Source organism: Takifugu rubripes, chromosome 11 (genome assembly GCF_901000725.2).
Source record: "Takifugu rubripes chromosome 11, fTakRub1.2, whole genome shotgun sequence".
NCBI classification, from domain to species: Eukaryota; Metazoa; Chordata; class Actinopteri; order Tetraodontiformes; family Tetraodontidae; genus Takifugu; species Takifugu rubripes.
In genome coordinates this window covers 3007570-3146058 of record NC_042295.1, presented here as the reverse complement: position 1 = coordinate 3146058, position 138489 = coordinate 3007570, and the positions used below count along the sequence as shown (strand labels likewise).

The 138489-nt window shown below is 43.9% G+C and overlaps 15 protein-coding genes across 23 annotated transcripts in view; 4 read left to right on the top strand and 11 right to left on the bottom strand.

Moving 5' to 3' along the window:
* lsamp (limbic system associated membrane protein) overlaps positions 1-22805 on the top strand; it is a 273355-nt gene extending 250550 nt beyond the window's left edge. For 2 of the 3 annotated variants that reach the window (XM_029843723.1, XM_029843722.1), the window contains 4 exons: positions 11973-12104; positions 12704-12824; positions 18724-18872; positions 19263-22805. In XM_029843723.1, the coding sequence (XP_029699583.1) occupies positions 11973-12104; positions 12704-12824; positions 18724-18872; positions 19263-19360 (500 nt within the window). In that variant the 3' untranslated portion in view covers positions 19361-22805. The other variant, XM_029843724.1, reaches the window with a different exon arrangement.
* A 2297-nt stretch (positions 22806-25102) lies between these two features.
* On the bottom strand, positions 25103-33755 carry gap43 (growth associated protein 43). Its single transcript, XM_003968224.3, has 3 exons — positions 33473-33755; positions 27553-28138; positions 25103-26304 (listed from the first exon to the last, which is right to left on the bottom strand). The coding sequence occupies exons 1-3, from the start codon at positions 33500-33502 to the stop codon at positions 26222-26224; spliced, it is 699 nt and encodes a 232-aa protein (XP_003968273.2). The 5' UTR covers positions 33503-33755; the 3' UTR covers positions 25103-26221.
* A 3424-nt stretch (positions 33756-37179) lies between these two features.
* Positions 37180-44566, bottom strand: LOC101078841 (myelin protein zero-like protein 3). Its single transcript, XM_011608187.2, has 6 exons — positions 44331-44566; positions 41976-42142; positions 38656-38869; positions 38258-38414; positions 37997-38066; positions 37180-37800 (listed from the first exon to the last, which is right to left on the bottom strand). The coding sequence occupies exons 1-6, from the start codon at positions 44434-44436 to the stop codon at positions 37720-37722; spliced, it is 795 nt and encodes a 264-aa protein (XP_011606489.1). The 5' UTR covers positions 44437-44566; the 3' UTR covers positions 37180-37719.
* Positions 44567-46607: 2041 nt separating this feature from the next.
* LOC101079069 (myelin protein zero-like protein 2) lies at positions 46608-56656 on the bottom strand. Its single transcript, XM_011608188.2, has 5 exons — positions 56416-56656; positions 50959-51128; positions 50624-50834; positions 50337-50508; positions 46608-47906 (listed from the first exon to the last, which is right to left on the bottom strand). The coding sequence occupies exons 1-5, from the start codon at positions 56468-56470 to the stop codon at positions 47750-47752; spliced, it is 765 nt and encodes a 254-aa protein (XP_011606490.1). The 5' UTR covers positions 56471-56656; the 3' UTR covers positions 46608-47749.
* A 4032-nt stretch (positions 56657-60688) lies between these two features.
* Positions 60689-62350, top strand: cd3e (CD3e molecule). The gene is given in 5 exon segments (NM_001037982.1): positions 60689-60865; positions 61070-61249; positions 61331-61474; positions 61591-61631; positions 62077-62350. Coding segments are annotated over 5 exon segments (519 nt in total). The 5' UTR covers positions 60689-60777; the 3' UTR covers positions 62143-62350.
* Positions 62351-63354: 1004 nt separating this feature from the next.
* Positions 63355-64690, bottom strand: cd3g/d (CD3 gamma/delta). The gene is given in 6 exon segments (NM_001037983.1): positions 63355-63683; positions 63772-63836; positions 63996-64139; positions 64222-64410; positions 64500-64523; positions 64620-64690. Coding segments are annotated over 6 exon segments (522 nt in total). The 5' UTR covers positions 64663-64690; the 3' UTR covers positions 63355-63626.
* A 982-nt stretch (positions 64691-65672) lies between these two features.
* On the bottom strand, positions 65673-68849 carry tmem25 (transmembrane protein 25). 2 transcript variants are annotated; one of them, XM_029844425.1, is made up of 9 exons: positions 68695-68849; positions 68199-68316; positions 67584-67931; positions 67219-67509; positions 66998-67129; positions 66883-66916; positions 66618-66727; positions 66220-66300; positions 65673-65985 (listed from the first exon to the last, which is right to left on the bottom strand). In XM_029844425.1, exons 2-9 carry the CDS (start codon positions 68275-68277, stop codon positions 65912-65914), a joined length of 1149 nt encoding a protein of 382 aa, XP_029700285.1. In that variant the 5' UTR covers positions 68278-68316; positions 68695-68849; the 3' UTR covers positions 65673-65911. The 2 variants fall into 2 exon arrangements, with proteins under 2 accessions (XP_029700285.1, XP_011606491.2); XM_011608189.2 differs by having other exon boundaries at positions 68199-68319; positions 68695-68848.
* A 2837-nt stretch (positions 68850-71686) lies between these two features.
* On the bottom strand, positions 71687-95481 carry sik3 (SIK family kinase 3). 4 transcript variants are annotated; one of them, XM_011608190.2, is made up of 26 exons: positions 95153-95481; positions 90824-90940; positions 89843-89906; positions 89571-89732; positions 89291-89415; positions 89088-89211; positions 88736-88854; positions 87526-87636; positions 87305-87439; positions 86680-86760; positions 86432-86541; positions 84646-84802; positions 84373-84522; positions 84208-84281; positions 83114-83248; positions 81203-81344; positions 79634-79753; positions 79412-79470; positions 79194-79303; positions 77889-78058; positions 77685-77812; positions 75941-76704; positions 75641-75795; positions 74466-74595; positions 74268-74394; positions 71687-74156 (listed from the first exon to the last, which is right to left on the bottom strand). In XM_011608190.2, the coding sequence occupies exons 1-25, from the start codon at positions 95441-95443 to the stop codon at positions 74273-74275; spliced, it is 3855 nt and encodes a 1284-aa protein (XP_011606492.1). In that variant the 5' UTR covers positions 95444-95481; the 3' UTR covers positions 71687-74156; positions 74268-74272. The 4 variants fall into 4 exon arrangements, with proteins under 4 accessions (XP_011606492.1, XP_011606494.1, XP_011606493.1 ...); XM_011608192.2 differs by having other exon boundaries at positions 77889-78055; XM_011608191.2 differs by having other exon boundaries at positions 86680-86757; positions 95153-95480.
* Positions 95482-97377: 1896 nt separating this feature from the next.
* med17 (mediator complex subunit 17) lies at positions 97378-102470 on the top strand. Its single transcript, XM_003968216.3, has 13 exons — positions 97378-97535; positions 97783-98031; positions 98368-98528; positions 98621-98840; positions 99002-99138; positions 99412-99493; positions 99617-99769; positions 100172-100302; positions 100389-100573; positions 101299-101436; positions 101504-101621; positions 101710-101869; positions 102104-102470. The coding sequence occupies exons 2-13, from the start codon at positions 97797-97799 to the stop codon at positions 102310-102312; spliced, it is 1929 nt and encodes a 642-aa protein (XP_003968265.1). The 5' UTR covers positions 97378-97535; positions 97783-97796; the 3' UTR covers positions 102313-102470.
* A 58-nt stretch (positions 102471-102528) lies between these two features.
* Positions 102529-105980, bottom strand: vstm5 (V-set and transmembrane domain containing 5). 2 transcript variants are annotated; one of them, XM_011608194.2, is made up of 5 exons: positions 105891-105980; positions 105483-105768; positions 103317-103643; positions 103106-103249; positions 102529-102987 (listed from the first exon to the last, which is right to left on the bottom strand). In XM_011608194.2, exons 2-5 carry the CDS (start codon positions 105553-105555, stop codon positions 102956-102958), a joined length of 576 nt encoding a protein of 191 aa, XP_011606496.2. In that variant the 5' UTR covers positions 105556-105768; positions 105891-105980; the 3' UTR covers positions 102529-102955. The 2 variants fall into 2 exon arrangements, with proteins under 2 accessions (XP_011606496.2, XP_003968277.3); XM_003968228.3 differs by having other exon boundaries at positions 102529-102990; positions 105891-105978.
* A 3223-nt stretch (positions 105981-109203) lies between these two features.
* On the top strand, positions 109204-115346 carry LOC101079749 (transient receptor potential cation channel subfamily V member 1-like). Its single transcript, XM_011608196.2, has 15 exons — positions 109204-109411; positions 109884-110038; positions 110860-111012; positions 111085-111222; positions 111290-111591; positions 112519-112695; positions 112987-113142; positions 113220-113315; positions 113398-113468; positions 113545-113710; positions 113818-113884; positions 113950-114284; positions 114654-114769; positions 114876-114982; positions 115047-115346. Exons 1-15 carry the CDS (start codon positions 109284-109286, stop codon positions 115118-115120), a joined length of 2241 nt encoding a protein of 746 aa, XP_011606498.2. The 5' UTR covers positions 109204-109283; the 3' UTR covers positions 115121-115346.
* fam222bb (family with sequence similarity 222 member Bb) lies at positions 115159-122017 on the bottom strand. Its single transcript, XM_011608195.2, has 3 exons — positions 121854-122017; positions 120135-120261; positions 115159-119659 (listed from the first exon to the last, which is right to left on the bottom strand). Exons 2-3 carry the CDS (start codon positions 120214-120216, stop codon positions 117744-117746), a joined length of 1998 nt encoding a protein of 665 aa, XP_011606497.1. The 5' UTR covers positions 120217-120261; positions 121854-122017; the 3' UTR covers positions 115159-117743.
* Positions 122018-123258: 1241 nt separating this feature from the next.
* Positions 123259-128092, bottom strand: LOC100049643 (reggie protein 1a). Its single transcript, NM_001098662.1, is given in 11 exon segments — positions 123259-123285; positions 123362-123511; positions 124041-124224; positions 124368-124582; positions 124664-124783; positions 124870-124983; positions 125753-125871; positions 126125-126248; positions 126885-126975; positions 127245-127326; positions 128044-128092. Coding segments are annotated over 11 exon segments (1275 nt in total).
* Positions 128093-130313: 2221 nt separating this feature from the next.
* Positions 130314-134808, bottom strand: LOC101080202 (solute carrier family 35 member F2-like). Its single transcript, XM_003968231.2, has 8 exons — positions 134306-134808; positions 133399-133574; positions 133070-133197; positions 132832-132991; positions 132437-132593; positions 132282-132334; positions 131682-131836; positions 130314-130975 (listed from the first exon to the last, which is right to left on the bottom strand). Exons 1-8 carry the CDS (start codon positions 134413-134415, stop codon positions 130724-130726), a joined length of 1191 nt encoding a protein of 396 aa, XP_003968280.1. The 5' UTR covers positions 134416-134808; the 3' UTR covers positions 130314-130723.
* Positions 134809-134940: 132 nt separating this feature from the next.
* Positions 134941-138082, bottom strand: LOC115251577 (uncharacterized). Of its 2 annotated transcripts, none has more exons than XM_029844386.1 (4): positions 137977-138082; positions 137396-137550; positions 136930-137314; positions 134941-136587 (listed from the first exon to the last, which is right to left on the bottom strand). In XM_029844386.1, exons 1-4 carry the CDS (start codon positions 138027-138029, stop codon positions 135582-135584), a joined length of 1599 nt encoding a protein of 532 aa, XP_029700246.1. In that variant the 5' UTR covers positions 138030-138082; the 3' UTR covers positions 134941-135581. The 2 variants fall into 2 exon arrangements, with proteins under 2 accessions (XP_029700246.1, XP_029700247.1); XM_029844387.1 differs by having other exon boundaries at positions 137396-137515; positions 137977-138034.
* Between the last annotated feature and the right edge of the window lie 407 nt (positions 138083-138489).

The following is a 138489-nucleotide window of genomic DNA, read 5'->3' as shown; positions in this document are numbered from 1 at the left end:
GGTGCAATCAAAACAACTGAAACCTAATTGGATATATGATGGGGATGCTGGAATTAATGCATTTAAAAATCGATTTTTAAGGGATTAATCAATTAATGCATGTGCAAATATGCTACACCGAAGCCCAAAAAGCTCGTATCATCTAAATATATGCTCATTGGCCCTTCACGTTCTGCTGTTATGTCTGAATAAATGTAGATTCAAGATTCAAGATTCAAGATGTACTTTATTCATCCCTGTAGAGAAATTGAATTGTAGTAGCAGCCTAACGTGGATTAATATAACTGTAGACTAGGTTTTGTATTTACAAAGTATAGAAACAGAATAAATAAATACAAATCAGATTAGAACGTTATAAGCATATATACATAAATATAGAATAAAATAGAAATAAAATTACAACATAAACATTACACAGTTACTGTTGAGTAGGTTTGGGTGAATTATACTGTAGAGTCTGATGGCGGACGGCAGGAATGACTTCCTGTACCGTTCCTTAGAGCAGCGAGGCTGCAGGAGTCTGTTGCTGAAGCTGCTTCTCAGTTTGTCCACTGTGTTATGGACGGGGTGGGAGAGACTGTCCATGATTGTCAGCAGTTTCAACACCATCCTGTCCCTCACCACCTCGTCCAAGTTTGCCAGTCTACAGCCAACAACAGACCCTGCCTTTTCAATGAGTTTGTTGAGTCTGTTGGCATCCTTTGCTGTAATGCCTGCTCCCCAGCACACTACAGAAAGAAGATGGTGCTAGCCATGACAGACTGGTAGAACATGTGGAGCATCCTGCTGCAAACACTGAAGGACCTGAGTCTCCTGAGGAAATAGAGTCTGCTCATGGCCTTCTTGTAGACAGCATCGGTGTTTGTGGACCACTCCAGTTTATTGTCCAGCTGAACACCCAGGAACCTGTAAGATGTGACTATTTCCACTTCTTTCCCACTAATGCAGACTGGGGAGGGTGGGAACTTTTTCTGAAATCCACCACCATCTCCTTCGTCTTGGTCACATTGAGCTGCACAAGGTTCTCCCTGCTCCACCTGACAAAACTCTCCACAAGGTCCCTGTATTCATCCTCCTGTCCATTCTCCACACACCTGACTATGACCGTGTCATCCGAGTACTTCTGGAGATGACATGTCTCAGAGTGGTACTGGAAGTCAGCTGTGTAGGTGGTGAACAGGAATGGGGAGAGCACAGTTCCTTGGGGAGCTCCTGTGTTGCTCATCAGGGGGTCGGACACACAGCTCCGCAGTCTCACAAACTGTGGTCGACTTGTAAGGTAGTCCTTGATCCAAGAAACAAGGGAGCATCCATCTGCATGTTCTCCAACTTAGCCCTCAGCAGTCTTGGCTGGATGGTGTTGAAGGCAGAAGAGAAGTCGAAGAACATGACCCGCACTGTGGTGTTTGGTCTAACCAAGGAGGAGTAAGCCCTCTGTAGCAAGTATATGACCGCGTCATCAACCCCCACCTTGGGCTGATAGGCAAACTGCAGAGGGTCCTGAAAGGGGCTCACCAGAGGTCTGAGGTGTGACAGCACCAGCCGCTCCATGACCTTCATAATGTGGGAGGTCAGTGCTATTGGCCTGTAGTCACTCGGTGCTACAGGATGGGTCTTCTTTGGCACCGGGACCAGGCAGGATCTCTTCCAAAGCACTTGGATCCTCTGAAGATGAAGGCTCTGGTTAAGAGGTGCTGCAGTATCCCACACAGCTGCCTGGAGCAGCTCTTCAGCACTCAGTTCTTCAGCACACTATATATCGGCATTTTTCCAATATTTTCATTCTCTAGTCTTAGCCGAATGTGAAAATGGTGCTGTCTGTGTCCAGTTATTGGCCTAAACCTGGGCAAATTGCAACTGGAAGACACTGATTTGAGATATAACTTAATATATAGTAATATATAAATTTATAGTAATAACTTATTTTGGTTGTGTATATTCACAAACATGCCGATTTTCAGGTATGTGGAAACAAAGATGAGAGGCGAGAGCAAAGACCTGATTTTTTTTTCAGTCCAACTCCCTTCAAATCACATTTTCCCTTCAGTTCAGCGAATTGAGTTGCTGTGATCATTCAAGGGAAGATGGTCTTCACCTCTTCTGAAAACACTCCATTTCTTTCAAGGAATTGAGATGGAATGCACTGACACTGCCAAAATGCTATTAAAATGTGCAGCTAGCTTCCCCAATTTTTGTCACCGCAACTCACATCACTGCTCCTGGACAGTTGGGAAGTGAAGATGTGCACCTCTTTGGTCAACAATTAAGATCTTCAGCCAACTTTCAAAGGAAGCCTGTAGTGGAAGGATCACGAACTCTGCACCATCCCCCCCACTCCCCTTGTCCTGCTGCTTCAGATTGAGCTGAGATGTTGTGTCCATCACAACCAACCATCAGCTGTCATTATTCCACCCAAAACCTCTCAAAGACCCTTGTCTTAGACAGCCACCCCATTTTATTTTGGAGGAGCAAGTCATCAGAAGCAGCAATTACTTGGTAAAAGCAAGAGAAAAAAACAGGATAGGTTAACACAAACAACACAAAACTCCTCCCTAGCTTGGGAAAATTAGGTGTATCTGGTCAGGTTTATTTGCGACTAGTTAGCGCTTTAGTCAGCACAGGGGCTAATTACTTAGCAATTGCAAGCACTTAGCAAGCACACTCGAAATCTGTAAAGGCAACAATCTTAAATGAGTAAAATTAATAGACGCGCTCATTCAAAAGACTACAACACTATATTCGACAAAGTTAACAATAACTGAAATGTTTACTTGAGGAACATCCCTTCTTTCAGAAAACTGTTAGCACTTTGCAAATACTACCGTGTGTGTGTGTGTGTGTGTGTGTGTGTGTGTGGAACCTGCAGGGAAAATTGACTGATAATTGATTGAACTTGCAAGGCAAATAAATCAATAGGCTAGCATGAGGCAGTGAAGGGCAGAGGCAAAAGGCTGAGAGGAGGAGAAGAAAGATGGGCCTAAAAAGCTTATTTTGGGCCTGAAGAACCAGAGCAGTGAAGAACACTTTCATTAGATGTACGATTATTCTTATCATCCGTTGGGCTCCACGGTGGTTAATTAATGCGCTGTAATGCAGCAAAGTTCCCGTCACCTCCGTGTGGGAGTATTTCAGGACTTTAATGCTGCAGGCAGCTAAACTCCTCAGGCCCACTCAAGTGAGCAGGTCCACCTGGATCTCTGAGGACGCTGCAGCCAGGGAGCTGCAAGCAGGACCAACGGGTCCGTTCCACCCTACTGCAGCCCAGGAGCCACCCCCAGATCCCACAACCGGCCGGCCACAACACCGCACAGGCACACCGAACGCCTCTATAGGAGTTTACTCTCCTCGCTGGTTTAATCTAAACTAGAGCCAATATCCCAAATAATTGCAGCAGCTGGTAGTCAGCAAGTAGTTGAGTGGAATATATTTCATTTTAATGTGATGAAGTAGACAATCTGTAGTTTCTGATCAAATTGAAATAGAAATAAAGAACAAGTTCAGCATGGAATATAAATAAATGGTCAGTCTAGAACTTAAGGGGAATGAAGGGCAATGTGGATTTAAAGCGATTAAAGTCCAAAACACGAACTGCTCATCGAACAGATGGTAAAATGAGACGTGGGGGGGACCAGCAGATTTAAGAATTTCATCAAGATCCGTCACCGTTTTCTCAGAACACCTCCCTCGCCTTTGAGGTTAGCATATGAATAGGAAAAGACAGATTATTGAAAAGATATAAAATATTAAAGGATTAATCAGAAGATTCTTGGAGTGGAAGGGGTTTTATTGGGTGGGGGCTGCTTTTACAGTCTGAAGTTCATCAGATACTGCAGATAGGAGGAGTGTGTAGATAAGACAGGCACACACACACACACACACACACACACACAATCTCTAAGATGACAGCTTTTCTGATCATTAGCGGGAAGTTTAGGTGGTCAAAGTCTCTCCTACAACACAACTATGGTCGAGAGAGAGAGAGTGTGCATGGATGTGTGTGCATGCATACATGTGTGCATGCGTGCACGCCCGTGTCTGCGAGAAGACAGCTGCTCATCTGTCTCGGCAGATCCCAGATCTGCTGGCTGTCACCGGTTTGTTTACAACCAGCAGCATTAGCAGCTGGTCTGAAATCAGTCTGCTGTCACACCGGCGCCGAGAACACGATGAGCACAGCTTGGCCCGCATCTGCCCGGCCTCATTAGGTGTAACACCGGCGAGGGAGGCTTGTTCGGAGCAAAGCGGAGCAGAGAGGGAAGCAAGCGCAGGTTAGCTCCTCAAACCACCCATGTTGACATCGCAGCCTTTAGTAGCCGCAGTTAAAACATTCCGGACCAATTATCCACTCAAATCAGGCTCCAGCCATAATGCCGCTGACTCTTTTATTCTGGTTTTCAACACTTTCAAGTCAAAGAAGAGGAAATGCAGCGTTTTTACCATTAAAAGGAAAATCTGTCCTATGAGGTTCAAACTCCTTTATGTTTTTTATTATTTTCTTCCTCTTTTGGTTTTAATTTGATGATGCGGAGACATTTTCAAGCAGTACCAAACCAAAATTCTTTTCTAAATATAGCAGCACGGGGACGGTTGACCCCTTCGTTCAATCATAAATGAGCTCAGACTCCATCCGTTTGTTCGGTAACTTCCGTAAACATAAAATGTTCCAGCGGCTCTTTGGGTTTTTTTTGTTTTTACCATCAGAGGCTTTTTATTTTTTTTGTCTGGGCATCGAATTCTAAAAACTGATACATTTTCGTTGATTCTTTGAGCTTTTTCCCAATTAAAGCGATGGCATATCGCCAAGATTTCCTTTTATTTATGTTTAAAGAGAATTACGGCTTTTCCTGAAACGTTGCTGATAATGTCAAGATGAATTTGAGTCATTTTAAAACCCGGAGATGCAAAGTTTAGTTTCTTATATTTAAGTAAGTAATTATATTTAGTGACAATCAAAGGGAAACTTGGCACTGACAGCACATCTCATCGTATCTCTCTCTTTATGCGCCAACATATACTCAAACCTTCCACAGCGAGTAATTTATCTCGCTATGAGTGTCAGGTAATGACATAAAAAGTGGGGGCGCGCGGATGATCTCATCAGAAGTGTCTTTAGATGCAGTAATGCGATGATGGATGGAAATGAAGGCAGTGACGGAGGCGTCTGGAGCGACCTTGCCTTCGACTCCTGCAACAAACGCTAGTCAGCTGACCGTGTCCCGGCAGCCATCAGACTCCCCCCACACACACACACACACACACACACACACAACAATAGTCCTCATTTTCTATCAGCCCACTAGAACAGGACACTGGTCCAGCCTTTGTGGGACTTCAGCCACCGTTTATCGCCATCTAATCTGCTTTTAAAGTCTTCAATAGGCCCAACAACCCACCATGGAGAAAGCACAGTGAGATAGCACAATGTGTGTGTGTGTGTGTGTGTGAGAGAGAGAGAGAGAGAGAGGGGGGGGGGGAAAGAGATGACAGCGTTCCTTTAAACCCGAATGCTGCTGCGCTCCACTGTGCATGTCATTCCTTCAACTCGAGAAGCAGCAAATAAACAGACGCCGTGTTTTCGGCTTTGGCACCTGCGTTATTTCAGCACTGCCAGCAGCACTCCGTGGCAAATAGCCTGCGAGGAGAAGTGGAAGCTCTCCTTTTGTCCTCAGCCTGTTGGAAAGATGTGCGTGTAAGACTTGCTCCTGAGAATGACAGCCAAGAGGAATAGTACCTATAAAACATAGTGCATTAAGAAGAGAAGTTCCACAAGGGCACTTTTACCGCTTTCATTTATGGAATTATGATTAACTGCACGTCATAAAAAATGCACACAAAATGCCAAAATAAATGTCTGCTCCCAGATACTTCACCGTTAAAATCCCGTCAGATAAGCCCAATTTGCACAGAGCCCATTCTCAACAATGCTTAAATACGACACGGGTGCTTGAAGCGATGGAGAAGTTTAATCACTTTAATAAAACCTTAAAATGTGACTTTAGGTCAAAGACTGTTGGCGTCGCCGAGCTTGGTATGCAGAGTCTGTCGGCCCTTATCTGCTCTCAGCTTCTGCGGGGTGTCAGCGGGATGTGGTCGCAGCGGGGGCCTGCCGGGTTTAGGGCAGAGCCGCCGAGGATGAGGAGTTCCTGAGACGGCAGAGCGATGCTGGGAGCTGGCTGCTGCTGATCTGGGCCTGGAAGCACACGCGCGCGTTGGCGAACCAGGATTTAAACATCAGCGGGGGCTGAGGATCAGCTGCACCGGGACGAACGCCTTATATATTCTATAAAAGACACAATAATTCTCATCAGCATCAGAATTGATCGAGGGCGGAGCCATCAAACACAGGCGCGAAGGGAAGTTTCTGAAACCAAAAAGTCCAAAAGGGAAAATGTGTAAATGCTGTCACATATGAGCAGATTTATATTTGGTTTGGTAACTCGGTGAATAGACTCATTTTATTATTGGGGGGGGGGTTGTTACTCAGTAATAATTTTGGTAATTGTTGGAATCCCACCTGCTCAGGAAGATAACTGCCTGCAGCTGCGAGACCCACACTGTCCAAACACGTCCGCACACGTGGGACACGCGAAGGGACAAAAGGAAGTAAATGTCAGAGGGTCTTTTATGCTTCCCAACTCTGAAGTTTCTCAAATCAGCTGTTTATCATAAATTAGCATTTGCAAACTAAATGTAATGTTTTGCACTCTGGTAAAGTGATGCTGATGAATCATGCATGAGCGTATGCAGATGAAGTGCATCCGGTTGCCAGCTGAAGTTGCTGGTTTGTGATTTCTCACCCATCCGCCTCCTCCAGCTCCTGCCCAGCCCCTTTCAGCCCCCCCCCTCTCCCCCATAGGGGGAGGGCTTCTGCTGTCCCTCACTCCTACAGACTGCTTTAATTGACACAGAAAAGTTGGAGTCATTCATCGTAACTTTGGGACTACAATGCAAATCAGGATCCAGCAGTCATTTGTTCAAGCGCGCTTCTTTCAGAACACCCAACCCCCCCCCCTCTCAACCCCTCACAAAAAAAAAGAAAAATCTTTCCAATGCACTAACAAAAGCCGGGTTTTGCATTTCCACCCAGCTGCCGAGGCTTAAATCGGCTTCCAGCTGTATAATGTGTGGGAAATGACAGCAGTTATATGCAATTTAAGGTGTTCAAGAACATATTAAATATTCATTTAAAACTTTTTTTTCAAGGGGAGAAGATTCCCAGTTGGGAAAATCAAAAACAATTGATTCTAATTCACTTTTCCAACAAAGTTCTATTGATAAATCGTTCCACGCCCACCTGGTTCACAGATGTCAATGTACAATCCTGGTTGAATATCACCTTAATCGTGTCGGCTCAACATTTCTGTTTCGCCCCGAGTGTCCGTCCGGTATTCCAGCCGAACCCAGACTGGTTTCCAGACTCAGGCTAATCAGGAGCCGCTCTGGAGCCAGTACGTCAACCTGGACGTCTGAGAGTCACGTCAGAACCTTGGAAAAGTCCTTATTTGGTTTTCCTCTACAAGAAAAAGTGGAATTTTCTGTTCCAAACTAGACACCTAACATGTTTTATTGAAATAGTCGATAATGTCAAAGAGGCTTAAAGTGACTCAGCACTTTTTAAAGGTTCTTGTTCTGTCCAGCTCTTTTTAGTTGCCGTCTTTTTTGCTTCGCCGCTAGAGATGGAGGTAAAATACCACGTCTATATTATTGTGAGGACTTTTATGTGTCAGAATACAGATTCATTCATCTACAAAATATTTTTCCGCTACCAAAACTTCCAGTTAGCTGTCCTCCAGCAGGAGAAACCAGGTGAGTCCCTCATTGTTCATTCCGGTGGTGTAATAGCTCAAGGCTTCTGCCTCGAGACTTTCCCTCCCCTCTAAACATATATCTGCCAGGATAAAAAGTGTAAGAAATCTCATTCCAACTCTGCAAGGCCACATTCACAGGTGAAAGAAGCGACGTTCGTCCACCCAATCCATCTGTATCTGCTGAAAATAAGCAGAGAACGTGAAATATTTCCATTTTTGTTTCATCTAGACGCATTCTCTTGTTCTTATACCATCAGTGTGAACCGATGTAGAACTTTAGACATTATTCCGAACATCGTGCGCATATGTCAACATACATCAGCGATGTAAAATGAGGAGTTTTTAGCTGATACTGATGATTATTTATGTTTTTAGATGAAAAAAAAACAACCTATACATTTAAAGTAATCGTGCCCTCTTAAACGCTTCATTATTCCCGACGGTGAAGCATCGGAATATTTTTGTCCCTCGTCAATCGAAACACCTCGCAACTCAAATTTAGGATTTGAGAAACTTTCACAAATTAGTAAAAAAGACAAAGTGGTCTTACAGCTACAAGTCCAACCACACTGAACCGCTGAGACGGTTTTAGACCGACAACCCGAAAACTGGGCTCGAGATTCTTGAGAACGAATTCTCGTGAGAACGACGCATAAAAAAGCAGGAGAGGGGTTCCACTCTGTGGCAGAGCCCGGTTCTTAGTTACCAAAGCCTTTTCCCAGACGCTTCAGTTTGTTCAGACATCCAGCGGTGAGGAAAGTCCAGGTCGACCCAAACTTCTTTCATATGATAATGATGGGGGTCAGGCCCTGGGATTCTGGAAAGCGCCTTGAAACAAGTTTGATTGTAAAAGACGCTATATAAATAAAGATTGATTTGATTTGATTTGATGGAGACTGTTGAGACTTAGGAACGATAAATGAAGCAGATTTTGTTTTTCTAGCCGTGTCCAGACCTGTGTCCTGCTACAGCTCTGTCTCTGAGCTCTTCAGGCAGTTCTCCTGACCTCAGGAGTCTCATTTTTGCTCTGATATGCTCTACGAAGATCAGTGTCGGCAAAGGAAGTGGACAGAACCTCAACCATTTATCTAAATTCTGGGTTTTGTGAAGTATTTAGTAGAGCTCGATGAGGGAAAGAAATATATTTTGGGATTTTGAAGTGATGCTTTCCTGTAAGAAATAGGAAAAACTAAAATCCAGAGGGCGACCTGAGACCTGAGAAGAAGAGCAGCAGTGGAAAAAAGAGAATCACGAGGGACAAACAGTGTCAACATGCACGAGGCCCACGGCTTCTTCATTAACCCCTGTTGACGCGCTGCTTTGTATTTATTCCCTGGGTTGGTTTTAGGGGCTTTATAAGACTGGTTATATTAAACCTAAAGTCTGGATGGATAAATAGTTTGATTAGCATAAAAAGGCGATGACACCGTACACTGTAAAACATATACTGCGCTTTCCTCACGTGCACACCGTGAGTCAGCCGCTGGGCTTCGTGCTTCCTGAAAGCCCAGTAGCTGCCTACATCTGAGGAGACGTACAGTAGCTCCGCCCACAGTTCTTCTCTCATGACAGGATTAGGCAACCAATCTTTACCCCACTTCATTAGCCAGATAACGTGCGAAGCCCGTCCATGCCACGCAGGAAGCACGAAGGGAGGAATGATGAGTGGTAATTAGTCGTCCCTCCGTGCACTATATGACACCATGGAGTTGCTGTCCTCAGACCTCTGACGGCTTCCTCTCTGCCCCCTCTAAAAACTCATTGAAATTCTCTCCTCCCTCTGCCGCTCTTTCATCTTTGCAGTCACCTGCTTTTCTCTTTATCCCGCATCCAACCGAAGCACATGAGAAGAAATTGAGCCCTAAAGAATTTCCATGGCAACAGATTTTCAATCATTCTTCTCCAATCACATTACCCCCGCAGTTCATCCACAGAGGGATGAATATGATCTGCTATTCTGGGCTGTGATCATCATCCCACTGATCTTTCAATCAGTGCTGTACAATGGTGTTTTCAGATGACCCGTGTGTCCGTCGTCCAACTCGTCGGGGTCGTTTGGTTCGTTTCCTTTGTCCGCTCGAAAGGCCACTCATCCAGAACTCAGTATTTTGGTTTAATAGCTAGAAAAATGTAACGTTCACAGTGAATCCTGTGGTTGATGAGTTGTTCTGGGTGTCAGGTTGCTTCAGTCTCCCAGAACGAGCGGCAACTTTCAAGCGAGGAATTACCGCCGCTGACGTCTCCTGTCCACACATTGTGTATTTTTCCCAGCTCCCCTAACAATCTCTCTCTCCGCGCGCTTTATTTTGAGGGTGTTTTCCTATGATTACAGCTACCAGTTGCCGTGATCGCTCTTATTGCATTTACTGGCTCTTCTGGGAATTCCTCCGTTATTCAGCTCAGATAATTGCATACAATTCAATTGTTTACCTACTGCTGGTTCCAACACAATGTTATTTTTCTCACATATTTATACAGGTTTGCATGAGACAGCACGCTACAAGAGTACTTCATCTGTTAGATGTAGTCTGATTAAATCTGTGGATTTTATACTTGCACTATTAGCTTCGCTGTTTAGCTTCTGGTACACATGCTAACCCAGTTCAGTCTAATGTGACCTGAATGTTTTCAACAACAGCTCCTCTAACATAGGTTAGGTCAGCAGGCGTCGCGTCATCGGTGCGAAGGCGCTCGCGTTTTCTACAAGGGGCGCGGCCCGACTTTACTCCCCCGACCGCAACATTTCCTCACCTTAATCACCACACACACTCAGGGAGGGATGTTTATATTGACTTATCTCCCACAGGAAGTACATGAAGTTATAGTTTTGAATGTTAATGTGCTAATGGCTATTACAAGCCACTGATTAGCATTAAAGTACATAGATGATTTCCATGCAAATAGATGCTGTTGTGATAAGCTAAGAAATGAGTATGTTTTTCCCTACTTAAATTCCTTCTACCTGAAAACATTTATTTATTGCATTTTACGGTAAGTCAAAAATCACATGTAGAATTGCTTATTTGCAATATTTATAGCTTACACGCGTCATAACTGAAAAACTTAATCATCACATCTCTGCCAGCTTTGCTGAAGGCTCTAACAAGCTTTCGCCTACTGATATCACAAGTTAATAAATACCATAACGATGCAGCGACTGCTGTGTCTTCTCACCAGAGCTGCCTTCAGAGGCGATAAAAGATGGGCTGCTACCAACATGTCAACACAATAAAGACATTTCCATTTCACAACTTCTGTTCCAGGTATACCTCTTCAAAAACACACACTATTTTTCCTAATTACATCCCAAGACAAGTGTGCTCTAATGGGGCTAATTAGCTGGTTTGCTCATTAAACAATTAGTGAGATATCTGTTGAACTGTCTCTGTGGACTTCTTTGACTAATCAGATGTGTTGCCTGACATTTGTGGGTATAATTCCTCCGTTAATTGAAGCTAAACACAAACAGTAATGTGTCTGCTTGACAACCTGTCAGCTATTTAATGCAATTTTCCTTTGCTAGCAGTTGAAATATTTCCGGGGAAATTTCAGATATTTTGTTGGTACATGCGGCAAAAGCGAAAGAAAGAACTCTAGTCGATGCTAGCCACAAAAAATGAGCCATCATCTGGTTTACTTTACATACAACTGATTTACTGCTCCCCCTCACCGGCGTCTTGTTGACATCACTTCCTGTTTGTATGTGTGACATGAACATCTGACATCTCCCAACACGAATCAGAGGTTGTGTTGTTTACCTGCTGTTGGTGTGAAATGCACCACATTTAGAAAGTCGATGGAACGCCAACAGAAGGCTTTAAACACACACACACACACACGCGCGCGCGCGCGCGGGAGGTGTTTCAGCTGAGTTCACTTTGACTTTTGCTTTTCTTGATAAGGATAAAACATTGGCGTCATTGCACAGACAGAAAGCGCCAGCAGGTCATTGATGCTTCCTCCTTCTCAGGCCGAAACAAAACCCAGATGAACCCCTGGGAGAACAGATCTATATATCGTTTTTACCATTAGCATACGGTCCGATGCTAAAGGGGAGGAGCCAAAATGTAGGCGTTTAGACTCTTTCTGGCTGATCAAGGCTCCTTTTAGCTGTTCACAGCCGAAACTCATCCATCTTTTGTCTTCTCTTTTTATCCTTTGCAGCAGACCCACTGGACGGAGACGAGTACCTGGACATTATAGGCATCATGCGAAACCAAGCGGGCCGCTACGAATGCAAAGCGAGCAACGACGTCGCCATGCCGGATGTCAAATACGTCAACGTGGTTGTCAACTGTAAGTACGGAGGGGCTGCTGCTCTTCCTCCGCTCCAACGGTCTTAATTATTCTAAGCACATTTCATCTGACTCACTCAGACATGAAGTCAAGATTAGAGGTTAGAATCTGGTGCGACAGGCGGCAAAGATTTGAAAGTTTTGGAGTGCTCTTCGCTTTTCTCCCACGAACTCAGGTAGACGGAGGAAGATCCAGGCGTTGATTGCCGCGGCGTTCCAGCCGAGCCGTCATCCTCCAAGAGGCAAAAATAGCGTTTGAAAAATAAGAGCTTCTAATTGCGTCTCGTCACTCCTCCATGTTGGATCAGCTGATGCTGACGATTAGCGTCCAGCCCCAGTCGCCGCAGTGGAGCCTGACACGTTTCTTTGATGGGAACCCGTCAGGAATGGCTCCGCGCCCAAAGCCACGCTGGAGCCAACCCCAACAATCTGAACATAGCGATAAGGATTTCTATACGGAAGTGTGGACTGTCGCCAATTATCCGCATGGGACATACGTTAGCGCAGGTTCCTGATTATTCCAAAGTTAGCTGGATGAATAATAGGGCTGAAAGTCGCTTTGGCTATTACATCTTCCATCACCCGGCTGTGCCTCCCCAGATCCTCCGACAATAAAGAAAACCCAGAGCTCAGAGACTCAGGTGGGCCGCATGGGGACGCTGCAGTGCGAGGCTACCGCTGTACCCACGCCCGAGTTCGAATGGTACAGAGACGAAAAAAGGTAATAATCCGACACACGTTTACACCCGACGCACCGCTCACAGCGGCGGCGCGACTTTAAAGCACTTCATTTCAGCTCCGTTTCGCTCCCGAGTTATGAGAGAAATCCTACACTCACTCCGACGCCATGCGCATGGGTCTATTTACGTTATATCAGAATACATGCGGGGTGTTCAAAGGGCAAAGTAACCCAGTTTCTGCTTCCAGTGTTTGACATTTAATAGCCTGCGCTCCCCTCAGCCGGAGCACACGCGTGATACAGTCTCTCCGGGAATGGCGGGAGCAGCCCGCGATGAAAACGAACATCATAATCTGCAATTTCTGCTCCCGCAGTAAAGGTTGGGTGAGGACGGAGAGGAAAACACCGGAGGAGTGTCGCGAGTGTTATCGCAGATGTGGTCTCTGAAGTATGGGGCTATCACAGGGCCGCTTCAACGCCGAGATTTATGGGCGCTGAAATATTTTTGCATTATCTGTTGTTTTGAACCTCCCGATATCTCACTTGTTTTGTTCCCTAGAGGCTTTCGGTGATGTGTCTGTTGGCAACTTCTCCCTCTGGGACAAAGTGTTATTGCACTTTCTCCTTGGGCGCAAGATAATATTCTAATTTACCTTCACTGAATTATAAATTGCGCCCGCAATCTGATTATTAAAGGCAGTTCCCGACAGCGGGGCTGGCCTCCGTTTAACCTGTTTGACTCTACATTAACACATTTAACCCCCTGTTTTGGGGGATTAAACTCTGCTTTGAGGCCAAGTAAGAGCGCTGAATTCGTTTTAGAGGTTTTGTTGGCGGAGTTTTTTCAGCATTTTATCAATGGAATTGAAAACAAATGTTAACAGTAACTATTTATCCTACTGACAAGATTATCGTCCCTGATGGATCGCGCCGGGAAGCGACGCTTGTTGTCAGCTCACATGCAAATCTACCATTGTTTGCTGGGGAGGTCGATGTGACACTCTCAGACTTTAGCTGCATTTCACACACACACACACACACACACATGCTAATACCAAGCTATGGTGGCACTGTTGTGATAAAACGGTCGTCAGCCTGGATAATCAATAAAGCTTATGCATTGATCAAAGGACACGCGGCATTTTAAACAGTGTAAATCAGAGATATTTCTGTCCCCGGACACAAAACATGCATCACTTTGCCCCAGGATTCCCTACTTAAGTGTGAATCACTAAATGAAAAATTTAATCCACACCCACAGGAAGGAGGGGAAAAAAAAGGGAATTCATGGACCATATGGAGTCACAGGATTCAAACCTATAACACAAAGCAACAAATCCTCCCGGCTTACAACAATGCTCAGACCAGGATGACAAATAAACGCCCATATATGCAAACTGGTATTTATTTATTTATTTGCTTGATGTCAGAAGGTTCGTTAAACGGATTTTCCTGATTTTTCCGGGTTCAAGATTTGCGGGTTTTAAGGCTCTTTCTTCAACCTCAACGATCGCTGTAAATGTAGCGGGGCTTCTTTCCTGCAGCTGTTTGATACTGCAGTCACGTCGCTGTCTCAGCAAAGGTCTTTGGTTCTGATATTTATTGCCCAGTTCAAAAGCATCGGTGTTGTCCACACAAACAAGCCGGTTTCCAGAAGTAAACCCAAGACAAGCTGGTGAAAAGGGACCCATCCTGTCAGTCTCCGCACAGCAGATGAAACATTAAATCATCCCGCGTCTCACCAGCGGTCCCACGCTCTCCGCGGCGCTCACAGATCCTCTGTAGAACTCAGAGCATCGCGATGCTAAAGTGTCTGGGCAGCAGATCAGAGCTGAGAGCTCCTCCAGCCTGCCTTTCATCAGCCTCCATGTGATTTAATTCCCTTCTTGCAGCTGTCTATCATGGTCATTCCCTTTGCCATGTGAAGATCCAGTTCAGCCAGATACGCTCTTAGAAATATACGTGCACGCTTCCACCAGAGCCCCGTCTGTAATTCAAAGGTAATGGACAACGAGAGTCGGACTGAGGATCTGTTTCATGTTTTCACGGTTTCGACCGGGGAGCTCTTTTCAAAAAAGTCTAATATTTTCATTGAGAAAATACTTTTTCCTTTCTTTTTTGACAGAAAGATTCTATTCAACTTTTTTCCGTACACCATTTTTTCCCAGGTTTGGACCTGAGAACCTCAGTATAGAGCCCTGTAGAGAGCCTCACACACACAAGTTGGACACCATCATGCAGATGTGTGGTTTGTTTATCTAATCAGCTGATCCATGATGTCACTATAACCTTCCAGTCTCAGCAGGACACAATTTCCTCCCTCATCTCTCTCACTTGTCTTGGATTGTACCACTTTCTCTGACACCGCTGACCTACTTTAGATGCTCCCACACACGTCTGAATCAAATCTTTTCATCTGCTTATTTCTTCCACGCTTCCATCTTCTAACTGCCTGCGAACGTGGCCCCTGCGCACACAACCCCTTGCCCTCCACCAAATGGAGAGGTCAAGTCATTTCAGTAAGCTTTAATGTGACACAGCAACAGCACATCTGTGGCAAAAACACCGGTCTGGCTGGCGGAGCTCTTCTGCCCTCTGTCGGCGGAGAGAGCTATTGCACATTTAATCTCAATGCCTTATCATTTAACACAAACACAGATAAAGTAATACATCAGTATTTGGGTGTTTTTTTAGTGTTTCAAGCTCTGAGCCAATTTAATAAATATTATGTTTTACATTTTATTTTGTCCATGGAATTCTTAATTCTTATTTAAGATGTCTTTTTTTAATGGTGCAGCTTCACCTCAACAATAATCTCAGTGTATCTAATAGAATAATACTCATTTACTTGGCATTTATTTGCCATTTTTGTGCTGACTCATTCTAGATGGAGAGGGAAGCATATTTAAGCTCAAACTCTGCCTAGTTAGAAATGCTGAGATCTATAAATGCTGATGGGAAAAGCTGCAGATCAAGATGTTTGGATTTCTGTTCCCTCAACTCGTCACTCAAAAGTGTTTGGCATAAGCCTTGTTTCCAGCCGGCCGCGGTGCTGTCTATTATCTGGAACCTTGGTGTTTCAGTGACGTTTGCACTCGAGCCGATCACAGTTCGAGCATTTGCGGAGGGGAACGCTGCTGCTGCACTTCCCTGCTTTTCCCAGCACGTCCCCATGGAAATGCCTCGAGTCTGTGCTCCCCAGGCAGCCAAATTACACTTGTCCAGGAAGTGCAACATTTTCCTTTTTGGACTAATACTTTCATCATGTGTCAGTACAAGGATCCTGCTCTACGGCTCATAATTCTGATTACGTAGACTTAAGCAGGATTAACTTGAGGCACCTCAAATGAACTCGGCATTCCTTCGCGGCGTTAAAGGGCTGGATCAGTCCACATCAAGCAGAATCCATTAGACGCTCCCCGCTATTAAAAAGAGATGTGATGATGTCGGATGTGCACTGTACACAGCCTGAGTAAGCAAAGTGTATTGATTAATTAGCGCTGAAGAGAGTTCAAGGTTGACATAATTGATTGTCAAAAGTTTGCTGGTTATTAAGCTCCCTGTAGCGGAGACTTCAGCCGCATGTTAATCACAGACTTTCAATGCAAAGTCCAACACCAGATCTTGTGGTTGGGAGAGACCTTTGGACTGAAACGTCAGGCATGTTTCCTGTGAGCCGTATCAGAAGCAAATCCCAATGTCTTCAAAGTTGTTTCAAGGCGCTTTCCAGAATCCCAGGGCCTGACCCCAGACAAGCAACAGTGGCAAGGAAAAACTGCCCTTTAACAGGAAGAAACCTTGAGCAGGACCAGGCTCATGTAGGGGGACCCTCCTGCTGATGGACTGATGGGTAGAGAGAGAGAAGAAGGGGGAGGAGAGGAGAGGAGAGGAGAGGAGAGGAGAGGAGAGGAGAGGAGAGGAGAGGAGAGGAGAGGAGAGGAGAGGAGAGGAGAGGACAAGAGAGGAGAGGAGAGGAGAGGAGAGGAGAGGAGAGGAGAGGAGAGGAGAGGAGAGGAGAGGAGAAGAAGAGGAGAGGAGAGGAGAGGAGAGCAGAGGAGAGGAGAGGAGAGGAGAGGAGAGGACAGGTAGAGGATAGAATAGGTAGGAGAGGACAGGTAGAGGAGAGGAGAGGAGAGGAGAGGAGAGGAGAGGAGAGGAGAGGAGAGGAGAGGAGAGGAGAGGAGAGGAGAGGACAGGAGAGGAGAGGAGAGGAGAGGAGAGGACAGGTAGAGGATAGAATAGGTAGGAGAGGACAGGTAGAGGAGAGGAGAGGAGAGGAGAGGAGAGGAGAGGAGAGGAGAGGAGAGGAGGAGAGGAGAGGAGAGGAGAGGAGAGGAGAGGAGAGGAGAGGAGATTCCTGTCCTCCTGAAACAGGATTTGAAGCAGGTTTAAAAACTTGCTTCAAAGTGTGTCTGGCTCTCTCTGACTCCAGAGTTGGATCTTTTCAGTCTCCTGAAGCTTCTGCTCCGGGTCCGATTTGGACAGGGAGCTTTCTTTCCTTTCATCCGGCACCTCCTGTGTTTTTGCTGCCATTAAACCCGAGACTGTGTAACACACCTCTGCTCGTCGGTCCACTCCTGTAGACTTTTCCTTGAGCGACTCCATCGCTTTTTTTCCTTCAAATCATCACTTGAAGTTGTTTTCAGCCAAAATGACTAAATGAATTAATTTCCAGCACAAAGCAAAGTGTGACTGGCTTTTTTTTTACTGGTTTACTCCACATCAGCGCTTTAATCGATACATCATCACAGTTTTTAAAGATTTAATTTCACTTTACTTAATTTTACTATTTTAATATTATTTTTTAAGGGTGTATTGTGTGGATAAAATTGTTATTTTTGAACTTTGTTTTGAGTGTGCTGGTTTCGCGGATTTTCTCATTACATCGTTAATGAGCCGGATTATTTTGTGTCTTTATGTGTCATCATGGAATCGAACTCCTGATCAAGTCTAAATTCACGTAGACCTGCACTTAAGCTCAGTAAAGTGTTGGTTCATTAATGTCTTATTCCGCAAGAGTTCCTCAGATAAAGTTTTTCCGTTTAACATTTGAAAACCTTCGAGTGTCTTCAACAATAAATAACAAAGGTCATCATGCCGCTGCTCTTCAACAGGTGCTCGGGTCCAAATGGAATTTTCTATAAGGATGAGGGGTTCTGAAATAGTCTGTGATGAGACAGAGAGGTCACAGCAAGGTCAGCCCCTCCCCTCAGCCCTGGGACGGGCTGAGATCAGCACCCACATGTTGATCACACGCCCCCCAACCCAGAACCCAGAGCTGTCCTGACGTCTGACTGGTTTGTGTGAGACACCTCCAGGTTCTGGGGAGATTGTAAATAGAAAGGAACTCAAAATTTAAAATGCAAAGGATTGTATGGACAGGAGTATTTAGTGTCCCCTGGAAACCCCCACCCTCCCGCCAGATCTGGTACCCGAGCCCCAGCAGATCTGGTACCTGAGCCCCAGCAGATCTGGTACCCGATCCCCAGCGGATCTGGTACCCGAGCCCCAGCGGATCTGGTACCCGAGCCCCAGCGGATCTGGTACCCGAGCTCCAGCAGATCTGGTACCTGATCCCCAGCAGATCTGGTACCTGATCCCCAGCAGATCTGGTACCTGAGCCCCAACAGATCTGGTACCTGATCCCCAGCAGAACTGCAGTTCTGGTTGGTGGTTACCCGGTTTGGGGGCTGGTTTCAGGAGGGTCATACCCTCCACCCACTGGTGGGCTGGGGGGAGAAGCCTTTCAGAGCAATGTCAGTGGGAGGAGTCAGCTGAGGTCAGAGAGCCTCAATCGTCTCTGGGGGTGGCAGAGGGAGCGGGGTCCTGAAACGAGGACCAGAGAGGTCCAGGCTGGAATTCAGGTCCTTGCTGATTGGACCGGATTTCCCATCCTTCGCCATCATGTGGTTCCTCCTGACTGCACTCTTTCTATTTATAGGCTGTCCAATTCGCAGAGCATCAACATCCAGATTCTGGGCACAACCACCATTCTAATGATCGCCAACGTGACCGACGAGGATTATGGGAACTACACCTGCGTGGCTTCCAATCGACTGGGCGTTCAGAACGCCAGCCTTTTCCTCTATAGTGAGTATGGCCTCGTTTATTCTCCTCTAACTAGTTAGTCTGGTCAGAGGTTCAGGATCAAGGTCTTTGTTCGCTGTCACGCCACAAGCGAAGCGTCTGAGGCTTCAAAAATGAGGAAATGTTTGTAAATATGGAAATATACGATGCTGATGCGACGCGCCGCCTCTTTTTTTTTAACTCTTCTTCACCCAGACACGAACATGAGCCGTTCACCATAGAAGATGGTTCATCCAGAATGAGTCCTTCTTCCTCTCTGTTGGGTGGAGGACAGAAACAGACGTCCCAGAGATGGGACGACCCTTTAAGATCTACCGTATATATGGAGACGGACATGTAACCTCCCATTTAAAAGCATGTGTGTGTGTGTGTGTGTGTGTGTGTGTGTTGCAGGACCAGGGACAGGCCGAGATATCAACGGCTCTTCCTGTGTTTCTGCACCAGTTTGGCTCCTGCTCTCCTGCATCGCCGGCCTTTTCTTCAAGTCTTAATCCTCCTCCTCCTCTTTCTCCTTCTCCTCCTCCTCCATTGTTCTTTTTCTTCTCCTTCATCTCACCAACATCCAGACTGTTTTTCTTCACGAAACGCAACCTTAACGTGCCCTCGGGCGCGACGTACAGATGTTATAAAAAGAGAAGGTCATGAGTAAAATAAGAATTTTAAAAAACTGTGAAAAGGGACAGAATACTCAAATAGTGCTCTTTCTGATGACTGTCTTTTTCTCGTTCCTGTTTTTTTCTCTCATCTTTGAAGGTTTGGCTGCTCCTTCTTTTTCCAAACCTGCCAAAAAAAAAAAAAAAACCACACATATAGTCTCAGCGTATTGGATATTCCTAACCGAAATTCCACATTTTAACAACGTTTGTAAATGTCAACTGCATCCATGTAAATTCTCCTCCGAATCCGAAGACGGTGCACGTCTGAAACTAACTCGAATCAAAGGGAAAATACCGCAGCTTCCTACCTTCATCTTAGCCATCTGGTTTTGTTTCGCAGCCTATGGAAAACAGTAGATTCCTGAACAAAAAAGTGTACTGTACATAAGTTTTGTATTCCTCTATGGTGAGACGACACATTCTTTCACTGCACCAGCAGGACAGACACAGGTGGACGTCTCCGCTACCATATTCAGTCTTGGCATCATTCGTCACTGCTGGAATTTGGATAAAAAGAAATGTATGACACCAATGAATGACTTACTCTTTAGTTTTTCTCTTATAAACAAGTTTGTCTGGTTTAAATATGAAGCTAAGATAATCCATGTAATTTTGTGTCCAGTTTGTGTTGGGTTTTTTCTGTTTTTTTGTTTGACTTTTTTTTTTTTTTTACCTTAAAGATAATGTATATTGTATCGGATAGTGCTGACTTACATTATATGAGTATAAGGATTTCAGCCTTACGTTTAGCTTTGCTCTGCCAGGAGAGTCACTCGGTAGTTTGGGTACTATCTATAAAAAATGAGAAGGGAAAATAAAGGATTGAAAATAACACTGAAGCCAAAAAATACATTTGAAAATAAGACAAAGACAAAGCCTAAAAAGGAGGGATTAAATGTGTGGCGAATGTGTCGAGATGTGTCGATAATGTTACCCAGTAACAGCGGAATGACACGGCTGGGCACTTAAAGAGATGGAGGTATAGATGTGAGCGGTAACCATGACTACAGTGTTGTGAACTTGAGCCTGTCTCAATGCATTTAAAATGTGAGATAAATGAGGCTAAACTGTGTAAATGGGGACATCCAGTAATTAAAACAACATGTCTCTGAATAAACATTTGAGGTGGTGTTTCGTTTGTGCCATTTTAACATTGATTTCAGTGTTTCCAGAATAAACGCTTCTTTGATTTACATCTGCTACAGTCTCGCCGCTTGTATGGAAACAGGACTGTACAGCAGTATGAGAGCAGCAAATGTTTGCTTCTCCTCTCCTGCACTTAAAGGATTCTTTTTCCAATTAGATGTTGCACCGAATGTTCTCGCCCCACAGGGATCACTGGTTTTATTTTTATTTCATCCTCTCCTTTTTCATTTCTCTCTGTTTTTGAAAGGTCTTTTTACACAGTGTAGTTCTTTCAGCTCAGAGGTCATCACCGCTCTGAGCAGAATCGCTGACACTGATGCTCTATTTGTGCCATTTAATCTGACGAATTCCATGTAGACTTCAGAGACGCTGATTCACATTTCTAAAAAAAAAAAAAAAAAAAGTACTGTAAACGACACGTGTAATTAATGTATTTCTTGTCATCCATTAAAGACATTCCTGGTGTTTTCATCATAACTGCTTCTGAGGCTGCATGACTTATCAGTTCTAAAGAAACTTTTTTTTTCTGGATTTCTACAGTGGGTTGTGCCTCTAACATACCACATCGAAGCATCCTTCTTTGTTATTTGCATATATAAATATATAACTAACGTGAACCTCGATCAAGAATAACCACATCATGTAACTCATCTTTTACTGTATGACTCTGCAGTTCTCACTGTCGCCACCAGATGACGCTGTCCTCCCAGGGGAAAAGAAGCTGGGGCTCATTGTTTCCACTCAAAGAAAAAAGCTTCAAAAGACTTTATCCATCACCACTCTCTTCGGGTAGCTCCCTGTGAGGCCTCACTGTGGTCCTGGACTCTTATTTTTCATCATCCACTACTACCTTACACGCTTTTGCCCTGTGGATCGAAGATCACATGTGAGCTGAACACGCTAACAGTGTCTCCGTGACCACCTGCAGAGGGGTTTCCGTAAATGGGGGTCACGAAATGGGGGTTCTCAGTGTGTTTTTGGCATTGACCATACACGTGTTCTTCGGTGTGCAACGTCAACACAAAACACATTTTAACTACAGATGTAAAAGGGGCATAATGTTGTAAAAAAGCAAATAATCTGTGGTGAAAATGTTCTTTTTATGAGTCTGATCTGTGTCATTATGTGCCACATTGCAAAAGAACCTCAGGTCAGAGCGAGGTCAGCCATAGGCCGATTTTCAGGCAGGTGTAGCAGAGCAATGTACAACGTTTCCACATGGTGGTCAGCTGTAGCATTATCCTGCTTGTAAAACATCTACCTGAAAAGAATGCTCCAGCTCTTTCAGGTAGGATTCAAACCTTAACAGTGAGTGTCGATAGAGCCCACCTTCGAAATTACGGTGTTTACAAGAACCCTTCAGAGCTTTTCAGCATGGAGAAGAAGCTTTTCTTTTCCTGCTGTTCAATATTGTTCCACCTGGAACCATTTTGGACGATTCTTACCAAGTCATCATGGACATTTTGGGAAGCTTCATTTCTAAGAGTGCAGCGGCTAAGCAAAGGCCACCTATGTAAAAGCCAAGACACTCTGTCAGATTCATCCAGCAGGAGAAAACTGAGTAAATACCGTCCTTTGTGCAGCCTGTGGAGACAGCAGCAGCCTCTGCAAACAGTCGATATGACTGTTGTTTACTGAGGGCAGCCTCAAAACATCATTACTTTTACTCCCGGGAGAACGGCGCTAGTTCGATGCTCCCCACAGTAACTCTTCATTTGATTGATCTGAGTGATAGATTGGTTTTTAGTTGCTTTCCTGTATGTACATACAGTTGAGTGTTTTGCAGAATGTTGTGAATTCAGCAAATCCATTTTGTGACTAAATGATTCAACTTTTTTTCTTTCTTTTTTTTTTAAAGGTTTTTCCCCTTCCCCTTACCTTTGTGAGGGGAATTCATTAAATCTGACACAGCAATGTCCCTTTTCTCACAGGTAGTTTTGATTACAGTTTATTATAAAAATAAATAAAATAGTATATGAGAAGATATTCATAATGCTAAATGAAGTGTTTTGAACCTAATGTTCTGTGTTTGAATGTGACTTAATGAAGTAAGCTCTATTTTGCAGATAGCTTGGATGGTGCTGTTGTGCTTATCACTGTGTAACACGCAAATAAAATTCTATATGTATTGTTATATTCTCTGGAAAAATTCTTGTCGTCAATCAAATGAAACTGTTTTGTCAATCATGTTAATTGTTCGTGCTGATGCAATGCGATGTTTTACCACAAGGTGTCAGCATAAACCCGGAACTGAAGCCATCCTGATTTCCTCAGAGCCAGATGGTTGTGTGTTCTTCCCGAGTTGTGTGTTTGCCGTCGGTTTACACCCTCTGTCACATTCCAAACAGCACTGGAACGGTACTGATAGCTTATGCACAGATTTAAATGCTTTAACGCTACTTAGAGAAAGAGCACTGAGACTGCAGTCATGTATTTTAGGAGTGGTACAGTATGTGTGCATCTTTTCAAGGCTCTACAATGTCTTAGCAGATGACAAACACGTTTTTCTGCATCATTTTAGCTTCAAACCCTGATGATGAGCGGGAACTGTAAAAGCTATAACCATAACCTTTCCAGCAAAGGTTTGAAAAACAAGCCTGTAGCTGCAGTTTATAGTGCGCAGCACCCCCACCATGGGAATATGTGGGTGGCAAAAAACACAGACTGGATGGATGGATGGATGGATGGATGGATGGATGGATGGATGGATGGATGGATAGATAGATAGATAGATAGATAGATAGATAGATAGATAGATAGATAGATAGATAGATAGATAGATAGATAGATAGATAGATAGATAGATAGATAGATAGATAGATAGATGGGTGGGTGGGTGGGTGGGTGGATGGATGGATGGAGGTTAGGGCTAGTGAATGGGGTCAAGGTTTGGGTTAGGATTAGGGTAAGGGCTGGGCCTAGGGAAATGGTTGGGGTTAGGGAGAGGGATGGGGTTATGGGTGGGTTTGGGGTCAGGGTCAAGAAAGAAGGATGGGTTGGGATCCAGAGAAGGGGTTTGTGGTGGGTTAGGTATAAAGGATGCATGGGTAGAGTGCATGGGGGTGAGTCATTGTGGTGTTCTTGATTGTCGGAAGAAAGCACCTTGAGTAGACTCTATTGTGGAGGCTATCAAAGAGTGTGCTGGTGGCGGTGTGGAAATCGGATGTGGTGGAACAAATGCCTTAGAAACAGATCTTTTGAGATTTAATGGTTGATTTGTATGTTTTGGGTGGTGACTAGATTTTTGGAGAATACCGTCGGACTGCCTGGATCTGGTCTTGAACCCTCTTCTCATGTGGGAGGGAATGTGACCTTTCTGCCAACTCTGACCCTACTGTCTGACCCTACTTTTGACCATAACCCGAACCCTAACCCATAACCCTAACCCAAACCCTAACCCCTAAACCTAACCCTAACTTTCTAATTAACCCTACTTTCGACCCTAAGCCTAACCTTAATCCTAACCATAACCCTAACCACAAGCATAACTCTAACCCAAACCCTGGTCCCTAACCCTAACCCTAATTGTACCCATCTTCCTTTAAGATTTTAATACCTAAAATTAGCCTTCACCTTTTTATGGTCTATAAGGGCGGGGACAAAAGTAAGGTTAGGGTTAGAGTTGTGGTTGGGGCTAGGTTTAGGGTCTAAAGTAGGGTTTAGGATTAGGGTTGTGGTTAGGATCAAAGTAGAGTGGGGGAGGGGTTGTAGTTGGGGTTAGGGTTGAATTATGGTTAGGGTTAGGTTAGAAAGTAGGGTTAGGGTTCGGGTTGTGGATAGGATTTTTTTCAAAAGTAGGGTTAGGGTTAAGGTTAGGGTTAATTAGTAAGTAGGGTCAGCGTTGAGGTCTAGGATTTTGGGTTGAACCGTTTAGCACTGGCATAGTGATTACAAGGGTGTAGGTGCGTGGAAAGGTTGCGGTCTCTCCCACAGGGGGTCCAGGTTCAAAACCAGGTCTGGATGAACAGAGGAAGAGGGGATACCTAAGCCTGTCAGCTGCATCAGTGTTCACTTTTAGAAGACTAATTAAGTCGATAGAGTACGTAAATAAATAGATATATCATAAAAAGGTGAAGGCCAAAGTTGGTTATTCAATTTTTAAAGGAAATGAAGAAGTGGGTTAGGATTAGTTAGAAAATAGGGTTAGGGTTAGTTAGAAAGTAGGGTTGGGGTTGGGGTTAGTAAGTTGGGTTGGGGATAGGGTTAGTAAGGCAGTAGTGTTAGCATTAAATTTGGTGTTAGTTCAATAGTAGGTTATGGGTTATGGTCGGGGTTCATTCAAAAGGGATAGGGTAAAGAGTTAGGGTTTGGGTTAGGGTAGAAGGTAGGGTTGGGGTCAGGGTTAGTTTGAAAGAAGGTTTGGGTTAGGGTCAGGAGTTGGGGTTAAGGTTAGGGTTAGAGTTAGGGGCTTTAAACAAACTCCACAGCTTGTGATGGTAATTGGCACATTTGCTTTATTTTTGAAAACAGACAATGAAACCATTTTTATGTCGTTTTTTTCATATTTTTTCTCACAAGTTCAAACTCCTTGATAAGGTTGAAATTGACATTGCACTCACTGGAACATGGGAAAAGTTTTATTTTTGTTTGCTTGTTTGATTTTTTTTTAAATCTTTTTAGTCATAACATCAGTGCAAGATTATTTTTCCAATTCATATAAACTGTCATAACAACACCAAAGACATCAAAAAGAAGCCGCCACAGCTCTTAAGTTTTTGTGGCTGCGAAAAAGTTCCTCTCGGAGGGAGAGTTCCCATCATGCATCTGGTTCGATGGTTCATGCTACTGTTCTCAGGTTTGGTCGTCTGAACACAAATCATCAGTACTATAACTGATTTCTACAGTATAGTTTATTATATGATCAGGTCAATAACAACAGGTCCTTTACTGAATACGTGAGTAAACAGAGTTTGTAAGGGTGTGTAAACTGAGCTGGAGCAACTCAAATAGAATGGAGCGAGGCGGGGGAATGAAAGAGCTTCTAAAGGGTGTGGGTTTGGATAAAGCTGCCCAACTGGAAATGTCACACATTGGTTCATACATTCTACTCTCTGTCTCATATGGAAGTACATTAACTACGTGTTCTCAACACACTTGTTCTGTGTTGAAAACAGGATTTGCATTTTAAAACCAGCTATTTTTGTGCGTGCATTTGGAGAACTATGGATTTTGCAAAACGTGTTGAAAGAAAGTGCATTGCAATGCAAATAATCGGTGGCGCATTTGCAATGCATTTAGATGTGGAAATATCCAGTTGGGAGAGTTCACTCCACCACTGATTCACTTGCAATAGAGAGTGAAGGTGTATCCTCCTCATCGCCATCCTCGTCATCATCAAGGTAACAATCATTTTTCATCATCATCCCATCCTCCTGTATGAGCTTGAGCCAAAAAACTTCACGCTGGAAACTCCCCCAACATGAGAAAAATCATTGCCACACAAAAAATGACAAACAAATAGAAACGGAGTGCCCTCTTAAAGGCAAAGAGCAACCTTTCAGATTTTTCTTGTGTTATTCTTCATTCTTTTTCTGGAGGTGATATTTCATTCTATTCTTCCTTGGACTCGGTGGCGCCAGCCGCCGCTGTGTCCGCTGGGGCGGCTTCCTCTGCTTTACTCTCCTCTGCAGCATCTGGAGGAAGAGGGAGAACGGAGGGGCAATGAGGAAAGGAGAGGAAGATAATGAGGATTGAGGTAACATATTCAAACTCAAACAAAAAAGCATAGGTACATCCTGTTAGCATTAATAGAACAGCTTGGTCTTTCCTTTATTCACTCAGATGGAGTAAACATGAGGACAAGAAGAAAAACAAGAAGAATAGGAGCTGCTTAAATCCTCAATGTTGACTCAAACTATAAGAAAAAACCTGCACATTCTTCATGCCCCACATGTAGATCATGAAAGAGGGGGGTGCTGCTAATGGGGGCTGCTTCTCCTCAATGTACCTGATGTTGACAGTCAAGTGGAACAACAACAACCGCTGTGACTTTCATGCAGTCACCCAAACATCTGCTGTCCTGCATAATAGAGAAAACCCATTATCGTATAGAACAAACGTGTTGTCCCACAAATTTTGGAGAGAGAGGGAAAAAATGCTCTTGTAGATTACATCATGATGACCTCATGGTCTTTGAATAGAAAGGGGTGAGATCATAGCATGACATCATCCCGTTAGAGATTTGACTTTGTGTGTGGGTATGTGTGGATAGATAGATAGATAGATAGATAGATGGATAGATAGATAGATAGATAGATAGATAGATGATAGATGGATAGATAGATAGATAGATAGATAGATAGATAGATAGATAGATAGATAGATAGATAGATAGATAGATAGATAGATAGATAGATAGATAGATAGATAGATAGATAGATAGATAGATAGATAGATAGATAGATAGATAGATAGATAGATAGATAGATAGATAGATAGATAGATGGATGTAGCCAGAGGTAGATTTTTAATTACCGCCTGTCCAGCAGCTCTAAGCGGTGACGTACCTCCCCGGTTGGGATCGTGACCGGACAGAATCATTAATCATTCATTGAAATCAGAGCACCTGTTATCGCTGCTCCACACCGTGCAGGCCAGCTACCCAACTGAGATGGTAACTATGACAACAGGGAGACAGCACAGCCTAGATGACCTAGTTTCCTTTTAATTCTGTAGTGTGTACCACTCCCACCTACCACAGACTGAATGCAATCAATAATTACCTGTCTGACCCTCTCCATAGAGCAGAGGAATGAGACCACGTTGGGCACCATGACTGAATTTTCTGTATCACGTACTCACAATATCGTTTGTCTTGGATTTATTTTAAGTGCAATTGTGAAAGTGAGATTTTGTGCGGCAGTGCCAGGTGTGAGGGGTACCTGCTTGGTCTTTTGTTTGGTTAGGCTCCTCCTCCTTAGCTGTCTGACTGACAGCAGCAGGCACGTCGGCTTGTCTGGCCTCCTCCTGTTTCTCCTCACTTTGCTCCTTCTCCTCCTTCTTCTCCACGGCTGTGGCTGTGGTAGGACTCTTGGCATCTGCCTCTTTGGGCTTCTCCTCGGTTTTCTCCTCCGGCTTTGACTCCTGTTTCTGGGGCTCCGTGGTGGGAGGCGCAGCGGGAGATGTAGCTGCTCCTGCAGGAGAGTTAGCCAGTTTTTCTGCCACCGGGCTTTTGGCCTGGCTCGTCTCCTCCTCTTTCTTAGCCTCTCCTTCTTCTGGAGCCACTTCGCCATTCATCTTCTGCTCTCCCTCTGCTTTCTGCACCTCCTCTCCTCCCTCTGTGGCCTCCTCTGCAGCAGCAGGACTGTCTCCGTCCTTCTCTTTCTCGCCATCTTTCATCTTTTTCCGAGTTATGTGTCCACGAAAGCTGGCCTGTATTTTGGTGGCAGCCTTGTGGGCTTTGTCTTCAGGTTTGTTGGTGGTTCCATCCTGTTCAATCTTCTGGTCAGCGTCCTCGTTCTTCTCCACCTGAAGATAAAGAAAAGATACCATGACCACACATGCAATAATGTAGTGTACTGGTTACCCAAAATACTGCTGCATGCATCTTTTGATTTCTACAGAAGAGCATTTTTGTTGCTTCAAAAATGCCACAATTATACAGATTAAATAAATTAATCGGATTTCTGTTTTGTTCGTTTGTTTTTGTCCCAAAAAGAGAATTGATTAAAAGGAAAAAAAACTTTGAAAAGCACTCAGAAATTAACATAAAGGAAAGTAAATATAAATCTTAACCAGGAATTGAAGAGGAATATTAAGTCAGAAAACAAAGACAAAAGTTATTCTGTGAAAGCAGTTTTATTCTGCTCATACTGGGGAATCAGAGTGGTAAGATGTGGGTGAGGGTTCAGGACTGGTTTAGGGCTGAAGGAAGAGCAGGCTGAGGAAGAGGACGGAACAGTGGAATATTGAGGTTGGGCCCATCTCATTACCTTGGATAAGTGGATCCACACAGTGGCTCTCCATCAAATTGTGGCTTGTGCTATGAGTCATATAAATCTAATGAAAAGAAAGCAAATCAAATCAAAGAATGGGTGATGAACATAAAGTGGCAAAGAAAACCAAATCCGCACATTTTGAGCAAAACAGCCAAATTTAAAAAAATAAATTTTTTAAAGCGGGTAGAGAAGAGCCAGTTCAGCCAGTACGGAGCTTCAAAGGTGCGCCTTCACTTAAATGTGAGGGGGTAACATGAGGCAAACACAAAGTATTCAAAAAGCTGGGACAAAAAAAGGGAAAAACCCAAGTGCGGCGCAGGCATTGTTGAACATAAATGATTAAATAAATAAATAACGTGACATTTATCTCTGTCAGGTTTTCCCTCCAACATCGGGACATTTTCAAACAGGAACAGATGAAAGCGTTTAAAAACTCCCTGGCTGCTAGGAGACAAGCTGCTCTCCTCAGCATTCCCTGCCATACCCACCATCGCCCCCCCCCCCCCCCCCCCAGCCCACCCCAACACAACCATCAAAGGTTACCGTGACAACCAGAGTGCTAACTCATCACTGTGCCGTCTGATGGATGCTGCTATGAAAGACTTTATGTCACCCTGACTGGCAGCGCACCTGACCCCAATGGGGTACAGGCCAAGAGGAATTTACCATTCAGGAGGGGGGTGGACAGTGAGAGGGGAGGGGTGTGGACGGGGATGGGAGGACAGAGGAAGGAAGAAAAGGGAGAGAGAGGTGGGGGAGAGCGAGGGTGATTTTTAATGAGAGGAAATGTTAATGAGGACAAGGACGTTCTCCGTTACATATTCAGGTGACCGCTGCTCTGATCAATCTGCCCAAGGTGCTCGCTTCTCCTAGCGTGATCAAAAGAAAATCCTGAAACTCTCAGAGTGATTATTTATTGACCCCATCAATGCGATCGGATTACACCGTGTAGTCAGATTAAAGAGAGTCAGGTGTCTAAATTGAGAAACATTGCATGTTTGGTTCCATTCGAAAAAATATAACCCCAAAAATATTATTGCAGTTTTATTGATTGTTTGTTTTTTACTTTTTATTCTGTGACTTGATTTAAAAGCCCGGAGCTTTAAAGCAACATGTCTTCTTCAGGGTCAGTCTGTCAGTCTAATATTAGAGCAGGGGCCAAGGCACATGAAGTCATTCCATCCAGCTCCTTCACCTTTCCTCACCGACATGCTCAAGGTCCAGGCTGTAAATCCAGCCTCACCTCTTCCTACAAACCATAATAACTTTTCCAATCTATTTGCTGCCGCGCAATGTTATAAAAAATACATTTCGCCTTTTCGGCGTGGGTCCAGGACGGTGCGTCCGGCCAGCAGATAAAGACTATATGAAGTGTCGGCCTATTAAAACACAAAGCAGCAGCCGCTGTTCTTTAAAATCCACTGGTCTCCAGTGACTCCTTTAAGATTTTATTACAGCTGATCTCATAGGTGGTTACAATTGCCAAAAAGTCTGACCCGAGCACTTAACTCTAAATAGAATTACTTACTGGCCGCTTGCAGTGAGTCAGTCAGAAAGAGAAAAGATGGATGAGAGAGATTGGGAATACTGGGTACATGACATCATACTGAAGGGGGGGGGGGGCTGTCACTGGAGTACAAATGGGGTAAAATATGAGCGGAGTGCTCAGTGATGTCATCATAGATCACATCATTCCCATTACTGACACGGTTGTGGGTTCAAATATGACACTGAATTTACATAGTATTCAATTAATAAATGATGATAGATTTGTCTCATTCATTTTCTTAAAATACACACACTCATTAATAATTCTTAATAAAAATAAATCACCTGTGACGCTGGTGTGTTCTTATATATCATTCGCCTGCTATGCAGCGGCTGCAGGAGGGCCAAAAGAGCAACGCCTCTGAGCAGAAAGTGCACCCTGGTCACGTTCTCAGTCCTGCAGGTTCTGCTCCACTCGCGTTCTGTTGCAGCACAATTTCATTCATAAATACAGCGGCGCCTCCCCAAGCTACCGGGTGCACGCTCATCCAGGCTCCGCAGCCGGGCATCTGCTCAAAGCGCCTTAATTAGTCATTTTTAGCCACCGTTTGGATTCCAAGGAGGCCTAAAAATGAAAAGTTCTAAAAACTCGACAGGAATCTGTCCGTTCAGAGTATGAACGTGCAATAATTCGCAGGTCTATTGAAATGGATGAGCAGCAGGGGGGTGGGGGCATGCGTCCTTTCTGCTAAAGTGATAAATATGTGCCCAATTCTTATGTCAGCGGTGTCTGTGTCCTTGGGTGGGCTGAGAACCACACCCGCCAGATCCATGATAATACCCCATCCCCCCGCAGCGATGCACAGTAACAATCCCACAGCTCCGTTCCATGGGTGACATTTGGGGAGTGGGGGGAATTATTAAGGAATGCATACATTAATTCACACGTGTTTGCGTGACCTTGGTACGCCAAGCAAGCCAAGTTGATTTGATCCCTTTCATGAGGGATTTCTCCGTCAGTGGCCGAAATCAAACTGGGGAACATCCCAAGCATTTTTTTTACAGGTTTTCAGAATTCCTGATCGGATTGTTGCGATTGTTCGGAAACTCAAACAGCAATAAGTTTGTGATAAATTCGTAAGGCTTCGGCAGTTTGGCTTCATCATTCAACCCTGAAATATTTGTTAAAATACTCACTTTTTCCAGCTCAAAGACATTAGAAATCCGCCAAATTTGGCAAATTAACATGTTTTTTATTTTTATGGATCCCAGATTTCACCTTCTGTCAACGGGACCCCGTTTCCAAAATGCCAACATGTGGATAAGCAGCCACGCCGTCGCTGACAGTTAATAGAGCAGATGACATCAGCAATGGTTACACTGCAGCAGTCCTAATACTCATAATTACACAAATATAATCATTAATGGACCGATTCTGACAGAGATGAATGTTCCTTGCTGTTGGGGAAATGTGCGTTTCAGATTCTGAGCGCTGATTCATTAAAAGAGGTGAAGAAGTGGATGTGTGGTTCAGTCCCAGTAAGCTCTCCTAAAAACCCAGCGTGGTTTCATGCTGTCTGTCTGATTTATGTCTCTCCCTCTCTCTCCCTCTCTCTCTTTCTCTCCCTCTCTCTCCCTGGCTCTCTCTCGGAGCACCACACCCTTTCAGCCGGCTAGCTCCTGCAGATGAGGGAAGGGAGTCTCAGGTGGTGACTCCCTCCATTCCTCACCTCCACCAACACTTCTCCTCTCTGTTTCTGGTGTGTAAAGAACGCCGGCTGATCAGCGGCTGATCATTCCATCCTCTGGAGCTGCCTTTAATTCAATTACAGCGACTCTGCCTGAACAAAAGCTCGTGGTCCACCGCTCGACTCACAGAGGGAATGAGGGGGCGAGGATGAGGAGAAAGAGAGAGAGAGAGAGAGAGAGAGAGAGAGAGAGAGAGAGAGGAGGGACGTGCTCGGGTCTTTGGGTTCATACAGAAACAGACAGACGGGGTCTGGACGTTGAGCAGGATCTGGGCGGAGGTTGAGAAGATGCTCGCTTCTGTGCAGGCCTAAAGGTGGATGAGGACGTGCCTGTGCTTCATCTTTCCCTCCATTCCGTGGTAAGGACGAGTAAAATCAGTCCTAAAGCTAAAAATACAGCCGGCAGACATAAATGAAACACTAGCAGCCACTCCCAGGGAGGAGATGTTGCAACAGCACTTAAACGTCCACGACGGCAGGACCGGCCGGCTTTTTGCTCATCCGACCATGAAGTAGCACAAGTCTGTCTGGACTGATCTGTCTCTGTGGTCCTGAAAAGCAGCAGCGGGAGGATAAGTGCTTGTGTAACTGCTTAGAATGCAGCGACAAAGATCTGTGGGAAAAAGCCGGTGCCTCACCCACATGGCTGCAGCGCGCCGGCTGCTTCCACCTGCATCTCTCTCTACAGTCTCATTTCTGCTTTGTTGCATGTCCCCACCTCCCCCCGTACCTCCCTACCTCCATCCTCATCTGAGTTGAGGGGTTTTTTTTACCTCCATTTTACTGTTCTTCCCTACAATCTCATTGTACAACAGCAACTCTCCGCCCTGCAAATTCAAAAGGGAAGCTTTTGTTCAGAGCTAACGTGACTCATCCACACTAACATTTAAGACACCAGTGACAGCAGCTCCTCTCTGCTGCCAAGGCCCACCCGCTCCTTTTTATTTTTTAAATTGTTCTGCAACCTTTAAATAAGTACACACTCCATACTAGCCTCCATTGACAGCAGCCACTTATAAGGCTGGAGGGCTGTGATAATCCATTTATGCTCATTTATTCCCATTGTATCCCCCCGAGGCTGCTGACATGATGGTGCTGCTCGTTCTATCTGTACCCCGCCCTTTTTTTTTTTTCACTGTGGAAATTTACTTCCCACTTCAGCACAAGTGAAAAAGAAAGGTATTAAGACCCATCAATTAGGAGCTCGTAAGCTGTTTAAAGGAGCACCAACGTGTTCGGACTATATTTCCGTTTTGCAATGTGCTCGATGCTCTTTCACTTTTTTGTTAAGTGCTTGATCAATATGAGGGGATGTCCAAGATCCGGTTACACACCCAAACCCATGTGCACGTAGCGCCAGAGAGGGACTGTGGGAGCATTATTCATGTGGGGTAATCGTATTAGCTATAGGTGTGTCTGCATCAAGACGGCCAGGCTCCAGTCCGAGGAAATGGCAAACATTTCCACCAGCACCACCAGCACCACCCCACCACCGGCACCACCCCACCATCACCACCCCACCACCGGCACCATCAGCACCACCTCCTGCTCCGGCACTCACAAAGTTCAGAGTGGAGACACGTCATTTCAGTCACGCCAAAGATCAGAATAAAATCGGTTCACTTTACCGGTTTGGTTCTTCTTATGCAGCACAGCATGGTTCAAGTTGGTTCTATCCTCCCTTTTGATGCTCTGCTTCTTTCTTCCCTTGAGTTTGCTCCTCAATTTTTCACTTCTCTCTCACACGCTCTCGCGCACACACACACACTCTCTCTCTCTCTCTTTCTCTCTTTCAGGCTGTATCAACAGCTAAGCTGCCCAGTGCTTTTACTCATCCCAGTCTGCTTGCACTCCTTCTTCAGTTGCTCCTCTCTCTCTTTTTCTCTCGCTCTCACTGACAATGACTGTAAGCCCACCCTTTAAACCCCTCCCTCCCTCCCTCCCTCCCTCCTCCCTCCCTTCCTCCCCGCCTCGTCTCTCTGCCTGACTTCAAGATGCGGCCCCACCCTAAAAAAGGTTCTCCCTTAATAGCTGCAAGGGTACCTCCAATTTGCTTTATCCACTCATCTGTATCATCGTATCCTTTCATCAAGCGTGCAGCCATATACATATGTTGCCCTCGCTTTTCACTTTCCAAGTCTTTAATGAGTGTTTCCAAATTGCCACGGCGATGTCACAAAGATGGTTTTTGGCTCAGCCAGCAGCATCTCACTGCCAGGAGCAATGTGAGAAAGATGATGATGCCACACACACACACACGTGCGTGCACACTCACACACGCGCGCGCGCATTTAAGCCACATCACCCTCACTACCACTACTCCCCCCGAAACGCAGCTCACTCTGTTCTCATGGAAACACCAGCAGATAGACCAGAAGAGCAGAGGAGGAGGAGTAAGAGAGAGCGAGGGAAAGAGAAAGAGGAATAGGAAGAGAGAGAGAGAGAGAGAGGAATAGGGAGAGAGAAGAAAAGAGGCAAGAGGGCCGGGTGTGGCAGACAAGAAGAACTGACTCTGTTTCTCTCCCCCTCCCCCATTTTTCCTGCCCACATTGACACACAGTGTGGTTTAATGAGCACACCCCTGCCCTCACCCCCCCGGCACTGTCTCACCATCAGTATTTACAGAGCATGGCAGGTGCATGTCCATGCAAAACACCCACACTCCGTATTTGTTTTCCATAATACACACGCACACACACAGGAACACAAACTGGTGTCTGAGTGTCCCCACCCCCGCATTAACAGCAGCAGATGCTACAGATGGATGGATGGATGGATGGATGGATGGATGGATGGATGGATGGATGGATGGATGGATGGATGGATGGATGGATGGATGGATGGATGGATGGATGGATGGATGGATGGATGGATGGATGGATGGATGGATGGGCGATATTAAGCAGCCTGCTGAGCCACAGCCTTCCTGGTGGTCATCGTTACTTGAATGCAGAATACGTCAGCGCCACTGTGACATCATGGTCTGAACTGGCCTGGATGACACACATCCTGGAAATATGCAGGCTGCCGGTGCCACTGCCGCTGCCGCTGCCCTGCTTGTCCTTTACACACCTTCTTCTCAGGGGTTTAATTTAATTTAATACAATCATGCAGATGAAATCCACTGTTCGCGTTTCATTGTTTCAGATCATCCAAGTTCTGAAGTCATTGTTTCTGGGGGGTAGTTTTTCACTGAGCAGTTTTTGAAGCCCTTAAATAGGGGATGTAAGTTTTTCAGAGGCTGCCAGATTGAATTAAATTTCTTCTATTAGTTGATTACGGAAGATAGGGGGAACATCAATCACAGCTAAATCTTGAAAAAAAAAAAACTTAAGTAGTATTTCTCCAACTGTTACGCTTCATTTTCACTACACTGCAAATCCTGACAGATACCAAATCATTGCTCTACAATATAGTGAGTAATGGCAACCAGCCATAAATTAAATTATCCGTTTCATTAACACGTGCTGATCTATTCACCAATTACAGATTTTTGCAATCTTCAACACTCTAAATGAAGAGATGATTGGACGCCTTGTTTGCCCAGATACACAGAACTGTGTATGCAAACTCCATCAACTGCTCTGGAACACATTAGCATATGCTAAGTCCATGTCCAGATCTTTGATTTCCAGTAAAGGGGTAGAATCTGCCGCTGTAGTGATTGCACGGATCGATAGCGTCGCGCTGTATTGAGAAGCTGTCAGGTACAACCTGACAACACCCTGTGTAAGCTCTTCATTGGCACTCTGTCTCGAAAATAGGATACTTTTGAGAAAGAACCATCCGAGCGCACCAGAAATGTTGCACATCAACCCTGTGACCTTTTAACACCCTCATTAATTAACTGTTACAGTCTTTTACTCCATCAGTTTGACACTAACAGTAAACTACCAAGCTAAGCTAACCTGCGCACGTCCGTGTCCTCGTACACCAGGAAACAAAGTGATAGTATTTTTTAATTAAATTTCCAGGATTGTCAGTAATGAGAGCATTCTTAGAGTCACCGCACACATCAACTTAGAGTCTGCAGGTGACACCGGGTGAACCACAGCAGCTGAGGCAGGAGTCAACGCAGAAGACAACTCTAGTTGTTGTTGCTATGGCAACAAAGCGCTGCCACATGCTTGGGTATATGTATCAAGTGCAATTTGAAGGTTTTCGTCTCACCACGATCAAATCTGACTGTAGGATTAAGAGCTTAGAGTCTGATGTCTGAATGGCTGTTAGTCCCGCCACGTTTGTCTGCAGTGCAGAACACTGATGCATCATCTCCTGCGAGGAGACCTGGAACAGCCGTGCACGGTCCTCCTCACCCGGCAAGTGGAGGTGAGCAAGTGCCGAACGCATTTCAGAGGTTTTTCCAGAGTTTATGAGCAGCTTCACCAATATTCCGAATGCGTCTGAGATGAAAATTCTACTTGAATGTAGGTTTTTGGGGGCAATTTCTCAGGTATCCTAGCAACGTTGGTGTGGAGTAATCGAGTAAATGAGTGATTCCTTTTGTTGAAATCTGAAGCAGAGAAGTTTTGCTCCTCTACCAACTCAGAATTTTGAATGCATTTACTCTTTAGTCTAGTAAATATTCAACAATAGACAAATTTGACCTGATGAATATGGACGATGATACATATTCAGCAAGATTTGGAGACTTGACTGCAGCTTTTGCTGGAGCATTGTGATTCTGGGGCCGGATTAGACGCTTGTAAAAAAATCTTTTAAAAAATCTTTTAAAAAGTTTTACTTCTGTATCATCTCGGATACAAACATCAACCGATTGTGAAATAAAACGGATTAAACGTATTTCGATCAGGAAGTAGCAGAAGACAAAAGTACTTTAAGGGCCAACCTGTTAAACTAGTATAACTTGCTGCAAAAGTCTGGGAACTAAATTTTGTGTTTAAGTGTTTGCAAATGTGAATAAAACTCCAATATGTTCTTCCTTTGCAAGCAAAGTAACACTGGTCAGTTTAAAAACATCGCAGAGTGGAAGTAAAATATAAAATGAAACTAATCAGATGTGGAAATCATTCACAGGGATTTAGTTACATTCCATCAGTGGTTAGTTGTATTGATAAGTTGTAACCACAATTCTCAGCAAAAGGCAGATGTTTCAAGGGTTTCATTTATTTATTCTCCTGGCTGACATCAGCAAGCTGTTGCCATGGCAGTTCAGATGATTCAGGAATGATAATTGCTCCAGCTCAGAGTGAAATATTAAAACCTACAAGTATGAATGGAAAAGAAGCAGTTAAGACACGAGACAAGACGAGGATCCGTGTTTCACCCCAGCCCTTTAATTATCAATTGTGGATCAAACGGAAGCCACACAGTCGACACTTTAACTCGTCCTCACAGCTGATTTTATTTAGCATCTTTAATGAATGAGTGCAAACAAAGTGAAATGAAATATCCAAACCAATAAAGACTGATATTTACTGAAAATGCACAGTCGGATGTGCTAAGAGGTTGAATAATATAGAAAATATACAACATCATATATACTACCATCATAATCAATCAATATAAATAGCACTGAATGTTCAAAACTGACATGATCAAAGTGTTTATTCTCCAAAACATCAATCGTATGCACACGGACACGCAATAAATTAAACTCATATCTCTATCCTTCATAATAAGAAAGTGACAAATATAAAAAATATTCACCTGAAGCTCCTTTGAGCCAGACAGATGTGATCCTGTACTAACCCAACATGTTGGAGATTTCACCAAAGATGTGAAAGTGGAAACAAAACATGTATAAAACTGTCACCACAAACCATAAACCTTCTCTGAGTGGCTCCACCAGTGACCGCCATTCCTTTAGGTCAGCAAACAGGGTGCAAGTACGCCTCCCAGCCTGCAGGCTTCTCTACAACTGAGATTCAGCATAGCCTTGATCCACCAGAGTGTTCTTTTTCAAGTGGTAATACTCATCTTCATATTCAGAGTCCTGCACAGAGCAGAGAGACAGTCTGAGATGTGGCTAAAGACATAAAACCCAGACACACACACGCAAATCTATCTATATTTCATAAATCCTGAGCCCTGCCAGACCTGGAACTATGTAAAATTAAGCAGCCATGTCTGCGGGATATATGTGCTGTTTAAGTTATTCATGGTTAGAAGCCAAATATAGTGCAGCGTACCATCAGATACAGGTCACAACACGTGGGCATCTTGGTTCTGCCGGGTGGTGGGAGGCCGTCATGCAGCTCTCTGAACAGCATAGAACAGACGGTCAGGCTGATGTCACACCAACACAGTAGACGCGATCGTTTACAGCAAGCAAACAATGAATTTACTGAAAGTATTCTCCCCCGTCATGAAAAAAATACCCAATCTAATAGATTATTGATTACCACCCATTAGCGTTATAACGGCAGCAACTGGCAGGTCACATGACTCACCCCTTTGTGACCTCGATGGATGATCTATACTGCGCGGATCTGCAACACATCTTCTTGGAACAGACCATCCGCCCAATCAAAAAGAGCATGATGATAGTGGAGGGGAGGAGGACAAAAACGAGGAGGACTGTGACGTCAGAGAAGCGAATGCTGGGGGCTGGAGAAGAGGAAGTGAGGTCGTTAGGTTAGACGCACCCACACATGACTGGTGACCTCTGACTGCAGGGTCCAGACACTCATCGTGGTCACTTTTGCGTTTGTCAAACAGCTGTTTTATTTATCCCGGACCCCTACATAAACATCACTAGTCCAGATGTGCCTAACGATGTAGTGAGATAAACGCCGGTGCACTGAGAGATGCAGCCGAGAGAGCCGATGGTCATTTTGCATTTTCCTACCTTTTGGTGTGACAGTGAGCACAGTGTGTGATGATGGAGACCCGTGAACATCAGGGGGGTTCCTGACCGAGCACGTGTAGGTTCCATTATCGTTCAGCGTTGCGTTTATCAGAGAGATGGAGGCGTCGCCGCGAGCCGGGGTACCCTGCCACCGGATACGGCCAAAGAACTGACCCGGCGGGGGGAGGAAAACCCGTGAGGAGAAGTGGAAAAACTAGAGAGAGAGAGAAGAGAGATACAAAAAATGATTTAGAAGGTTAGCACCATTCTTACTGAGCAGGTTCATTCACCTTTTAATCCAGATGTTAGTTTAATTAAGCTTAATAACCCCAGTGGAGAGGGTGAGAGAGCAGCATTCTACACACAGCTGTGGTGTTTATTCACACACAGCCTGAACATACCCACACGCAGGGCTGTGGGTTTACAATCAAATCACATTTTGATGAGTCTGTAAAAGAAGATAGTTCAAGAAGGTACAAGAAGCTCTCCACCTCAAAATCGTTAAAGTGTTGTATCTTAAAAAGGCAGAAAACCGTAACGCCAATGACATTAGCGCTCACACAGACACACAATACGCTTAACACACTCTAGATCAAACACCTGTATGAAAGAGTGCAAATAAAAAAATCAAATAGTGTTACCTGCAGAAAGAAATCCAATAACTGCCTGGAGGGGGAGGGGTAGTGGGGTGGTCGTACACAACGCATTAGCATGTGAGACCACAGAATCAAGCATGACTGCTTCTGTAACGTTCTGACTGTAGAACTTCACCCAGAGTCATCCTGCTCCAACTGACTTCATCCATCTCTTTGGCAACAACATTAATGCATAATGGAATTTCGACCAATTCTTGCATAATTGATTTAATTACACCTCAGCCAGCAGCAGGTTAAGAATGTCTAATTAGTAAATTCTGTTTGTAGTAAAGAAAGAGAAAGACATTAAGAGACCAAAACATCTCCTCAATCATGGACATGTTGAAAACAAATCAAGGCTACTTACAAGAATGTTTTTACAGGAACACAATTAAATTCCATCTAGTCCGGTTCACCAAATCAAACATCCGGCTGATTTCCAACAAACAGCGTTGAGGAAATAAAAGTTGGAACAGCAACTGGACGCACACATTCAGGGTCAAACAACACAAACTGAGGCTGAACAAAAATAGGCATTCAGCCTATTGGCTGTGGAGGACAGGTGGGTTCTGGATCGTTCCGTTAGTACAGAATGGTTCTCACCAGAAGCCTCAGCATGACTGGCGCCCTTCACCTGCCTCCCTTCCCGTATTTATTTGTATCTATTTCAATATCCGGTCAACCCAATGAGAATTTTAAAAAGGTAGGGAAAAGGTAGGTGAGTCATTCAGAGGAGGAGCTGCAACACAGCCAAGAAAGACCTTTTGCCACCAAGTGTCTGATGTAATCCTCGTTAGAGATTTTTTTGTATTATTCAGCAGAATTCAATTACCAAATTCAATAATTACATCAAAGATTCAAACACGCGGCCTCTGCTCTCCAATCTCCAAAATTAATTCTCATCAGGGCTGCAGTAATTATGCAGGAAGCCAGCTCTGGCTTCTAAACTGTGTTTTGTGCTAGAGCTTTTCCACTGCTTAATCACGGTGGTTCCCAGGGTGAAATATGGATACTAATGGAAATGGATGCAAAATGAGTGAAGACTTTAAGACAGAAGTAAGGAACTTTCAGGATTGATTCCATCTACTGGCTGTTTCTGAGAACATTAACACATTATCAGCCCTTGATAAAGGGACATCGGCTGGGTCAGAAATTAGCAAAGATTATTAACTATGCCATTATGAGGTAATTCTAGACAATCAGCTGATGAATATGCTACTACACACTCCTCCTCCTCCTCCTATATAAATGCTGAGACGAGACAAGTTCCAACTTAATGACTAAACCAACAGTATTCCAAATCAGGGGAGCCAAGAAACATTAGCCTCCACTTAACTCTTGAGTGCTCCTATAGGAAATGATGCCATATAGGGTTGCAGCTACCGCACTACGGATTCCATTGGTTCAAATGCAATTACATACAACCGCACTTGATGGGTATTTTCAAGTACAAATGGAGCTGCTCAATTCATGTGGTGGATCTTTAGTGGACTGGTCAGTGAAACCGTACCCAGAGCGTGCAGGGTTAGAGGGCTGAGTGCAATTATGGGTTTAGACGGATATATGTGAACGCACTTCAAACAAGACCACAAAAACTCCACATAGGAAAGGGTATTAAGTCGCCAAGTGGCCACCGTTTCCTGCGCGTACCACAGTGGCCTGGCCTAAAGTGTGACAATACCGCCTGTGTATCAAACTTCTAGGAACATAAAGTATGTGTAATTAATTTGCTGCAACACCAAGCTGAACAATTGGCTAAATCAGGCCAACAACCCTGAGAAACCCGGTGAAAGCTGGTGTGGTCTGGAGGCAGAAATGAGGAAACCAGTTCCTCTTAGGGACGCAGTTCTCAACATCTAAATATTGAAATTTATGGTTTAGGGTTTCAAAAATAAACAGTTGCCAGTTGTAATGAGTGCAGGGGAGTCATTCGCTAACAGTTTCGCTACCAATGTCACGAGTAACAAACATTAGTGTTGCCCCCAAACCAACCTTTTTAATGGAATTGGATTGGCTTAAGGAGGAAACATGACTGGTACTGTTTGTAAACAAGGATGGTTGCAGGTGCAGCGTGGCAACGGAAGGATGGCCGCTAGCAGAGGCTGGTTAAGCAAGCAAAGACTAATCTTAACAAATGGAGCAACGTAAAGCAACAGCCTGAAATTTTGATGTTGGTGGGGGTTATTGTTTAGCATCAGATTCGGTTCTGCCACCTGGTCAGTACGTCCGTTACCATGTTGCACGCGCAGCTTCTGTAAATGGGTCTATACTGCAGTACTGCTCGGTGTTGGCAAGAGCACAGCTGCAATTTCTTTAGCGTGGAATCATTTTCAAAGCAAAAAAGACGCCTGGCACTTTTGTTCAGTATTTGGGGGTTTTTTTGGCCAGAGACCAGAAATGCTCAGACTGTTAAAGTCTGGCAACTGCCTCCTAATGGCTCCAGTTATCTGCTTAATAAGCCTAGATCTGGAATAAAAATATATCAAGGAACAGCTTGGCTGTGGGATTTTTTGATGTAATTCCTCTGGTAAAACATAGCTGCTCTGGTATTAATAACTTTAATGTAGGTCTGCTTGAAGTGATCAGCAAACCGGATCAGCAAGACAGTGTTTATTTAGTATTACATCGGGAGCAAAGCTACTGGATCAGGACAACCCTAGTAAAAATGTTTAAACATCCACTCACATTCTGTGGGGGCCCACCAGTCTGAGGCCTGTAGGACCAGTCGACAGACATCTTACTGGTTGGTGTGTTGGAGGAAGTGAAAGTGCAGGACAACGTGACAGCCTCTCCTTTAAATGCCTGGAGTTCTGCTGGAGTATTCACAAAGATGGAGGACACTGGAGACAAAGCTGCAGGTGAAAAGACGAGGAAAACGTCAAATGACAAGGAAGAAGATTTAATGACTGCTTGGTTTTTGTGCCCCGACAATGCATCCTATGTGAGATACCCTGTGTAGCATTATTACAATATACACTTGTTCCACTTGAAACACTGATTTCAAACAGAGGGCTTCTATTGTCTGTGGGGACAACTGACAGACGAGCAGCTGTGGTCTGGTCCCTCATTCCTTCAGGACACATAAAGCAGACACAACAGGCCTGTACTGTTTTTGGCGACTGATGTCATTGATGACATCTGAAGTCTGCCTGGTTCTGCCGTGTGGCTGGTTAAGATCTTGGCACGAGGGTTTAAAAGCAATACAAACCGCATCAATTTCATTCAAAAAGTGTGGTTGCGACGAGTTGGGGTCAGTTGAGTTTGGAGAGTAACGTCTTAGCCTCCAGCATGTCTGTGTGAAAGGATGGTTTCAAAGGTGGAAGAAGTATCCAAAGAAAAAGAAATCACCTTAACCCAAACCCATTCATTTCTATTACAAGCGTATTAACTCCAAACAGCTGCAAAGGCTTTCTGAGCCTTTGAATAATCCCAGTCTGGTTCAGTGGGCTACACCATCATGACCTGATGATCATCGACACCCAGCACGACACCAAAGGGCATAAGAAGGCTGCTGTTCTCAGTCCCAAACACATTCATGGAAATGTAGAACAAGGTGCACAAGCCAGAGGAACAGCCGCTACCTTGAAACTAATCCCATTTAACACAATGAGGGGGATTCTCAAGGCCCACAGATGGAGTCATAGCTTTGGGAGTTACCACAAACACCCCTGACTGAAACCCCATCGTTGAATCTATGAGGCATTAGGAAGATGAAGATGAGCAACATCAAACTCAACCACACAGAAGAGCTGAAGGCCTCTTTCAGAGCGACCTGGGCTTTCAGAACCCCTCTGCAGGGCCAGACCTGTCCCTTCCATCCCACTACACGTGGCTGCAGTAATTCTTGCAAAAGGAGCCAAGCAAGTATTGAGGGCTGATCATGTTTATCCTTTGCAGTAGCCCAACATTTCTACATACAAATCTTTATTGGCATTTTTGGTTTGTCTACAGTAACATTCAGATATTCCTAAACATTGGATTTGAATTAATCAAATCATATAAATCATCTTTGTGATATTGTGGGATGCAGTGTGGTTAGAATATACTCACTAGAAAATATGGGCGTAACAACTACCAGTATCAAAATAAAGCACTGTAAAATTTGTTCGTTACAATATTGCTAGCTAATTATTCACATTTTTTTAAAGAAATCTTTATCATCCTTCACAGAATGTCCGGTCTTTAATGTCCTCTAGAGGTCATTGGTGTTTAAACTTTTCATCTCAGCCACTTTGGAATGTTTGGCCTCTGAAAATATGGCAGAAGGCACCTGCACGGAGAGTGTTCCAGAGATTTTAAGTGATTTTAAGTACTTTTGGACACATTTCAACAATAACGCGACAATAATGATAACCTTGATCATTTTGGTCACGATAAATACAAAGAAAATATACAACACAAAGTACAACCTGACACGGATTACGTGGTTACAATCACAGCTGCCTTTTCTGAGAAGCTGAAAGCCTCCAGGTCTAAAGTCCCCGCCCAAATACTTCTGAATGCAACCATGCAAATGTGAAAGTCTACAAAATCACCAGGCACTTTGTTGTCTGCGTTTGCACTGTCATCAAAATACCTCCGGAGACCTCTGGAGATAGAACCATGATAAAGTTGGATTAGAAACAAGTTAACTTGTCAACATGTTTAACATTCAACATGTTGACAACATTCAATACACTCCTGATTCACAGGTGTGTTTACACTGGTTGTCCTACTGGCACAAAACATTTCTTAAATTCATATTTTAAAAAATTTGGATCCCTCAGCGTATGGAAACCCCATCTTAATGTCTCTTGCCTTGGGCCCCTGGCAACACCTTATTCCAGCATTACTTAGGGAGAAGATCTTCAACATATTAATGTGGGAAACCTCAAATTCAGACGCTGTCAACTAGTTCTGCCCAGTTGAGGTGTCGGATAATAATGATCTGTCTGTTATTTTTGGATTATAAAGTTATACAGGTTGGAATAGTTACGATTAAAGGAGCAAACAGCTAGTAACAGACAGGCAGTTCACTGCGGACTAAAGTCCAAGGCTTACCGAGGAGCCAGAAGAGCAGGCCCCGGACCGTCGTGCTCCTCCCGCGGAAGGATCCGCACATTCCGCCATGTGACGGCGGCTTCGCACCACTGAACGCCAAAAACATTCTAAAGCTGCTTCAAAGTCCGGCTACAATTCCGTCCATGTCAGACTAACGCATTATTCAACTTCTCCGTGCGTGCTGCGTCTCACACCTGACAAACAGGTGTGTCAGGAGGCGGACACACACGCACAGACAGAAGCACGCCCACTTGTGACGTCATGTTTTATGCACGGGAACTATTTGTTTGTGAAACGTAGGCCTGCCCTAGTGTACCCTTCAGGAGCACCGCTGTTTTTAAAGACATTTAATGAATGAATGTTGAGTTGCGTTCAGAATGTATTTTTCTTGGGTCATAATTGTGGTACTTCACATCTTAAATAGACATTGTAGCAGGATTTTATTCTATCTTGCTATTTGTTTCAACGTTAGTTTGAAAAAAGGGGACAGAATTCTACGAATTATAGCCATTCAATGTTGTCACGGACACCTAACACATAATAACACAATGTAAGAATGCAGAATTTTATCAGCAAAATATAAAAGCTGTAAAATTATAAGGAGATTGAACATAAGCGATATGTTGCTGATGGCATTTTGATTCATTCATTTACTCATCTTTGTCTTATCTCCCACCAGATGTTCTCAGGAGGTTCTCCAAACATTTACTGCCCTGTCCCTTTCCCTCATCTCCGTGTTCTAATTGTCTCTAATGGGATACCATATTTGTTTTTCTGCCTTTTGCCATTTCTGCTTCACTCTCGTGGTTTATCTCTCCCAGACTCGTCCTGAAATCCATTTCTGTATTTATCTAATCTGGTCTATGGCTTCCATCCACCATCCATTCAGACTTTACTCGATAGCTCCACATTGCAAAGCTTTTTTTATATATATACAGCATATTTCATTTGAGAAAGTGAATGTCTTTTCCAACCCAGTCTCTGTCCCACTGTAACCAGTTTATATAGCTCTGTCCTGCTGTAGTGTCATTTGCCCTCTGTCCCAGTATAAGCAGTTTTGTTTTTAAGGCGTAAAAGGGCACTCCTCTCTGAACACTCCTCTCTTTGTCCTGCCCTCTGCAGGTGTTGTGTAACAGTTCCCACAGCAAACTTTAGTTTTTGAATAGATGCTGAGTTTGAGGAAACACTTGAAACTTCCAGTGGTAATAATGTTACCTGTCTGCTCACATATTCAAAACACACATTATCGCATTGTGTGTGAGCACAGGGGCCTCTCTGTTTCATCACAGTACTGTGGTCTCTGTTTCACTCTCTGGCTTTCTGACAGCTCAGGTCAACAACAAGGTGGTTCTTCTCCTGTCAACACAGGAGGCAATATTTGGGGCCAGACAGCGTAGGTAACTTTATCCGGCTTTTCATCCCTTTGCACGTACGCTGGTCTCTAATAAGAAAGTTGCATCTGTAGTTCTTTGTTGCTTTATACAAAATATGCCAATGAATGATTTTTCAAACGTAAACAGTCAAATTTAGCTGCATTTAAGGACTTTACAGGGTTCAAGAAAGGCCTAAAACATAGGCCCTCACCTCAATGCTCAACTAGTGATTTTTGAATGTTTCTTAGTGTATATAGACATTTGTAATTCATGTAGAATCTATGAAGCGACTCCACAGTATAAAATCACCTTTAAATGATGCTTCCTTCTTCCTCTTTGTCTTCTTAGCATTTTGCTATGAACTAAACTGCAATCAAACCTCTCCATCAGAACGTTCCTGGATGCTTTTTTCTATTTACTCGCACCAGTATATTTTAAACAGTAACACATCTTCTCCACAGGTGTTTACAGCAGTGGTGAAAGACTTTGCACGTCTGAATAAAACGTGGTTACAGTGATTAGATGGTGTACCGCGTAGATTCTATAATGGTTGCGTCGCTTCAGCACTGCATGGCAAAGTGACACAAGCACTTCTACCAATCTACCCAGCCCATTTGGATTTAATTCTAAAAACACACACAAATACACGCGTACAGTCATGAGACGGCTGATCCAACAAAGAAGCAAATCCTGGCAGCAGCAAATTAAATATGTTGGTGCTGAATGTTTACAGGTAAATATGGTGTTGTGCACACTCTCAGAGGCACCGCACTGAACACAATGATGCATAATAAATGGCAGATAACACAATTCCTCTTACATAAGTTATGAGCTCTATCAAATCAGTCTCAGCGTGAGATTGTTGTTGTTGATGCATGCATACATGACACAGATTAGAGTTGCGTTCTTATTAAAAAATATTTTAATAAAAAAAGAAAAAGCTCTATAACAAACATATTTTATACACTGTGGTGAAATACTGGCATTAACTAAACATGTACAAATCTATATTGTTCCATGTTATAGGTACAAAGATCTGCTTTAGGGGAAAAAAACAGTATATTACAGTCATCGTTAGTACACATGAAGCACGGAGATCAAGGTTTTTCATACCTGAACAGGTGTGTGTGGTGAGTTTTGTGAGTGGTGGCTCCAATGAGGCTTCTCTGATTATCTGATGTGACATAATTCCATTAAAGAATCACGAGAAAAACCGCTGTGATTCAGGCAGAGCCCCCTATTGGACTCTGTTGGTACTGCAAATAAATACATCGCATGTTGGAAGATGATTAAACGTATAAATTAAACCTCAGAATGTCTCTTTGGCAAGTGGTATATCTCTTCATTCCTGCAGGATCTCATCCTGAGACAAGAGAGGATCTCCCCTATTATAACCTGGGCAGCAGTTTTATTCCATGCGTGTTGAGAACGAGAAGGGTGAGGTTTATCACATTTCCTGGAACATGCAAACAGAGTTGTCCTGGATTGCACAGTGCGAAGGTGTTTTGCTACAGGTCATTTTACACAACTGGGCATTTCTTTTTGGGAAAAAAAGGGGGAAAAAAGGTACAAGTGCCTCCGATTTTGGTTTAGGGACTTTTAAGGTTTCATGAAATGACTTTGGGACCGAATGTAGTTGTGAGCTGTGCCTCACGGTAACATCTTTGTCTTTTTGGATCCTTGTATTTCTGGTGGAGAATTGGGAAACCTCAAAAGTTGAGATAAAGCTTTCCTTTTTCAATCTGACTCCTAATATAAGGTCACAACTACCTGCACAGGAAATATTACCACAGACAGACAGGTCCTAAGGTGGCCCTCAGCTTCGGCTGTAACATGGTCCCAACATTTTCATCCCTCACACTGTGGAAGCACTGACTAATACTTTTTATCATCCTTCAAAACTTTAGTCACATTGAGAAGCTGCGCTTGTCCTCCTCCTCAACCAGAACCTGTCAAATTTTCCGATTTTCACCCTCTGATGAACCATGTTCTGGCGCTTTGACAAGGCGTTACCCGTGATAGCCAGCTCTGTCCGTCCCTGCCTCCTCAGGACGAGTCGTCACCATCGTCTTCATCTGAGCTGGGGCTCTCCTCTGAAGAAGAACTTGAGTCTTTGGTGCTGGGATCTGAGATCATGCCATCTGAACTGTCAATCTCTACGGATGTGTTTGATTTGTAGAGGTGGGCTGCCATCAACGGGTGGCTGGGACACGAACACAAAGAGCCATGCATCAACGAGGTCAAAGTCAGACACATACAGGGGTCACCACATAAATGCGTGCATGACACACCCGTGAATCATTCGCGTAGAGGCGCGAGCACAGTCAAACACCGGTGGGAAATGAGAAATGAGCCGACAGGATGAACCCAGCAGGGAAGAGTTAGCGTCCCGAAGAGTTAACCAGAATTAAGAAAAGAAATTAACAAATGCTCTGTTTACATGGCTGCAGCTGATTACAGGAAATCTGTTTCCTCCCCCCTCACAGATTTAGTCTTTCAGACGCTCGGCTGTTAGCAGGAGCCACATTTGACAGTAAACACTGGTGCCGTCTTTAAGAGATAGATCTCAAAGCCTCGGAAATAACAGAGAAGTCCCAGAAGGAGGTTTTACCACAAAAGAAGCATGTTGATGAAAAAAGACACTCTGCGTCACAGAGGGAATGTGATTTACAAGCTTGAGCTTCTACTCTGCGAGGAATGTCTATTTTCATAGCACCTTGATTATCTTTGCAAGATCATAACAACACGGAATGTACAACAATACATCAGGAGTAAATTAGACAGAGATTTACACCACATCACCCAGTGTACACTCTTGGAAATAAAAAAAATAGAGCTGAAAATCTGTGAAACCTAAAAGTTTCGACCTAGAACCACCAGATGTCTTCATTTAGGGCCCACTCTAAGAGTTTTATCTGGAATCATAAGTACAAGATTATTGAGCCTAAGCAAAGAGTTTAATCAGCAATGCATCTTGTTTTTCTTTTTTTTTTACAAAAGGTTCTATCCAGAACTAATTCAGGGAGTTCCACAAGGACCTGAAGGTCCTGATCATCACAGTGGCGCAGGTTGAAAGATATTTAGAATTGTTGTCACAGAGTGCCAGAATCTACTCGCTCCACACTCCGATAGGCCCATCTTTCATTCATCTGTGGGCCTGCTTTCATTATCTTTCAGAACACATGGTACATGTGTTATCAGCAGCAAATTTACCAGAAAATAGCAACGCTCTGACTCACCGGTTCCAAGAAACTCACTCAAAGTGTGAGAATGGGTACAGAACATTACACGTAAGCAGCCAGCATCAGGCTCTGACAGAACAGATTTTGGATCACTCTCAAGATGGCACATAGCCCGTAAACTTTTAGAGATTCAGTTAGAAGAACTTCTGCATTTTACAGTGGGCTGTAATCAAAAAGGTTCAGTGAAGAACTAGTACTTTAAAATTCAACCGTTTCAACCTGGTGGTTCCAGTAAGGCTCTTTGGATCGCACGAGATCCGCTGAAAACTCCTTCACGCTAAGAAATATTGTCAGAAGCTAATGGAACTTTTAACCCTTCAAAAAAAGGCATCATTATTTCCAAGAGTGTAGTTTGACAGCAGATATATGACAACTGGATCTTTGCACATGTTTTGACGGTAACTTCATTATCAAACAGCAGAGAAAGAAACTGCTCAACCGTGGTTCAGTGTTCTACTTTTCGCTACATTATTATTACAAATCACAACTTGTGTTAATACAAATATAAGCGAGAGGATTCCTTATCGCTGCGGGACAACATGTCCGATCATTTACTCTGTACAGGAAATGAGTTTGGAGTCTGAAAGGCCTTATTTATGTACGGTGCAGCAAGGTCTGAGCTTTATATGGCTTCCATCAATAATCAGGGCAATAGATTTGAAAGCCACAGCTGGTTGTGGGCGCGAGCTTCAGTTGGCTTTGCATGTGCTGCAGCAGCGTTTTATAAAATGTAGTTATTGTCTTTTTGTTGATGAGGGTGTGATGTCTGCGGCGCACATACACACCACCACCAAATATCACCCCGGTCGCCGTCGGGGACATAAGGCGAGAATACACTCAAAGGTCAAGAGCGTCTGCGAGACGTATGCCCATTAATTATTTAACTTAATAAATGGCTGTGACTTTTTAGGCCTTGGGTAAAAACCAATGGTCACAAGAGACACTTGGAGACAAATTATAAGGACAGAATTGGGGGCATAAATAAATGAAGAAAGGGTGCTGCACCTGTAAATGCTCGCTGTGCTGAGACCATTGCTGCACTCAGGCATATAAAAGGACTTTGTGACTTGAAAACAAAAGGCTACATGGTGATAGAAACACAGCATTTGGCTAAAGTTCTACATATCTACAACTTTCTACACGATTCCACAATTCTTAACTGAGCCCTTGATAATGGCAGGTGCCCGTGGGTGGTCCGCTTTTTAGATCCAAAGGGTGCAGTTGTGGAAAGAAGTTGAAGTGGTGTATCCAGCAGGAAAGGAATCAACCCCTCGGCCCCGAGAAGGACGAACACCTGCCCTCATCCCCAGAGTTAAAATGGGAGTGAGAGAGGAAGTGTGCCATTCTTCTCCAACGCTTCCTCCCCCCCTTCCCTCTCCTCTCACTCTTACCACACTGTAGGGTCTTTTCTCTCTTTGCGGGGGGCCTCCTCGCATCTTTCTCGCGGCCTTTGTCTCCTCTTCTTGCACCGCCTGCAGGACACAACGATGATGAGGAACAACACGATGGCGGCGATGCCCCCTCCGATAGCCAACGCCAGCAGGAGAAGATCGGAGAACGAGGCTGGAGATAAGAAGGTGACACGGGAAGACAGCAACATTTCAGGAACATGTGAGCGCTATGATTTCCCACCACTGGAAGGATGGAAGGATATTTTGTTTGGAGTGAGGGGGCAGACCTGTAGTGACCACGCGGAGCCGAATCTCTCCGCTCGGGCCGTGAACATCCGGCGGATTCTTGACCTGGCAGACAAAGGTGCCGTTATAGATGAACTTGACCTCCTGTATGATGATGGAGGCGTCGCGGCCCATCACGTCTCCGGCCCAGATGACGCGCTTCCTGAAAATGCCATCAGGGGGTGGGTATGGTCGCTGTTGGTAGTGGAAGACCTAAAAAAGTAAATGCGGTAGGTAGATTGGGCTGAACTTGAAAGGATGTTCTGTTCGCACAGCTCCATGGTCCAAGGACCCGCTTAGAGTGAAGGGGTCGGATCCCACCTGAGGCTTTACTTACTGATTCTTCTCTGCCTGGTTTGAGAGGCCTGAAGCTCCAGAAGATGACAATAGTGTTTGGGTTGATGGGCGCAGAACTTTGGAAGGTGCACTTTAGACGGACATCGGTCCCGTTGACCGCCTCCACGTCCCCGGGGGTGTATACTCGCATCCCGCTCACCCTTGGCACTCCTGCGACATACACGGAGCTTACACAGAATGTTCTGCTAGGAATTATGCGAGAGGCTTCCATGAGAATCCATGTTTTCACACGTGTCGTCGGCGGGAACTTGAAGGTTTTCGCTCATAATGAAAACTTCAACGCAAGGAATAACAGGTTTCTCTCAAATATCTTATCAGTAATCCAGTTTATTTGTTCCAGATCTGCAGAACCACCATGATTCCATTACTCAGCCCTTACTACACCTCACCAGCTGTTGGGCTCGGCTCCCAACTTGCTCTGTGTCTTATCAGGCTGGGGGGAGTTTCCTGTGGGGTGGGGTGGGATGAGAGAGCCAGCTGATGGGCCTGTCTGTCATCAGCAGACCCTGACAACTCTCTAAAAGCCTAATGTGTTTTAAATGAGTCCGTCTACCAAGTGTAGACGCTACAAGAAATGTCCATCTTTGCTAATTGTTCCACTCAAATAGTATTTTTCTTGCAGGAAAAAACATGTAATTACTGTACGCTGTCATTGTGAAGTCAACCGGTGTTCACTTTGTCCTCGATCAATATATATATATATATTTTAACCAGTAAATAAGTTAAAGGCGAGAGGGTGTGGTCAAATATCTGACTTTTGGTCCACAGAGCAGCTTAACTGAAGACGTGTGAAACAATTAGAGGTTCAATCGCTCCGTTATTATCATTAAAATGATTCAGCATAATAGATTTAAAAAAAAGATTCAGATCACAATCATGTCAGGCTAAATTTACTGAAAGGAATAATGGGGGCTTTATCAGTTGTGTCTGTTCTTGGTGTTAATGGATCCAATTTAATCAATGTTCTTTTGACAGATGGCATCAGCACGTGCTCATCATTAGGACCTGTTCCTTACGATCCCTCCTCTGCTCAAAAGGTTCCCCTCGTCACATCCTGAAAATCAAATACGCATTTACCAGCAAAGTGAGGACATTTTGGCTGGTCCTCATATTTTTGAGGGTCAAGACTTGGTTTTGACCCTTGGACTTTTCCCCAATACACCCAAAGTCCTCACAAAGATAGAAGTAATAGGCTGTGTGTGTGTTTTGGGGGGGTGTTAGAATTAAAATACACATCTACAGTACATATGCAACCAACGGCTGAGACCATTCATCCATCTTCCATTAGTCTTCCACCTCTTTGTATTCGGGGCCCCTGGGGGTCGTCACGGGCGCGCACATGCTCACATTCGCATATCATGAGGCGATTTCATCAGCCTAACACACAATAGTGAGAAAACCACAAGTTTCCATGTTTCAAGTCATAAAAAGACCTCGCTTCAGATGAGGAAGCAGTAAAGGGCTAAAATGTTTTGCTACCACTGGTGTCGACTGATCCCAATTCAGCTCACACATGTTCCTCATGCCGTCGATGTCGGATTAAAGTTGCATTTTTACATCCCCATTTCTGCACCCGGGAGCACGGCTCAGCTGTACTGTATATTAGATTGTGTATCCTCCCCCTCAAAATTATTTAGCTCGCGCTAAATGATTCATCATGCTTCATGAATCGAGAGGAGCCGTTCCTTCCGGCCAGTACATCATTTCAAATGCCTTCCCTTTAGCTAATCTAGTCAGTGCATGGATTTAAATAAGCATAGCTAATCTCTTTTCAATAACCAAAAATTGAATAGCTTTCATTACACACCATCCTTTGATGCAGACAGGGCTCGTTAAGGATTAAAGGTTAATTAGGCCTTCTTGAAGACCAAATTAATATTAGCAGAATGGCAGAACACTTATGTACAGTTCCTCAGCTGCTAAACCGATTTGTCCCCGCAGCAGAAATTACACGATGACTGTTTAATCATTCATTAGCAACGACCAACTCCTGAGGGAGGAACGCCAGTGAACGCGCGGCGCCGGGTTTAGCAAAAAGAAGGAGGTGAGGCAGGAGATGAGGAGTAAAAAGGAGAGGATTGGGAAGATGGATGAGCCGCTGGATGGTGGTTTGAAGGAAGGAGATGAGATGGTTCTGTTGTTTGTTTGTCCAATGTCTACAAGCAGCCTTGATGTGTTTATGAGTGGACATCCTGCGTGACCACACCCTGCACACACACCCTGTGCATACGCACCCCTGCACACACACACACGCAAAGAGAGAGAGAGTTTTTCATGCCCTGTTAACATGGAGCTATGTTGAGGGTCGGGTCGAATTGTCAATTCAGGAAATAAAGACAATTATCTGTTTTTCCACTAATGCCACAGATAAAAACAGTGACCTATGCTCTGTGTCAAAGCTGCGATTTTTGCACTCAAAAGGCCGTTTTAATCTTTCTAGTTTGGCTTATGTGCTGTTCGGATGACTCACGGCTTCTCTGTTTCCATCAGGCTGCAGTGATTTTTATCTGCAATTAACTGCACAAGTCAATGTCCAATACTTTCCACTTCAGGCTGGTTAAAATGAAACCATCTGGGAAGCAATCCTTCATAGATTTAAATGGCATGCTATTGCTAAACATCGCGCTAGCATGTGGGAAGGTCATATTTAGAGTTTGACAAAATAAACTGTCTCAATTATAGACAGTAAAATGCGGACTGTGATATATACTGTAAAGTGTATTAATGTAGATTAAAAGGCAACATTAGGAGGCCTAAAGGTGTAAATGAGAAGCAAAGCTGTTGACACAGCCGATCTCCTGCGTTTCCACAGACGAGGGAACATTGAACTGGGAAAACCAGTCACCATGAGGCCAGCCTGTGGTCGTCCCCAGTAAGGTTTTAAATGTATTTTACAAAACTCTAAATGACATATTATACCAAGATTTCGCCGTTTTATATCGGAAACGGTCTCCGTGGAAACAGGCTTCCTGCAGGCGGCCGTGTGCATTAATTATAACGTCCTTCTGTGTTCAATCAATAAAGTCAGCACAATCTGTGGCCTGGCGGCGCCGGCGGTGGGCTAACGGGAGAGTTGGGGCGCCGCTCAGAGAGCAGAGGAGGACACACTGCGCTTAGCAACAGCCACAGGTTGACTACAGATTGAGATGGATGCATATTTTGGAAGAATTAGCAGCCCTGAGTCAGATACCTTAACTGCAGCACATCAGCTCACGATAAATGTCCCTGAGTAAATTCCACCAATGAGGAAATGATTTTACACTATTAAGAGGTTTTGCTGCGTGTGAGACGTGTGTAAATCAGGGAACAGGCTTGATTACATCGTTTCCTTGATGGTGTGTGCTTGTGGCTTTCCTCGCTTCATTATAGCTCAAACACAAAGGGAGCACCAAAAAAGCACCAGGAAACCCGATTCCTGCCCAAGAGGAAACACTTAGGATGGGTCTAAACACACAAAGAGTCCGCGCTGTAAGAGGTCGGAGCGTTTCCAGCCCCGTTTTCTCCCCCTAACAAGGCCGAGCTTTCACGCTGAAGCCTGTGAGCGACAGGTTTGTCTCCATGAGATGGAGAGAGGACATTTTGAAACTGACACCACGTTCCTGATTTGGTTTCCAAGCGTGCGGGACGTCACGAGCACAGTTTTGGCATCTGGAAGTGTCTGAGACCGGACAGTCATAGTTAGCGGTTCGATACGCCGTCCACCATTTTTGATTCTAACCGGGTCAATCGTCAAACACCTTCTCGTCCCTCCTGCTCCTGATGAAATTGCCCAGCTTCCCAGAGGAAAATGCGTCGTGGGGGATAAGAGTTTAATCCATCAAACAGCCTCCAAGCACAACCCCACTGCTGACTCAGCAGCTCCTCCGCAGGATTACCGGCTCTTATGTGCGACATACACCCTGGTTCGACACATCGTCGGCCTCTTGTTGGATTGGCAGTCCCGCACCTGAAGGACTGGTTTGGCTTCTTGTTTTTATCACACATCCATGTTTCACATTCCCCGCTCTGAATCAGAGAGAATCACGCCTCAGCAAACTTCTCCTCAATACCTGCATTAAGAGCTACAACCAGGATTCTTTCTATCAGCATTGTGCTGCAAACCTTGTGAATCATTTCAAAATAAAAGCATATTATTAGGTTGAGTCGTTCGGAGCATCTCAAACTCTTAATTCCCTGTTTACATTTGGAGCAGACCGCGTTTAAGGACTTTACATAGGGAGTGACTCCCAGCCTCTCTCCTGGCGCTAAACCTAAAGCCCAGTTTGTTGTTTTTCTATCCCAGTATCATTCTCACAAACCGCCTGAGCCAATAATCCTGCTGGAACGTCGACACGGAACACACAGAGTCCACGCGAGGTGAATAAGAGATCACGCCAGATCCCCAGTAAGACCTGGGAGACGCCCACTCTGTGTTGAACCAGTACAGCTGGACAAGCTAACACTTGTCAGCGGGTGAATGTTTTGGCTGCCTGCTTGGAGAACAACGTAAGAGGAAGAATCTAATTACAGAAACTTCCAAAAGCCGTCCGTGTTTGCTTATGACTAAAGAAGCACGGCGCACACACACACACACACACACACACACACTTTATTCAGGAACAGAAACTTCCAATTCAGGCTGGGGGGGGCTGTGAACTAAGCAAGTAACTATTCAACAAAATATAACACAGAGATCATTGAACTTGAACTGGAGTTGCAGGTTGATTTTTGGCTGAATTATAACCAGAGTCCTGCTGAGCTGTTATCAGAACCGACCTGCATGTGCTGTTGTTTTGATGCCTCCCAGCCTTTAAGACACAGAAGCAGCCTGTCAGTGAAAGCCAACAAGGCTCTCTTTAGCGGTGGATCAAGATGTCTGATCAATGTAATCCACTTAAATGTGATTGACACAGATTACTTCAATGATAAACAGTCTGAACGACGCAGCGATCTACGTTATTAAAAGGTTTCCCATTAAGCATCCAGCCACTGTTGGAATCCGAGGGGGAAATAGCCCGCAGACCTGGGCCCCCCACCTCCTGCTGACGGGAAACAAGTGGACTTCTCCCCTTCAAAGGACGGATACAGGTTTAAATCAAAGCACAATATGATGCGCGTAGTTTAAGGTGGGGAACAAACGGTCTAAAGGAAATCTGAAGGCAACTTGTCCTGCTCCCGGTGACGCACGACGGGCGCTCCTAGATCAAGATTACGGTTCCCCACTGAGCCTTCAAACCTGTTTTCGACTCTAACCTGAGCCTCGATTGTTTGACTCTCTCTGGTGGCTCATTTTAAGTTGGATTAAGGAAGAAAAAAAAGACTTAGCGATGACATAAACGCACCACTTTACTACGAAGGACGTTTCTTTATGGACATAAATGTATCCAGCTCCGTCTGTGTGTGGTTATACGACATTAAAGAGGTTTGGAGAGGAGAAAATATTAGCTTTGTGTCTCACCTGAAGCCGCCAGTCCACACAGGACGGTGAGGAGACGAAGCGCTGTGGCGCACATTGGACGGACGCACCGGAGACTGTCCGAGCAGAATCAGTTCTCAGTGAAGCCCCGCCGCTGTCTCACGGTCTCAGAAGCCTTCAGGAGGGTAGAGTCAGTCCTGTCCCCTCCACCTTCTCTCCAGAAAGACGCGTCCCAACTCGCTGCTGCCCTCCTGCTTTAATCACCACCCTCCCATCACATTACCAGGCGGAGTGTCGGAGGCAGTGTTCATCACGCCTCTTACGCACGGGCCACACGGTTCACACTATAGAATCAATAAATGTTCGACCAACAACACACCTTTATACCTGTCGTGAACATTTTGAAATGTAGTAATGTTTGCGGGAACATTCCTGGTGTTCACCAAACCTGTTCAACAACAACTCCACGTTATTACGCAAACAGGGTCGAGTGGAGACTTGGAAACTTGGGAGTAATTACACTATTTGCTTTTCACTACCCATTATTACTGAGACTAAATGTTCCTTGTTCCTCGTTTACCATTTAAGAACCACTCTGATTTTATGATGCTTTTGTTTCAGTTCCGTCGCTGTTTTTTTTTTTTTTTTTGGTATGACGCACATTCGGGTCCCTCTGCTGTGCTGATATCCTGGCATGAGCGTCGGTTCCCCTTCCCCAAGTCACCTGGAACTTAGATCAGGACTTTATGCCAGTGGCAAAAGGGCAGATTTGGCTCCAGAGGTCCCCTGGAGAAATCCCCAAACTGGAACCCCCTTCAGTCAACACAGCTAAAGTCAACATAAAGAGCTGAGAGGAGCAAAGCTGACCATGAAAGTTCCAAAAATAGCAGAGAAGCAGAACAAATGAAAGCATGAAATGATTAAATTAGTTACTCGTTTACATGCATCAAACTCCTAAAGATGGCTGCTCTTCATAACTAAAAAGGTTGCGGGTTTGGTTTTAGGCTGCAGTTTGAAATGTGGTTGTTCAGCCTCTTAACCTGTAAAAGAAAAGGAACCCCCCCCCAGAGCTAAAGTGTCAAAGCAAAGCATCTGAATAATTTCAGGCCTTTCTTCGCTTGCAAACATTTGCAGCTCAAATTCAGATTTCACTGTTTCCATCATCTCATCAGAGAGAATGAGATCATAATTGACCCTTTTTAAATCTTTGAGAATCCTTAAAAGTTTTGGAATAGCGTCTGAATATAAATTTAAACTCCTTAAAAGGTGACTTTTAAACATATATCAATAAACATTATTACACTAAGCATTAACTACGTGTTTACTGTAGGATGGAAGCAGTTATTCAGCTTTACTGGTCAGTCCTTTCCCCCGATATAGATCATATTCATGTATTCGGAAACTAAAGACAAACTTTCCACTCAAGACAGTTTCACTCTTCTCATTTCAAAACAAAGACACAACCTTGAGGGAAAAAAGGGCACATCCTGTCTTTCCTCAAGAAGCCCCCCTGCTCCACAATAGCCTCTTTGTTGCCGTGCAACCCCTCAACCATATCCAGTCTTGATGACCCCCCCCTTCCGATGTGGACCGATGTTCCTGCTGTAAACCCGTCCTGTGACCGGACAGACTCCAGCCTTGGTAGCAAACAGATCCAGCTAGGGCCCAACCATCAGCAGCTACGGTCTCAAGAGGAGCCTGAGGGACCTTCCCCAACTGAAAACCTGCCCAGAAGTTCTCCAGAGCTTCTCCAGAGCTTCTCCAGAGCTTCTCCAGAGCTTCCTCCTCTCCACACATCTCCTCAGTTCACTCTGACCCTCCGTATCACCTTTAAATTCCTGCTCCTCACCTTCAAATGCCTCCGTAGTCATGCTGCCTCTCACCTCACAGAACGTCTGGATGCCTACAAAGAGGGTCGTCCCTCTATTCCAGTCCTCTTCATTTGCCCACCACAGGACTTGCAGCTCACTGAGGGGCAGTAAAAGGAGGAATCGGTAAATTTTAAAAGGAAAACTTCACTTAAACATCACTGAAAAATACTATTTAAAAAATGGAATTTTCTGATTAACTCCCTTAAAAGATCATGGCTGCTCCGAGATGGGACGTTCCATGCTGTCTACCTTCACAGTGACAGCAGATATCTCAGTCATGTTTACATTTTAGGCTCAATTATCTAGTTTATAGAGCAGGATCATTACTGTTGTTAATGCTTGAAAAATGTCGTTTCAGTCTGCACCAATGATCAGGGAGACGGTATAGACCTTCAAGGCTCAACCTGATTTTTTTTTTTGGAGGTTTTGAGTGTTTCAATGTGTGGAAAGGCAACAGTAGGGAGGTTTTGTGTGCTCTTACCGTTCTTTTAGAACATTTGGCTGAATTCTCCACAATGGATCCACCAACCTGCTCCGACCCTGAAGCTGCATCAGGCCGTGTTGGCCTGAGGTTGTAAATCTCAGATGGTGCTGGTGACTCTATAGAGAAGCTCAGTTTAGAGTCCACACAAGGTGTCCAATCACTCAGGTGCTTCCCTCTCAGAAGAAAAGATCATTATCGTATCCAGTCAAGCATGAGAGTTCCTTTCATAATATGAGCATATTTAATATGAATATTATTGAGTTGAAGCTCATTGAAGCACAAAATAATGTATTTTCTATCTTTCTTGATGATTAAATTGTAGCTAAAGGATTAAATGAAAGTATTTACTTTAACTTCAACTGCAACTCCACTTTATTGATCCCTTTGGAATGACTCCCTCAGGGAAATTTAAACAGCAAACAACATTTAAATGCAATATCCTAAAACAAATAAAATGATTACATTATTTAAAGCGAAATAGATGAATGTGGTTTCATGCACATAAACCTGTCATGGTTTTAATAACTCTTTAGAATCAAAGAAAACGTTTCGATTTCAGTTAATTTAGTGAAACAATCTGGTACATTGGGAAGGAATGAGCAGCTGTTGCTCCAAAGACCACCAGGGGGCAGAGCTGCACAAGGGTCCCTCAGAACCATCGTGGCTGGTTGTGAACTGCTGGTGATTTCTAGACAGGATTGTGCTGATTTTCATAGAGTTCTGTGTTTTCTGCTAAAAAGAAGAGTGTGGAATCTGAGCATAACTCTCTTCTGTCCACGCAGCAATGTCTATTTTTAGAAGGGTTCTACCTGGAACCCTTTCACAGTGCTCAGTGTCACCTGCCAGTGCTTTCATCCTCATTACTCACTGGTGATTTATCCAGGATCTGATGTCTACAGTTGAAGGTGTGCTATTACTGACAACTGCCATAGCACGGGCACGGAAACAGTACCTTCATCTCAAAAAAGCAGGACGGAGTTTTGTCACAATAAGTGAGTTCACACAAGGACTCCAGCAGCTTCCCAATCAGCCTAATGTGGCAGGAAACCAGAGCGCCGTGAGAACGCCGGCGTAGAAGAGTGGAGAGGGGAGAAAAGAGCTCCAACCGCCCGGGATGAACAGAAAAACGCTGCATTGAAATGTGTCATTAGCCGTTATCCTGAAGGTCCAGAAAGATCGCGGCCCTCCTGTCAGACCCATAAACGCAACGTTAGCAGCTAATCCTCTGTCTGCCTGCCTGCCTGCCTGTCTGCCTGCCTGCCTGCCTGCCTGCCTGCCTGCCTGTCTGTCTGTCTGTCTGTCTGTCTGTCTGTCTGTCTGTCTGCCTGCCTGCCTGCCTGCCTGCCTGCCTGCCTGTCTGTCTGTCTGTCTGTCTGTCTGTCTGTCTGTCTGTCACGCGTGATGGCTGCCCTTGTGCAACCCCGGCGTGTTCATTGTGTTTATTGCAACACTGTCATTCCTGCTCGTCGTGACAAACAGGCAGCAACGACTGACAACAGCTACCGTTGTTGCAACCAACAAAATGGCTCCCCCCCACCCCCCCATCCCGCAGAGGAAGTGCGACCTGCTGGAGTTTACTGAAGCTCTGTTGCAGGTTTATTTACACGGGAGCTCACCGAAGGACAGGAAATGAGCGAAAACAGGCCCGAATTCCTTTAGCAGAAGGAACAACTGCTGCCTGCGTGAACCAGTGACAACCAGATTGTTCTCAGGTGGAAAACAGGTGAAGACGCCAGAGGCGCCTCTCAGAAACACGGAGCGGGTCGGATCTTTCGTTCAGCGTGCAAACGTTGATGCATCTGATCGGGAGAAAACACAAATAAAGCACAACGGCTGCCAGGCAGCATGGAAATACTGATGTATGCCACCTTTTGTATATGAGACTGTGGAAGAAAAAAACACTTCCTGTAGCGTGTGTACGTAAGAGAGAGAGAGAGAGAGAGACAGAGAGACAGAGAGTTCCACCGCCAACTGCTGAGTTTTAAATGACTGAAGATCAGACTGAAAATCCAACCGATTAGAGCGAATCAGAGGCCAAAGGTGTCAGTCATGATCGTCCGAGCGCTGCTGTGCTTTGCCGTCCTGTTCCTGGTTGCTGGGCAAGAAGAGGAAGAGGGACAGGAACAGGACAAGCCAGGTAAATATTTCATCTTCATATGATATAAACGAGCTCTTGTATGTGGCGCTTCATGTTGGGAGAGTTGTGTGAAAGGGGAGACTCCGAGGAGGGTGTAACTGCAGCGTTTTACTGAAATGTGTGAGAGACCATGAGGGAATATTCCTCCAGTTTCTTTTCGATAAGAACCAGACTGACTAACTGGGCCTCTGCCTTTGTTTGCAGGAGGAGTAATCTTCTGGAGGACATCCGTCACCATGACCTGTCCTCGTGATGGGAAATGGTTCAAAGACAAAAAAGACGTTTCCAAAGGACCTGTGTATGAATTTGAGTATGATAATAAAAAAGGACGCTACCATTGTACGTATGAGAACACGAGATATGACTTCTACGTGCAGGGAAAAGGTGAGTAAAAGAACTGAGAGCTCTGGTCTGGCTGTATCGTCCTGGCAACCGTCGCTCATCTGTCCCCTCTTTGGCCCCCAGTGTGTGAGAACTGCTTTGAGTTAGACGGCGGGTTTTGGGGTATGATCATCGCTGCGGACATGTTCCTGACAGTGGTCGTCATGGTGATGGTGTACAAGTGCGCCAAGAAGAGAAGCTCAGCCGCACTTCCTCGTGTCCCCAAAGGTACAATCGTTCCAAAAGGTCCCCACATTTATTCAGGCTTGGTGATGATCACAGATTCAATTAAGATGTGCATGACTTTTACTTTTGTTAATGAATTTTCTGTCCTCGTATTCTAGCCGGAGGCCGGGCTCCACCTCTCCCATCACCTGACTACGAGGTATCGATGTCGTGTCCATGTTTTCATTTTTCTTCAAGTAAAACTTGCCAAGGGTTAAATGTATGGCGCCATATAAGACCAGAGCTGGGATGCGTTTTTTCATCGGGGACATCGACTCTTTTAGGATTCTATTCAGAAATGTGGAGGTTACCAAGGTTACAGCCATGTGCTGTGATGTACCCCATGACAGTGGTAATAACGTGGATCCTCCTCTAGCCTGATGGATGCAGCTTACGCTACAAAAGTTAGCTATGACCCATTAGTCTCGCTTCTCTTAGCTTAGCTTAGCATCCACCAATAAAGATAATTGGTGAACTAGTATTGAACTCGTGGGTTACTTTTAAAATGAACACATTATATTGTCAAAATATTGACCTGTTGGGATTGATTGTCCATGTCTGTGACGCTAACAGTGAGTTTGCATGTGTGGTTTTTGGTTTCACAGCCTCTGAACCCTCACACCCGCTCCCAGGGAACGTACTCCGAGGTCCACCCAAAGAGGATGGGTTAGAATAAAGACCTGCTGGATCCGGGAAGGAATCAGGATGAAACACCACCGAGTCAAACACGACATCACTGATTTCTGTTTTCATCCTGAAGTCTCCTCAGCCAACAAAGTTCGGTTTCTTCTTACACTTTTGCTGATCCAACGCTTTTGTCACAGACGTTTTAACCTGCACAAGCAGCTAATATATTGTAAAAAATAAAAGAGTTTGGGCAGAAAACGTGTCATCTGTGTCTCTTGGGTAACCGCGGTGTGAGATGAGAGCTAACGAGCGCACCAGCTCTGGTTTCCTTCTTCGCTTCGAGATGTTCCCGCGGCTCAAATCTGCGTCGGCTTCGTGTTTCTCTAACGTGAGCAGAGTGGAAACGTCTGGTGTCTCCGTTGTCCTTTGATGGAGGCGACGCACACGCTTGTGAAAGACTCAGGGCGTCAACACAGGCGGCGCCGGCTGTCGGTGCTGCTCAGTGGAAACAGTCAGAAGGTTCATTTATTATCATCTTCATCAGCTCTGTGACAACAACGACCACTTCCCACACACAGGCCTGCCACTCTGTGTATGTGTGTGTGTGTGGGGGGGGGGGGGGGGGACTGCATTTCCTCCTTCATTCTTCTTGAAACATTTCTCTCTGCTCTTCTTTTTCTTCTTCGTCTTATTGTAAACAGCTTTTTTTTTCCACTTTGGGGCATCAAACAGACGCACGTAAGCAGACAGAAGGCGCATTGGTCTGAAACCGTTGTGATTATTGACAATATGGATGTTTCCATATTGTCTCAGACGCCTCCATCACAGTTAAAAGAAGGAGCGTTTCAGGATTGACTTTAAAAGTCCCAATAATCCTTTAGATCATCATAAATATGACCGTGTTCTCTTTGATAAACGTTTACTGTTCTGGAGGCAGATGTTTGGGGCTCTGGTTCTACTGGTTATTGGTGTAATGGCACAAACTGGTTTATATGGCGGCGTTGTAGCGACGACACCCATCGAAGGCATCGCAGCGATCCGGCTGTTCTCAGATCAGAGTCACACATCCAGTTCTTCCACTTCCACATCCAATCTTCCATTACGCAGGTCTGGGTTTGGACCGACAACCTACCGATGGCTCACTGGTTTAACGCTACAACGATGAGGTATCAAAACTGTAGATGTTATATGTGTTGGGTCCAATGTACATGAGGTCAAATCCCAGCGTTCTGCATAAATGTGAAAGACGATTTTCCAAACAGAAAAGGTTTATTTCAGACATCAAAGGGGGGGGATGCGACTTGAATAATAATACAAAATAGCTCTAATCATGTGAAGATGTTCTGGTTCTGTGGCAGCCGCCAACAGAACTGAAACAAACACTGTAAAAACACAAGTTGGCGTTGAAATGGCAGCGATGGAATGATGAGCAATTCACTCCTTAAGTCTCCACACGGAATTTTAATGGAATGAAGCTAATAAACAGGGACCGTAAAACCAGGTGAACATCAGCTGACTGCCGCTGCATCTATCTCCTGTTGGTCAGGACGTCATACGTGTCCTTCTGACCTTTGTGGTTCAGAGGCTGATCCATCATGGAAAGACAGGAAGAAAAACAGTCAGTTTATGTTCGATTTGACCGCCTGAGGAGGAGGTGAGAGGTTGGAACCTACCTGGTAATGATCGTTGGGGGGCCTGTTTCTGGATTCGGATGGAACCAGGTGCTGCCTGTCAGAGCCTGCAGGAAGGCAGGAGACACCTTTAGATGGACTCACCTGACCTTTTTTAACCGGATTCTGAAGAACAACCTCAGAATTCCAACATCAAAAGGGTGAGCGTGTGAGTTTAAAGGCGTAAATGGAAGCAGTGGAGTCACTGTAGGGAGCTGGAGTCTTACTTTTCCTGGTAGAGCTGCTCACATCTGACCGCCTGTGAGAGGCGGTCAGATAAACCGCCACTCCGATCAAAACGGTGGCCACCAGGTTTCCCATGAGGATCCCAGTCAGAGAAACTAGCTCCAGCTCCACGCAGTTGTCACAGGCTACACACACTCAGAGTTAACACAAGTTTCCTGTGACCAAATGAAGCAAAAAAAAACCAAAAATCAGCAGCTCTGGACTCACTGCGGAACTTCACGTAGATTTTTTGTGAGACTCCTTCGTTGCCGGTATCCTCGCATTCGTACTCTCCACTGTTTTCATCTTTGTACTCCAGTTTTAGATCGTCCGCGTGGCCGTTGGCTGTTTTTATTTTCAGCGGAGTTTTGCAAGACAGCAAGATTCCATTTGGCTGACTTTTCACGACTATCCTATCTAATAATAAAAAAAGCAGACAGACAGAGAAACTTGTTGCTTTTTGACGGCACTTACAGACTTGAATCTGAAGCAGAGTCATTTCCTACCGGTTAGGTCACATCTGACAGATGCTGTGCAGAAAAAAAGTGAACATAAATGAAGCGTTTTCACCAGAAAGTAAAAAATCTGGATTTATATTTGAGACAAATCGAGTGGTAAAGAGATACCTGTGGTTATCCAGAGCAGGAGGACGATGGCGTGACACTTCATTGTGTGTCGACTTGCCTTCTTGTCATTGTGTTGATGACGGGTGCAGATATTTAACAGGAAGGACGCCATTTTGAGCTCCCACCCACCCCACATCCACCATTTTACTGCAGCAATTAGACTTGACGAGAAAGAAAGTTATTCTTCGTCTTTACTACATATCTGTACTGTTTAATATGGTTAATATCTGTTTTATTACACATTGAAGAGGATGAGAACTCTTTGATTGTTTTGGGTTTCGCTTTTAAAATGTGCTTTTTTTAAGTTAATGGAGGAAAAATATATTTCCACACAACCTAACATGTGTTATTGGGCCATAATGTAAAAGTTATAAGGGAAAATAGATGCATATTTTTTTGAGAGCGAGAAAACAGAATTGTGCTTCCAGTCAAAACTGAAGCCACAAAAGCCACCTAACAGCTGCACACACGGAGGGCTGCTTATCGCTCTCACAGCTGCTGTAAAAAAAGAATCTCTCTACTTCAGATGCAGCAGCACTTTCACATCACAGATCAGCAGCGGCGCACCGAAACCTTAACGAGAAAAGGCCAAGTGCCTAAACGGTAGCTCAAAAACTATCGTTTTAATGGGAAATTAAATGCCACCTACATGGTGAAGACTTTTGGTGACTTTTGATTTAAATTTTTCCAGCTGACTCAGCATTTGAAGGAGAAAAAGGTTGAATTTTGAGTGAGACAGAGGGAGAATGCAGACAAGGATAAAAATAGATACTTAAAGTAAAATACTCCTAATCTAGAAACATGTTCATTAGGTTGATTAGAATCTAAATCACCCCTCAGAGCGTGTGTGAGTGTGTGTGTGTGTGTGTGTGTGTGTGTGTGTGTGTGTGTGTGTGTGTGTGTGTGTGTGTGTGTGTGCGTGTGTGTGTGTGTGCGCGCTTGCGTGTGGTGAAAATGGCTGAATAAATGATGGATGTATGGATGTATGGGTGGGTGTTGTCTGGCGCCCCCTAGTGAGCAACACCGGCAACATGACCAGAAACCACTATTATAGTAGCGACAAATGCTTATTTTATTAAACCGTCTTTTACAGTTGCATAATGAAAACAAACATAACATATATAGCATATGCATATACATATTATACATTATAATGGTGTGCTATTAAATTCTCTGGTGAAAAGAAACTCTCATGATGTTTTTTGGGATATTTTGACACTGAATAGTTTCATTTAGAGAATGATTCAGTGTGTGTGTGTGTGTGTGTGCGTGTGTGTGTGTGTGTGTGTGTGTTACAGCCAGATCTCTTCACTGCTCGTGCTGTTCACCTTATAGATGTATCCCACCATCGGATATCTGGCAAAACCTGATAACAATCGGGGAGACGGTATTTCAAACACGACAAACACGTCAATAATCTTTACTCCTGTATAAACAGTTGTTTGTATTTAAACACATTTCATCTGATAAAACAGCCCAATCAAAAAAAATCCACAATTTTTTGGTTTTGAAATGAATCCAAATTTTTGGAACCCCCAGGCAGAAAAGCATAACATCAATAATAGTGAAGCAGACCAATAGTGCAGAATCATCTGCTGACCTCTGGCAGCATAGACTAATGACAGGTCTTCCTCCTCCTCTTCCTCCTCTCTCTTCCCTCCTCCAGGGTTTTGCTGGGCAGCTTCCGGCAGTGAAACAGGAACAACGTTGGACAAAAGTATCAACAAGGATTAAAAGTGATCATAAGGCATCAAGTTCTGCTACAACCTTTGCTAAATGAATTAGCTGCTAGTTATTGTTTTGTTTTTTTTACTATTATGACACAAATGTGACAATATAGCGGAGCATTTCCTGATTCTAGACACCTTTTCACCTCATTTTGTTCTTTTCTTTTTCCTTTTTCCTGATTTGCAGATGGAATTATTTGCACAAACTGAGGATTTTATGAGGAATGGAAGCTCTGTGCTCCTGCTGGTGTGTCTGAGGTGTGTTCAGTACCTTTAGTCAAAGTGCTGAGATCATTGAGCTGCACGTGGGAGGGCAGAGACATGTGGTCTCTGGGGAGGTGACTGGTACCGGCTCCCTCTGCTCTCATGCTGGCAGAGTCGCTGCAGAGGGAAGAAAAAACTCTTTTAGAGGTCCGTGCATCTACAGATGTTCCCTCCGAAATCAACCAAAAACATCCATTTAAACATTTTAAAATGAAATACAGTTGACGTTCTTCATCATGGTGACCCTAACCCTAGCAGATGGAAGCACTGACCTTTTCTTCGTCATCACAATTTCAACTGGCTGATCTGTAACGAGATAACTGCGATTATAAACGCCGACCAGTCCTTATTCAGCTCCATGAGGGACATCCATGTCAGCAGTCTTACCAAAAGACTTGCTCTTGTTTTTCTGCATGAGGCAGAGAACGATGAGACTCAGGATCAGGAGGGCCATGAAGGCCATGGCTCCCCCGGTCACAATTCCCAGCATGGGCACCTCCACGCGAGACTGCAGGAACTCTGGGAAGAGAATCACACACAGAATTTGACAGAGCTCGGTAAAAAACCACGAATATAAAACACCAGGAAGTACATTCGGATGTCCCGACCTGCTAGCGTGAGGTTGCTCTGCACGGTCCCTGCAGTGTTGGTGACATTCAGAGACAGGGTCCCCGATAGGCTACTGAGCATGATCCTCAGGGTGTTATTGGCCAACTGGGGGTTTGTTTGCGAGTCCAGGAGGAGGAAGTCTGTGGTGTCGGCCACCAACTGTCCTGACTGGTCTACGAAGGAGATGGTTGCGGGCGGGTTGGACCGTACCAAGGCAAACAGGACCAGGGCAAATGCAGGGTCGGAGGTCTCGCTGTGGTTGACGTTCACTCTGAGAATCTCTGGCTTAACTGGCAAAGAAAGGCAGCAGCATTACTGACTGGGTCAGGACAAGCAAGTGTCCTTCGTCATGCTGAAGACTCACACTGGAGACTGAGCGTGATCGTGGCATTGTATCTCTCTCCCGTCCTGGGATTTGACGCCACACACACGAGCTCCCTGTTCCATTTCCTGGGCCGCAGAGAGAATGTGCTGTTGTGCCCGTATCCCAAGCGGACGGCGTCAGAATCTCTTCCTGACGTCATCGCCAGGCGCCTGTGCTTTGACGGCTCCTGCTTCTGCCAGTTCCCGTCGAGGTGCCACCTTATCACCAGGGGGTGTCGTGGATCCCGGCCATCCGAGTGGCAGCTGAACTGGTGTGTCACGTCCTCCTGCAGGGCCATGGCTGCCTGCTGCTGCCGTCCTTCCTGTTTGGAGGTGGGTTCCATCGCACCTGCAAGCAGTGTTGATCTTGATGTAAGATCATTGAGCTAAAACCCAACAAATAACAGCATCACGGTCTAGATTTAACCAACAGTTCCGGCCAACAGCTGGTAAAAGGTGCAGTTTTCAATGAGGATTTTTTATAAAATGTCTTAGATCTTAGATCTGATTTTAAACCTGATGCACATATGATGAACTTCAGGGATTATTGCGACAGAAAGGCTAAAATATAGTGGGAGAGAGGCTGCGTGGAGACGGTGGAGCACTTGTGTCTCACCTGTCCAGGAGAAGGTCAGTGTGTGGAACAACATGACAGTGGCGCTGGAAGCCCAGCTCCTCACACACACATGTCCCATGCTGTTCTGCTGGAGCTCCACACACTCCTACACATCGACCTGCCGCATGGAAGAACAATAATTAATCATCCGTGCTGAGGTGGGACACCATGACACAGGAAGCAAATGCATGGTTGCGTCCATGGAACTGGAGACATGGTGTTTACTGGAGTCATGTGACCTGCCTCAGCGACTCAGGTAAAAGCAGGAAATAAGCTGACAAGAGGAACGCTTTCCGATCAATCCTGCACATGCACAAACCAGGAATGTTATTTGAAATGAGACTCGTACGCAGATGACTCATCATGTTCTTCCAGCCGTGCCCCTGGATCAGGATGGATTACTGCTCGAGAGCCATTACAGTGTGGGTTCGGTGATGCATGAGAAGTGGTTCACTGCAGCTATGAGAGAGAGAGAGACGGAATGAGAGCGGATTACCTCAACTCTATGCAGACGCTGTCGTGATTCCTGCTGGAGCACCATGGCAGCAGATGAGTCGAAGAAGAGACTGAAGGATGGAGACAATTGGGAAAAACTGAGAGGCAGCAGCCCTCCCGCACTCTCTGCTCACCCACTCACTCACTCACTCACTCACACACACACACACACACACACACACTGCAGTGAGAAGATGCTGGCTGACGCAGGAAGTTGCTGCTGCCCCTCTGAGGACGAATAAGCGTCGTGAAACAACAGAAGTCTTCTGAGATCTCCCACTGGCTCGTGTAATTGATTACACATTATTTAAACTTTTGATTAAACATTATTGGAACATGCACACAATAGCTACTGCATTAAAACATACAGACCCAGGAAATATAAGAGAAGGGCTAAAAATGTCCATGGACATCGTATCTGGAGCACATGTTATAATGTGTAGCGCCGCTGGATTATTACTGGTTTTAGTAGTTCCATAATATGTGTAGGTGACACAATAATGGCTCAAAGAGCCGAGAGCTCATCTGTGCTTGTTCAGTTGAGACTGAAAAGGCTCCGCAGTGCAGCATGCAGACAGACCTGAGCAGCGGCACACAGAACCATATGGACTAATCAAATGGAACACACTCAGTCAACACCCCTGGAAGTCAAAACTATGGAATGGAGCTTCTCTACACAATCAGGCCATAGATGTTGTCTTTCCTTTACATCGAGAGAAGTCTGACCAACAACTAATCAACTAATCAACGGACTGATCTGGTCTTCATTAGATTTTACCATGGTCATCAGACTATTTCAGTGTTTATTCCATAATCACCTTTTACTAAACTTTTAAATGGTCTTACTCGGGTTAGGGTTAGCAAACAACAACTGCGGGGTTGCAGCTGGTTTTGAGGCTGGTTCTGACCCAAGTACAGCTTGGATGATGGTGTGAAGGCTTGAGAAACTATCAGCAGCTTTCCCGAGCCTTGACCTCCTGCTGCTCCTCCTGCTGGGGGGGCTGGCGTTAAGGTGGAGATGGGGTGCAGGTGGGCAGTTTACGGAAGTGTTGCACCCATCTTGGTGCTTGCATGCTCTCTTCAGCTGGACTTGTGTTGGTTTTTTAAAGACCTTTCACCTCTTATTCAAGAGGTTTTTTCAGGTTTGGTGGGAATCCCAGAGTTATATGGTGCTAGTTTTCATTATTAAAGGGTGGATGTCATGTCCTGTGCTCATTTTGACCTTCTTGTCCTTGTTATGTGCCTGCTTCTGATGTCTCAATGATTCATCATTCAGCAACTTGTCTTTAAGAGGTTTTGTTGTTTTTATGGCCACATGCTAGCCTCTCCTTGTTGTCCTTATGCTGCTGGACTTCAGCAGCTCTTCTCAGCCCATGGGTCCTTCCTGGTTTCCCATGCGGTGTTGATATCAGGGCACTCATCAGCTGGATCAGCCAGAGGCCCAAAAGCAATGAAAGAGTTTCTCAGCTTTAAAACAAACTCCTTGTTGGTGTTCATCGCACCCCAGCCATGACTCCCTGAGGCTCAGTCACAGTCGTCACTGTTTGCATTCATGTTGCCCCTGAACACCAAGAGGGAGCTCGGAGGCGGTTCCTTGTAGTTCCTCGTACCAGTCATCCTTTTCTGCTTTGTCGGTGCATAACCTTGTATGGTGGCAAGTTTGCAATGTCTGGAATTCAAGCATGCTGATTATTCTGTCGCCAACAGGCTCCCGTTCTAACAAGGTTTCTGCCTTTACTCTGGGGTGGAGGACAACTGGTCCTTCACTGGTTGTTTGGTGTCCAGAAGCCGTCCATCAAAACTCCCAGAATATCCGACTTTGTACCTTCTCCCACCACTGGTGACCTCGGTTTAGGATCTCCCAGGTGAATCTTGGGACAGATTCGCTGGAACATCCAACGTCCTGTTGAAGGGTTTGATTAGGAGTAGTCACAGTGTCCAGGTTGGCTGGGGTCCTTTATGAGGCCCAGGGTGGTGTTTAAAACAGATCTGGAACTTCCTGTAGGAATCTGTTCTTATATGGGATGGAACTGGTGGCCCTGCGCCCCACCCAGAGGGTCAAATTTGTCTAGAAGCCTGCCCAGCATGGTTGAGCCTGCTGAGGGCATCAGTCCTCCACCGATATAGATTCCTGAATCAGATGCACAAGCCTCCTCACCGTGGTGTGGGAAGCAATTCAAATATATCGGGGAGTGTAATAAATCTCGATTTAACTTTAAAACATAAATTAACCTTTGATATTTTAACTTATTGACCTTCACCTCCATATAAAGTTGATGAGCTGAACTTAACTTCAGGTTCCCCAAAGAAACCAGTGGATATCTTCAAATGTGATGAAGACAAGCAGATGATAAAGTCATGTTGTCATAGCGACGCTGAAGTCTTTTCCAGGTTTTTCCAGACTACCTCATTATAAGTGGGGGCTACCTTCCAGATGTTTAACAACACTCTGTGGAAAATGTGGTCAGAGCATCACAAATGTAGAAAGGTCACAACCAAAGACAATTTCACCCTAAAGAATCAAGTTAAACCAAAGCTGTCCTTTCTTGCGTAAATGTTTGAACGTATACTTGTAATGTGGTCAACGACGACTAGACAGGTGCTACAAATATTTACATTTTCACTCAGATTAAGGACATGACCTTAGGAGCTTTTAAGTGACATAGGTGGACTGGATGGTTGAATGTTGTGTGAATATGCTCTAGTGCTTTATATAGGTACGTACGTAAGTACACACACACACACACGATGGGCTTTTAGCACCGTCATGGTCTACACTTGTAAGTCTGTTATAGGATGGTAAAGACATTTGAGATTAGTGGCTTAACCCTGACATGCAAAGACCTAATGAGTCAAGCTGCAAATCACACGTCGCTGCCTTCCATGCTTGGAAGCTAAATTTTAGTAGAAAATGCGGTAAATATAAGATTCATGACGATATCACGTGTTTTAACAGCTTGTTTTATCAAAACACACAATCCAGGGCAAAATTATGACCTTTTAAAATTATTTATTTATATTTATATATATATATACTGTATATATATATATATATGTGTGTATATATATATATTTTCATCTCAGTTTGGTTGATATTCTTTTTTATCATTGTTGCACTTTTAGTATTTTTGTACTGAACAGAAATGAACATTAAAAACAAAACAAACGGCAAAATGAACCTATAGAAAATAAAGCTGAGAGTCGAGCAGAGCTGATTTACTTAAGGCTGGGATGAAAAGGTACAGCGTCTGTGTATTCCATTTACAAGCACTACCCACTTTTTCGGCATGAACTGGGGTGTGATGGAAAGCGCTGGCACCGTGTGACGCCTTCGACAGCTCTCGGACATGTGAAAAGTCATCCGTGCAGCCGAGCGTGGTGAGAAACGGCCGATACAAACACACAAAAAAAAAAAGTGGAGTTTGGCTGTTCGCACCACTGTCCCTCCAAAGCTGATATTCAAGGTTTGGTATATAGAGGACAAAACAAAATAATATCGAGTCTGTCTTCTGCCGTGGTGCCCGGTGCGATGTAAGAGCCAGACACGGAGCAACCAATACAGTTGGAGAGCAGTTGTAGTTTCTCCCTGGACTGCCAGAGTGCCAAGGTTCATTCAGGGGAAGGAGACATGTCCATAAGGCGTCAGCTCATCGACAGACAGCCAGGCAGGGCAGCCAGAGAGACAGTCAGGATGATATGTCAGCTATTTTACAAGGTATTCCCTCATTTATTGTTTTATAGTCTCTGTAGCACCCATCCAACCATACCGCCCTCCCAACAGAATAACAGGCCCAACATCAACATGAATGACAGTCACAACAACTACAATTGAAATGATACTTTTTTTTTTTAAAGCAACACAAAATAATAACTCTCCTCTTATTCAAGTGTCTTATTATAATAACAGTAAAACGAATGACCATCTTTGTGACGCCGAAAGAGCACCGTCTCTCTACTGTCACCTCTGACTAGAAATCTCAACATTAAAAAAAAAAAAAAAAAAAGATAAAAAATATAAAAAGCCTTCTCAGCCACATCTTAAAAAGTAACAAATAGATTGCAATAGCATTCTATACATGGCATCACTGTACAAGGAAAGGAGCTGGTAAAACTACCCACAATGCAACACATCTTCACTGAAATGGGAAAGGAGGATGGAAAAGGAGGGCAAACACTAGGTGGAGGGGCAGATGATACAGAGAGGAGGGGTGGAAACAGAGGGAGAGCTAAAAAATTATTACATATCCTTCATTTCGAACTTGCATATCCTATAATAGTTGACAGATTTGCTTCCGTATTTGGCTTAAATAGTATTTGTATTCTCAGCAGTACTGCAGGTGATCACAGCAATAGTGACACGAGTGAACAATTTACATTTTACAACCCGGCTGTTCAGGCAACTGCTGATCATCCTTCGGTTGGTTTTCACTCAATCCAATAGGAATGGCCGAGAATTCCTGTCCACGCCTCGTGTGCTTTTCAAGGGCAAAACAGTTCGCGACTCCTGGCATCCAGTAGAAGCACTAGTGATCAAAAAATGTCAACTAGTATAGAAATCTGTGTTGATATAAAGGTTATATAATAAACACTCAAATGATTTTCCATAAGCTGGAACTCAAAGTGCAGAATTATTTAAGAACTCCAAAAATATCTTGCTTGCAACACAAAACTGCCTTTCATAATAATAACAATAATTATTATAATTAAACCTCTTTTACAGAACACAGTAATAACAATAAGAGTAACAATATTGACCATAATGCCTTTGAGACATCAGCTGTAAAATGGTTTTTCCAAATAAAGACTGAAGGAAAGAAAACTGAGAGCTGGTTTATCCTGCGTAATGTCACTGAGCTATAATCACTCCACCCAAACCACCCCAGAGCCTTTAACCTGCTCTGAAATGATCTTTTGTGGGATGGCGGGAGGCGGTTAGCGCCAACACCCCCACCATCCCCTCTTCTCTCACACACTCGCACGCACACCTGATGTGAATACTTTGGGTTTGTGGCAGCAATGTTTCTTTGTGACTTTGAGCAAACAACAAACCATGAGCCAATGAGGCACGTAATGATGCAAGCCAACACGAGGGTGCGGGGCTGGGATCTGCGCAGGGGGAAGGGGTGGGGGTGGGATTGTTGGCTTAGAGGAGGGGAACCCCAATCTCCCTGTGATGAGGTGAAACGGGGGACACCTGTGGCGATGACTCCTGGATGTCCGTGCAGGTAAAGCTGGCACTTCTTGAACATTGAGGCCTCTCCTGTGAGCCCCCACAACCCGCCCCTTTTAAAGTTAACCCCACCCCCCCTCACCCCGCAGACTGCCCACACGGGGACAGGTGTAGACGGGTGGACAGAGGGCGGACCCTGCTCAGGCAGGATGGAGGTTTGGCATGATGCTGCTCAACTCAAGACAACTCAGGATGGCTGATATGGACCACTGTACACAGGGAACCCCCTCCACCTGTGAGTGAGAGCACAGGGAACTTGATTACCAAGTCAAATCTGAAGGGACGGGAAACACCAAGCGACACCTGGAAGGGTCACAGGATGGACAGAAAAGCTCCAGGCGTACCTGTGCTAGACTCCAGCCTGCTCCATGCTGTACTGCAGGTCAGGGGGCTTGTAAGTGAGAAGCATATCACTGGTGCAGGAGGAAGGGTAGCAGGCTGCTGCGTGAAGCTCCCCTTCAACGTCACATACTGCAAGACAAGCAGCCCTTTTATTTAGATGCTGTGGGCTCATTTGCAGAGGACGGTGTCGCGTTGCTGACCTGACTCTTCACGCTGCTGGAGCTGCTGGCTCCCCGTCAGCGACGTCTGACTCAGGATATCAGACATGCGAGCAGAACTCAGGGCCTTCCCTGCCAATAGGCTCATGCCCGACATGGAGTCTGCCTGGTCCTGGAAAGACACGTGTGCAATATCATCACAAGGTACTTATTTCGCACGCTTGTGTAAGCATTAAGAGGAATACACGTTATTGACAGTGGTGACAAGGGCTGTGTCCGAAACCACACACTCGTTCCCTATTCACTACTCACTACATGGGGGACATGGATTGAGTGAACTACGTAGCGCACTCAATTCAAAATTAGCTTTCGGACACTACGGCGCACGTAAAATGACGTAATGTTGTCGCATAATAATAACGAATCGTTCCCCGGGAAAGTGGCCAGGTCCATTTAATTATTTTAACCCATCGGAAACATACCCAAACACATTCAGCGCTCGTTTCTTTGAAAATGCAATATTTTACCCTAATATAATGTTTATATAATAATAATAATAGATTAAAATATTAATGTCAATAACAATAACATAACACTTCCTTATTATCTCAAATAATTAGTGTCCGGTGACATTTCCGGTGACGTAATCTAATAAGATGCTTATAGTCGCGTATAAATAAATAAAGGCAAAAAACATATTTAAAATGGAGGCAGCAATGTTCCACTAAAGTGAAAGAATTTTACGCTCTAGTAAGATATGTGAAACAAATCGCATATAATAATAATAACATAATATTACATACATTTGTACGTCATTACTGCTCGTTTACCCGCCATCGACAGATTACCACGTGATACCGTAAAGGCTGATGGGATATATTACCGAGTTCGGGTGCATCGGTTGTACACTACTTTTTGCAGTGCATTGTGGGATACATTGAGTGCACTCGCGATGCTCACTAAGAATTCGGACACTATTTCAAAATGGCGTCCACACGATTGAGTGCACTATGTAGGGTATAGGGGGTGGTTTCGGACACAGCCAAGGTGTCGCACTGAACAGGCTTGAAATCTTTGATAGCACTGAGTGAATCGGAGGTGATAAATACTCCGGATCAATTAGAGACTTTTCTAATGCTGAGATGAAGAAACGGATGTGGGGAAAGTCCTGGTCGGGTGTAGAGCTGGAAGGAGCTCAGCAGTGGCATCTCACTCACGTAGGCGTCGTCACACGTCTGGATGGTATGGTGACGTTGTAGTTGTCCACGGGACCTGTAGGCCTCACCCTGGGGGCCTCGTAGATAGCCAATACCGTTATGATCGGGCACCTCCATGGTCTGTCCGGGGGGTCTGCATTCCACATGTTCGGATTCTGATGGAACAGATGAGACAAGTCTGTAAAATACTACTTTGTAACAGCCGTAGCCGAAAAGTAAATAAAAGAAAATGGCTTGTCAGTGTGATGTCTTGTGAAAAGGTAACATTTTAATTGAAAGAAGAACCTATGTGGTTCTCACCTCTAGTTGCTGGCGCGCTCCTGATATAACCTGCATGCCTGTGAGTAGGGGAGTTGTAGGGTGGGGTGCCCCCCCTGGGTGGCCCCAGGAGCTCATTACCTTCACCAGCCTTTGTCAGCAGTCCTTCATGCGGGTGGTGGTAGCCCGCTGGTGTCTCGTCCTCCTCCATGCTCTCAGAGTGCGGTAAGCTGGGGCAAGGTGGCTGGGCCGGGTGCTGCGGTGACTGAATGTCTGGGGGGCGTATCTGGAGGAGATGGTGGTAATGCTGACCCCCGGGGGAAGCTTGGGGTGGATCTAAGCTCTCACCCTGGCTCATCTGGCGCAGAAGCAGCATTTCTCCATACTCTTGGGGCGCACCACTGGGTGGTGTGGGGGTCCCCTGGCATGGCCGGGGGTTCTGTCTCTTCAGCAGGGCAGCCAAGTCCTGCAGGGGCAGCCTAGGGTCAGCGTGGCCTGTTAAAGAATGGCGAGGGGAGAGGAGACCCTGCAGGGTGGGAGTGACGTGCTGTTGTGGTGGGCGGTAGTCCAGAGGAGTCGGGGACAGCAAGGCCTGCTGTAGTGTTGAAGGGCTGCCGTAGCTGCCAGTGCCCACCACCCCACTCTGGTAGCCTTCCAGGCCTGGGACTTTGAGGGAGGCACCTTGGAGGTAAGGGCTGTAGGTCCCTACCATCGCAGAGGTGCCGTGAGAGGGGTTATCGCTGGAGAACAGCTGGGGGTTGAACTGAACCTGTTCATAACCAGAGGTGAAGCGGCCAAGGCTGCGACTGCAGATAAAAAGGAATTCAGAGGATGATTAGCTAACAGCAGTAGACTCTAAAGTCACAACTGCGTCATCTGTAGCCACCGCCAAAGACATTGAAACTGCAGTGAGTGCATTACAAATGTATTATTGGCACCTGTAAAACCAGGTTTTATTGAAAACTCCCCTTTAATTTGTGTTTACAATGTTATTTGAGTCTGATCAATCTAATTTTTTATGCAAGAAAGTCCCGAGAAGGTCGGATATACATCTGTACCGTGTTCTCAAAGGAGTCACACTTTATACAGATGTTTCAAAAGACGTGTGAGTTATGAGCAGAATGTGATTGTGTGTTGTTCTGTTTACTTCAGGGTTGTTGGTCGGACGACAACACCAACACCACAGAGTCATAGTTTAACTAAAACTCAATGTAATTCTACCCAGACTCGACGGGATCTACTGTATATTTTAAACTCAAATCTTGACCAAACACAGCACACACTGCCTAGCCAAACAAAGGTAGATACCAGGCTCTCCAAATGGGTGTTTCAAGGTTAGCAGAAGGAAAAAGATTAGTTTTACTTCCCCAGAAGGCAGTCCTGGTAATGAAGCTAGGGGGGGTCACAGGATGACTTGTCTACTCTACATATACTTCTGAAACATTCCCATCCAACCACTCACCCAACCAAGTTGTAGCGCAGAGGGTGTTGAGGACCTCGTTTTGGTAAAACTCAGTAAAGGATTTATATCATTTTACATCAGACACAAAATAGCTTCTGCAAGTTAGCATAGATCTGTCACCTGACCAGCAGTAACATACAAAATCTCTTAACAGGAAAATAAATGCTTACATACAGTGATAGACCGATAGTAATTGAAACCAACCAAATAAAGAATGAAGATGAGTCCGAGCAGATAACATAGAAAAGATGGGGGAAAAAAAATACAGAGTCCATTTATACTGTTGAGACCTTCACAGTGAGGTGATGGGATGCGAGGGGTCACCTGTGAGACTCGGCATTGTCGGCGCTCAACTGCTTCCCCAGGACCCTGTGACCTCCTGGAGTGGACAAAAAGCCGCCCTGCCTTTGTGTTCCGCCCCCGAGCTCCACTTCCTGAACCTGAATAGTCACCTGCGCAGATAGTCAAATCAGATTACTAAAATTCGGAGCAGATGAGCGTTGGGAAATGTGTCCAACGACAGGTCACCTGCTGTGGCTGAGGTATCCCTTGGGCCAATGGGACAGCGGTGTGACCAGTTGGCCCTTGCTGACTGGTTGATAGAGAAACTCTGGGCAAGCCTGTTGCAGGCGGGCTGCCACTCTGAGCCTGATAGAGCACTGGAGTACCATGCTGATACTGGACTGAGGAAGGACCTGCTAAGAAAGGAGGACATGCGCAAATCAATCCGCAGCCCAAAGAAATGGCTCAGATAGGACAGGACAGCACATCCGTAGGGCTGGGGATGGGGAGGGGTTGCATCAAGAGCATGAAGGATGTAGCAGGAGACAGGCCAGTACAACAGGAGAGGTGGGGAGGGCCAACCCAGCAGCAGAACTACCATCTGCTCCTTCTGACAGGAGCAGAAGCAGCACTGCCAGAGTCAGGATTAGACCCTCACTCCCATCATCAGCCCATATGCTGGTGCTTCAGGCCACTCCTGATCCAGGCCAACGCCCACCTTCTTGTGCCTAAAAGGTGTCACCAGTTCCTGGAAGCATTGATGGGGGCAACTGGGTACGTCTGGGACATCATGTGTCACTGTGTCCATGCATGTTCAGGCCACAGGTGCTACTTGGCCACATTATGAGTTGGTTTAAGGACCTTCACAGAAGCTTGGCCCATCCAATTTGATTTGAGTCATGTTCTGAACCAGGTTGTTGAATTGGCCTTTCACTGATCATTTTCACACTCCCTTTATTTTTTAAATCTTTAATTTTGTGTTTAAAGTCCTTAAAACTCAGCGCCCAGGGTATGTTTAGCTTTAAGAATCCATCAATATCATTCAAGTATTTCCCACCAAAATGTATCTGATATTGGCTACTACTGTAACATGTCAATTTCCCCGATGTGGGATCAATAAAGTTTATCTTATCTTAAAAAAATGTACATGTTTAGGTCGGACGGAAAAAAACAGGAAGAAATGTAACCCAAATAAGACTGTCTTTTATCTTGACAGGTGTTTAAAAGGAGGAACCTGTTGATTAATTAGCCTAAAAAGGCTGACTACCTAAACATTTAGAGTTAAAAGATATTTAGAAAATTCACACACACATATTCTTGGGCGACTTGAAGACCTGCATAATATGCATAATCTGCAGCTCTACAGTTGATTCCATGTATCCAGATAATCAGTTCAGGGCAAAAAGTGCATCCTTTCTGCAGTGTTTATGTACGCACTACAATACACTAGTGTGCAAGTCTGTGCAAGAACAAGCCGATATAAGACAGATCAGACAAATATCTAAAAAGCAGTCGGATGATCAGCATTTTTAGGCACACTGAATCACCTACCATGCCCCTGCATTATGCCTGCAGAGCCAGGTGGAGGACTCTGGTTAGGCTGTCTGAAGAGGTGGTTGCTGGGATGTGTTGGCGGAGGGCTGGAGGGCTGAATACGTAACCTGGGGGTGGACAGGAGAGGAGAGAGATACAACGGTGATGTAACATTTCGGTCGATAGCACTGTACCACAGCGTCAAGTTCGATGTTCAATAATGGGTGAATGTATACCTCTGGAGCTGGTGGGTTAGATGACTGGGCTGGCTCTCTACGTGGCCTAATGACAGACCCTGCATGTTTCATAAACACAAGATTTGGTTATATGCAAGGGCGGCATTAGATTTGACACAAAAGAATATATCAAAAAGAGCAGATTGCAGCCGAGGCCCCATTGAAGTCTCAATTGAAGAAAACTAGAATTCTCCATCCCAGTGCATAAATCTAAGGACTCACTTGGATTTGCTGGTGGAGAATTTGTTGCTCTTGCTGGTACAGGATATGCTGCTGCTGGGTGTGCTCCAGAAAATGCTCATCCTGCTGAGCAGCATACTTTTTCTGAAGCTCCTCACATTCCTGCGCGGACACGGAAAAGTCACTACACCGACTCTCTAACGACATCTACACCGATCACATACAAGTCAATTAGGGAGGATTATGATATCAAAGGATGCTACTGGCTTTTAAATGGATACACTTCCGAAGACATCTTCTCCAGCTATGCGGCTACCTCGAAAACTGAGCTTTCCACTACGCTTACTCAGCTCAGCCATGTCGTAGGTTCGGTGGAGGATGGAGAGGATGACTGCGCATTCTCAACAGTCTACATTCAACTTGATTTATATATCTATTATTATTATTTACCATTAAACTAAGATTGACTCTGTAGATTGGCTCCATAGGACCTTCGTACAGGACTTGATTATGTGGAGCAGCATGAGGTTGACGTCTGTGAAGTGTGGATCCCACCAGGCGTGGATGGACATGCTGAATCTCCATGTTCATTTACCACATAAAATGTTGAACCTGGTTTTACAGCTTCATTCTAGTTTTAATAGTGCTGATAAAGAATTAAGTGTCCAAATAAATGGAAAAGAACGCTAAAGAGCACAGACCTAATCAAAGAAACCCAGTATGACTAAAACAAAATAAATGTGTGTGCTGTGTTTCGGCAGGATCTGAGTTTAAAAATAAATGTCGAAATTTATGTATAATGAAGATCATTTTGGGGTGGATTAACACACAGCAGCACCCCTGGAGGTAGCGCCTGAACAGGGTAGCCCAGATGCTAACTGAAGGTTCTCTGATATATGAAGATATATTTGGTGAGAAAACCAAGCAAAATGAAAATGTAACATATCAACTCATGCCCAAATTAAAATTCTAAAGTTTAGTACAATGTTTCAATGCTCTTATGAAATTCTAAATTTAAAAAATGCAAAAAAAGATTTATTTGAGAAGATGGCAGGAATAGCTCTTAATTAGACCACAAATTATGGACAGAAATTTTACTGGATTTAAAAAAAAAAAAACCTGGTTGCACAAGAGCCTTTTTCAAACCACAGCCACAAATTCATCAGGCCTGAGATCTCTCACTAGAAAACTACTCATACTTGTTGCTACTTTAGCGACTTTACATTATCTTCCAAATAACAGGCAACACCAAAATTTCTCTATTTTTTGTCGCATTTCCTCTGACTTTCCATCTTCTAATGGGCTCTGTGGCCGTGAAGCCTCCCCACACTGTGATGCCGTCACGTCCACGATTCACACAGTACTGCTGCTTTGACTGTAACTGTAATGGCGATCTGCTATGATAAAAACAGGTTTTCTCCTTATCACTCTCCCATAAAGCTGTGATGTTGCAGAACCCAGACAACAGTTGCAGTCTGGAGAGAAAAATTCATCCCAACTGCTTAAGGCGTCGGTGTTCTTCAGAACAAGTTTCTTTCCATCAATTATTTCTTCCTCTTATCTTTCTACTATAGCTTGAGCATAATTGTCAAAAGGGGAAAAATAACATACCTGTTTGAGTTTTTTGATGAGACTGCTGTTCTCTAGATGGGCTTTGAAAGCTTGGATTGTGGCCGCCCCATCAGAAAACCGTCTGACAGGCGAGAAGCGCTCCATGGGGAGATGAAGGGTATTGCAGTCCTTATAGCTGGACCTGCGTTGGCAGTCATAGGAGGCGGGCAACGCATGTGGACGGAGACAAAAGCACGCATGAACACATGACAGGTGATGTCAGTCAGTCCTGCAGGAGAGTTCTGTATACTTACAAAAACATCCCATTTCAACATCAGATCTGAGACAGACGTGAGACAAGACAGTAGCCTAAAACCTAAAGATTGAGTTTCTCAAATGTGCTTTATACATCCCATGTAGCGACAAAAGGTGTTAAGCCCCCGATGTTAACCAACGAGCCTAAAAATATATAAAAGTTTTAAAAAAATTACACGGTGAACACAAAAGAACACAACGAGCAACAAGCCAGGGAATGGACACTTAAAATGACAGAATTGCCAGTTATCTTCCAGGGTAAATCCATCAACTCAGACAACATGACGTGCAAATTTTAGACTGGTTGTCAGAGTCTCCATCAAGAAGACTGTGGGAGGACCCGTGGGGAAACCATGACTACTCTTTAGTCTGTTGGATTTTTTTGATTTTAATTCCATTTACACAATCCCAGCCATGACAAATGGCACAAATGTTGAGCCAGCAAATAGCTTCTCTTTGGACCTAAATGATTCTACCTCATTTGACTTCATGACAGCGCTTTCAAGGATTCCATCTCTGACCATAAAACTCTGATTCTCAACTGCCCACTCAATAGTGCTCTCTTGTTATGTCCCCGAGGCCTCTACAGCCCGTGGTGTTTTAATAACACAGTTCAATCTGGGCAAAACATGCCTGAGGTTCTCAAGCCTCCCAACAGTCCATGAAAGAGTGTAAACCCAATTGGGCAAGTCCAGATATAAAAAGCCAAAATAGTGACAGCAGGACAACTGAGAGGACCAAGTTAATGTCTCCGTGGTGTCTCTAAAAGGGCAAATGTCTAAGAATTAAAGGATAGTCACAAACGCAACACCCATGCGTCACAGTCTCATCTGAAAACAGGTTCACCGTCCGAGAACGCTCAGCTCATCCTGGACAGCATTTTGTCTCTCTTGAGATTAAGTTGTCTCTCAATCCACTCCGTCTGAATGTCAGACTGGATTCCCAGCTGCTTTTTAATGGTGTCGTTAATTCAATCTCTTTAACCAGTACTATTATTAGTATCTGTCCACTGGACCAATCCTAGATTAACAGTAGTTAGCGAGTAGTTGTAATAGAATATGCCACGGTTTGTGAATTAACCATCTTAAAACGAAATACTTCTGGGATTGCATCAAACTAGTGCTCCATTTCATTTTCTTTTTATTTAATTGAGGGTTTTTTTCTATTTATCATAACTACCTTCTACTTTATTCCTCTTATAGAACACAGAGACCTACAAATTCAAACTATTACGAGTTAATATTACTGCTCTGAAAGAGTTGAGCTTCAGCAACTGAGGTTCTTTTACCTGATATGATTAAATTGAATAACACGTGTTACTGATGTACTGTGTGTGGGGACCAGTGAGGATACTGGAAATCATTACAACATATTTAGATTCGGAAACTTCCTAAATTGAATTGCTCAGGTGCACCTTAAAGGCAGAAGTTATACCTGTATATTAAGAGGCTTACATTGAATTAATATGGCGAAGTACCTGTTGCTTAGCACCCATTCCAGAGCTTTAAGTGTTTGGAAGGTACACAGCCTTCAGTGGTTTGATCACACATTCAACAAAAGCAGCCCTGTGTTTATTTAAATTGTAATTTTATTCTTTAAGGTAAATGTTTGAGTGTGTTTGTGCGTATACAGCTCAGAGCTGGCGTGTCCCCTCACCGGGTGTGTGTGTCGGGGGCCCAGACCACCCTCTGGCGGGGGCCCTGAGGCCGCTGTGACTCTGCTGAGGGCTCGCCATGTGAAGTGCTCATAAGCGCGTGCGTCGTGTGCCGCTTGGAGCGGTTCGCCAGGTACCTGGGCCGCAGGGAGGGGGGAGGACGGGGATGAGGATCGGAAACAGGAAGCAGCGCTGGTCAGCTCTCTGTCCTCAATGGCTAATGAACGGGGGGAAGGCCCGTCCCTTCCCACCTCTGCCAGAGGGTGCCATCATTCATCATCATGTTTGCCAATCAGAAAACATTAAATTTGTAACAGATTGATGTTATACTCTTAGGCTATCCAAGAACACCCAGCTTTAAATTTAATGGCTGATTTTGCAAGCTTCAGAGTTAGCAAAGCTGTGTGAGAAAGAGTGAAATAGCCCAGAGAATAATTTGCCACATAATGAGATAAGAAAGCCAAAGAAGCTGCTGGCCAGAGAGAGACAAGTGGGCAGAATTTGGTGATAGATTTGGTTTGGAAGTGTGGCAGAAAGCAGAAGAAATGGGGAAAAGGCCAGAGCACAGTGGTCACCTCCCTCGCCAAAAAGCAGAGCAGCCTAGAGGCACTCCCAGCAACCCAGGTTACCAGCATGATCAGAAGATGGTGCTGTCTGAGGAGGACCAGCTGGGACCATAAGACCTGGACTTCTCTACATTTGCAAATCTGAAGTCACATCAGAAGATTCTCAGTGGAAAACCTATATCCTAAACCACAATCATTACTTAATCTGGTGACTGATTCACTAATTTGTCTGATTTTTGTCTCCAAATTCTTTGAATTACTTTCTTCTGAGTCAGTTATTTTCTCTTTGTGCAGCGATTAGAGAATTACCTCTTTACCTATAATTTTTCCTTCATCATAATTTTATACATCAGACATTAACTTCCTACTTAAGCCAGGCAGCCGTGAGTAGACTGATAAATGACGAAAAGCCGAATAGGACAGTAAACCTGGTATCTAATGGTTGTCACGGGTTACTATGCTTCCAAACTTTCCATTTCAGACAGCACCTCTGCGGAGTTTTCCCTCTGTTTATAGCCGTTACGGATTACCTCTGTACTGCCTCTTGGTCTGGTTCTCCATCCGAACCTTCTTCATCCACAGGTGCGACAGCGGGGATCGGGTGCTGAGGGAGGCGGCGAGTATCAGTTACCACTTCCTGGGTTATTATGAGGACACAAGTAGTAATATACGCAGGGAGAAATCCAAATCCTCACCGGGCTGGCGACAAGTGGTGATGGTCCCCGTGGCCTCTTAAGTAGCTGAGCATGTAGCTGAATATTAGCCCCCCCATCAGAAGCTCTCCGACCAAGTGGCCCCATGCCATTAAGCAGCTGGAGGGTTGGTGGTTGTAAGAGACACTGCTCCTGTGGGAACCACACAAAAAGTGTTCAATGTAAGGGTAAATGAGTCATATCATTCTACAATCTAACCTGACTTCTAACACTAGCTGAATACTCACACAATAAACCCAACCTAACAGTTTATACCTTGTATTCAAGCTGTTGTGTGGGTTGTAAGCTCTGTGTGGGCATCAGAGTGTGCATTGGTCCCATCACTGGGGCCAGCGGGGGGAACGAGGGCTGGGGCACCGCACCACGTGGGAAACCTGGAGGTAACCTTTGTAAGTCTTCCTGCATCTCTGCCCTGGATTAAGATGAGGTACAAGAGAAATGTGAGTCAAAACCTTCGTGCTAAAATGTTTGATGCTAGGATGAAGCAATTTAGAACCCGGTTTCTCGAGTGGTTTCTTGTCCATGTGCTCTATACACTTATGCCATTATCTGTTAATTTCAAATTCCAGGGATTAAGCATGATTGCCTTGGTCCATTCAGCATCATGATCTGAGGACTCTCAGGATCATTATCAGCCCATTTCTCAAGGAGTCTACATTTTGGAGGACCATGAACCTCTCCAAAAGATAGACAGCACATGCAAAAAAGCCAGACGCCCCTTTTTAAAAGCCATCAGAAATGTGATCACTTGTAAGCATTTGTAAATGGATGGGTGCCAAATTACAGACAAATGTGAGCTAATGGTATGAATTAAGGTGCCAGGAGACGCTCAAAGATGATGGCTTTTCTTTCTGCTGCTGTCCTTAAATTAGAGCACAAGCTTCCAACAAGAACTGTGTAATGACTTGAAAGCTGTCATTTACTGAAACGCTTTGATTTACTCTGCATCTGCAGGGACTCTGCATTAGCATATGGTAAAAGTTGCCTGAATAAATAAAAATTCATGTATTCTCGAAAAGAACTGCTGGAACAGTGAGCATTAGTAGTGCTGTTTGAAGCCTGAAGTTTTTTAATAAACTGTTACAACTGTTTATCCACTCACCAATGCAGAGCATCTATTTAAAGGGGGGATAAACGTCTGTCAGTGAAGAATGACTAAATTATCTGTCTGCCAGCAGTGGAGGTCATGCACATGACTTCATGGTTTACTGGGTGCTGTGTGTGTAGAATAAAGGGCATATTATGCTTCTGCGTAGCCTATCGGCATCGTGAACGTGTTTAACGTCATCTATGCTTCAGTGGAATGCTAAGCAACTTCCCGCCAAAATGGTAGAGGGTGCGTCATTCCGAGTAGACTCTGCAACTTCCCAAATTTAGATCCAAACTACAGAAGATGGGCAGCTTTATATATAGCATCTATTCCCATTATTAGGAAGCAATAAGGAAATCCAGAGACATTCCATCAAATTGGCGATATGACTGTTGCAGTTTGTATAGTTTGGAAGTTGAATCCATGCTGTTGTGACTCTTGTAAGTATAAAGGGGTGGGTAGTTAAGATCAGGTTAAGAGAGGGTTTCGCGTCAGGGCAGGGGTAACTGTGCCTCACTGAGAATTATGAGTCTCTTTATCATAACTTATACAGATTTGGAAAATAGAAAGTGCCTCATCACGTAGATAAAATAAAGAACATGCAAAACAAGATGATGAACCGATGTTTGACAGTATGCAGGGCTTGTGCAAGTGTTTTCAGAGTGCAACAGATCCTCTGAAGACTTAAGTGGATTTAACCCTCTCTCTTATTCAATTACAACTTCACCTGCACTGAACAGAAGCGCTGAAATAGAAAAAGTGAATGGGGTTAGCTGTAAGTCTATATTTATATCTATGTTTGGCTTTATTGCATTATCTCTTTTGAGCTGTTCACATCTCTGCAGCAGCACATCACGCCTATCAAAAATGATTGAAATTCACTTTCGTATGCGACCACAGCCAATGTTGGTATAGCATCAAGCCTTAGAGAGGTGCGCGGACGTGCTTTACCTTTGGTCTGGTACCCCCACAGTGTGCCGCCTCATTGAAAGGTAACGAGCCATGGCCTCAGGAGAAGGTTCCTCTCCTTCGTCACTGTCTAGTGCCATGCTGCCGTCCGGCTAAAACGCACACAACATTCAATTTACAGTCAATAAATAAAAGGGAGGCATCGGCAAAACTATGATCACATGATGCCATCATGAGGGACCAGTGCCTGTATGTTATCATGCAGTGATGACAAGAGCAGATGAACTCACCTCAACTATCTGGTTTTCTGGGTTGATGAGCTGGACGTGAGGAACAGTCATGCTAACAGGATTGCCCTGTGGATCCGTCTGCTGGGCACATGCACACAAAAGGTCAAGCAAGGATTACACCAAATTACCAACAATCTTCTTAGTGCAGCAGGTCTGACGGATGGGAGCTAAAGCCAATTTACTTAATTCAGTTGTTTTATTAATTGTGCGAAGATGCATTAGGCAGACTTATAGGGCAAAATTAGCTCTTGACATCATATTAAATTAATTTATTAATTTATTTCTCATAAGCACCTTGAAACAATTTTGATTGTATAAGACGCTGTATAAATAAAGATTGATTTGATTTGATTTGATTTGATTTGATTTGAGAGGATGTGGTCTACTCAGCATTTGGATTTTGAATCTGATTGTAATGACGAATGAACACAAATATTAAAAACCCTTCATTTGTGGGAGCAAATTCAAACAAAAAAGAAATCTTTTCATGTAAATGCGAAGCGCTTTCATTTAAATGAATAAAAATGGAATGAAGAAAATAAGGCAGCTTCTAATCTTATAATCAAAAATCAAGTATGGATATTATAAAAAGCAAAGGCAGGACATTTGAACAGTCGCGATGTACCTGTACAGCATTAACAGGATAGCTAATGGGGCGTGGCATCGGCAGGACAACAGGCAGAGTCTTGTGTTTCTTGAGGCGGTCCGCCAGCAGACTGTAGATGGCGCTGTAGTGATCGTAGATGTCTGTTTGTAGGGACTGAAAAAGAAGAATGCCCCTCGGTTGAATTTGGAATAGATCTCAAATATAACAGTGCAAAACTCTGGGAAAACTATGCATCCAACCTGAATGGTGCGTTCACGGTCCAAACCCATCTCAGACATGGCGATGAGGACCTGCTCACTGATGAGCTCCGTCTCTCTCTCGGTCTTCACCTGCTCACATTCGGCTATCAGCTTCAAAGGGAAAAAAAAATGAAGAGAGAGATTAAATGACTTCCTCAAGACCAGTTATTAGTTAATGGGATTGAAATAAAAACATCTAATAAATACAGACTCAAGTTGAAGCCTGTGCATGAGCCAAACTATGGGAACTGACGCAATACACGTCAGATATCTTTAAAGGACAAATAAAACCGCAGCGAAGAAGCAACTATTGTAGAGAGCGAGATAAGACTGGTTTGCTGTTACAGCGGCGGCCGTGGCCAAAGGTTTTGAGAATGAGTGAATGATTATCAGAGCTGTAGTTAATCCGAATTTGTGGCATTGTTTTTCTACCTGCCTATTGCGACTTTTTTCGAAAACTAGCCCTTTCATTTCTTGTCCATGTGTTCGTTTGTCAATTTTTTTATTTTTTCCCCCCATTTTTCCCAATGGGATGAAGGTTTTTGGCCATTGAGCCGAAGATTTCGCGCATGAATGACATGTCTGTCCTGCAGAAGTGGCTTCTCTGCGCCGCTGGTTTACACCAGCCCATCCTCCCAAGGTCTTGGCTCACTAGGTGTGCAGATCCCTTTACACCTGCGGCTATTCTAATCCCATGTGAGGCATAGACATATGCCAAAATGGGGATGAAGCCATAGAAAGAGGTAGACCGAACATTGTAGACAGAGGAAATTGTCTGTTAAAAAAGGCGCAAACACATATAGAGCGCCTATGGTGCGTGCGGCCTAGTCCAGATGCTGGAGTTTCTCAGGAAGTATGAAATGTCCAGGCTGAAACAGCTTTGGTTTTAGGTTTTGAAACGTCAACACTCTTACTTGTGTCGACGATAGAATCACTGACATGATGTCGGCTGGTCCTTTTAAGGCTGGACTGAAAGGGAGTAAAAATGTTCATCGTTTCTATTCCCGGGCTTAATTAATGTTCATGGTAAAGACAGATGTCATCTGATGAGTCTTCGTAATATTCATAAGGCTCTTTCTTTTTAGATATAGATTAAATACAAACGTATACAGCTTCAAACTGCTCTAGAAATGACGGGGTCTCAGAGTGAAGCTCTCTTCTGGTTGGAGTAAATGCTCCTACCGTGTTGATGCTTTAAAATCGTTCTCACCCTATCAAACTCGGGGTCAGGGTCTCCTTGCCTCATCCACTTATTCTTGCAGATCTGCTCCATGGTCAGCCGTCTGCTGGGCTCCAGCACTAACATGTGTCTGATCAGGTATTCACAGTCTGCAGAAGAAGACACAGATGGTGACTTACACCACTACAGCATTAGGCTGTGGAGGTAACAAAGAAGAAGAGTCGGGGGAAGAACAATAACCCTTACAAAAACCCTTTTTTGCTGAATTCCAGTCAGGAACTGAAGTTTTAAAGTGCTTAATTGAGAATGTGAATCATATTAATAAGACTTGCTGAATTTACACTGTCTAGATGGATGGAAAAGATGAAGGCAGAGGTCCTACCTGTGGACATGAAGAAGGGGATGCGGAACTTGCCACTGAGGACTCGCGCTCGCAGATTTTGTAGAGTGCTGCCATCAAAAGGCAAAGCACCGCAAACCAACACATATAAAACCACACCTAAGCTCTGCAAGACAAGGACCACAGATAATGAGCACTGGGCTTTCAAACTAAATCCAAGGATTCCTTTTAAACACAACACGCACCCATATATCTACTTTAGGCCCGTCGTACTCTTTTCCTTCAAACAACTCCGGGGCAGCATAGGGTGGACTGCCACACCACGTCTTCAAGAGCTGTCCTTTTGAAAACATGTTACTGAAGCCAAAGTCTATCAGAGAAAAGAAGGATATCGCTCATCAATTGCTGTAGAAGAACGTGATCAAACTCATTTGGATTCTAACAGAGCTGGTCAGTTACTTTATTGAACAGTATCGTAAAATTTGAATCCAAATGCCTCTAAATGCAACATCCAAATGCACAAACCTGCTATTTTGATATTGAGATTGTGGTCCAAAAGCAGATTTTCAGCCTTTAGGTCTCTGTGGACAATGTTGCGGCAATGGCAGAAATAAACTGCAGCAACAATCTGCTTGAACTTCTTCCTGGCGTCCTTTTCTGCCATACGGCCATGAGCCACTAAATGGTCTGCAGACACACACATAAGACATAAACTCTTTCGTTTTATCCCGATAAATGAAATAAATTGATTTCCACACCAGCAATAAAAAAAGAAAAGAAAGAAAGAAGTTTCTTACCAAATATCTCTCCACCGCTGGCGTATTCTGTAACCAGATAGATCATTCTCTCCGTCTCCATCACCTGAGAACACAAAAAGGCCCACTTTCTGTGACAGACCAACACCGGGTGGTAGGAGGTTCGCATATTACACAACAGCATGACTAAGGCGAAACGCATTTAAACATTATTTAATCATTAAACATGCAGTGGTTTATCAAACACTCCTCTCCAACAGCTGATTCTCATGTAGTTGTTTAATACAGCGGCGACGCATGGCTTGAGCCCCCATTCATAGTCTAGGAAGCCAGTTCAAGGATCTGGGACCCAATGTGAAGGTTTATTGACAATGTCCAGAGAAGACGGTCTTGCTCATCATCAAATTCTGTTGACAAAAAGACCATGTGTGGCTGGATGCTAATGATTAGGACGATATCATTTCCACCCCATGAGACTCTGAGCAAAGAGGCTCCGATTGTTGGCCACATTAAAAGAATTTCAAACTTTTGAAAAACTAAATTCTAATAAATACAATTATGTCATTTGCATTGATTTCTAGTGACGTCGTTTCTGAGCAGAGAATAGAATCAACATTGTTATTTCGAACAGTGGTGGCTGGTTGTGTTTGATACACTCGATCAAATGCAGGCAAATACCTGCACGTCGGTGTTCCAAGCATCAAACTATACCAAATACACTTCTGCAGATGGCAGAGTGCATTCACGAGGACAGAAATATCCACCACCCCAACAATTAGCTGCACCAATTACAGCCGTGTCACACTACAACAGCACATTTGAAATAGATTGCAGAGTGCAGCACCGTCATTTTGTCAAGTGAAAATGGAGATTAAGAACAAACTTTGGGTCAGAGCACAAAAACGGGGGTCAAGTGAAATCACACCCTGCTGGAGAGGCACATGCACGTCATTTGTCCTTTTCAGACGGGACCGTACGTCTCAGGCGTGTGAAGTGGCTCTGAGGACCAGGGCGAACGTGTACCTGGTAGAGGCGGATGATGTGGGGGTGCTTCAGCAGCTTCATGATCTGCACCTCTCTGAAGATCTTTTTCAGGTTTTCATCATCCAGCTGAGTCTTATCGACAATTTTTATAGCCACCTGGAGAATGAGGAGACAAGAAAGGAGGACGAATGCTTAGAGAGGAGAGCACAAACGGGCAATAGAGGGATAACAACAAGTAAAGAATGACAAGTCTCAGGTATTTCAAAGCTGAAATGTCTGTGTCCCAGTCAGATTATTGATCTAAACCAATGATCTATGTGTAGCCGTTATGAATTAGTTGTTATTGTTGTTATTGCACCACTGTAAAGAACAAGACTTCCATAAATGATGAGTTTCCAAACATTGCGCAGTGCCTAATATTAGTAAATTATGCAATGTGGCAAATCATTGGTGAATATTATCACGATTTTAACAAAGATTTTTTTTTAATGAAAGGAATTCACCATAAACAGCCCATTTAGATGCCATTTCCGGTTTCACTTCAACTTACTCGATGCCCCTTCTCACGATTCTCTGTTGATCTAAACTAAAACATCGTTTCGCACAAGGACTGTTGAAACACAACGTGATAAAAATCTGCTAACATTTCAAAAACTGCATGAAATCTGACCACAAAAAAACCCTTTTTATTGCGGGAACATTTATCATTTACCAAGGATTAAAAAAAACTTTCTCCCAAACCAAAACTTTCCCCAAAAAAGCACATTGTTAGGTGGGAACTTTTAAGACTTCCCAGAAATTAACAGTCACAGTCAGGCAACGATACCACGGACCCATAAATCATCAGCCTGATTTAACCACACGTCATTCCAAAAACCTCTACTTAAATTATTTGGGGAATCGTTTCATATAGAATTAAGGCATTCTATCTGATTACAGGCAAATATTTTACAGCCAGAACGCTTCTCACGACTGGGAGGACCCGTTATGATAAATGGTAATCGTGTTAGATCCGAAACCAACAGAAAAGGTTGTGTGGAGTGTAGATTGGATGTGACCCTGGTGGTACACGAGTGGGTGCCTGACCCATTTGCCCTTTGACCATTTGTGCAAACAAAAGGGGACCTATTTTCAGAAATAAAATATGAAGCAGCACTCCAGCATTGCGTAACATAATTATTCAAACAGAACTGGTTATGCAGTGTTTCATTCAGCACCCTGGATCAATGCATTCACTCTCACCGGCCTCTTATAGGGCCAACGGTGCCCCATTGCAGCTAATCTGTGGCGTTCCAAGGACGGCGTCAGTTAGCAGCGTGGCGCGCTTAACACGGTTATAATGAGGCTGATCCAGAGCAGAAAGCTGGATCGATGCGGTAATGTCTACAGTCGACGCTGACGCAGGTGTACACACAAACAATGTGGTGCTGCTCTCATGCCATTATGGATGACGTTAACCTTCATTAAAAACCAACCACCGTCGACATCAACGCTCCACTTTGATGCCTTCTTGCACAGCACGGCCTGCACAACAAAGGTGCCATTTGATTTGTCTACCAATAAACAGTACTTGAATCTTTTAGCGAGCGCGTCTTCGGTGCACGTCACTCAGGACGGGGTTGTAAACAGCGTTTTGGTATGACTCAAAGACTTTCACGACATTGTGAGATGAGCCAAAAGACAATATCAACAAGGTTGAGTTTAAAGGATTGGATTGGAATTTAAGAATGTGGAGCGGAACTGTTTTAGGTGGTTTGTGAGCCTCTGATGGATGCGAGAGTGGCAAAAATCTACGGTCACATGAGCTGAGCTCGGAACATAAACACCGGTAACACTTTGCTCTTATCTGGAGGACACGCAACTTAAATCCCACCTGACATGTGAAAGAGAAAATATTTGCTATACAGGCGTCTGAGTCTCGGAAAGACCAACCATCACAACTACGCAAAGGACATTTATGTCACACGTCGTGCCAGTGTGTCGTAGCAATGTTTGCAGCACTGGGTGTGTAGCGGGCTCTTAATGCTTGTCTCTACACAGACAAAAAAAAACACACTGCTATCCAGAACCCGCATGCAGGACTCGACGGTACCTGTATTTGTCTGTAAGGTTGAAACGTCAGCATGGTGTTAGGTCAAATGGAAGGAGCTCAGAGACAGGATGCATCGAGACACAGTACTAGGGAAGACGAACAGAAAATGTTTGGAACAACCAGGACATTTCCCAGAGCCGACACCTAGAAATAGGGGAAATGGTTCTTGCCAAGAGATGAAACCAAGAACCCAATGGTCACTTTGGTTAACCCCAAAGTTCCTGCGTGCCCTCAGACTGGGCTGAAGGTTCCCCTTCCAAACAGACAATACCTGTAAACACACTGCCAACAACAGTGACAACAGGGTTTTATGGAAAACACAACCCTCTCTGGAGGGTCCACTGAGTCTCCATCCGAATGACTAAAAGGATCTGCAAGAATTCTGAGTCTCCCTCTGGCAGCTCTGCAGGCATCATCATCAGCTGAGACCATGTGGTACCACCTCCTAAACACCCCATCACACTTTAATCTCAGTGTGTAATTCCCAGGGCGTTCAGAGGAGTTTCAGGACATATGTTAATGTGCCAATACATTTTCACTTCTTTTTTTTTTTTTAGCAGAGACAGGTGTGTAATAAACTGGTCTGGGTGTGTAATAAACTGGTCTGTTTCACTTCAGGCCTTGGTGATTGATTTTTTTCCAACAACAGGGACATTTAAGCCTGTGGTCTCGTGCCGCCCTGTTAAAGCCGAAAAATATAAAAATATATAAATAACTCAGTCCGAGGTCAGTCGGAGTAACTTTTATTTGCACCCACAGACAGGTTGTCATGCAGCAAGAAGATAAAGACGTAGTGTTTGGCCTTCAATCACAAAATGTAAGAACGCGGCACGACATTCTAAAACATAATAAAGTTGAGTTAACGTGCAGTTTCACAGAGTGAGACGGAGACAAAGTAACTAATAGAAACCCCAAACAAGCATTTTCCATTGCGATAACCTTTCAAGTCGTTTTTGGACCTCTGATGATGCTTCTCGCCAGACCCACAAGAGCTGGAGGGGACCCCCCCTGAAGAGGGTGAGAACTGGAGCTCTACACCTCATGTTCAAGGGCTGTGACCAGTGTCGCTGGTTTCCACCTTTCAATGCATTTCCTGTTTCTCAATGGCCAATTCAAGAGACGGATCAAAGTCCACAAATACAAATAAAACACCAATTCTAGGGTCTAAATGCTAGCTGTCGGTTGACACTCGTGTCTTTACATTAGCTCTTGCAATCTTTTAACAACATAGTTGCTTAGTGTCACCGCTCCCCTGGCATATAGTGTCCTGAGCATTAATCCAGCTTTAATGTGTCACTGTCCATTAACCCTGCTCCACATGCTAAGCAGAGGTTTGTGTTTTCTGTGCATGTGTGCAAATGCATAAAGACAGATTTGTACTGGTGCTTCGACTTTTGAGGCCAGACAATTGCTGCAGTCAGAAAAGAGCAGGAAAGCCTACATATACTCCACAGGCCATTTACTCGTTACTTTCTGCAGTACAGACATCGCCAGGTTGGTTGTTTTTCTAAATAGGAACTTTTATACATTTGCAAGGCTCTTCTTAAAGTTGCACTGAGCTCTCTCAGCTAGTTTACAGCAGCAACATCTGTGCGGCCATGCAAATGTAGCAAAAAGGGACGTTATATGCCCCGTCTAAAAGGTTTAGAGTCCTCTCACACGCACCCGTCCAGCGGCGTAAATTGACAAACGAACACATGGACAAGAAATGAAAGGGCTAGTTTCGATTTTATCTGCCAATCTTCTTTTTTTTCCTTTGTCATCTTCTTTTAGCAACTTCAAATTCAAGTTCAATGTCGCCAAAAACACACCGCACTTCACAACCCCCGCTGTCTATTTGCAGCTGAACAGCAACATTAAAAGTCGTGCTGGCATGAAATATCAGCATCTAGCCAAACAGCTAATAAGCTAGTTGTGCTAAGCTACTAGAGTGGAAACGATCTGATTCCCTTTTTATTCTCGCCGATACCCTTCTCCCCGTCCTCTGCCACATTAACCCCAACAAAGGCCTCCTTTCCCCTCATTAGAAATTGGTGCACATGGTGCACTCGGCTGCATCATAAGGAAGGGGATTTTGATGCTATATCCTATACAGTATCCCCGTAGAGGTGAACCTCCTTCCGCGGATCAGAGGTGTCACCAGAGCGGGCTGACCGTTGTCTCCACCGCTCGAAGGCCCCGGCGTCCTCCGCGACTACGAGCTCCATTATAGCTTTAAAGACACGCTGACAGCTTGTGACCATTGGTCGGTGCCGCAAGGACATGGCCTCCCTTACCTTTGCTTTGGTAATGATGTGGGTGGCTAGTTTGACAACCGCAAAATTTCCCTTGCCGATGGTCCGCTCGATTTCATAGTGGCCCACACGGGCAGGGGGGGGCCTGGTGGCCGAAGTGTGGCCCGGGTTGGTCAAGCACCCAGCGGCCGTGCTGGTACGACTGGAGTGGTTAAGGCCGGAGGGTGGCTGGACTCTGTTCTGGGAGCCCATGCCTGCGTGGGTCGCTCGGGAAGGATGCGTAATCGCGGCCGCGGTAGACCCAGCAGCACCTCCGCTCGACACGGCCGCCATCTTCTCGCCTCTCTGCAGGAACAACAAGCAGCCTTGCGCAGCGCGCATCCTGGGCACGCCCCCGCCCTGCGTCATTGTACGTGAGCGCTCTTCCGCAGCGCCCTCTCTAGGTTGTAACCACGGCAACCGTCCGCGTAACAAATGACCTCATCCGCAGAAACGTATTGTGGTTGCCGCGGCAACGACGACGTGCGTATTATCCCCGTGGTTCCCATGATTCAGTGGTTCCCCGCAAACTGCTGAAGTGCACGAACGCACGGTTTCAGGAGACGGTCATTAGGGAGCCTAAATGAACAGCCGGTTTTTATTGAGCCGACCCAAAGGTATTATAAATAATAGTCTGAGCATCGTGACGGTGACGGAGGTGGCAGGAACCAGCTAGGCCGCATGCCACCTTCTCCCAGATCAGGTGTTGACGTCTATCTCAGCAGGTAGAAGCATCAATCATCAGGGCAGAAACCTTGACAGGACATACATGTCATTGGATAAGCTACAGAAAGTCCCAAAAGACACCATAATAGGGTCGAAAAGCACCCTTTTATTGTAAAAATAAATAAATAAAAAGCTGTTTGGTAACATCATTCACCGTCATTCCCATCATTCCTGATTTTTCTTCCATTTAACTGGTTTTCAGTCACCAGTCAGCAAATAATACTAACAAAACATGTGTGACATTAAAATATTTTTAATATTTCTTTTAATTGTGGGTCTATGGCTATTTAACATGTTGTTCAAGTCTCACAATCAAAGCCCCAACTCACAAATACCTCTGTATGGTTGTGAGGTTACCCATGAAGAGCATGAATTTTTGCACAGTTCTTAGGGGCACCACCTCCCCCAAATAAATAAAGTAGCAGACTACCAAATGCAGAAGCAAACGACGGCCTTATATGTTTATCAAATGGCTGATGGGATGAAACATTTGAGTCCGAGACATTTACATGTAAAGAAATTGGACTTACAAGACAAACACAATAAAGGAATGCATCTGCAGGTGTATCACGTTGCAGCAAGGGAGGCATGGAGGACAGAGGAGAAGCAGGACAGGATCAGCAGGATTAGACGGGGTCACATTAGATTAAATTTATCTGTTCATGTCACTGAGAAACATTTCTAGGGCAGCAAAGCTAAAAAATGATCCCATCATTCTTTAGTTTCCACGATACACAAGTCAAAATGCACATAATAATCCTGGTAATACATTTATGTCGGAATAACTTCATTTAACACTATGTCACTCTTCTGTAATCATGTTTGCACATTTACTTTGAACAATTTTATGCAATACATTTTAAAATCATGTTAATGCTTTTACACTGGAGGATTTCATGTAAATCTTTTCATATAATTTTAACAATGATTTAATGTGGACCCCAGGAGGAAAATAGGCTTCATTTTGGTGAAGATTATTGGGGAAGAGAAAATTTGGTGGCATGAACGTGAAATTTGAGTCTTATCGATATTGTCACAATTACTACCAATATGACTATTACAACTGTAGAAATATTGCTGGTGTTAATGTTCTCTGTATATGTGGTATCTATTGCACATCTGATAGGGATCCCTCATCTGTGGTCCTCCTTCAGGTTTCTTCTTTTTCCCTAAAAGGTTTATTTTGAAAGCCTTTTTTTTTTTTTTTTTTTTTTTACATTTTTCCTGACCAATTTCAAAGGGTCTCGGGACATATACGGTACCACAGCTGTGCAAATTGTATTTCTATTAATATGGATGATATGGATTACTTAGCAAGGGGGTGGAATTCCTCTTTTGGACATGTAGATCAACTCCCAAATACACTTGTGGAACCATCTGATTTCTTTCTTAATTGTGTTGTCTTTATTTTCGCTAAGATGTTCAAAACAAAATGTGATGAAATAATATAAAACGATATAAAAAGATGTTTATTCAGTTTATCTCCGGTCCAGGTGGTGGCGGTAATGAGCTTGTTTAACCGCTCGTTTACCTGTACTGAAGAAGAAAAGGCAGGAGAGAAGGCGGATGCTAATGATAAATAAAAACGAAATAATCGTTGATCCACCCAGCAGCGTTCAATACATTCAACTTCAAACTCCATTTTTGCGCAAAGATACAGGTATGTTTTTTCATATGCTTTTGCAGTTGTCCACTGTGTTCTTATTTTCAAATGCATTATCGGCATCATTCATTTGAGCAAAGGGCTAATATTTGCTAGTTAGCTAACTACACAGCTAGTGGGGAAAACATAACTGTAATTTTGTTTTTGGGGACACTATTATTGCAGAAAATTTGAACGGATTAAAATGCCGACTCTAGACTCCCTAAACTCTGTCTAATATCTCCCCATCTGTTTGTTTTCATAGTATAACGTCTCATCATGTCTGGTGGGCCAGCTGTGAAGATCAGCATTGAATCTGTCTGTGAGAAGCAGGTACAGGAGGTGGCCTTGGATGGGACAGAGACCTATGTCCCTCCTCTATCCATGTCCCAGAACCTGTCAAAGCTGGCCCAAAGAATAGATTTCAACCAGGGGTCTGACTCAGAGGAGGTTGACGGTGAGGGTGAATTCAGGGACCGTGAATGGAGCAAACAGGAGCAAGAAGAAGAAGATGGTAAGATGTGATAAGGATGATGCTGGGAGGAGACTGGCTGGAACTGGAAAAGATTGCTAGACATTGGATTATGTGATGCATGGATGCAAATATATCAGGGTTTATGCATTAATTGGAAATCTAAAACTAGGCTGCGCTGGTCTTGTTTGTCAATTTCTCTCATCCTGGAAATCTCTTTCTCCCAAAAGAGGCCCGGCCTTAGTCCTCGGTAACAGCAAGATTCAAAGGAGTTGTTCAGCGAGACATTACGTGTCCTATATTTTGTTGGTCAGCTTTTAGATTTGGACGTCATGCTAACAGCTGATGGTTTGAAAGGTGTTTTCTCTGATTCCAAAGGAACTGTGAAGTTCCAGCCATCTCTGTGGCCATGGGATTCAGTGCGCAACAATCTGCGCAGCGCACTGACGGAGATGTGTGTGCTCTATGATGTGCTTAGTGTGGTGAAGGAGAAGAAATACATGGCTTTGGACCCTGTATCTCAGGATCAAACAGGAAAGGTAAGCAGTTGCTAAAGATCAGTATGTGTAAAAATGGAATATTTGAGTCTATTAAGCAGCAGCAGCAGCATCATCATCATCCCTTTGCACAGACCCCTCAGGTGTTTCAACTGATCAGTAAGAAGAAATCACTGGCAACGGCAGGGCAGCTTCTCCTGAAGGGAGCAGAGAAGCTCAGCAAGTCAGTGGCTGAGAACCAGGAGAACCGGAGACAGAGGGATTTCAATTCAGAGCTGCTCAGACTACGCTCACAGTGGAAACTACGTAAAGTGGGAGACAAGATCCTCGGAGACCTGAGCTACCGGAGTGCAGGTCCCATTGCTGCTTATTCATCCCCTGGTTTAAAATAGTGTAACGAAAAATAATTTTCCATGAGAGTGTCTCATAAACATGCTCGCAACGATTTTTTTATTTCAAATAAGAATGTGATCAAGTCATAGTTTCTTACATGCTATCCATCATCATTCCCTTAGGCTCACTTTTTCCTCACCATGGGACATTTGAGGTTATCAAGAACACAGATATTGATCTGGACAAAAAGATTCCTGAGGATTATTGCCCTCTTGATGTGCAGATCCCCAGTGATCTGGAGGGATCGGCGTATATCAAGGTAAGAAACAGCCTGGTAGCAACGCCTAAACTTAAACTAGAATGTCTTCTAGCTGCCCAAAGCAGCAAGCAAAGACTCAAGGAGATCCTCTCCACCCTCTGAAACATTTGCATTGTGGTTCTTTGGCACAATAGTAGCAATTAATCATGTAGCCATGGTATTAATGCAGGTCAACCCACCATGCTGACTCAGATCAGTCACTTACTGTGAGTCACTGAGCATTAAATGGGAGAAAATTAGTCACTTTACAAATTTGTTGCACGTGTCTTTCAGGTTTCTATCCAAAAACAAGCTCATGACATTGGTGATCTGGGAACCTTCAACTTGTTCAGGAGGCCATCTAAAAACAGAGGCGGTAGGGTTCTTTAGAGTAATACTGCATGTGTTGACCTGGACAGAGATTATTGATGTATTTTCATTCTACTTGCCTTATCTGTGACGCTGGTGCTGCCTCTACCTGCTCTCGCCACTGTGGTAGGCACACAAGCGTGGCATATGAAGCTGGAGGCCGCTCAGAACGTTTTGTTCTGTAAGGAGATTTTTGCCCAGCTGTCCAGGGAAGCGGTCCAGATCAAGTCTCAGATCCCTCATATTGTTGTGAAGAACCAGATCATCTCCCAGCTTTTCCCAGGTCAGAATGACAATGATAAAGGCTCAATGTTCTTTTCGACTGTGGTCTAAGGCTTGAGCTCTCCATGTTTATATTACGGTAGGTAACTTTAAATCTGTACATAATTACCTTCTTTAAAGCTTATCTTGAAACATAATGACCTCCATTATGAAACTTTAGTTTTAAAGTTTTTAGATTTAGTCCAAGAATTCTCAGATCATGTTTTTCATCATCAATTCCTCCCACCAAGTCTCCCAGATATCCAGAAGTTTGTGTGAAATGCTGACAACAAAGCAGTCAGCCAGTCATCTACAGCATAATTAGTTAATGGTGGATTAATTTGCTTTGATTGGTAATTTTTCTGTTTTCAATTAGAGCGCCTGGATTCAGCTTGAACACTTTTTTCTTTAAAATGACGTGTAGGTCTGCAGCTCTCCATCTCTCTTTGCCACTCAACAACTGAAAAGAAGCACCAACGAGTATCACCAGAGAAACCAAAACCAGATGACTGCCTTTATGTACTGGAACACAATTTGCATCAAATGATGAGAGAAGTAAAAGATCCCTTCATATCTCTCTGTCTCTGTCTCTCTCTTTGTGTCTCTAATCCCAATACTTTGATTTTATTTCTCTGGTGCAGTTCCACAAACAGCAGCTGAGCTCTGTGGTGATGCCACATCCTGCTAGCGCCCCCTTTGGACACAAACGGCTTCGCCTCGCTGGTTCGCTGGCCTACGACAAGACGGAGATCTCCAACTTGCAGCATAGTGAGGGGCTGCTGGAGAAAATCATTAAACAGGCCAAACACATCTTCCTCCGCAGCAGGTAGCCACACAGCTGTGTCGCTGTTTTTAAATATGACAACATAGATCATCTGAGGTCATGCTGTGTTAGAAATGGTTGACAAAATGCACATGTACAACATGCAGGAAATGGACATCCATGTTCCTCCAGGATGCAGACAGGCCTGACGTGGAGCTTTTGCCAATGTATAATATCTACACACAAACTTCTCTTGCTGCACCTCAACGCGGTCCTCATTGGTTGCAGTACCGCGTTTGGGCAGACGGGGGCACGATTTCATTGCATCTTAAAATATAGAAATTCCTATATTGCATTCCTAAAACCAGTGTAACTTCACAACAGTAGCATAAATATTGAGACTATTACTGAGATTGCACCATACTTTCACTAAACATCCAGGAAATATGTCCTTGTCATCAGCTTTTGCTAAGTAGCAGTTTAATCATCGCAAATTATTTCTGTGTATCACTAATTTTCATAATGGATATGCTTTGTTTTTCAGTCTGCTTTAGCTTTATGAGCGCAGTGAAAAGGTGTTTTATGGAGTCATTCATTGAAACTGTTTAACCATAAATACTGGGAAATAATTATGTTAATAGGAAGGCTGGTTGGATTAGAACACTGTGAATATTTTGTTAGAAATAGAACCAAAGCACAAAAAGTCTCTCCTTGAACTCCTCAGAGACTTAACCGCCTCGCATTAGATTTATTTTTTGCTGGTATCAGTGGTTGTATGTTTTCTTCAGGACGGCGCGGACCATTGACAGCTTGGCCAGTCGCATAGAAGACCCCCAGATCCAGGCTCACTGGTCCAACATCAACGATGTCTACGAGTCCAGCGTTAAGGTGCTCATAACTTCTCAGGGCTATGAGCAGATCTGCAAGTAAGTGAATATTGCTGATCGATCGATTGATCTCAGATGACATGTAACATTCGCCGTTTGTATTTAGGTCTATTCAGCTGCAGCTGAACATTGGTGTTGAGCAGATCAGAGTGGTGCACAGAGATGGACGGGTCATCACTCTGTCGCACCAGGAACAAGAGCTTCAGGACTTCCTCCTGTCTCAGGTAGCAGTCAGTTTCCAACAGAGTCTGCGGAGGAGGCAGTTGGTGATCTATATTAACCTTCTCACGGCGCCCTTCCACCCTGTTCCAGATGTCGCAGCATCAGGTTCACGCGGTGCAGCAGCTGGCCAAAGTCATGGGCTGGCATGTCCTAAGTTTCAGTAACCACGTAGGCCTGGGCCAAGTAGAGAGCATTGGAAACGCCTCTGCCATCACCGTGGCCTCGCCAAACGGAGAAAACGCCATCTCAGGTAAGAACATTCTGACTCCTGTGTTTTTACCTGTTTTTCAGGCTCTTTTTCTGTATCATCAACACACTAGTCAGCGTTTAGTACATTTACAGCCCTGTGATGAGCCAATTGTTCCCACATTTTACCCACTTCCTTAGGAAATAAATAAATGCTATAACAATCAAAAATGCCACACGAGCAGCAGGATTACACCAAGAAATAAGCTTAAGTAAAATGGTGTGTGTGTGTGTCCAGTGCGGAACGGTCCAGAGAGCGGATGCAAAGTTCTGATCCAGTTCCCCCGCAGCCAGAGCAAAGAGCTGCCAAAAAACGACATCATTCAGGACGCCAAGTGGAGCCACCTCCGGGGACCCAGCAAAGAGGTCCAGTGGAGCAAAATGGAGGGACGCAACTTTGTCTACAAGATGGAGCTCCTGATGGCAGCGATGACTCCCTGCCCATAGATTTAAACGCCGGGGCTCAAAGGTGTGGATACATCTCCAAGATAGAGCCTCACAAAAGTTCAACCCGAGTCTTCTCATCCATCTACAATTTTGTTATAAAATAATAATGTCCAGATATGTATTCTATGACATTAAAGATGAGCCCATTTACAGTAGAATCTTGGTGTGTTTATATAAATGTCAAGTTATGAGAAACAAAACTACTCAACGTGTTACTGTGAAATACAGGTTCCTATAAATGGTTTATTAAATCTGACTGGCATCAAAAACAGTTTGATAAAAAAAAAAGTGACACTGGTGCAGCATTTGATCTGCAAACTATTTACACTTAATAAATTAATGGAGAGGAAACGTCAGAGCGAGATGACCGATTCACACGTGCTGAAGTAGAGGTTGTCTGGGTTTACCAAGCTTTTTACAGGATTTCCTGATGTTGAGCTGTGTCGGGAAGACATCCAATAAAGCAACAACCGGGAAAATAAATACAGTATGTACGGTTCGGCACCGTTAGACTCAGTGTGGGAACACTGGAACTTCATGTAAAACGCTGTAAACATAATATCACCACGAGCTGGCATCAAAACTACACAGCATGTTGGGAGGAAGGTGCCCACTGCGGGGGTGTATCGAGCAGCCTCCGTCATCAAAGTGGCTGCAGCTCTGTGACGTCATTTTCTGCTGAATTAAAGAAAAGACCACTTACAAAAATGAGGACACTCGTTCTCGCTCGTGGACTGATGCGGCCAAATATTAAAACGTCTGCAGCATTTACTTGGACGCCGCTCTGTTTTACCTTGCATCTGTTTCTTCTGCCTCCACGCCACAATCCTTCTGTACGCCTTGTCCAGTAGCCACATGACCAGCATGAGCAGTCCTGCTATACCGGCCAGCGCCACCGCGGAGACGGACAGGTACTGGAGGTCCTCGTACAGCACCTCTGCAGGCCACGAGACGATACTTCAATAGTAGATGAGGTTGCTCCCTACCAGGTCACTGTAACTCACCGTTCACTTTGAGGACCAGGCCCATGTCCCTGCTGCTTCCCGTCATGTCCGTCACAGTGATCACGTAGTAACCAGCGTCCTGCAGCCGCAGGTCCATCAGTCCCATGGAGCCGTTGTCATAGGCCTGAACCCTGCTGCTGTAATCCACTGTTATGTTGGTGTACACGCCTGGTTGCCACGTCCCAATGGTGCGGCTCACCAGGCCAGACATAAACGTCCACTGGATGGTTGGGACGCAGAGACATTTCACGTCCACAGACAGGAAGACGTCCTCCTGAACTGACCTGATGAGGCTCTTCTCAGGGGAATGGATGGAGATGTTTCCGGCTTTCAGCGTGAAGAAATGTAACAATCGGTTAGTTGGGATTTCCACGACGGGGATTTAAAAAGTGTCAAATAGTGTTTGAGGATTCTGGATCATAAGTATTCCGCACACAATTATGTCAACAGTGGGATTCTAGAATGATTAGGATCATTTGTTTCATTCAAATGACTCCAATTATTACCCAACTAATGCTGACACTGATCGCTAATTTCACTTTTTAAAAGTCAATTTCATTAAAACTGTAGCTGCAGCCCAACTGTTTAGACTATTCATATAGATATTTTATCTGAAGCTATTTTGACAGCAAAAGTAAACGTAGATCAGATCAGCAGATTGGCCCTTTAGATGTTAAAAGGGAAGCTCTGTTGCTGGTCTCATCTGCAGTGGATTCGGTCCCGGAACTGGTCAAACGAGCTAAAAAAAGGGTGAATATGAGCACACCTTGTGAGTGCCTCAAAGCCCTGTGCAAATATGTTCACAGCGGCTCCACAGCCAGATCTGGTTTTGCTGGTGTTGTTTATTTAATGAGCAACAGCTTAAGAATTCCACTTGAGAACGTCAGTGACGCCGTGCAAAGGCACTTCGGACGATACAACACGCCTCAACGCACAGATACGACACGTCTGGCTGGGCCTCAACAATAGAAACGCTGTTTATAGCTCCTGCAACTATAATGTGAACTTTAGCACCAGCGTTCCTGCTGGGTCAGTCACACATGTGGAGTAGCTGACGGGAAACTGTCTGCCTGTCTGTCCGCCTGCCTGTCTGTCTGTCCGCCTGCCTGTCCGCCTGTCTGTCCGCCTGCCTGTCTGTCTGTCCGCCTGCCTGTCCGCCTGCCTGTCTGTCTGTGGTAGCTTTGATGATGTCGTCACATGGATGGATGGATGGATGACAGACAGACAGACAGACAGACAGACAGACAGACAGACAGACAGACATGTAGCTAGACAGACAGACAGACAGACAGACAGACAGACAGACAGACAGACAGACAGACAGACAGACAGACAGACAGAGAGATAGATAGATAGATAGATAGATAGATAGATAGATAGATAGATAGATAGATAGATAGATAGATAGGTAAGTGGGTGGGTGGGTAGGTAGGTAGGTAGGTAGGTAGGTAGGTAGGTAGGTAGGTAGGTAGGTAGGTAGGTAGGTAGGTAGGTAGGTAGGTAGGTAGGTAGGTAGGTAGGTAGGTAGGTAGGTAGATAGATAGATAGATAGATAGATAGATAGATAGATAGATAGATAGATAGATAGATAGATAGATAGATAGATAGATAGATAGATAGATAGATAGATAGATAGATAGATAGATAGATAGATAGATAGATAGATAGATAGATAGATAGATAGATAGATAGATAGATAGATAGATAGATAGATAGATAGATAGATAGATAGATAGATAGATAGATAGATAGATAGATAGATAGATAGATAGATAGATAGATAGATAGATAGATAGATAGATAGATAGATAGATAGATAGATAGATAGAATAGATAGATAGATAGATAGATAGATAGATAGATAGATAGATAGATAGATAGATAGATAGATAGATAGATAGATAGATAGATAGATAGATAGATAGATAGATAGATAGATAGATAGATAGATAGATAGATAGATAGATAGATAGATAGATAGATAGATAGATAGATAGATAGATAGATAGATAGATAGATAGATAGATAGATAGATAGATAGATAGATAGATAGATAGATAGATAGATAGATAGATAGATAGATAGATAGATAGATAGATAGATAGATAGATAGATAGATAGATAGATAGATAGATAGATAGATAGATAGATAGATAGAGATCTTACCTTGGGCACACATATATGAGGCGATGCTGACAAACACAGCAACTTGAAGGTTCCAGAGCCTGAAATGCCTCATTAGAACAGCTGAGCCATCGGCTTCACTGCAGCAGAACAATCTCCTGGGAGTTCTTTTACATCATCGATCCTTATTTGGTTCTTTACGGTGACCTCTCTGGTTTCCCGACCGGCGTTCCTCCTGTCTGTACGCTGCCAGGCTTCCTCAGGTTCTCTCACAGCTCCTCTGCATTTGTCTTCATACCTTTACAAGTCGGCACCAGCCAGCCCACACCTATGAGACAGGTGGAGCCAGCGATTGAGTCAACATGTTCTCTGTGCTCTCACACACCCCCACACTCTCACACCTGCACACACAGTCACCCCTCCCCCCTTTACACCCACCAAAACACCCACCTATAGGCTGAGACGCGCACCAGCTTCGCATGAATGAGCAGGTTTCAATGCTGTGAGACGCCTGCTTTAGCAACCTGGTGAAACGTGTTTAACAGGAAGTTTAGACACAGGTACATGGGAACAGGAAGTGCTGGCACACAGGAAACGTGTCAGGACCACATGGACTAGATCGCTGTCCTGTTCCGGTCTCTGTGGCATTAATATAGCATTTTTATGTTTGAATTTTACTATGAAAGTCCCTCATATGCATATTGTGTACTTAATATGTTTTAATATAGTGTTTTGGGCATCTCTAGTTCACTGTTAATGTAGGAATTTAAAGCGATGTTGAGAGTAACTGCAAACAAATGAACCATGAAGGTAGAGACAAGTGTAATGGGATAAAGTCTCCCCCCCTTTCTTTTGGATTGGCTGCTCCTCAACTCATGTTTTAGCTAAACTTGCATCTTCTGAACACGTGTTCATGTTCTGTGTGTTTAGATTTATAAAGAAATGAGAACAACCGCGTGCACGTCAGATCTGAAGAGGACAGCTCACAGGAGGACACAGCTGTAGTTGCGGCTCATTACACTGTTGTTGCTACGTTATTTGTTAAATCACAACTAATGGACGTGAATAACAGCCACGACCTTTGGGTCCAGTAAATGTTCCTGCTTTACAACATCAAATTACAAATCCAGAAAGGTTCACCAATCTATATTCACGGTGGCGGCACGCTTGAAATATTTTACAGCCAAAACAACAAGGAGAATGAAAATTTTACCTTTATGGACCAAAACGTCCAATTTTGAAGTGTAGTGGTATTTCTGATAAATTCCTGTTTAAATTGGTTAAAATGTGCTCTCTGGTCAATACAGCTGCCATATGGCAATGATCTCACCAGCGTCTTTGTGTGTCTTTATGTTTGGGGTAAAAACAAGGAGGCAACTAGAGACAAGAGGATGTTTCTGCTACGTGCAAAGCTGAGAGTGGACGATATAACAGACACATCTAAAGTCACGTCTAGAATCACATCAGACATTTTAGTGACGTGGTTTTATCCACAGATTCTGGTCACTGGTACTGTTGGACCCAACGGCTGCATTTGACACAGTGGACCTGTGGAGCACCTCAAGGTTCCAGTCTTGGGCCTCTTCTTTATGTGATGTTGACCCTTTTGACCTACCCTCAGGACACACAGCATCCCCTGAGGTTTTTTTATGCAGACAACATTCAAATCTATGTGCTAATAAATAGGATAATACAGATGATGTGGACCAACTTTTAGAGTGCATTGGATGTCTTTAATTTTACATTTTAATGACAAAAAGGATGTGCTCATGCGTTTTGGGCCGAGTGATGCCGCCAGTGTTTATCCTGAATTGTTTTTTTTGGAGTAATTATTTGAAGTCGAGAGCAACAAATCTAAACGTAACCCTGAATTATGATTTTAAACTTGATACTCAGATTGGTTCATTCCAGCTTCTTCAACTGGCCAAGGTCAAATCATTTATTAGCATCATTTTTAGATTTTATCTCGCGCTTTATTACAACTCGCCTTGATTAAGACAAGGAGCCCAGAAGGGTGAAACCAAGTATGAATGGAAGACAAAATCAAAGTGTCAAAATTCAGGAAACAAAGTCTTAAATCCAGATGGAGGCAATAAATCATAAACAGAAGGGTACAGACAGACAAAATCAGACAGGAAGCAGGCACAAATCCAGAGCTGAAGGTGACAAATACCATCAAGCACAGGAGTCAAACAAGGACCAACAACACAGGAGGAACAAAGGCAACCTGGCACTGAACAGAAAGGGGCGTGGCTTAGGCGGTAAATTAACGGGACTACTTAAACAACACACACACGTATACACACATGCACACACAAGCAGGAAACTGAAGTACCAAAATAAAACATAAAACACAATAACAAAATAAAACAGACATAACTGATTATTGCCATGTGCTCTCTGCTGGGCTTAGACAGACCTTGTTGTCCCAATTACAGCTGGTCCAAAATGCAGGAGGACATCTTTTAACTGGTTCCAAAAAAAAAAAAAACGGGAACACATTTTTCCAATTTTTGTCTTTCTCCAATGTGTCTGTAAAAAGAATCTGTTAATCCTGTCCAGAAGCTACATTAGACAACCATAGTTGTCCCCCTGAATAAGGCGCTTGAATAATTAGATTGCATAATTGAATGTGATGATTGAATAATTAATTGCAAAGCATCACTTTTATCAGTAGTTTGACAGAAAAAAAGAACCTGTTTTAATCAGTTTAAACCAGAAAAACCAGAAAGTGGACCGAGTATTCTGGTCCAAACAAGTGGAAGTGCCCCTTTTTATGTCACTGAAAATTGCTTTTAATGCACTTTAAATCTCCTAGGAAAGAGGCAAACAGGTTTTTCAGACCCTTCTTCTGTTTATAGCTAAACAGCCCCGGATCCTTTGCCTGCGCCAACTGGCAACTGAAATCTTAGATGTCATCAAGGAGCAGCCAACACAGGCACTGAATACGGACGATTTCTCCCACAGTCGAAAGACATAAAGCAGAATATACTGAACGCTAGTCTTTAGCCACTCAGTATCTGGGGCCGCTATGAATGCCAAAGTCCCACAAAATGCTTTGTCAAGGCTTTTCCCTGCCTTGTCGAGGCGTAGGGAAATGTGTCCCAGAACTTTATGCAAAAATTCGACTTGAGCTGTTATCGTTATTTATTCATTCACCTTTTTAAATGTTGTCATTTTGATGAGAAAAGAAAACTAAGGGGGTCACAGCCTGCCCCGGATAAAGGATCTCTCAGAGTCAGAATCAGGTTTTGCGTTGACATTATGAAGCCTGAGAGGCAGCTTCAGAACCTGAACAACATAGAACTTTTCTTTTCCTCCCAGGAAACCAGGATCCCAGGTCTGTTGACCCCTGGGGGGGATCAACGACACAGAAGTAAAGAGTTCAACGGCTGTCTCGAGGAACACACTCATACTGAGATGTTCATGAAAACGTCTGCAACCAATGTAAATGAAACCTAAATTCTTAAATTCAATTTCAATTAAAACTTTGTCCTGAGGGAATTTATTTTTTATTCATCATAATCATTGAGTTTCTGCTCAATTTGATACATAAAATCTTTACTTTGCCTGAATAAATAGCTTACATGAGTAAAAGTATTTAAATATATGACAAAAAAAAAATTAGGTTTATTTTAAAAAAAAATCCAGAAGAAAGTTGAAGAATTGTTTGTCAGGTGATCTAGGAGTTTATTTTCTCCCGCAGAAGAAAAACAGGTTTTCCTCAGGGGAGAGGGAGGATCATCCTTGTAATTCTACACCTGCATTACACCTGATGAGCTGCGTGTTAAAACAGGACGCCGCGAATAATCCCTGGCTTTTGTGCTCTTCCTCGCGTCCGACATGGACAATAATGGAAAGCCGCTGGAAGAAGGGGAGCGCGACGAAGAGGGGAACGGCCTGGAGTGGCTGCTGCAAAAAGAAAAATCAGAGGTCATTATCCCGATGGACACCAACGTGTCAATTCAAAGGTAAACCGCTCCTGCACGAAGCCGACGCGTCCCTGTTGCCACGGGTCACAGGTTAAGCTTTATAGGCCTTCAGACATGGATAAAGAAACAATGCAGCATTGTGGTTTCTAGGAAAAATAGGATTTTAAGCCTGTTGGGAACAACAAGTATCAGTTGACATCATGAAACGGGTGTGGGTTTATTGACATACCCTCCCCCATCTCACCTGCAGCCCCTCAGGAAACCGCTTCAACGAATGTGAAAGCCATTAATGAGTAACAGGATTTATAGTACTTTTTAATATACTGTATTTAGAAATGCTCCAGATTTTGGTGGCAGTAAGACATCCACACAATATTAAACAAATTCCGCATTCAGCAACACACATTTAGCTTCAGTTCTTGGCTCCTGAGAAGGAGAAATGATTGATCGGTCCTAGATGCTTCACTTTTGTTTGTTTTTAACAAACTGTGTGGCTTTTCTTACTTTTCAGACAGGAACATATGGACGTCGACAATATTTGTAGTAAAACGTTCACAAGAGAGCGAGTGTTTGAGGCAGCATCCCAGGGAAACGTGGCTCTGCTGGAGGGTCTGCTCAAATACCTGAATATCAAAGGAAAACGGCTTACAAGCCCAGAATTTACAGGTAAGAAATGTATCTGCTATGGGAGAAGCAGCTAAATGCATGGATTCAGATAACATCATATTGCACAGCAAGACTTTATTTCTATTTACTTAGGACAGAGTTGAAAATGGTTGTTATAAAGGGTTCAATACAACAAAGAATTAATCTGAGTGTGGACCACTGAGAAGTGAGAGGTGTCTCACCTGATTACTCTTTAATGATACAGGCTTCGAGTAACATCAGGCCGTGCTGTTTTAAACAAACGCTGCAGGGAAGGGAAAGAGAGGTAGAGATTAAAGAGATTTAAGGGATTTTTTAAAAACTCATTACACAAATCAGAACAGGCCGGCAGTGGTTGCTGCTTGTCCTTTTCATAGCTCGCCCTTGTTGCTCTTTCTGTTGACAGAATTGCATAAATAACGATGTTACAAGTGAAACAGCGCATGATTCTGGTGACGTTTAGGGGGAACTAAGAGTGATTTTAAAACTTGGATACAAAATATTAAGACCTTCAGTTGCTATTGAATAAAAAGCCTGTAGCTTGTAAAGTAGAGGTATTGCTTGCATAAATTCTAATCTGCTCTAATCTAATTGGTCAAGATTGAAATCAACTCTAATACACCCTCCAATAAGGGTGGAGAAATTCCCCTTTTGTTGTAACTGTTTGCCTAAAGAAGAACAAATTTTTTCTTAAAGATGAGAAGAAAATAAATAGTACCTGTAAAAGTTTGATTGTGCATATTCTTGTAGGTTTGTGTGAACATTATAAGGCCATAAATCCACATCCATAAAAAAGCAAGTGTGCAGGGGTGCGATAAATAACGTTTCTGCACAACTTTCAGATGAGCTGAATGGAAAAACTGCTCTGCTGAAAGCGTTGCTGAACCTTAAAGACGGTAAAAACGACACAGTTGAGGTGTTCCTGGCCATCGCTGAGAGAACTAATGATTTAAAAGATTTAATCAACGCATCTTATAAAGACCCTTTCTACAAAGGTGGGTGAGACTCTTGGTGGCTTGATCTCCTCGGTTGACCAGCTCACATGATCAGCGACAATGTTCCGGCAGGTCAATCAGCCCTGCACGTTGCCATTGAAAGGAGAAGTTTTAACCATGTGAAAATGTTAGTGGAGAATGGAGCAGACGTCCAAGCCAAAGCCAATGGCACCTTCTTCCAGTGTAACACAGGACTTGGCTTTTATTTTGGTGAGTAATCCCATCCTACCATAATCCCAAAGTTACGTTTCCTCTAATGTGGCTTGGTCCTCAACAGGGGAGCTTCCTTTATCACTGGCTGCCTGCACAAATCAGCCGGAAATAGTTTCCTACCTGATGGAAAACCCCCACAGGCGGGCTGACGTGACGGACCAGGACTCGCGGGGAAACACTGTCTTGCACACCCTGGTGGTGATTGCAGATGATACGACGGACAACACGGACATGATCGCGGGGATGTATGACCAGATCCTCATTCAGCATTTCAAGCCAGAGACAAAAACAGTCCAACTGGAAGCCATCGAAAACAATCAAGGGCTGACTCCGCTGAAGTTAGCAGCCAGATTGGGCAAGATCGGAGTATGCCTGATTTTTTTTCTAAATCTGCCTTCTTTAGATTTAACTTAGCATCTGCCCTCAATCAATCAATTAATTAATCAATCAATCAATCTTTATTTATATAGCGTCTGTTAAAATCAAAATTGTTTCGAGGCGCTTTCCAGAATCCCAGGGCCTGACCCCAGACAAGCAACAGTGGCAAGGAAAAACTCCCCTTTAACAGGAAGAAACCTTGAGCAGGACCAGGCTCATGTAGGGGGACCCTCCTGTTGATGGACTGATGGGTAGAGAGGGAGGAGAAGGGGGAGGAGAGGAGAGGGGAAGGAGAGGGAGGGGGAGGGAGAGGGAGAGGAGAAGGGGGGAGGACAGGATAGGCAGAGATCATAGAAATACATTAATTATAACAAAGTGCTGGTGTAGGAGATGAGTGGGTCAGCAGGGTCGGAGGTCAGCATGTCAGCATACAGCTATAAAGGTGGCGATGCCTTTAGGTGGACACGGGGGGCAGCAGAGAAACTAGAGGAGAGGAGAGGAGAGGAGAGGAGAGGAGAGGAGAGGAGAGGAGAGGAGAGGAGAGGAGAGGAGAGGAGAGGAGAGGAGAGGAGAGGAGAGGAGAGGAGAGAGGAGAGGAGAGGAGAGGAGAGGAGAGGAGAGGAGAGGAGAGGAGAGGAGAGGAGAGGAGAGGAGAGGAAGCCATGACCCTGCTGATGATGCACTCAACTAGATTTTATTTTCTGTGATGCAATCCCAGTTTTGTTACATTTATTGTGTGGGTGGGTGGAGGAACATGGGTAGGTTCATCTAAAGGGTCCTCTGAGGCTGTCCCACTGCTTCTGCTGCACCAAATTGTCATGACAACGTGACACCAGAGAGCCGAGGTTGTATCCAGCGTTACCGCCTTTTGTTGCTTCATTTCCATGATGCTCTTTTTCGCATATTTCTGGGCAGCTGTTTCGCCACATACTGCATCGGGAATTCACGGATGAACGGATGAGGTCCCTGTCCAGGAAGTTCACAGAATGGGTATACGGACCAGTCCGCTCCTCGCTGTTCGACACCAGCTCCATTGACACGGACCAACGCAACTCAGTGCTGGAAATAGTCATCTTTGGGAACGACATTCCAGTAAGCTGCAGTTAGCTTTAAAATAAGCTGAGGACACTGGGGTCGCCTTAATGGAAGAACCGTTTTTATTTCATGGTCTTCCAAGTTACTCCTCAAGTTCTTGTCGGCCGCAACAGAAGACTTTAGAGCTGTAACAAGTTCTGATGATTCTGTTGGGAACCGTACTGTTTTCAACAGGTCCAGCAGAACTGATTTAGGGACGATAAATGCTTTTTCAGGTAGAAGGCAGATGACTCCAGGTGGGATCTCTGCCCGTCCATTCATAGTCACCTTTGGCCCTGTGTCCATCAGAACCAGCCCGAGATGCTTCAGATCGAACCTTTACGAAGTCTTCTCCAGGAGAAGTGGGACAGGTTCGCATCAAAGCTATTTCTCATGAACTTCCTGTTCTACCTGGCGTACCTGAGCATCTTCACTACTGTAGCCTTCTACAGAAAGGAAGGGCAGGTAATGTTAAAGTCAGATTTTCCTTTTGGTTTGAACAATGTAATCGGTTTGACCCATGACCTCCGTCTGACCCGCAGCCGCCGTTCCCCATCGAGCACGTGCCACTGGACTACTTCCGCGCCTGCGGAGAGTTCGTCAGTCTCTTTGGAGCCGTGTGGTTCTTCTATAAAGCGGTGAGGGGGGCAGAATCTGGTCCGGCAGATGGTTCGTGCAAAAGAATCTACATTTAACATTTCCACAAACCCAAACTGGCAGATCGTCATTTTCAAGAGGAACCCGCCATATTTGAAGTCCTTGTCCTTGGACGGCTTCAGTGACATAATATTGTGAGTACGGCTGTGCTCATCCTAGTGGCCGAACCTTTAAAAGCACCCTTTTCTCACCGCTCATCTGTTTTTGAAGCTTCCTGCAGGCAACGCTTCTCCTCCTCTGCGCTGTTCTCTACATCACCGGTTGTAGGCAATATGTTGGCTTCCTCGTGGTCTCGCTGGCTCTCGCCTGGATCAATGTTCTTTACTACTCCAGAGGCTCCAGACACATGGGGATATACAGCGTCATGATGCAAAGGGTGAGGGTTTTACGACAGCCAAGTGTCACCGGATGGAAAGATTTTCTTTGTTTGTTGACATGATGATGGGGCAACGACACAAATGGATGCTCGCTGTGTGTTTTCAGATGATTCTGCACGACCTGCTGCACTTTTTGTGCGTTTACGGCGTTTTTCTCTTTGGATTTTCCGCAGGTAAGACTTAGACGCCTTCCGCCGCAGAGCCACACTTCCTAACCTTCTCCTCTCTGTGTGCGTAGCGGTTGTGACCCTCATAGATGATTCCCCTCCTGATTCTGACGATCCCGCCAATGGGACTGGGGCACGGGGGCGGAGCTTTGAGACTGAGCCCTTCACGTGCAAGAAGCCGACTTATAACGACATCCGTTTCACAACGCTGGAATTGTTCAAGTTCACCATTGGGATGGGGGATCTGGAGTTCACCGATCACGTCCAGTCCAAGGAAGTTTTCTACATCCTACTCATCCTGTACATTGTTCTGACATACATCCTTCTGCTGAACATGCTCATAGCTTTAATGGGGAACACCGTGGAGAGAATCTCCAAGGACAATGAGAACATTTGGAACCTACAGGTTGGTTTCAGTCGAGAACATTTTCAAAGCGATGTTTACCCTGTTTTGAACGGCGTGTTTGAGTTCTAACGTGACACCAAGAAACACACCAGACCAGCACACAACATTCAGAATTCCAGGTTCAACTCCCAAAACACCAGAAAAAAAAAGCACTCAACCTAAAATTAATGATCGGACCTGGTGTTCTGAATTGACCCACACGTTATTACTGGCACCAGAGTCTAGTGAAGGACCAGATGGAGGGAGGCTCATAGTTAATGTCAGTGCTTAATGTGGAAAAACTTGTGACCTAGAAATAAAGTACATATTTTCCCCACCCTTTTAAAGCTTTATATGTTTACAAGCTCTAATATTGTCACACGCCATCAGAGGGCCTTTACAATTTTGGACCTGGAGAGGACGCTGCCCAGGTGCCTGATGAGAAAACTGCGCTCTGGATCGTCAAACATGCTGTGTTTCACAGCGGAGGATAAAAGATTTTTCAGGTAAATCAAAAAAATTACTTTATGCAGCTTCACAAAGCTTTCAACCATTTGGATAAGAGGGTTGAACAGATCCATCGATGGTGTTTTCTGGAATCTTTTACACTAGGGTACTGGAAACGAACTGGAAAAAGTGGAGGTCCGATTTGGGATACATCCAGGAGGAGGACCCCGGAGACACCATGTTGAAGTCCCAGTCCAACAGCCAACCTCAAGGTAGCTCCTCGCCGTTCTGGCCCGGTTCTGTGAGCACTAACGTTAAGGTCTGTCTCTCTTTCAGGGGGTCTGTGGAGAATAAACCCACTCCTGGACAGGATTCGGGTCAGAGGTCATCCACAAGTGCAGCTTCCGTAAACAGAGAACCGTAATCAACATTCACATAAGCATCATTCAGTTTGAAAACTTTATTTTGGTTAGGGGGAATGTTTGTGCAAGACAATTTATTCCTGAAAACTGCGCAGAACAGGAATATCACATTTTTATTAAGTAGTGAACAGCCTCCCCCCCTCCCACCATCATCCACACACATCTTTGATCACCAAATAAATATGAATCGGAGCAATAAACAAATTTAGAGGGAGAGTTGTTGGTTCATTCAGTGTGCTTGAGGAAATTATTGGAGCGGCGAACGATGACAGGCACAGCTCACGGCATCTTGTAAATGTGAAGATTCCGGCTGGAATCTTAACCTGCGAAACAGTGACGTGTGCTGCGCTCAGGAAACAGTCGCTCTGCATTTTGGAATGCTCCTAACACACGTTATCCTGACTGTTATGTCAGCCGCTGGACTGCAGCCCTCCGTTACGTCACCGGCTCCTTGCCTACAGCGGTAGGAATCCAGGTTCCTACTGTCGGCCCGGGGAACGCGGCGGTTACAGTCAGAAACACACTGAATCAGCAGCGCGCACGTGTCCCAACAGTGTCTCAGAGTCATGGCACACTTCAGGACGTCGGTCCAGGACACAGTATCAGTAGTCGCTAAGCATCTTGGTCCCCCATCACAGATGAACTCGGTGCACCTTCTATCAGCATGCACACCTTTGTGCAAGTACCCAAGAGTGTCGTGCGCACACACACATTCACACATTTTTCCATACTAAGCCCAGAGGAGGCACTTCATATGAAACAGGAGAACCTGACTAAAATGAGGCAGTTCAGAAGACACAGGGCAGCTCGATCTGTTTAGTGTTCGTTTACAGTAAAGGCTGATAATCACTCTGCCGCTGTGAATACTGGTCAGTCATTATACATTTCCAATAATGTTTAAAAATGGAGATTACCAAATGTACAACCTGAAGCCATCACATAAATAGGAATCATTAACACAGCTCATTCATTAGTACTCAAACACATGCACACCATCCATCCCGTGTGTTAAGGTTAGAGTCAATAGCAGCTTTAAGGGATAGGCACATTAAAAACGGGAGACAGGAAGGAGAAAAACAAATCAAGTGTGAACACCTAAATCGTTCATTTTATCTTAGAGTTCTTCCTCCCTTTTGCCCTGAAGATTAAGAAAAAAAAAAAAGGAGAGAGGAGGAGAAAAGGTCAGTGCTCTGAAAAATTTAAGCACAATGTCTGCAACTACCAACTATGGCACCTAATGTCAAAACACCTATGGCTTCTGGATGCAGAGGTCAGAAAAGCTAACAACACAAGGGCTTCAAACTCAAACACTGTTCAAATATCTGCTACGACCCTGTTCTAAATACATATCCTGTCAAACACCATTCATATATTAAACTTAAAATCATTCCGGAACTTAGATAGGTGACATTTGAGACAATATTTGATTTATCAACAGGTATGAGTAGCATTATTACCCTACGATTTACTGCAATTCCAAAATACAGAAAAGAGATTTCCTTGCCTGTATACTTGTCCTTTAACACAGCTATCATTTCCAACTACTGACATTTAAGGCTTGTATTTCCTGAAGGATTGAGGCTAACAGAGCAACAACATCCTGCTACATCAACCTCAAAAAGGGCTTTAGGAAGGAAAAAGGCCCAAGGATTCATGCTAGAAACGTCTAGCAAAACAGAGCATGCGCCCTGAAGGAGTTCTTTTTTTAGTCAGTGGAAATAAACATAGGCTAAGGCGAATGACAGTATACAATAACAGCCTAAACAAGCCAAGGGCATCATATCAGCACATCAGTTAACCTGTGGTACAGTAGTAAAAGTGTGACAAACGTCCCCTCTCTGAAGAAAAGGATGCATTTTTCCAAATTTTTAAAGTTTAGAGTACTTGCAGACTTCTAAATGATCAATCTGCTTTACACACACTGATGTCCAAATGCCTTTTCAACAACAGGGACATAATTCTGTTTTACATACACTATGTGAGAAGGAAGTGGGCAGTAATGGACTCTCTTTTTCTTTCCGCACATCAAATCAGAGCCAACAACAGAATTCTGCCCTAAACGTCTGTAATGCAAGAAAATCTGCTTCTAGCGTGAGAAACTACGAAATCTCACATCGATATCTTGGGGAAGGGACAACAAAAGGCTGGAAAGAGAGTGCGCATATACGTGAAAAGATAAATATTCTTAAATAAAAGAGGAAGCCCAACCTATAGATGACTTTAGTACACTTGTAAGGACACAAATGCTGAACGTAGTTGAGCCGTTTATCTAAACTCATATTAAACTTTAGCTAATCTACGGAAAGCAAAGCAGTAAATAGGGGTTGTTAAAATCTGCTGCAACTATGTCTAAAAAAAACAATATATACACATGAGTATAGAGGAGTATTGAGGAAAAAGAAACTCTGCTCAGGAGTGGGCGACCTTGTGAAAATGCCTTTACCTCCGAACCATCAATTGGATCAAGACCTGAGGAATACTGTTAACCTTCACAATTGAATGGTCTTTAATCCACCTGTGATGCCGTCAAATAGATCTTCAAACATCAAACCACAAAAATAAGCAGCTGTAAAGAATAGCTTAAAACACAGCAAAAGATGGTGGAGCAAATTTAGTGGTAGCCTGGGGGGTGGGGGTGGACCCCACTGCCATTGTTGACTTCCTGAATTTGGCCCATGGCTGACCTGTGCATCTTCTCCATCATGCCTATCCTCTGCTCCTGAAAACTCCCCATGTGGAAGTCCTGGCCTAAGAAATCCACATTCTTCATCAACTTGGCCTGGTTGAGATCCTCTTTCATTGGCAGGTACTTGGCCCCCAGGGTGCGTTCTGTAGAGGAAGCAATCGGCTCCCTCTGAAAAGAGCCTGGAAGGTCTCGCGGGCCGGATCCAGTGTTACCTGCTGCAGCTGGGATCCTGCTCCAGGGTGGCTGCATATAGTGGCCGTTAATATAAGGCATAGAAGCTGCGGTGCAGTTTACAGGAGGGGAGGATTGTGGTTTGTCTGCAGTGTGTTTCAGCGTAAACTGTGCGCCAGCAGGTAGCTTGTGGGGATAACTGAGGTTCTGAGAGGGGAAATCGGTGTCAGACGGACGCTCCAGTCTTGGGTTTTTGCAAGGATGGGCCCCTTCGGGCGGCTGCTGCATGTGGTCCAGTCGATGCTGGGCCCAAGAGCGCTGCTGTTGCTGCAGCTGCTGTAAATGCTGCTGCTGCTGCTTCTGTTGATGCGCGTGATGCTGAAGCTGCTGCAGATGAACCTTCTCCGGGTCTCTGTGAAAGGCATTAACAGCCATGGCGGGCTGTGAATGGAGAACAGCGGCGGGGTTCTGAGCTGAAGCTTTATCCGCGGCGCCCATCATGAGGCCGCCGGGCACCGAGCCCAAACCCGGTTGGAGCGAGGACACCCGAGAACTTGCGTTGATCAGCAGGTTGCGGCTGATCGGGCTTGGATTTGCGATCTGGCCCTCGCACACCGACGTGGTGCCCATCCCGGCTCTTGCCTGACACAGTTGGTTTATCTGGTGAACAATGCTGCTCAGGTTGCCCGGTCGGTTTTGATGCAGACCGGCCGCCATGGACAGAGGAATCGTAGAGGTAGATACAGTGACATTTGGTGGAGCGTCTGCATCGGGAAGCTTCCGGGGCCCGAACGTCCCTGGTGGAGGCTGCTGGAGACCATTAGCCATAGTCGGGGCTGCACCCACAGCGTGGGGCAGGGTCTGTGAAGTAGCTAGCCCCTGACTGTGCTGCAGGCTCATGAGCGGAGGTCCGTCAGGCATGTGGCGTAGATCCTGAGTCAGTCCTTGTTGTGGAAGTGAAGCCTGCGGAGGAGGCTTCAGCGGCTGCAGATGCTGCTGCTGCAGAGCGGCAGAAATACCAGGCTGACTCTGCTGCTGCTGTAAATGCTGGGGGAGCGGCACACTTAGCTGCCTCTGAACACCTGGAGGGTGAGCCAGTCTCTGCTGCTGTGATGTCTGGACCTGGGACAGGCTCTGCTGCCGCTGGAGAACCACGCTCTTCTGTTGGAGGGCCTGTGGGTGGGCCATCGCCTGGGCTATCGGTTGACTCAGGCTTTGCTGAAGCTGTAGTGTCTGTGGGTGGACCATGTTCTGCTTCAGCGCCGTTTCAACCACAGGCTGAGAAGGGCATCGGAGGCTATGAGCAGGCTGAGGAAGATTTAAAGTGCTATGAGCAGCATAGGACCCATTATGCGGGTTCATGATGGCCTTATGAAGCTGACGAGCGCGTCCGCTGTTCAATCCTTTTATAATGTCTTTGGAGGGTGCAAGGAGCACAGCGAGCAGGCCCCGATGAGAGCTGACCTGAGTGGGGTAGGGACTGTGACGCTGACTGGACAAGGATGTGTCAAGTCCGTTGACTGTGCGGCGAATGTGCTTCCTCTGAGGTACTTTGACGCTATTGGGGAAGATCTGTATGGTCAAAGGATTGTTGGCAACTTTCTTAGCATAGGCATCCAACTGAGCTGGGGTTGGATAGCTGGCAGATCCCATCTTCTGTGTAGTTTCCCCTTGAATGTGTGGAGTAAAACAGATAAATTACTCATAAAGCCACACTTCAACAAGAGACGTCTAAAGAAATTTCAGTAACCACGTATGTAAACAGGTTCTTTGCACTGAAATCCAATTATTTGTTTTAGGATTATTTAGGAATAGTCCAAACTTGAAAACCAATTATTTTAAACACACCCTTTATACATCAGTTAAATAAGTTTATTTTTTCTTTTTCCAAATTAAAATAGGTAACAAATAATCAAAACCTGCTTATGTCCTAGTAAAGGTTGTCAGGGGAAAAAAGAATACATTTAAGGCAGACAAGTTCTTTAATAAGAACCTCAGTGTTTCCCTTGAGATATTTTAGGCCCATTTCTTTCTGGATTTTACGTTTTAAGCGTAAATATCCTTGAAACATCCTTGTGGTGACATTAGGATTCCAAATCTTCATCATACGCAATACTAATAAGGAGAAAAAGAGAAGCCACTTACATTTCTGAAGTCCAGTGTTCATCTGCGTACAAGAGAGAATGCTGATGGTAGAGTCACCTGATGCCGGCAGACAGGCCAGCATGTCAGTCTTTCCTAATGCAGCATGGGGAAACTCCTCCTCGCCGTACTGACGACATACAACAGAAGCTGGTGTCAGTCAACTGACTGGGGGGTTATCTACTTCCACATAAAGGACTGCCCTAATAATTAAATAACAATTAAATAACGACATGAGATGCAAAAGTGTTTTCCTGTGCACACCACCACTCACGCTACAAGACAAAATAAACAAGGCTCTTCGATGCCGACACCAGTGCAGAAACAGAACAGGTTAAAAATGACTTTGCTACTTTGGTAAGCCAAGCATTACCCTTAGATATTGGTGAACATAATCAGTTAAGCTACCAGGAATTTCCTCTCAAGTGTAAACCTAATAGGTCCTTTAAAATGAAGAATAATAGTAGTATTAGTATTAGTAATAATAGCAGGATCCCAGCTGCAGCATAATTAAGAATAGTGAGCCTGAATTAGCATCAGCATTCCAAAGCACTGGGATAAATGCAAATTTAACGGAACCATAAAACAACATCAACAAAAACACTGAACTAAACTGAACAGATCAATGAATGGCATCGGGCCGTCAGTGAATCAGATGGAATTCGCCGATGTCAGCATCTGATGTTTTGGTTATTTTAACCACAAATCTCATCAACCACCAGAGCGACACGGGCCAGAAGCCAACTACTGGAAAGAGGGGAGAAAAAATAAGTCATTTTTGAAAAACAATTATTCCTTTGTTTGGAATAAACAGCCACAAAATATAATGCAATCATCCAACTAAAAATCTGTATCAATAGATATTTGATGTCGACCAAATGCTTATTTTAACAATTGGTAACAGAACTGCACAAACAGCGCATCCATAATAACAGGCCATATGTATCAATATGGCATCCAAACATCCAGGAAACTACATGTTCCCATTTAAACTTCCTTTATCTATATATTGTGGCTTCCATATCAACTTATTAATCAGCATCGCACATATTTGATGCAGCTTGGTTCGTTTTCATCCGTTTTTGTGTTGAGTTTCCACATTCTTTATCCCGTTGCGAGGTAGTTTCAATGGCAATGTTGAAACAAATGAAAGAAAGAAGTCCTTGAACAGGGAATCGTGTAAAGATTGAGAAGAAGCTTGCTGACATTACTTTTCTCTTCTTTGGCCAATCAGCAAGACGCTGTGTCACAAGAAAAACACGACCCTTAGCCACTAGAAGACGTCAAGTTTTACAGTCTCAGGTCACACCTGCCTCCCTCAGGTAACCACTCACGTGCACTTCGTGATTTCTTTCAGTATTTACTTCTATATTTGACATCGTGGCCTCGGTTAACTCCCAAACAACCAGGATGTAGCCATATAATGTTAGCCATTCGCCTGACATCCGTGCCTTAATGCGCTCCTCTGTAACTACGCTACATCACCCAGGCCAAGGAACGCTTTACTTTTACGAAAATACAACTAAATGAGCATTTGTGTCTAATCTAATAGGGGCCAAAAACGTCGCAATGATAGTGTTCAATAGGTCGCCGAGTCCAGCAGCACAGTAAATAAGGAGCTTCTTTGTGCTTATTGTGACCAGGCCAGCTGGTTGGCAAACTTCAGCCTATTATCGTCAGAAAAAAACTGGCGCAGGGTGCTTTACAAACGATTATACTTACTCCATATAATCTTACGAATACGACTACTTCATCTTGCGAAGAAAATCCTTGATTTTGTTTCTAAAAGCAAACAGAACATCCCAAAAGTGTTGATTCTCCGTGCTGCTGCTGTCCAGCTACGGCAGCAACACGTAGTGCGCATGCGCCAGGAGAAAGGACCCCTCCCCCTCCGATATTTAGCTGTCAATATCAGATGCCTGACTAATAATTAAAGTGTGGAGTACTGCTGGGTTATTTAATAAATACAATACCCAAACATATTAATGTATACAGATTAATAAGACGTAAAGGAAAACGTTTCGTATGACATGTAATCCAACTGCCTTGACAACATAGTGATTTGAATCTTATTTTTTAAGATTTGTGTGCCCTTCTCACAAAGCTGTTCCTTTATGGGCTGAAATAGTGTGAATAATTATTATTATTGTAAGAAAAGAAAAATACGTGAATAATTAAGAAATATTATGAATCATATATAGTTTTAATTCAGTCACAACATATTTTATTTTGAGTGTTCCCAGGTGTAATTGAGCATCATAACTTTGAACAGAGATGAAGAGTATTTAAAATGGGTTACATTTGCACACAGTATATGGCAAAAATCAGTTGGCATTTTTATTTATTAAAATAACACTAAGATAGGAGTGAACTGATCAATCGGTAAAGACGGACAACATGCAAAAAGAGCAAATAGGAACACGACTGTTTGACAAAATGTATGATTTTTAAATAACATTAGTAATATAATGCAAATATGCCATATATCCAAAAAACAAAACAATCCTGTGACATCACAGTATTCATTAAATTATAATATTACCAAAGAATGATGGAAAAATCCAGCCAACAATGAGAACAAAAACATCTTTATCAACAATAACAGTCAAAAGAAAACAGTGTGTGTACCAGTGTGTGAGCTGTCTTCCTTCATCTCAAATTGGAGCTCATGCTAGTTTTAGGGTAGTGTCGGAAAGTGCAACTGGACAGCACCAAGGAATCAAGCAGGTTTGAGCTACCACAATCGACTGACAGCTATTCTTGAAGTATCTAAATCAGAATACCAAAATCAAAAAACAAAAATAAATACAATAAAATAAACTCTTTAGCAGTAACTGATGCTGCTACAGCACCTGGCTTTAATATTTGATGCAATGACAGTTGAACAGTAAAATCACATCCAAAAAAAAAAAAAAACCCAAGAAATTACAGGTTCCATGTGAAAGGAAATGTAAATCTTGAATGAGCAGCAGTGCATGCAGAGAGTCTGGTCCTATATAAAGTAAGGCACCAGAGGTTTCTGAAATTCACTTGGTATACAGTATATGTATAAAAGAACAGAATTCTTCAAGTGTATTAAAGTCTGTCAGAGTGCATACAACAGAGACTGAGGTGGAGTGCGCGGGCTTCAGGTCATCTTCTGCAGCAATGGGATCTGCAGAGACACAACATTCTCTTTTCATTCTGACTTTTGAGCAACATTTCTCTTCAAGCACAAAAAAGGTCATTACCTTCGTCAAATCCACGCCCGTGAGTGCATTGACAGCAACAGGAAGTTCGGCCAGAAGGCGGTTCACCTCGCCGGTCACCTGGCCCCTGTTCCCACTGAGGATGACGATCTCATTGGTCTTGGCTAAAGGAGCTGCCACCTTGGAAGCAATCTACAAATATACATTTATGCGTAGTTAATTGTTTGCATGAAATACAGTATATTTGCTGCATATAGATTATCCTGTGGCAGAGGATGAGGAGAGACATTGTTGTTTCCATTACTTGCTGGTTCGCTGTGGCAATGACAGAACAATGGCAGCAGGTTCAACGATTAAAACAATAGAGTCACAAAGTTTTCTAAATGAATTTAAACTAGTTACACAAGCTGGGTGTTACTGAGTTGTTTAAAGGGATACCTTAAGAGTCCTAAGTCAATGGCTGTATGCCTGGAAAGGCTTAAAGCTGTGGTGAACATGAGCTTTTCTTTGCCTGGTTGCTTTAAGCTTTACCTTGAGGTCACTTTAGAAGCTCTTTTTCAGTTGTTGTTGGACCTGCTCTGGACTCTGCACCGAGATCTCACATCAACAGTGTGAGGACGTGGCCAGTGCAGCCAGTCAAATTAAATAAAACCTCTTTCTTGCATGCATTTAAGAAGGTTCTGTCCGACCGCTGTGCACACAGATTCCCGTGGCTCTTTACCTTGGGAAGGGCCTCGAGGACCAGTGCTGTCTTGGCCGCCTCTCCATACTCTTGGTAGGCTTCTGCCTTTAGTCTCATCTTCTCAGCCTCTGCTTTGCCGAGGGCTTCAATTGAGAAAGCCTCTGCCTCACCAATCTTCTTGATCTTTTCTGCCACAGCCTGGGATATCAGGACCGTCTTGATCCTGAGGCAGAGAGAACATACTTAAATACATTTCACTGTCACTGTTTCATACAAATGCATTGAACAGAAATGGAGTCTAACCAGTTTTAGCTGCTCCTGTAGACTAAAATAAGCTTCAAGAATGTCATTTTTTTTCTCACTTACTTGTGTCCTTCAGCCAGCTGCAGCATCTTGTGAGCCTCAGCTTCAGCTGGCCTCTTCACAACGGCAATGAGCTCCTTGTCAGTTCGGGTAATTTCCTTCTCCTCGATAACGATTTGTTTTTTCCTCTGCACGACTTCGATTTCAATCTCTTCCATACGGATCTTTTGTTGCTCTTTAGCTGCCTGCAGCTCATATGCCAATTGAGCTTCAGCTTTCTACAAACATAAAAATCACAATAAACATGCAGTTTAGGATTGAAAAGCTCCATGTTTAGGGTCGGATTTCAAGGCACCTACCTTTGTGTTCACCTCCTGATTGAATGAAGCTTTCCGCAGCTCCAGCTCTCGTTTGGAATCGGCCATTTTGGTGTCAGCCTGGAACTTGATATCCATCATCTCCTTCCTACATTCTGCTTCCTGGTAGAGGATTGAGAGATATTTAAGAGTTCGAGCGGCTGCTGCGACTGGCAACACACTATGGCAGTACAGTAGTGCCTTCATACCCGTATCCCAGCATCCCGTTCTGCCTCAGCCACACCGATATCTGCATCCCTCTGGACAGCTGCAGTCTGCGTCTTCCCAAGAGAGCTCAGGTAATCCAGTTTATCATACACATCCTGCAAGCAGAGAGAAAATGTCACACACAGTAACGCTAACATTTATTAGAATTTATTAATATGAATATGACAAACACAAATCTATCATTTCTTAACAGAGAATGTCTTTGTACTTTAACCTCTCATTAAAAGTCCTCAAAATATTTTGTACATTTAAAAAGAGAGATACATACTGTATGATACAAGTAAATGGAATGGAATAATTCTCTTTTCTTTGTGCTTTCCACAGGACAGATGGGTGTTGGGTCATCATCTCGATTATATCCCTTGTGCTGCACAAGCCTCGTGGCCAGTCATCACCAGACTGTTATTCTCTAATAACATTTAACCAAATTCCTACTTCCTGAAGTCTATTCCCTGTAGCTTTTTGCCATCTAATTTCACACATCACAATTTTACAGTAGTACCCTAGTGGCTGCAATTCATATGTTGTTTTGTCATTCACTGCTAACAATGTAGCCTGTAAGCTTGATGATAATATCACGAGGTAATCATGAGGTAAAATAAAAACAAAATCTGAGATCATGGTCTCAGCAGAAAGTTAAACACATGATTATTTTAGTGCACAAATTTCCAGGCTGTAAAAAGATCAACACTCCCTGGTGTGCATTTGTTTGGATCTTCTTGAATACCTTCTACCTACTTTTGCTCTGCGATCGCAGCAGTGGTGATATCGGAGCTAATACTACATATGGTGTAATCACCGAATGAAAGTCTTTTACTCAAAGCTCCTGTCACTGCTGCATCTTCATCTGAGCCTCATCTTTACCTTAATAGTAAAACTGAGGATCTCGATTCCCATCCTTCCGACATCAGGAGCTGCTACTTCCCTCACCAGTCGAGCAAACTGGTCCCTGTCCTGGTAGATCTGCTCTACAGTCAACGTGCCTACAAACAGAAACAAGACAGCACAGTCCAAAATGACATTTCGGCGATGAAATTCATTACTGAACAAAAAGAAACTGAAAAAAGCTTAAAAGACCACTGCAACGTAGCACAAGAGGGCCAAATACACACAGGTTCTTTTGTTTGTCATGAGATCTGCAGTGATAGAATGCAACTAAACGTATCACCTCCAAGTCCAAATATTAAAACATCTTAGAACAGACTAGTGAGAAAACACATTTGTAAATTTTCCAACCTAAAATGGAGCGAAGATGTCCCTCCAAAGTTTGTAAGACCACAGCTTTGATTTCTATGACTGATTTACCAAGAAACTGTTCACAAGCAACTGGTAGCAGGTCAAGTTCTGTTATGACCTTTACCTGCAAAAGAAAAAATGCCAGTGAGTGATGAAGTTTTAGTTATAGTCAAAACCGTCCTTTAAACAAAGCTAAACAATGAATTTCACCAATAAACTAGAATTACTACTACCATTAATAATCTCTACTAAGACGGTGTAGGCTATGATAGAGTTATGGTTCCTGACGACTGTCATAATCTAATAAAAAGCAATGTATAAAGTGGATTTCACTGGTGTTTTAAGTTTATTTTGTAAATAAAATTTATTAAAAATATAATTATAATCACTCATTTTGAAACATCTGATAAACAAGTTGAGATTTTCTTGATCCGGGTTGCTAATAACAATTCTGCATATTATTAGCATCTTGTCATATTTTATTGTCTTAAAAGATGCTTAAATGAAACTGATGGGATTATAAATGTTATAAAGCCATTAAACCAGTGCCAATGTCTAGTAGTTTGTACTAATAATTAGCTGTAAAATACTGTAATGTTAGTCAAGCAAGTCTCTATATGTTCAGTTTTGACTTTATTAGGACCGAACTCTAATGGACATTGTATAGTATGAAAACAGAACAGGAAGCAAAATTATGATATTGCATTCTGATCCCGCTCAAATCAGAGGCTACTTTAAATCCACCATACTGGGCTTTTACCTGAGCCACCCCAGTGACAGTGATGGCAACACCCTCTGCCGTCTCTACGTCCTCACACCGGGGCTGTAGAGTCATGATCTCCAGGCTTATCCTGAGGCCAGGAACAAAACACTTTAGAAAATAAGAAATAACTGCTCCAAATACTCTATTACCATTCATCTTAGAAAATAAAGGCTCTTTTATTCCAAGAGATTGTTTGAGGAAAAATAAGCACACACAGTTGACTTTTTGCTGCTTGGAGATCCTGTTTTAATGCATTCGTTTTATCTCCATGTTTGTTATGAAAAGTGCATTAAAATATATTATTAGTACTAAAGCTAATACAATTTTAGCACGACTGGATCTATATGATGATGTCACCTTTTGGTGTCTGAGATAAGCCACCAAGCCCAGGACCAACCTCCCACAACATAGGTCTTTGAATCTGAACCACAACATCCACCTGAGGGAAGAATCACAAAATGGTTTATGGTATTATACTGGATTTTCACATTTCCTTTCAGCACCGATCAATATTAAATGGATTCAAACGCAGGTAAGGTGTTAATTACAGAATTTTTTTCAATACACAAACCATTGATTCAAAAGGATCACTAGCATAAATAACTACTCAGAAGAAAATTACCATGTCAAAGACTTCTGTACATCAGGAATAAACATTATTACGCCACTTTATGGTATAACTGTAATCCAGAAACACATTCTTCACTGGGGGATCACTTCACGGTTACAATAGCTGTGCATGATGGCAGAACCTCCTCTTTAAGCTGCAGCATCGGGAAGCCGACTGAAGCGACATGCTGCCTCGAAATGCATAAAACTGTGAAACATTCACAAACACACGTAGTCTCCGACATCTATATGTAATTAATAGCTCCGCAATCTGTGCGAATAATTGATCACTTCAGTGAGCGGGCAGCGATGATTGCTGTCCGCCTCCTAACGGTAGTGATGTTGTCATGATGTAATCCGTAATTAACCCGTCAGATTTTTCTACCGCGTCTATTTAACGTTAAAAATCACAGGGCAGCTACAATAGTAGAGAGATTTAGATGGTAGTGGCTGGAATTTGCTAAGGTTAGCTAATAGCGATGATTGAGCTAACGTTATTTAGCGTCAGTTGCCGTCAGCTGTCACGGTAACAAGGGGGATTACCTACCGGAGACCACCAGAGCTTCGTTTGGCCCCACAGTTAGGCAGTTACCCATGTTTAATCAATGCAATCAAAACAAAAAACAACAATTTGAATGGTTTCTGATAATCTATTTATCCGCTGTTTCATCCGCTTGACCACTGAATGGTGTCAACAACACGACGCCCCGCCCCGCCCCGCCTCGCCTCGTGACACCGCATTGTTTGAGTGACGTCACCAGCAATAGTTTTAATTCCCATCAGCCCACAGTGCACCTCAAAGAAGCAGACTACTGTTAATTGGAGGTGACAATTATGTCTTAGTGGGTCAGCACATACAAAGAACATCCAGTCTATTTATGTTGTCCACATTTGAGGCTTTAGAGCCCTTTTTCCATTTCTCAGTGGAACTTGGATCCAACCGTAATGCAAATGTAAAGACGCTTTGATATATATTTATTGGATACTTTATATTCAGTTTGCTATTTATCTTAATAGCATCAGAGCAATCTAGTGAAGGTTAGCATGCTCATCTTTATCATTTGGGTAAAAATTATCACATTCAATCACTTGGGGTCTGATTACTACAGGTGTCCAGTGGACAAGTGTGTGTCCAGTATAAAGATTGAATGGAAACAAAGATTTTCATTACACTAAATGATGTTGAGCCACATTTTACTGAAGCTGTCTTCTTGTCAAGGAAAAATGCTGCAGCACAAGTTCAGGGAATCTAAGTTTAGAATTCAACTGACGTCTGTCTCTAATCTAGAATGTGGGAAGTATGTATCTATGATAATCAACAATGAAAAAATGTCTTGTCGTAACTTCTCCATTTTTTTGTGGAGAAAAAAAAGTGCCACATAATTTTAGTTGGGGGCAAAAAGGGGTTTGTCATTGGCGTGCTTCCCTGGATCCTTCACCTGTTAATTTTTCAACCATGCCAGTGTAAAGGTAGCTTCTGCATATCGCTTTTAAATATTAACAACATCACCAAGTAATAGATCTTTGGTCTTCATGTCTGCCATTTTACGTTCTTGGCTATGTTTAGAATATAAAAGTAATTTACAATTACAATGAAAACCTTACAAATGCCATTTGGAGACTTTTTCAGTGGTTCTTAACCTGGGTTCAATCGAACCCAAGGGGTTCAGTAAGTCAGTCTCAGGGGTTTGGCAGAGGTCAAGACACACACCTGACTCATATGATTCGTGACAACACACCCCACTTGGCCATCATTGGCTGCAGGTGATCATGCTACATTGCTTGGCCTACCTGTGCTGCAGTTAATTTGGTGCTCAGTAGTCAACTGGTGACTGTTGTGATGGTACGTCGTGTGATTTCTTTGTTAATAATTTAAGCCCTTCATACTAACTGTGTCGAGCAAGAAAAGAAAGCAGTCAAATATGACGAATATGTACAATATGGATTCACACGAGGATTGGAGTCAGTTTCCTAACTGAATGATTTGCAATGCCAAGTTCGGCAATTGTAGTCTAGAGTTGACAAAAATAAAGGAACACTTCTCTAAGCTGCACAGAGATGGCGAATACAAGAACACAACGCTTGCTGAATTCAAGGTGGAGAGAGCCAGATTTGATGAAAAGGCTACTACCAAGTTGCTTACCTGATCGCATGTTTTTGTGTGAAAATCATGTTTTGCTAGTTTTGTTCTTTGAACACAGTGTTAATGCATACCTATGCCCTGAATTTGAAAAAAATCATATTTATTTTTCAATTAAAAAGGGTCTGGTGAATGCGCATATGAAATTGGTGGGGTTCAGTACCTCCAGCAAGGTTAAGAATTACTGCTCTAACTAGTGGCTCAAAGTAGTGAACTGCATGCTCAATTGGTAATTGGCTCACTTTATCCCACAGGCACAATTTTGGGGAAAAAAACTGTTCTGGATAATCTGGCTAATCTTTGGCTGAATTATCAGTATAGTTGAACATACTAGCTAATTGTCAATGTATGATATAGGGAGCCAAGTCTTTCAGTCTTCATTGAAATTAATGTGAAGTTAAATATCCTGTAATGTCTGCATCTGTTTCTCAGTGAGCAGTTTCACTTCAGCTTTCCTCAGCGATGTAAAGAAAAAAAATTAGACCTGGATAAATTTGCTTTGAGCAAAAGCCTTTAATTAATGGCCATCGGAGAATTTATGGTGCTTGTGAGCGTTCTTTTTTTGTGTTATCCACCTTCTCAACAATCATGGAGATGCAAGAGCAACAGAAGGAAATCTCTTTAAACTCAAACCATAGACAGAAACAAACAGCCATCAAGTCAGTGGATTTCACCACTTTCAGCTTCAGTATTTTTATTTTCAACATTTCAAAAGAAAAATCCTACAAAATTTAGAGTGATGAGTATTGGGCTTTGAGGGACACCACAGAAGAGCTGAGCCAAACCTTTAAGTTCTAATACAGTCAGTTCTTTTATTCTCTGTAATTTTTTTTAATCTTGCTCAAATTTTGTAACTGGATTTGATTTAAAAAGTAAAACAGGTTTCATTTGAAAAGAACGTCTGATGCAAAAGGGCACATTTGTGAAAGAGTGAATGAAAACTGGCAGTAAAGTAAACTCTTTACTCTTCTGTGTAATATGTGCTGATATCTAAAAGAGGAAGATATTGTAGAAATATGCATGACCTATCAGCATGTTTATGTGCCATACGCATTTACATCAAGAGTCCATACATTCACACAGGCATTCACATTCTAGTGCTGCACACCACTGCACCAGTGTTGCTTCCTCTGTGGCTCCAATGGTGATAGTGCTGTATTTTATCACCCTCCTCATCCTCAGCAGTAATCCTTACATTTGTTTCTTGCATGGAGTCACAATAGTAGCCTTCCTCAAAAAGGTTTGCGGATGTGGACGCGGCAGTGGGTGCTGGCACGGCATTAAAGGCGATGAAGCCAATAAGGATGACTACCAGGGAAACCAGGTACAGTGCTGAGAACTGAAAAGGCCATAAAATATATAGGTAAAAATCAATAAACAGCTTTGACTTTATCAGTCACTAAGAGGCAAATCATTGTTTTTCATCGCCTGCTTGTGAGATGCACTTTCTTTAACCTCCACCAAGGAGATTGTGACATCTGGGGCTTATCTGACTGACTGTGAACAAAATAACTTAAATAGCCATCAACAGATTTTAATCAGATTTTTGGGAAATGTTGATAATGGGCCAAGGAACAGATGATTAAATTTTGGTGACATTCTGGACTCCCTCTGGAAGTTGACCTTTGATCTTTCAAATATCAAAGCCAAAGCTCACAGGTCATATTATAAACCCGAACATGCAGTTGTGTTGAGTCACATGCCTCGGAAAATTAACCTTTGACCATTTTTATTGCACATTAACGCAGTTGGGTCACCGTAACATTGTCGATTGTTGCGAGTAAAACAGTGTGTGTTAGAAAGCTACAACAGGAATATTCTGACACCTCAAATAACAGCAAGAATCTAAACCATTTTCAAGTTGAAATTAGTGTAAAATGGGCAAATTCATTATCATATACATTCTCTTGGTTTAAATAAGGCCTATAATGGGCGGATAAAATGTAAATATTGCAATATTTGCCATCCCTTGAGGTGTATATCAGGTGTCTCGTCACTTCAGTATCAGTGTGCGCGTGCATGTGTTGTGTTTCTACTGTACTTACATTATACTGAAAGAGGAAGATTCCACAGAAGAGGCTGAAAAGGTCAGCGGTGAGCAGGGAGAGGTTGACGGAGGTGGCGCTGCTCAGTTTCACCACGATGGGCATGCAGCTGTACAGGCCGTACATGCACAGTGCGAAGGCAGAGAACAGCAGGCCTGATGGCAGAGAGACAGTGGTCAGTACATCTCTGCCTTCTTCTGCATCACCAACACATCTGACACAGGAGCAGACAGAGAATTCGGTTATTAAATAACTTCCCATCACCTCCAAACTGTTTCAGCAGACTACATGAGTAGACTACAAATGTCAGGCAGAATTCTACCATGTTGATTTACATGTTAAGCCAATAATGTGGGACTAACTTGTTCAAAAAAAGCTTGCTTGTGTAACTAAAGTAGTCATTTATTTTATGTAACGCACCAGCTGATGATGGGGGGGACAGTTGTAAGTCCTAGTCGTTATTAGAAGTAGAGTAGAAAAGTTATTTTATAGTCACGTGAGGAGCCCAGATTCAGTCTGGATTTAGAGATTAAGATCAATTTATAGATTTTGTGTCAAAATCTCGTTGTTCATTTGTTTATGCTGAAGAAGCACACTGACCCACTTGCCAGCTCCACTGGATGGCAGCTATTTCATTTCTCTCCAGAATCACCCTGGAAATAAAAACCTCAGATGATCAATTAAAAGACCTAAAAGCTATTTAATACAAAAACGTTGAACACATGAAACTGCATCAGTCGAGTCCACACACTCACATTTGTATGGCGCTGATGATGGTGGCGAACAGGCCGACCATGCCCAGGAACTCCACTCTGCTCAGGTTCTTTACAGTGTACTCCTGACACACATTGGAGACAGCATACAGAGCTGCACTGATCAGAACCAGGCAGTCACCCAACAGAATATTTGCAGCTGCAGAGGGAAGAGAAATATCAACACTTAATAATACTTCCAACTGGTCTAATCATCTGCATGGCACACTCTGGCTCTCCTTTAACTGAGGAATCCTTATATATTAATTCTATTTAACAACTTTTGTGATATTCCTCATAGAGGCAGATGTAAAACTTTACATTCTGATTATTCACTTTGGACAATTAGCTGTAAAACACCACAGAATGCTAAACTAACAGTTAACAGGAGTTCTTACTGGATCCCTGATCCCGACCAGCCAGGAGATCAGCCCCCACCATGGCCCCCACGCCGAGAAGACAGATGCCGACCGCTACGTAGTGCACCAGCTTGTAACGAGTCTTCAAAACCCACCAGGACAGCAGCATCAGGACCGGGATCACAAAACAGTCAAGCAGCTGGAAAGACGAGTGTTCACATAGAAATTAAAACACGCCGATACAGCAACAAGGGGGATAAATTTAAACTACACCCACTTGTACACTCGTGATGGTGGTGTACTGGTAAGCTTTAACCACAGCGTAGTTGGCCTCCACATCCACCAGTCCCAGCACAGCGTACTTCCACCAGCGTTTCTTCAGAATCTGTAAAAGACTGTCATCCCCTGTGGTTTAAAGGAGACCCCCGAGCTTCAGTTTGCTTGTTTGGATGAAGTTTGATGTGAATATTGTGTTATTTTAAAAAAAAATGTAATGAGCTGCAATTGATTGGTGATTTTAAACCACATTTGACTGATTTATCAAGAATAAACATCACCATTATTCTAAGGGACCTCTGCGTTGATGGCTCCCTGTGTTGGACCCACCTCTCCTGCAGAGCAGCATGGTGGTGTAGGTGACACACAGCAGGCTGTAGTTACAGAAACTCTGCAGCATGGGAGTGTTCACATGGAAGCTGCTGGCCAGGTACTGAGAGGTGAGGGCTGTCCCACAGATGAACCCGGCCAGGCCCTGACCCATGGCCAGTGTCTTAGCCAGCTGCCTTAGAGAGAGAGAGGACACCAAGGTCAGCTATTACCTTCAAAGTATTGTGAGTATTTTTCAGTGGCAGAGAAGAACACACTTCAGAGAGCTCTGAAGTGGACGAGGATGCATCTTGGGAGTGGGTGAGGAGCTTAACAAGGAAAATGGAGTCAACAACTGAGCCTTACTTTCACCATTATTATTATTATCATTATTATTATGTCATGTTTTTTACATCACCGAGAACCAGACGTGGATGTCAAAACGTGTTTAACATCACATTAACCTCAGTGAAAGCTGAAAGAGTTGACATTATTAAAAACTGTGGCTCTGTGAAGTTTATTAAATACCTTTTGTAATCATAAGTTCCCATATGCTACCACTCCACTGTCTACATGCACTTGTAGAGTATAAATACAAGATTGGTTTGATGTTCAGCTTAAGTAATTATAGGAAGAATATCTCTCTATCTCTCAAATCTTTCAAAATAAAATAGAATTCTGCCTCAGAACTCAGATCTTGTGGTCAGGATCATCTGGGAGATGGTTTTTCTGATTCTGGTCAGTAATAACAGAACCTTTTATTCATGGAGGATGTAAAATTCTCACTGTTACATAAGTTTATTTGCAAAGTTGAATAAATTGAGAATATTTTCATCCAATATACTGTATGTCGAAGAGAAAGGCTTCAACGTTACAGTAAAAAGCCATGAGGCACATGTTGTATGCTCCTCTCCTGCGCTGTACTCACCAGGTGAAAACATTCTGTGGCCTAAATGTCCTGATCCTCTCCATGAGTCCACTCAGACCGGTCTGAGAACTGGTGTCCGTGAAGGCCTCATCGCATTGTTTCATATCCATGTCGCGGCACCAGTGATGGAGAAAACCTCTCGGAGCTTGAACCCTTCGGAGTGTCTTGACTTTCACTAACTGTCACATGGCTGAATGATTAACTGAGTGAGAGAGCAAAGATTACACCCTCCCTTATCTGTGTGATGGTGTAGAATCCTGTTTTGAACACAGCCAGATAAGACCTGATGATGACTGATGCGTTCAAGAAGTGATTCTCTTTACTGTGGCTGAATAGCTAACTCAAACCCTTTCATCATTTCTTTGTTTTCACCGAGGAGGCGTCGCTTCATTTGAAATATAATATAATACAGCCTCATTTGTTAACTGATTGATCATTGTAACAAAGTAAACACGATAACATGATGTTATTAGAGTACAGAGCGTTAAAGAAAGTTGGCAATTCCTTCAGGGATCCTCTGTTTACATTTTAGTACATTAATTATTACCTTGTCAGATTTTTCCTGTATTAAACATCATATCGGCTTTTTGAGTCTGATAATCAGAAGAATTATGGATTCACTAATAAAAATTATATTCTTATTCAATTTCCTTTAATCATTGTAAGCAAAATGACCTGCATGTGTGAGATTATCCATCCTGTTAGTGGAAATTGGCGCCATTTTGTTGGGCTTTATTACAAACAAAATTATCAACAATTAGGGGGCTTCCTAAAATGTGAAAAACCATCATGATTATCAGCACGAGATATGATCTGGTGGTACATTTCTACAAACAGTGAAATTTATGGAGCTACTGTAAATGTGTTACAGCCGGGAGCCATAAACACTACAGGAATTTCTGCTTATTCCTGCAAAAAAAAAAAAAAAACTTTTTTCTGTAACAGTCGAGCTAAACTGCCAACATGAAAAAAAAACCAGACGACACATCACTACATGTTTGTAGAAAGTGACGTAATTGACCATACACATATACATGGATACAACGATGACCATCAAATCCTTCAAATTTTCCACCTTCTTTTTATCAAAATTATTGGGAGCAATGGAAGAAATGGCGAATTTGACAACACATTTCTCTGTTTAGGATCCACGTCATCTTGTGTTTTAGACATTAAAGAAATGATGCCTCATTTACCCGTAGGGAAGGTTTTTGTGACAGAAGCGAAAAATTGCCATTAACTGGTTACATTTGGTTCCTACGGCAGCCCAGAACGCTCATATCTCCATCTGGAAGTGTGAGCTCTCCTCCCTCTCCGTGTCTCTGGTGTCCAGTGGCCCCGCTGAGGCCGCAGCCATAATGGCGCTGAGGCGTGTCAGAGAGATGGAGCGCTGCTGCAGCCTGGGGGCGGGGCCTGGCTCCTCAGCGGGGGGCTGTGGAACGTGGCTGTATCGCTGGCCCTCATCATCATACTGGTACAGGCGAATGACGCGGCTGGGACGAGCTGGGCGAGGGGCCGCTGGGCGCGGCGGTTGTTCTGGGGCTGGACTCTCCTCTTCTTCACTGTCTTTCTTTCCATCATACTCTCTCCGCCTGTCCTCCTCATCCCTAATTCCATCTGTTCCTTTGTCTTCCTCCCATTTGCTCCTCACAGCTTCTCCTTCCTTGCTTCTATCTTCCTGGTCCCCATTCCCTTCTTTTTTCTCTGTAAAGGCTTTTTTCTTCTCTTTGCCCTCTTTTTTGACTGGCTCCTGTCTTTCTTCATTTGTTGTTGTCTCATCATATCCATCTACAGAATCGAACTCTGTCTCTTTATCGCAGCCTTTAGACAATCCCTCCAGACCTCCACCTTCCTCCTCCTCTTCTCTCTCCTCTTCAAACCATAGTTTCCTTCCTTTATCTTCTGCCAGATGTGTTCTGCCCTCCCCGTCCTCTTCCTTGTCTTTCACCTTTGTCTCACCATTAAACTCTTGGACACTTGTTTTTACTGAACTTCTTCTTCTCTTTTCTTCCTCTTCCTCCCCCTCCCCCTCCTTTGTAGGCCCCTCACACCCCTTCAGATCATTTGTGATTTCTCGCTCATCCTGTCGTTTCTCTCGGAAACTCCTCTGAGGTTTGGCCGGTGGGAGTGAGGCGGTCGATGAGGTCATTGTCTCTGCCTGTTCTATGTCCACAGCATGGTTGTTGATCACGGGGGACAGTGTTGTCATGGAAACCTCAGAGGCGTGGTCAGGCACATCATTTTCTGGTGATCTCAGCCTTGCAATGAGGGCCCCTAAACACCTGCAAGGAAATAATTTAGGGAAAAAATACAAAATATGGCGTTCTTAGTGGACAATAGTCTATCATGCATCTCTGCAAATGCTTCTGCATGTTTCACTGGCAAAGAGTAGTTATTTTAATAACCACATCAACCCTCTTTGACTTCTTTAGAAGTCAGAAAAAGGCTTCAAAATACATTGGAAACACATCAAGAGCCTCTTACACAGCTGCTGCACAACCATGCTGCTTAGATATCTGACATATTAATGCTTTTTTTTTTAATTAGGATGATATCATAGTCATAATATAATTGTTTGATTTAAAAAAGGGGGATGATTTGAATAGTAAGGGTCTTGCACCCACCTGAGGACCTGGTTCCTGCACAGAGCACCAGCACTGAAGCCTACAACAAAGGTCAGCAGCACTGATCCCACCACAGCTCCCGTGAAATGCCCATCTGAAACACCCCCCTGCCTCTCTGTTAGAGACCCCACGTCTTTCCTGGACCTCGTGGCAACGTAGCCGCTGGGCTGGTTACATCTGCCGGACTCCTGACTCACGTGGAGCTCATGTGGCCACAGTGTAATACCATCCTTGTGCTGTAGGAGGCAGTAGTACAGACCACTGTGGACCCTACTGATGTTGGGGAGGACCAGGTTGCCCTCATGTTGCACATACACTGGGCCCAGTTCACTGTGTAGCCCAGGATGAAGGTCTCCAAAGGGGGTGTGCCAGTACTGCACCAGACCTGTAAGTCACCATCAGACGTGTTGGATATGTTGGATATGTCGTAAACAGACGTAAGTTAAGTTGGAGGCATTTTACTGACCCGCCATATTTCCATCACCACACTGTAAAGTCACCTTTGCTTTGCACTGAGCTTCCACCTGGCAAATCGGTGCCACGGCAACGATCGCTCTGTTCGGACTGACCAAGCTGGACAGAAATGCTGTGAATATTAACCAGCAGGTTAACATTCTGAACCTGCCAGAAATACGAGGACGGTGGGTTTTCACAGTGCACAGCAATGTTGTGACAGCCAAATTCACATAAATGCGTAAAAATAAAAACATCTAGTAGTACATACAATATATAATGTAGAGCTCATAGCCCCAAAAGTTGCAGCATGGGGGGGTATTTATCAGCTGTTGTCGCTATAACAACAATTTGATTGCTATTTTAAAAGTCTTGAAACGACAGGAAAGGAACTTTGAGCTTGTGAAGGTCTTTGGCTTCACTTTTCACTCAGAACAGCTGCATCACAAAGTCAGTAAAGATGCCAAAGATGCTTTAACATGAGCCAAAACAAACAAATTGGTCGGAGCATTCCATTCGTGATTTATGGTCAAACAGATGACATTTGGCAGATATACTGGCTGCATCTGTGCTGTCTGGGTGTGTGATATTTACCTGGGATGTTCGTAGAAAAGGTCTTCTGCATGCAAACTGTTCCCTTTTCTCATCGGATGTGAAAAAGTGTAAAGTGCACTTTCTCACATGACGCAGCGGCTCTTAGCTCATCTGACAATGTTAAAGATTAATAGCTTCACAGGAGCAGGACAGTTGTTTTATACAGCCCTTTGGATTGACATCATATTGACATTTTGACAAATGATTGAAGCTGTTTAGATGGAAGAGATCCTACAGGGCGATGAAGACAGGACCATCACCAGGCCTGGACTACCGCTGGACGGAAGTGTCACCGCCAGAGAGATGCTTGTGTCAGTAAAATCCCAAAGTCAAAGAAGGCTGAGAGACTACTTGCCAAAATCACCAAGTTGCTTTGTGAATGATTTCCAACAATACATGATCAGAAAGGATCTATTGTGATTGTCTAATGATTGATTTAATTCCTGTTCTGAATATGGAATAAATCAGAAATGTTACAAAATATCCTAAACAGTAGAATAATCGAAATCTAAT

What these genes read in the sequence shown, in the direction of transcription:
- tmem25 (XM_029844425.1), bottom strand. Translation starts at nt 68,277, where the DNA reads ATGGGACATGTGTGTGTGAGGAGCTGGGCTTCCAGCGCCACTGTCATG. An exon ending in ACTGACCTTCTCCTGGACAG is followed by an intron (nt 67,932 to 68,198) that starts GTGAGACACAAG and finishes CACTGCTTGCAG; the next exon opens with GTGCGATGGAACCCACCTCC. An exon ending in AAACAAGAGCAAGTCTTTTG is followed by an intron (nt 66,917 to 66,997) that starts GTAAGACTGCTG and finishes ATCTCGTTACAG; the next exon opens with ATCAGCCAGTTGAAATTGTG.
- med17 (XM_003968216.3), top strand. Translation starts at nt 97,797, where the DNA reads ATGTCTGGTGGGCCAGCTGTGAAGATCAGCATTGAATCTGTCTGTGAG. An exon ending in CCTGAGCTACCGGAGTGCAG is followed by an intron (nt 98,841 to 99,001) that starts GTCCCATTGCTG and finishes TCATTCCCTTAG; the next exon opens with GCTCACTTTTTCCTCACCAT. An exon ending in TGCATCAAATGATGAGAGAA is followed by an intron (nt 100,303 to 100,388) that starts GTAAAAGATCCC and finishes TCTCTGGTGCAG; the next exon opens with TTCCACAAACAGCAGCTGAG.
- LOC115251577 (XM_029844386.1), bottom strand. Translation starts at nt 138,029, where the DNA reads ATGAGAAAAGGGAACAGTTTGCATGCAGAAGACCTTTTCTACGAACAT. An exon ending in TGGTGATGGAAATATGGCGG is followed by an intron (nt 137,315 to 137,395) that starts GTCAGTAAAATG and finishes GGTGACTTACAG; the next exon opens with GTCTGGTGCAGTACTGGCAC. An exon ending in TGCAGGAACCAGGTCCTCAG is followed by an intron (nt 136,588 to 136,929) that starts GTGGGTGCAAGA and finishes ATTTCCTTGCAG; the next exon opens with GTGTTTAGGGGCCCTCATTG.
- gap43 (XM_003968224.3), bottom strand. Translation starts at nt 33,502, where the DNA reads ATGCTGTGCTGCATAAGAAGAACCAAACCG. An exon ending in GCATAAGAAGAACCAAACCG is followed by an intron (nt 28,139 to 33,472) that starts GTAAAGTGAACC and finishes CTTTATCTTCAG; the next exon opens with GTGGAGAAGAACGAGGACGC. An exon ending in CCAAACAAAAGACCAAGCAG is followed by an intron (nt 26,305 to 27,552) that starts GTACCCCTCACA and finishes CTCTTCCTCCAG; the next exon opens with ATGCTGCAGAGGAGAGTAAA.
- vstm5 (XM_003968228.3), bottom strand. Translation starts at nt 105,555, where the DNA reads ATGAGGCATTTCAGGCTCTGGAACCTTCAAGTTGCTGTGTTTGTCAGC. An exon ending in CTCATATATGTGTGCCCAAG is followed by an intron (nt 103,644 to 105,482) that starts GTAAGATCTCTA and finishes TCACGCTGAAAG; the next exon opens with CCGGAAACATCTCCATCCAT. An exon ending in GCAGAAGAAACAGATGCAAG is followed by an intron (nt 102,991 to 103,105) that starts GTAAAACAGAGC and finishes TCTTTAATTCAG; the next exon opens with CAGAAAATGACGTCACAGAG.
- LOC101078841 (XM_011608187.2), bottom strand. Translation starts at nt 44,436, where the DNA reads ATGTTTTTGGCGTTCAGTGGTGCGAAGCCGCCGTCACATGGCGGAATG. An exon ending in CTGGTGGGCCCCCACAGAAT is followed by an intron (nt 38,870 to 41,975) that starts GTGAGTGGATGT and finishes CTCTCTCTCTAG; the next exon opens with TTTTTCCACTTCTCCTCACG. An exon ending in GCTCACTGTCACACCAAAAG is followed by an intron (nt 38,415 to 38,655) that starts GTAGGAAAATGC and finishes CCTCTTCTCCAG; the next exon opens with CCCCCAGCATTCGCTTCTCT.
- LOC101079069 (XM_011608188.2), bottom strand. Translation starts at nt 56,470, where the DNA reads ATGTGCGCCACAGCGCTTCGTCTCCTCACCGTCCTGTGTGGACTGGCG. An exon ending in GTGTGGACTGGCGGCTTCAG is followed by an intron (nt 51,129 to 56,415) that starts GTGAGACACAAA and finishes TGTATGTCGCAG; the next exon opens with GAGTGCCAAGGGTGAGCGGG. An exon ending in GCTCCGCGTGGTCACTACAG is followed by an intron (nt 50,509 to 50,623) that starts GTCTGCCCCCTC and finishes TCTTATCTCCAG; the next exon opens with CCTCGTTCTCCGATCTTCTC.
- sik3 (XM_011608190.2), bottom strand. Translation starts at nt 95,443, where the DNA reads ATGGCGGCCGTGTCGAGCGGAGGTGCTGCTGGGTCTACCGCGGCCGCG. An exon ending in TCTCAATATCAAAATAGCAG is followed by an intron (nt 89,416 to 89,570) that starts GTTTGTGCATTT and finishes TTTCTCTGATAG; the next exon opens with ACTTTGGCTTCAGTAACATG. An exon ending in AGGCATAATGCAGGGGCATG is followed by an intron (nt 78,059 to 79,193) that starts GTAGGTGATTCA and finishes CTCCTTTCTTAG; the next exon opens with CAGGTCCTTCCTCAGTCCAG.
- fam222bb (XM_011608195.2), bottom strand. Translation starts at nt 120,216, where the DNA reads ATGCTGGCCTGTCTGCCGGCATCAGGTGACTCTACCATCAGCATTCTC. An exon ending in GAACACTGGACTTCAGAAAT is followed by an intron (nt 119,660 to 120,134) that starts GTAAGTGGCTTC and finishes CACACATTCAAG; the next exon opens with GGGAAACTACACAGAAGATG.
- LOC101079749 (XM_011608196.2), top strand. Translation starts at nt 109,284, where the DNA reads ATGGACAATAATGGAAAGCCGCTGGAAGAAGGGGAGCGCGACGAAGAG. An exon ending in ACCAACGTGTCAATTCAAAG is followed by an intron (nt 109,412 to 109,883) that starts GTAAACCGCTCC and finishes CTTACTTTTCAG; the next exon opens with ACAGGAACATATGGACGTCG. An exon ending in TAAAGACCCTTTCTACAAAG is followed by an intron (nt 111,013 to 111,084) that starts GTGGGTGAGACT and finishes ATGTTCCGGCAG; the next exon opens with GTCAATCAGCCCTGCACGTT.
- LOC101080202 (XM_003968231.2), bottom strand. Translation starts at nt 134,415, where the DNA reads ATGGATATGAAACAATGCGATGAGGCCTTCACGGACACCAGTTCTCAG. An exon ending in ATCATCAGCGCCATACAAAT is followed by an intron (nt 132,335 to 132,436) that starts GTGAGTGTGTGG and finishes TTTTATTTCCAG; the next exon opens with GGTGATTCTGGAGAGAAATG. An exon ending in TCTTCCTCTTTCAGTATAAT is followed by an intron (nt 130,976 to 131,681) that starts GTAAGTACAGTA and finishes TGGCCTTTTCAG; the next exon opens with TTCTCAGCACTGTACCTGGT.